This window comes from Natator depressus, chromosome 5 (assembly GCF_965152275.1).
Source record: "Natator depressus isolate rNatDep1 chromosome 5, rNatDep2.hap1, whole genome shotgun sequence".
NCBI lineage: Eukaryota > Metazoa > Chordata > Testudines > Cheloniidae > Natator > Natator depressus.
The window spans coordinates 2,983,610-3,122,712 of record NC_134238.1 but is presented as its reverse complement, the minus strand read 5'-3'; the positions used below and the strand labels follow the sequence as shown (position 1 = coordinate 3,122,712).

Below are 139,103 nucleotides of genomic sequence, written 5' to 3'. Positions count from 1 at the left end.
CCACTGAATGCATCCGATGAAGTGAGCTGTAGCTCACGAAGGCTCATGCTCAAATAAATTGGTTAGTCTCTGAGGTGCCACGAGTCCTCCTGTCCTTTTTACGGATACAGACTAACACGGCTGCTGCTCTGAAGCTCTTCTGACCGCCAGCCCGGTGCCCTGACCTCGTGCCGCAGGGCTGTGTCCCGCCGGCCCTGCACGGGGCAGAGCGGTGAGCGCGGTGGGCCTAGCGAGGCAGAAGAGCCGGGCTCGGCTGCGGCTCCAGGATCTGTCAGTGGTTCTCGCCGGCTCCCTGGAGCTGCCTGGTGTCACCCCCACCCCCCACTTGGCTCTGCCTCTGTCCTGGCTGCTGACAGGGCACCGCTGAAGGGCACCCGGCTCCTGTCCTGGGGGGCAGGTTAGCCCCTGTCGAAGGGAGGCTGAGCCCTCCTGTCTCAGTGTGTCCCTGATCCCCGGAGAGCCCTGGGCTGTCGAGGGGCCGGGACTAATGGGAGTGGTTGATCTCGTCCAGTGGCTGCTCTTGGACTCCACTGTCCTGGGCCAGTGACACTGGCCGGGGGAGGGGGGACGGGCATATGCTGCACGTCCCCCGGGGCAGTGACACTGGCGGACGGGGACACGCTGCACGTCCCCCGGGGCAGTGACACTGGCGGGGGGGGGACCCGCTGCACGTCCCCCGGGTCAGTGACACTGGCGGGGGGGGAATGCTGCACATCCCCCGGGGCAGTGACACTGGCGGGGGGGGACCCGCTGCACGTCCCCTGGGGCAGTGACACTGGCGGGGGGGGACGCTGCACATCCCCTGGGGCAGTGACACTGGCGGGGGGGGACGCTGCACGTCCCCTGGGGCAGTGACACTGGCAGGGGGGGAACACGCTGCACATCCCCTGGGGCAGTGACACTGGCGGGGGGGGACAGGCTGAACGTCCCCCGGGGCAGTGACACTGGCGGGGGGGGAACGCTGCACGTCCCCCGGGGCAGTGACACTGGTGGGGGGGGACCCGCTGCATGTCCCCCGGGTCAGTGACACTGGTGGGGAGGGACACGCTGCACGTCCCCCGGGGCAGTGACACTGGCGGGAGGGGGACACGCTGCACGTCCCCTGGGGCAGTGACACTGGCGGGGGGGGGACACGCTGCACATCCCCTGGGGCAGTGACACTGGCCGGGGGGGACACACTGCACATCCCCCGGGGCAGTGACACTGGCGGGGGGGGACACGCTGCACGTCCCCCGGGGCAGTGACACTGGCGGGGGGTGGACACGCTGCACGTCCCCTGGGGCAGTGACACTGGCGGGGGGGGAACACACTGCACGTCCCCTGGGGGATGCACTGACGCAACTGCCAGAGGCCACAGGCCAGATCTAGACACTGATGCATAAAACCAGGGTCTGGCTGCCCAGGGGAGGCACAGGGGGTGCAGGGCTGCCGGACACCCTGGTGCGGAAGGCGGAGGGGGTGTCTTTCAGGGGCAGGGAGGCAGAGCCAATGGCGAGGGGCTTCCCAGGGGACAGCTTAAGGGGAGGGCATGTGATGGGGCACAGCCCCCATGCTGGCAGCAGAGTGGTGTGTGGGGTAATCCAGGGCTGGGCTAGCAGGGGGCTGCGGGTCGGGAGTGAGGGGCACCGGCAGAGCTGGGGGGGGGGGAGCGCAGGGCTGGGCTAGCAGGGGGCTGTGGGTTGGGAGTGAGGGGCACCGGCAGGGCTGGGTGGGGGAGCGCAGGGCTGGGCTAGCAGGGGGCTGCGGGTTGGGAGTGAGGGGCACCGGCAGAGCTGCCCACTGGGGTTCAGCAATCGCATCACGGGGTCCCCGGCTCATCACTGCGCTGCAGGGCGGGCTGTGGTGACTGGGACGTCTGCTCACCAGACTCCCCTACAGACCATCGTCACCCTGACAAATCCCCGGGGACGTGGCCTCCTGGCGGGTCGAGCTGTGGGACGGTGGGTGAGAAGGTCTGGCTGGATAGTCACTTTATGGCCATCGGTGCAGCACCCGTCTCCCCTCCAGGGCACCCCCTCCTGCCCGGACACGCCATTGCCGGGGGCTTTGCCTCCCACCTCTCTGGGGGCTTCTCTGGGTCCGCGGTGGCCGCAACAGTTCAGTCCCGTCCGGGGTTCGGCTCTAAACCAAACGGTCCTTCGCCCTCCTGGGCTCCCCTTCGGTTCCTCCACCTTGGCAGGGGACTGACACCCCCCAGCCTCTCCCAGCTGGGAGTCCAAGTACCACGTCCACTGGCCTTCCGCCTTTCCTGGCCCCCGGGGCTCCTCTCTCCTCTGGGGCCCCGCCACAGGGATTGGCCCTGCTCCCCCAGCTCGGCTGCCTCCTGGTCTGCCTGTAGGCACCCCACCACGCTGGTGCGGCTGGGAAGCCCGTGCAGAGTACCGCCGTGGGACCACGGCACCCGGCGCACGCTGTTTCTCTGCTTTGGCTAATTTCACAGGTGGCCGCACTTCACTCCCCCGAAGCTGACCCTGACCCTTGCCCCAAGCCCCGTGGCACGGCTGCCCCCAGGTGACCTCTGGCCTCCCCCCGAGGCTGCTGTCCCGGTGACCTGATTGATTCGGGGGCCAGCGGACCATGGGCAGGTTTCATCGGAGCTGTGGGTGGGGCGGAGGAGGAAGCCCAGCTGGGTGACAGGAGCGCTAAGCCCTGGCGAGTGTCGCCCCTGGGCAGCATGCACCATGCAGGGACCAGCTTTGTCTTACCCACTGGGGAGCTGGAGCCGGTGGGCAGCGGTTCGCTGGAGCCGGTGGTTACGTTTAGAAGCCCGTGTAGAGCCGGTGGTCCCGCGAGGGAGAACCGGCTCTAACAGGGCTTCTAAATGGAACCGGCCCAAAGCGGCACCTTAGGGGCCGACTCCACGGGTGCTCCAGCCCTGGAGCCCCCACGGGGAAAATCCGGTGGGTGCAGAGCCCCCACCGGCAGCTCTCCGCCCCGCCCCCGGCCCCAGCTCACCTCCCCTCCAGCTCCTCCCCTGAACACGCTGCCCCGCTCGGCTTCTCCACCCCCCCCCCCAGCTCCCCGTGAATCAGCTGTTCGGCGGGAAGCGGGGGGCTGAGAAGCAGGCGGTGGCTTCCCGCTCAGGCCCAGGGAGGCGGAGGTGAGCTCGGCGGGGAGGGGGGGGTGCGAGGAGGGCCGCCCGCACCGCAGCAGGTAACCCGGGGAGGGGGTGCTGCAGGGGAACCGCTCCCCGCCCCAGCTCACCTCCGCCACCCTCGGCCTGAGCGGGGAGCCGCGGCCTGCTTCTCTGCCCTCCCCGGCTTCCCGCCAAACAGCCAATTCGTGGGAAGCCGGCCCGGGGTGTGGGGGGGGAACAGAGCCGGGCGGCGCGTTCAGGGGAGGAGGTGGAGCGGAGGGGAGCTGGGGCCGGGGGCGGGGCGGGGAGCTGCCAGTGGGGGCTCTGCACCCTCCAATTTTCCCCGTGGGGGCTCCAGCCCCGGAGCACCCAGGGAGTCGGTGCCTAAGGCGCCACGTTTGATGTGATCCGTGGGGGGAGCGGCCGCTCCCCCTGCTCCCCCCAGCTACGCTTCCCCACCCCTAGGAGCCAGAGGGACCTGCCGGATGCTTCCTGGGAGCTGCCGCAGGTAAGCACCACCGGGACTCCCCACCTCGCCCCCCGGCTGGTCCTTCTGGCTCTTGGGGGGTGGGGTGGGCACCCACTATGGTGGCCCACGAGACCCTCCTGCCCAGTTCTGGGGGCAGTCAGGGGACAGGGGTGGATGGAGCAGGGGTCCTGGGGAGGGGGCGTCAAGGAACGCGGGGGGATTGGATGGGGCAGGAGTCCCGGGGGGGGGGGTGGGCAATGACCCCCTCGTGGGGTGAGGAGGGAACCCGTTGTTAAGATTTTGGCAGATCATCACTGGTTTTAACTCGAGCTTCGATTGCTCCAGCAGCAACCACAGACGAGGAGGGGACAGTAAGTGTGCAGAGGTGGGAGTGGGTCTGCCCGAGCCGGGAAGAAATCCACCCGAGCATTGCAGATCTCAGAGGGACAGTTCCCCCTTTGCACTCAAGCAGTTACGCAGTATTGGGGGCCTTACGAGCTGTTTGTGCTAGGAGGAGAAATTGATGCGGGAGGCAGGTGTTTGATGCAACCCTGTTTATTTACCGAGAATGTACAGAGTCCTGTGCTCCTGAATGCAGCAGGAATCAAACAGCAGGAAACAGTGTCTTTGCTCACAGTGTCTTTGCCCCTTTATAGAACAGCGCTGTGCCCAAAAACTCTCTTTTTCATGGCCATGCTCTCAGTGCTTGTTCAGCCTGCCACTGGCTTTCTGCTCCGTCTCTGTCTGTCTCTGTGGTGTTTCTCCTGTTCCCCCCTCTCTTTCACCCACAAAAGCTCACGGCTCTGCTGAAACAATACCCACCCAAGCCTCTCTCCCACCTAGTGCAGGTGCCTAAGTGGTCTCACATGTGTCTTTGTTTCGGGCAGCCATCCTACGTGAAGGATGGTGCTTCCACCCACCAGCGTCAGTGACCCACAACAGGGCAGTGGCCAGACTGGAAGTAAGGTGTCATTTGAACACGGCATACATTTTTAACGGTGAGCGCAGGGCCAGCTCCAGGCCCCAGCTTTCCAAGCAGGTGCTTGGGGCGGCATTGGGAATGGGGTGGCCGTCCGTGTCCCACGCGGCAATTCGGCGGCGACTGCTTGGGGGGGCAGCAAAATTGGTAGAGCCGCCCCTGGGTGAGCGTCATTAACCGGTGGAACAAGACAGCCAGGGTTGTGGTGGATTCTCCAGCACGGGCCATTTTTAAATCAAGATGGGAAGATTTTCCAAAAAATCTCCTCTAGGAATTACTGTGGGGCAGATCTCTGGCCTGGGCTATGCAGGAGGCCAGACTGTGAGTGCAATGGTCCCTCCTGGCCGTAGGATCTATGAAGTTAGAAGAGCCAGGTACGGCCCAGTAGGGGGTGTTGCTGCCCAGGTGTTCAGTTTATGGTGCATCCTTCTATTGCAACAGGCCCAGCCTGCTTGGCCTGGGTCTGAGCTGCCCGAGGCTGCACTCTGCTGCTGTGAAGATGAACCCCGCCTTTTACCCGGACTTTCCCTTTCTGCGGGGGGTGCACAATTTGCACTGAACACAGGAAGCGGGTGGTATTTCATGGACTGGCACCCATTGTGACGAATTGGGAATTTTCTGTAGTAGTTTTCTGTAGCTTATGTGTGCTTCAGTTTCCCCCTCTACTTTGCATGGCTACCCGGGGCACGGGGGTCGGGGGAGGATTAAGTTTGCTCTCAGAGGAAGAAAGGAGACATAGGTGTGTGAGTGTCACCTCAGTGTCTGGGTGGATTGAATAGAGGGATTAAAGAATTGGCTGAAATCGACCCAGATCAACCAAGGATCCAGAGAGATAACGCCAGCTCCAGGGACTCCTGGATCGACACTCTCAGCAGGGAAGCAGAGCAGAGACCGCAGCTCGAGAACAAAGGACTGGGAAGGTGGGAGGTGAGGGATAAGTCTCGACTCTCTCACCTGGGAACTGACTAAGGAAGGAGGTCGTAGAGAGAGATCGAGAGCTGGAACATGGAGTCACTGCAGCGTGGCTGGGCGCTGGGCTGATCACAATGGAGGATGCTTTAACCTTCATCTCTCTGTGCTAACCTAAGGCCTTCTCAGGCTGTGGCCAGATGACTAATAAACCCGACTGTTTGCAAAATGCTGCCTGACTGTCCCACTCCCCGCAAATACTGGCTGGGGGCAAGTCTCTGCCAGGGCTGGGCAGAGCTTACGGGGGGCAGTAGGAGCCCCGAGGTTCAGTGGCTTACCCTGGAGGCAGAGTGAGACCCCCGGGGGTCTGGCACACTACCTCCCAGAGACTGTTGCAAACCTGGGGGCGTAGCACCGGTCCTGTGGCTGCGTGACACCCACACTGCACGGCTCCCCAGCTTAGCACCCGGGGGAGACCCAGGCTGGGATAGCGGGGGCTGCAGGCCAGGATTGAGCGGCATCGGCAGAGCTGCGGGCAGGAACAGGACCCCACCTCTGCTATCGCCGCGCTGGCTGCATGCAGCTGAATGCTCCCCCTTCCTTTCCGTTACCTGGCTCCAGGCTGAATTTGTGCCGCAGTCACGCCCCTGCTGGGATTTCCGCTCAGGCCTGCCTGCTGCATGGGCTAATGGGGGCAGGAGGAGCCGGTCACTCCAGGCCGGATCCCGCATCCCCGGGCATCGCCGTCCAGCACAGCGCCGGGCTCTGGCCACCTGCCGCCAGCAGGCGGGTGTTGAACCTGAGCAGAGCCAAGGAGCACGTGGCTAAGCCTCTTTAAAGGGAGCAGGGCCCTGATCTCCGTGGGCAGGGCCCTGCGGGGGACAGTGCTGCCGTGCAGACTTGGGAGTTCACATGCCACTCGCCCCGGGGTCCGGAACAGGCAGAGGGATCTAGCCCCGTGTGCCCAGTCACTGCGGGGGAGATGCAGGACAGCCACAGAGGCTGTGCCTCACACAGGGCCGGCTGGGGGCTGTGCCCCCTGGCAGGGCTCAAGGGGCCCCAGCTCCCCAGCTCAGCCCTGCCCTGGCAGCTCCCCGTGTCTCAGCCCGCGCCCCCAGCCACGCCCTCGCTGCCCCAGGCACCTTGCCCAACTAGCCCCAATTCCATTTCAGTCTCACCCTTCAGAAACCCAGCCCAGCAGGGAATGTGCCCCACTCTGTGCCGCCAGCGAGAGCCTAGGGGAGGGGGTGTCCATGGGGGGGGGCAAGATCTGGCCCGTGCAGCTTATGGGGGGCCAGAGAATAACAACCCCCCCATCCTTCTGTCCCTCCCAGCAGCAGCCCCCACCGCTGCAGGCTGAGCAGCGCGTGCTGATGAGACACAGATTAAGGGCCATTGATTTCCTTTGCTCATTAACTCTTCCACTTGAGGCTGCGGCGGTCCCAAGCCCCATCCCCTCGCTAATCCCAGGGGCCAGGCTGCCAGCAACTCCTTTCTTCTGTGCCGTCGATACCGTGAGGGGAGAAATCGATGCTGGGACACTGCACTGCGGCTCCTTGGGCCAGGGCCCACCGTCCGGGGAGTAGCCTCTGAGCGCCGCGGGGCTGTGGGATCGGGGGTGCCAGGACTTGGGAATGCCAGCTGGTGGGATCGGGGGTGCCAGGAGGGTGGGCAGAGCTGGGAATGGCAGCAGGGTGGGTGTGGCACTCTGTGCCTCAAAGCAGCACCCTGGAACCCCCATATTCACCAATGCCATATGGTTAGGATCGGTTGCGTACAAAGCGTGCCAGGTAAGTCTGCTGAATCTGCTGAAACCCCTTGTTCTGCCCAAGCGGGCATATCGCTCGTGTGTATGAAGTCATGAGATTGTTACGGAAATGTTCGCAAGTGGCATACAAAGGATCCCTGCTCAGGTGGGTGCTGACCGCCCATTAATCAACTGAGTGACTCAATGATCCCTGCAAGCACCTCACAATGGGAAGAGATCGCTCATTGTGACTTGGGGGCTGTTTGTTCACTGGGACGCAGCAAAGCCCACAGGACATGCCTGGGCTAGTGTCTGCCAGGCACACGGCTCAGGGTACAAAATAAGGAACAGTTGCAGCACAAGGGGCCTTTCTCCTCCCTCCACCTGCACTGGAAACAACTGCAATGCCAAGAAGATCATCGGAGGAGGCTGGACCAGGCTTCGGGGGGGAAGCCTGTGCATTAAGGACTGTAACATCCAGTGGGGTGAGAACACTGCTTGATCTAAATACTGCCTAGTGTAATTTCTTTGGTACCATATCTGTCCTTTTAGGCCTCCCACTTATAATCATTTACAATCAATCTTTCTGTAGTTAATAAATCTGTTTTATATTTTACCTAAAACAGGGTATTTTGCTTGAAGTGTTTGGAAAACCTCTGCTCAGTTTACAAAGGCTAACGTGTGTCCTCTCCACATTGAGGGAGGGGCGGACTGGGTAATAAAATTACACTGGTCAGGCTTCTGAGCAGGACAAGATGCTACAGCTCTGGGGTCGTAGGCTCGGAAGCTGGGGGGAATCGGCTGGTGCCTTTCTCTGTGATTCAGGAGAGGCTTTGGGTGCCTTCATGTGATCTAGCTGGGTGGGGGGCTCCACCTGCTGTTGTGCTGAGTGACAACAGCTCCCTGAGGGGTTTGCTGCTTGCCACTAGCAAAGCATTGTGAGAGACAGCCCAGGCTGGAGCGTTAGGGGCACCGCGGTACCCCAGTTCCAGGCTGTACAGCGGGGATCCTGTCACAGTATACACTGGTGCAGAGATTTGAAGTGTGGTGGCTGATAGCAGTCAAAGCGGTTACCAGTTTGTTCTTTTCTGTTTGCTTATTTGGGGCAAGGGAAGTAGGAACAGAAAGGCACAAAGACGAGTGAAAGCAATGAAGCCATTTTCATTCCTGTTGAAGAATCCTGGCTGTCACTTTATCAGTCTTCAGTGCAATTGCGACGCCTTCAGCGGCCCTCCATTCTCCTTCTGTCCGGTGAAGCTCATGGCTTGAGATGGTCACGTCCTGGCATCTGAAGAAGTGGGTTTTTTACCCATGAAAGCTTATGCCCAAATAAATCTGTTAGTCTTTAAGGTGCCACCGGACTCCTGGTTGTTTTTGTGGATACAGACTGACACAGCTCCCCCCGACACTTCACATCCTGGCAGAAATCCCTGAGCCCCAAGAGTCGCTCAGGCAGGCTGTGCTGGCTGCTCACCGCGGCGGCAGGGCTGGGCCAGCGGCACCCCCAGGCATACACTCTTCTGCAGGCAGAACTTGTCTCTGACTCCGCCATAGCCAGCCAGGACGGGTGAAGAGAAAGACAAACTGGGAGGGGTGGGGGGGCTTGCAGGTGGCTATCAGACTGTGCCCTCGGGGGCGACAGGTAGGTGGGAGTGGGCCCTGCAGATGGCTTCAGTGGGAAAGGGAGTTTGTAGCATAAGCCCTACCTCAATTGGGGCAACTGGAGGGAGGAGCTGCCCTTGGGGTTGGGGAGGGTGGGCGAATGCCTGTCTAAGGGGAGAAGATTGGGGAGCCATCAGCTTTGCCTTTGGGCTTGAAGAGTTATTGTGAACTTCAGGACCCAGGGAGCATCCCACCTCTTCTGTCCCCATGGGGGTGAGGGGTATCTCAGAGATGGTCCATCTACCTCTGGGCCACCCTTCTGCCTCCCATGGTCTGCAGGCAGCTTCCAAGCTTCCCCTCTCCCTGCCTGCTCGTGGGCTGGCCCCCTTCTATTCTTTCTCTTCTCATTAAGCCAGAGAGAGAGAGAGAACGACGATAGCCTGGTGGTTAGGGCATCCACCAGGAAGGTGAGAGACCCAGGGGCCTGTGACCAGAGACCTCTTAATGCCAACTGGAAGAAGAAACAGGGGTAGCACAGGCTTGTACAGGGATCCCCTGGGTCAGATATGTGTGTGTTCGTTCTCCAAAGGGTAGCTACCAAGAGCCTGTATCCCACTGGTCATGCTGATCACTGCAAAATGTATGTCAGGACAGTATTTAGGATGTTGTAATTTACCTGTGGCTACAACATGTCCCTGCGCGTACAAAGTCACAGAAACTGTATGAGCATTCTTGAGAATCAGGCTGCTCATGTTACGCGTACGATATTTAAATCGACAATGGAGCTGTAATATTCTGTACATTAGCACAGTCACTCATGAGAAAATCAAAGGGACAGCTGTAACTTGATTTTTTTTTAAACTGAGTGCATTTTAAAAATGCCATTTCTGACAGAAACAACCAGGAGTCCTTGAAGACTAACAGATTTATTTGGGCATAAGCTTTCGTGGGTAAAAAACCCACTTCATCAGGTGCAATTTTTAAGGTGCCCCCGGACTCCTCGTTGTTTTTGTGGATACAGACTAACATGGCTACCCCCTGATACTTGGTACCATTTCTGATAGAGCACCTTGTGACAAGGTAAAGGCATGGCAGTCTGAGAAGGGTTCCAGGACCTGGGTGCTCAAAGAGGAGGATATAAAAAGGAAGGAGAAGCTGGGTCAAAAGAGAACTCTCTAGGGGAAGGGTGCGTGCTCTGAGGATTATTCCCCAGGGTTTTTCAGTTGATTTACTTTTTGTTTTGTGGATAATAGAACAAGCCCAGAGGAACGCTCTTTAAAAGCTTTATTTCCCTTCCCTAGCTGGTGAAGTAGAGGGCAGTAGATTCATTTATTCATCTAGTTCTTGCTTCACTTTCACAGTAAAGAATGGAAAAAAGAATTTGTGGAGAAGTCCAAGACTGTTGCCAACAGCCTCTCAAGAGAAGGAAACTGATACTGACATGGGTGATAATTCAAGGGGGGGTGGACAAAGTCAGGATTCCAGACAAATAGGTATAGAGGGGATTGGGTTTTTTTCCGGAGTGCTATTAGTTAAATAACACCATTCATATGAATACAATTCAGTTGGGGAAGTCGTAGTGAAAACTAGAAGTGAATACAACGATCACCAACTTTTGGAACCCACAAAACCCACATTTTGTGGGATAATCCCAGTATAGAGCCTCATTCTGCAACCTTTAATCAAAGGGACTGGGACGTTGCTGCTAAAGTTGGGTGACTGCCCCTTGTCAAATGCCGAGACGTGGCGGGACAGACCAGCAGGTCGCCTCTAGGACACGGGGGAGTGGGTGGTTGCACCTTTTCTGCATCTTTTGTTGTTGTTGCAGATGTTTCCTCTATAACCTAAAATTCTGGCTGCTCTTCCTTGCCCAGTTAAATAATGGAAATGGTGGGTAATTTACCCCCTTCTTTCTCTCAATAGGCACTTACAGTCAGAGACAATGTGTGACGGGGTGGACTAGGCCCCGAGGACCGCTGCTGGAGGCTTTGTGGCCCTGCCACACCCCGCCCCAGAAAAGAGCAGTAGAGAAGTCCTCCAAGCTCCCTGGAGCAGCTGTATGAGAAGCAGCCAATCAGGACCCAGCAAGCTGATATAAAGAGAGCTGCTGGGCCAGAGGCAGTTCAGTTCCTTGCTGGAGCTGTAGGAGTGTGGATGGTGGCAGGTGGACAGGCTAGGCAGATTAGCTTACATTAGATCAGATCCCTGACAGAGCGTCGTGATGGTGCTGCCTGTGGGAGCCAGCTGAGGTCACTCAATCAGGGTGATCTGCAAACAGACCGGGGCAGACAAACCCCAAACGCTGGGGGATATTCCAATACTTAGATTTACCCAGCCAGCCCAAAACAGCTTCTCTAGCACCTCCCTGGGTACTCAGACGTCCACACAATGCAGTTCCCTTAAAGTGATCCAGCCTCAGGCCTCCATCCAGACACACATGTCAAACAGAGGATGATAAACTCTGAAAATCTTATTTCATCATATAAAAGAAAAGGTTCCCCTGACCCCAAAGGACCAAGCCCCAGACCCAGGTCAAATGATAACTCAGATCTTACCCAAAATACACGCTTACAGTCAATTCTTATTAACTAAAATGTATTAAAAAAGGAAAGAGTGTTGGTTGAAAGATCAATATACAGACAGACTTGCATTCAATTCTTGAGATTCAGATACAGAGCAGAGATGAGTTTGTAGTGGCCAAAAGTCCTTTTAGAAATAGTCCATAGGTTATAGTCCAATGTCCATGTTCAGGGTGACTCCAGTCAGTGACTGGGGATCTCAGTCCTTGTGGTTTAAAGTTCCCACTCTTGAAACCCAAAGCAGATCTGAGATGAAGAAGGATCGTATCCTGAGGTTTTTATATGTTTCCTGCAGCCATTTGGCATGAGAAAACAATAGGCTTAATTTTTCTTCTTCCAAACATCCTGGCAATTAGACAGGATCATTTATCCATTAAACAGTTCAGACACAGGTTATCACAACCTTCAATGAGACATAGACAATACTATTGCACTCAAGTGTCTTCCTAAATGTTAATATTCCTTTTTTGATCTTTGAATCAAAGCTATAGCCATAGCCAAGACCTGTTTGCTTACATCACAAGACCTGAGCAAACCTCTATCCTTCTACCTCTAACAATGCAGACCTGCATTTCAAAGCTCTGTTCATTTCCATCTCTTCCTAACCAGTCTTTAAAGTTCAGCCATGGGTCAGGTCCAGAGAGAATGAGAAGGAGCCCTGAGCTGGTTGCTGGGACAAAGCCCTGAGGTAAGGGCGAAGAGGGTGCAGGGCCATGGGGAAGTGGCCCAGGGAATTAGAGCAGCATTAAATGAATGGACACAGCTTTTCTCTACAGGGTCCCTGGGCCAGGACCCAGAGTAGTGGGCAGGCTCCCAACCCTATTAGCCACTGGGGGGAAGTGGCCTGGACATTGAGGCACCCCAGAGCGGGAGCTGAAGCATAGTGGCCCAGCTAGAGAGCTGTAGCCATTCCCAGGTTTAGAGTGGCTCCATGGAGGGGGCCCATGCTCAGAAGGGGCCCCGGCCTGCTCAGCTTGCCCTGTGCCCCAAGACCCTTCAGCCCAGCAGACACAGTTGCCTCCCAGCAGGGTCAGTGAGTGCGGCCGGGAGGCAGGGTGTGGGGGAGAGGGTTTCTTGGCGGTGGGGGGGGGGTTCTGGGCTGTGAGGGGGCAGGGAAGATGTGTATGTTGGGCACTAGGGAGTGGGGTTCTCTGGGGGGTGCTGGGCAGTTGTGGTGTGGCTGTGGGCAGGGGGGTGCTGGGCAGGGGAGGGGTGGTGTTAGGCAGAGTGCTATGCATTTGTGGGGAGGGGGTTGTGGGGGTGCTGGACATAGTGGGGCTGGAGAGCTCTGGCCATAGGGAGTCGGGAGGATGTTGGGTGGAGCGGGCTGTGTGGCGTGGCCTGCGCCTGCCCCCTGAGGGGAAGGGCATGCTGGCAGCACAGGGCTGGGCAGGCCACTGTGTGTCTGGCAACTGCCGGTTTGTAAATAGTGCCCTCGCACTGGGCTGGGCGGAGCAGGGCCACCCCGCCATGCCATGCCCCATTACTCCTGGCTGGCCCCTCGCTCTGGGGACTGACCTCCCTGCGCCACGCTCCACTGCTCCCATGGAGACCTACAGATAAGTTTGGCACCGGGCCCACGAAAGATTAATCCGGCTCTGGCTGTAGCAAGGAAGCCCCAGGAGGGAGGGAGCCCTGTGACCCTGCTCTATCCTGGAGAAGGAAGAAACCGAGGGAGTGCAGGAGTGTGCAATCGGCCAAAGGGGGTACTCATGAGAGGAGAGTGAACCCCATCACAAAGTGCCGAAGAGTGACTCGACTTCTAGAGAAGGGTCTTCAAATCCAAGGGAGAAGAGCCAGTGAGATGAGAGTAAGTCCAACTAAAAAACAGATCTCTGTTTCCTTTTGTAAAGCGCTCTGGGCTACTTTGGGAATGAAATTGTAAAATATGATAATTTGTGCTAAAGGTTGGCAAGCCAGCTGTTTTTTAAAAACCTGTCAAAGGCAGAAAGGCAAGAGTTCTGCAGATGGACATTTCCACACCTACGGCCCAATGCTTAGAAGTGCTGAGTAGTTGTGAGTCCAGTTGACTTCTCGGCACCTGGTACCTAGGTGCTGGGGATTCCCAGGTAATGGCCTGGGGGTGACTACACTGACATTGTTTAACATAAACAAAATTACTCACCTGCTTAAGTTCTTTGCAGGACGGAGACCTCCCTGGGCAAGTTTGTGGCTCTGGTTGCTCTGATGGTTTTGATTCCACTGGCTAATACTTTTTCACTGAATTATGGGTTCCTTTCATTCCTCCTCCTATGGCTGCAGCAGCTACTGGAGAAGCCTGCTATACTATAACCTTCCCCCTTTACAGCTTCTTCTTCAGTTGCCCAGGCTCTTCAGTGAAGGAGGAGCCAACACTAAGTGACCAGCAAATGCTCTCGAGACAGCAAGCTCTGCTCTATAGGCTGTGAGCCGTCTGGGCAGCCTGGTGTGAGAACAGACAGTCTAGTCTCAAGGCATTTTTTTTGGTCACCTCTACTCATCACTAACTGCAGAAAGAGAATGAGAGGAGAGCAAATGGAAGGGGAGACACAGAGAAAACAAATTTTAGATCCCAGCAGCACTTAGACTCCACCTGAATGGTTGGAGTTAAATAGAAATGGTGCATAGATGCTGGGACGGGTTGCCTACCTAATGACATGATGCCTCTTTAACAGGTGAGGTATCAATGTCCAACTTGGCAACTGAGACCAACACCTGCAGTAGGAAGAGGGCCTGAAACATAAGCCCTTGTATCAGAGGCCTGGGCTAAAGTAGTGGTCAAAGCTTTGCTAAAATAAAGCAAAATCAAGAGGCCGGGCCTGCTCGCAGAACATGGCAAGAACAGGGCTGATATTGCAGAAACACACATTCCTAAGCAGTTCTAGGCACAAGAACACACAAACACATTCCAGAAGGATGGTACCAGAACGTCTCGATATCAAGACATTCCCCAAAGAGAACAGAAACATGCTAACCCATCTTAAAGATAAGGTCAGGATGACAGCATGATGGAGAGAGAGGTTTTGATGGAACCAACATGTAAAAGGCGGCACCTAGATATGTCAGAGGGTGGCACCTAGATACATCAGAGGGGCAATACATATTGGCCAGCCTAGGGGATAGTGGAAAGTCCTGCCACTAATTGAGCTGTCCTTTGTCATGGGCATACATGCACTGAGTGTACTTGTAGCAAGTCAAGGTACCAATATCATGCTTTGTTGACAATAAACCTGACCAAGTGCCTTCGTACCTTAACGGATCTTGTAGTCATTGGGCGTTTCTATCGAGATCTGCTCTGCCAGCAGTCTGCGCAGAGCTGGGACAGCGTGCAGAGAGAACACACACACACAGCCAAACAACTGACAGCACTGAGCAAAAGCAGCAACATAGAATACACTTGGGCTTATCGACTCCCAGTGTATGGGAAGAGGACAAAACAGAGATGTTTCGATTGAACCAACATGTAGAAGGTAAAGGGTGGTAACTAACCACGTCAGAGGAGCAGTAACTAGCTACCTCGGAGGGGCACTACACAACTTGTGTATAAAGAGGGGTCTCGGAGGGAGTGTCCTGTGTAAGAAAAGCAGAAGCACCAAGGAAAGCACTCAGCCACACAGCTGGAAGCAGATAGAGGGAGAAAAACATCAGTTAAATTTCACCTACCCCTATCAGCATAACGAAAGTGGTGACAGTCAGGTAGACGGAAGATTCTCAAACAGGTCCAGCATGCTAAAGGGTAGAACTGATTGGCTGAACAGTTCAGGCCATCAGATCCAAATACAGGGGTCGCGACACCCCGGTAAACAGTTGCAGTCAAGATCAAGACCAAGATCACAACAGGATCAGATTGCAGAACAGAAGGGTGGAAACTGAGGTTGGAAGGTTTTAATCAAAAAGTTGTAAATGACAGCCCTTCGGACTTCATTAAAACAATGTAATATCAGGCTCTTAAGGAAACCCTGTCCTAATGGCACCCACTATCACCAGATCAAGAAACAGATCTTAAGATTGTTAAAGAAAACTTAGTTTGATAGCATCCTGTCTGGCAAGAAATCACTTATCAATAGTTGTGGTTGTGAAACCCTCATTTCTTTATTGTTTTGTCATTATGGTCCCCACTTCCCTATTGTTTATCTGTCTGGTCTCTGTCTGGTTCTTTGATTGTTTCTGTCTGTTACATAATTAATTTTGCTAGGTGTAAATTAATTAAGGTGTTGAGTGTTGGGTTATGTCCATTTTGTATGTTTTGTATAATTTCAGGAACCCATATTGGTTCCCAAAATGGAGGTTGTGCCCATGTGACCCAGCTTTCCTGCCTTTTATTTCTCCTCAGATGTGGTAAACAACTTCTGGATAGAACTGTTTTTCTACCGCCTTTTCCACTGGGTTTCCCAGAGGGGTTTTCTGCTCCTTCTACAGAGTTTCCCAGGCAAGGTTAGATAACTCTTTCTGGAGCACTGCTCAGGAGCTGTCCATCTGAGTGACAGCAAGGGACTGTCACGGGTCTGACTTGCACTTACCTACTCATCCTAGCGGTAGAGGGGGCTAGGGTTTTCTTTTCACAGCTCCGCCTCCATTGGATGTGCATTTGCCATCACCTGCAAGAAGAAGAGAAGGACAGACAGCCACGTCCCACTTACCATCATCCATCTTCAGCTGCTGTCCCCTGACATACCATCTACTCTTCTTCAGACCCAGAGGAACATCAAGGGACTCCCTGGAGCTCCTCTCCGATGGCTTTCAGCTAGCCGTAGGATTGAGGTCCCAGGCAACAATCAAAGCTTAATCTATAGAAGAAGGTTTCTATGGAGGGGTTTACTTACCTGTTTATAGGGTTTATTTTGGGGAATCACTGTATTGCATAATTTTAGTGTTTACTCCCTCCTTTTCTTTTCCCTATTCATTGTACACCAATTCTTCAATACACTTTATTTGTTTTTCACCTTATCCCAACTGACTCCTCATCATTCAAGGTGGGAGGGACCGTTTATGGGCAAATCAAACCTACCAGTTGATAGATGCTGGCCAGGGAGGGTCGAATCTAAGGAAACAGGAAGCACAGGCCCACATATATTTCTTTGTCTTTCTGTCTTTTTCTCTAACATGGTGTATGATTAGAGGATTTTGTTACAATATGTTAGGATTGATTAGTAAAATTTTAGTACAATGTTTGGTTACAGTATAGCCAAGCAGGACTCCAGTTTCACTATATAAACTGGGGTCCAAAAAGGAGACCAGCAGAGAAGGAGCAGAAGAATAAGAAGGAAAGACCTGGAAAAAGAAGAAGAACTCACCTCCAAGACACAGCCTGAGATCAGAGCTGCTAAGAATCCTCTGCACGACTGTGACATTCAGCAACCAGAATCCAGATGAGACTGACCTTGCCTGGCCAACAGGGAAAGTGCGCCTGCCTGATCAGGATTGGTGATCATAGCATTGTATGTTTAACATGTGTATTCTCCTTGGTAATTGTTAATAAATAGAGGATAAGGATATTACTGGGAAAGGCTCTTTCACTGGTAAAAGGTCCTGCAGATCCGCAAAGAGTATGCTCTGAGCCCTAAGACCTGGGTAAAAGTGGGTGTCCCCTAGAGTGTGTCTAATTGACTGTTGGGGTTACTCTGTCCCAGCATCAAGTACCCAGAGCTAAGTGACTGCTGAGATTGCTCTGGCCCCTGCCGAAGGGACCCCAAGCCATAGCCTACGGTGGTTGCCCAGTCCCTGCTTAAAGAGCCCAAGGACCATAGACTGTTGGCTGTTCAGCCCCGGCCTCAGGGCAAGAGCAAACAGACTCCTGGGAGAACCTGTTTCTGCCTACCGGCTGAAGCTAATTGCCTCTCTGGGAGTTCAACCCCATTAGGCCAGTTGGGGTACTAACTGCTAATTCCCCCAATACTAGGCCGAGATCTCGATGGCATAGTGAGGCGGTGTGGCCTTCCTCCGACCTGGAGGGGGAGAGATGACTGCCACCTGACTACACAGTACTAAATACGACATACATCCCAGCAGATATCCTCCCATATCTTTCTTTAGAAACAATAGAAATATGGCGGCGGTACAAGGAATAAAAAGTGAAATCCCACTAAACATTCCACTAATGGTCAGCCTGGGAAATGAAAAAGTAACACACGCATGCTTTGGAATTATGGAGCTTGGAGTAAATGGACTCAGAATAATAGGAGTAGACCTTCTCAAAGTGTTGTGACGTTCAATAGATCTCATCAAGAATGTTCTGTAGGCAATAGATTAAGTTAGTAAAAAGAATAAAATAAGTGTGTGTATATAGTAATATTTTTCCTCATTAAATTTGATAGAAAAAAGAAATAGGCGGGGGGGGGGGGGGCGGAGCATGGCAGGAGAATGGTTTGAGGACCTTCCTGAAATGAATGAGCAGGAGATGGTAGAACTGATAACTATGCCAGGAGAAGAACTACTAGACTTAATGGCAGTTACAGAGGCAGAGAGCGACAGTGGAATAGATGAGGAGCCAGAGGAAACACCCCCAATGCTTTCAGGAAACTCCCCTGCCACATTCCCAGGTCAACACTCCCCCCTCCCTGCTGCGTCACATCTCTCCCCGCTTCGAGACTGAACTGAGCGGGGTCACTCTGACCAGTGACCTGGGGAAGTTCAGGGCCCCCTCTCCGGGACAGCGCATCCACTATCATGTTGGCACTTCCCTTCACGTGGACCACGTCCATGTCGTAATCCTGCAGGAGCAGGCTCCACCTCAGGAGTTTGGCGTTGGCTCCTTTCATCTGGTGCAGCCAGGTCAGGGGAGAGCGGTCGGTGTACACGGTGAAGTGTTGCCCAAAGAGATAGGGCTCTAGTTTCTTGAGGGCCCACACCATGGCCAGGCACTCCTTCTCGATGGCCGCGTAGTGTTGCTCCCGGGGTAGCAACTTCTTGCTCAGGTACACGATGGGGTGTCTCTCCCCCTTTCCATCCTCCTGCATTAAAACCCAGTCCCGTGTCTGAGGCATCGGTGAACACCATAAAGGGCTTGTCAAAGTCTGGGTTTGCCAGAACCGGGCCACTGACCAGAGCCTCCTTCAGCGCCTGGAAAGCCTCCTGGCACTGCTCGGTCCGGACCACCTTGTCTGGCTTCCCCTTCTTGCATAGCTCAGTGATGGGGGAGGCTGTGGTGCTAAAGCGGGGCACAAACCTTCGATAATATCCTGCCAACCCAATAAAGGCTTGGACCTGCTTTTTGGTGTGGGGAGCAGGCCAGTCTCTGATCACCTCCACCTTAGCTGGTTCCGGCTTTAGGCGGCCACTCCCCACCCGATGGCCCAGGTAAGATACTTCCGCCATCCCCACCTTGCACTTCTCCGCTTTTACAGTCAGCCCAGGCCCCTGGAGTCGGTCCAGCACTTGTCTAACCTGGGACATGTGGTCCTCCCAGGTCTGGCTAAAGACACAGATGTCATCAATATACGCCTTGGCAAAACTCTCCATCCCCCTCAGTAACTGGTCCACCAGGTGCTGGAAGGTGGCCGGCGCTCCCTTGAGGCCGAAAGGCAGGGTCAGGAACTCATAGAGCCCCAGAGGGGTGATGAAGGCCGATTTCAGCCAGGCATCTGCATCCAGCGGCACTTGCCAGTAGCCCTTTGTAAGGTCCATGGTGGTAAGGTATCGAGCTCCTCCCAGCTTGTCTAGGAGCTCATCAGGCCTGGGCATGGGGTAGGCATCCGATACAGTGATGGCATTGAGCTTCCTATAGTCCACACAGAACCGGACCGACCAGTCCTTTTTGGGGACCAGCACCATCGGCGAGGCCCAAGGGCTGGCAGATGGCTGGATCACCCCCAAAGCCAGCATGTCCCTGACCTCTCTTTCCAGGTCCTGAGCAGTTTTCCCTGTGACTCGGAATGGGGAGCATCTTATCGGTGGGTGCGACCCTGTCTGCACCCGGTGGACAGTCAGATTAGTGCGTCCAGGCTGGTTGGAAAACAGCTGTTGGTACGGATGCAGCACCCCCCTGACCTCAGCTTGCTGGGCAGGAGTTAGCCGATCCGAGAGGGGAATTGTTTCCGGGGGGAACCAGCTCTGGGAATAGATCTACTAAAGGGTCATCTCCCTGCTCCTCCCAATGTCCACACACGGCCAACACCACATTCCCCCTGGCATAATATGGCTTCATCATATTCACATGGTACACCCGGCGGTGGTGCGCCCGGTTCGACAGCTCCACCACATAGTTTACCTCATTGAGCTGCTTGACAACCTTGAAAGGGCCCTCCCAGGCGGCCTGTAGTTTGTTCTTTCTCACGGGGATGAGAACCATCACCTGATCCCCGGTGGCGTAGGCATGGGCCCGCGCCGTGCGGTCATACCAGACCTTCTGCTTCTTCTGGGCTCTGGCCAGATTCTCCCTGGCCAGGCCCATGAGTTCAGCCAGCCTCTCTCGGAAGATCAGGACATACTCCACCACTGACTCTCCATTGGAAGTGGCCTTCCCTTCCCACTCGTCTCTCATCAGGTCCAGGGGGCCCCTTACCCTCCTTCCATATAACAGTTCGAAAGGCGAAAATCCGGTAGACTCCTGGGGCACCTCCCTGTATGCGAAAAGCAGGTGAGGTCAGTACTTGTCCCAATCCTGCGGGTGCTGGTTCATAAAGGTTTTCAGCATCATCTTTAGTGTCCCGTTAAACCTCTCCACCAGCCCATTGGACTGGGGGTGATACGCTGAGGCCCAGTCGTGCCGGACCCCACATTTCTCCCACAAGCACCGGAGCAGGGCCGACATGAAGTTGGAGCCTTCGTCTGTCAAGACTTCCCTGGGGAACCCCACTCAGCTGAAAATGGTCAGGAGCGCATCTGCCACGGTGTCTGCTTCAATGGAAGCTAAGGGCACTGCCTCGGGGTAGCAGGTGGCGAAATCTACCACCACCAGAATGTATTTCTTCCCCGACCGGGTCGTCTTGCTGAGAGGCCCCACGATGTCCATGGCCACCTTCTGGAAAGGCTCCTCTATGATGGGCAAAGGTCTCAAAGCCGCTTTCCCCTTGTCCCGGGCCTTCCCCACCCTCTGACAGGGGTCACAGGATCGGCAATACTGCCGGACCGTGGTAAAGACCCCGGGCCAGTAAAAGTTCTGTAGCAACCTCTGCCGGGTGCGCCGGATTCCCTGGTGCCCTGCGAGGGGGATGTCATGGGCCAGGGACAGGAGCTTGCGGCGATACTTCTGGGGGACCCCCAGCTGCCTCCTGATCCCACAGGACTCCCCTTCCCCTGGGGGAGCCCATTCTCGGTACAGGAACCCCTTCTCCCACAGGAACCTCTCCTGGCAACCTCTCCTCATGGCCGTACCACACTGAGGTCGGCCAGGTCCCTGAGCTTCCACAAGGAAGGATCTTTCCTCAACTCGGCCTGGAACTCAGCGGCTGGGAAAGGGATGGGGCCCGGTTCCCTCTTGCTGGCCGGGTCTGAGGCCACAGCCTCTCTGAGCCGTACCCCTCGGCGCTCCCTCCCCACCAGGGTAGGGTCCTGTGCCTTCCCCAAGGTCAGGGCGCAGTGCCCCTCGCCGGCTCTGGTTACAGGTCACAACCAGGGCGGTCTGGGGGTTGCTTGGCCAGTCCTCTAGGTCTCCCCCCATCAAAACCTCAGTGGGCAAATGGTGGTGCATGCCCACATCCTTGGGGCCCTCCTTGGTCCCGCATTTCAGGTGTACCCTTGCCACGGGCACCTTGAATGGGGTCCTGCCCACCTCCGTCAGGGTCAGGTAGGTGTTGGGCACCACCCGATCTGGGGCCACCGCCTCGGACCGGGCCAGCGTCACCTCCGCGTCCGTATCCCAGTGTCCATTGACCTTCCTCCCATCCACCTCCAGGGGAACAAGGCACTCGCTCCGGAGGGACAGCCCCCGCCCACCCTGTAAACCGAGATCCCTGAGTCCAGAGCCTCCAGCCTTCCGGCGGAGCTGGCCTGGGGTACTCTTCCCTCCTGAGCAGGTGGTAAGCTGGCAGCCCCCCTTGCCTGGGTCATCTGCCCCTCGTCCACCTGGGTCCCTACCCAGTTAACCCTGGGTAGGTTGGGTCTGTTCAGTCTGTCCCTGAGCCCGGGGCACTGGGTCCGTACGTGGGCTCTCTGGCCACAGTGATAGCAGCTCAGGTCACGTTGGTCCCCTCGAGCAGGTCGGAGGGTCCCGACGCCAGGCGTTCCCCTTGGGAGGGGGTTCTCCCCATTTCCCCGCTGGGAGGTCCCAGGGTGACTCTCTCTCTCTGCATCGGGGGGGGGGCTGTTCTTTTGGGACTCCTCCCTGCTACCCCCTGACCGACTGTTCACAAACTCGTCGGCCAGCTGCCCTGCGTGCTGGGGGTTCTCGAGCTTTTTGTCCACCAGCCACAGCCTCAGGTCGGCAGGGCACTGTTCATACAGTTGCTCCAGTACGATTAGGTCAGGCAGGTCCTCTTTAGCTTGGGCCCCAGCTGTCCACTTGCGGGCATATCCCTGCATTCGGTTGACCAGTTGTAGGTAGGTGACCTCAGGCGTTTTACGCCGACTCCGGAACCTTTTCCGGTAAGGGGGTGAGAAACTGGAGCCTGTCTGCAAGGTCAACCCTGTGCATCTCGCAGGCATGCTCAAAGGCCGTCAGGAAACTATCTATGTCCTCCCCCTCCTTACACTGGGCCAGGAAGCACTTATCAAAGTTCCTTGCAGTCTTGGGTCCCCCCTCACTCTCCGCAGCCGGGGCCCCACTGCTCCTCAGCCTGGCCAGCTCCAGTTCATGCTGTCTTTGTTTCTCCTTCTTCTGACGTTCCCTCTTGTTCTCCTCCTGCTCATGCTGACGTTGTTTTTCATGATCCTCCAGTTCCCTCATTTTCATCTCCCTCTCCCATTCCAGCCGCATCCACTCCAGGGATGGGGAGCTCCGCCGGGAGGATCCCCTGCTGGCTGCCGGGGTCAGGGTGCCCTCGGTATTCACTGGGCTTCCCCCAACCCCTCCCCCAGACCTAGGTAGGAAGGGTCTCAGGATGTCCTCGGCAGCAGTCTGACCCCTCCCAGCCCGGTCAGGCCCCAGGACCCACGCTGCATCCACCGGGCGGCTTCCCTCCGGGACAGGGATCGGGTCATCCAAGCGATCCCCCTCCTCCAACTGGGCAATCAGCTGTTCCTTGGTGGGTTCCTTTCCACAAGGAAACTAGCTGGGAACTGGATTGGCTGGCTATATGAATACTTAGGGCAGCTTGCTATTAAATAAGTATGCTAAAAAAAAAAATGTATAAAAGCCTGTGTAACTTCCTGCTCTGGGTGCAGGATCTGAGATTCTATTCTCCCTGTACCTTTTTGCAGCTGCAAATAAACTTTTCTGCTTCTCCACCCCGTTGTGATTATTGGGTGACGCATACCGGGTAGCGAACCAACCCCAGCTGTTGTTTAGCCTCTCGGCACTGGGTGCCGGCAACAGGGACATGGTCAATTACCGCTTTTGCTTTGGTGTTAAATAATTGGGCATCTCTTTTCAAGCTTGTTTTATTTAAGAGAACAGACAATTTCTCTTGTAAGTGGCATTTTCTCCAAAAAAGTCAATCTCTACCCTGATGGAGATTTGCTCACAATAACTTCTGAGTGGGCACCAGGGGAAAGTGGAGAATTTCTGAGAACCAAAACGGAAATGTCTCAGGTGTCTCGGGTGCCCTACTGGCTTTTGAATCATAGAATATCAGGGTTGAAAGGGACCTCAGGAGGGCATCTAGTCCAACCCCCTGCTCAAAGCAGGACCAATCCCCAACTCAATCATCCCAGCCAGGGCTTTGTCAAGCCGGGCCTTAAGAACCTCTAAGGATGGAGATTCCCAGGGAGAATTCCATCCTGCTTACTTATTAAAAGGCAGGCTTATGAGCTCAGACCAGACTGTAACAATGGGATGGAATGAAAGGGATGTAAGGGACACCCCCTTTAAGAGTGACTTCAGTATGACTTGGTTTACTTAATACAGCACTAGATATTTGCCCTTAAAATTATCCTTGAAGTCTAATCTAAGGGCCTCCCTTCAATAAAAGTTCTATGTGTTCAAACACTAGTTAATTAAGACAAAAGGCCACAAGCATGTTATTCAAAAAAGAAAATCTCCTTCCCTTCCACCAACCCTGCTGCCCCTGCACCATTCTCTCAGACCTCAGAGATAGTGATGAAAAAGGGGCTCTGGTGAAGCTTGCAACTGCCTGTGGATATCAAAGATGTATGTTTCCACTAGTGCAAGCTTTCACTTTCACAAGCATTCTACAGACACTTCCTCTTCCTCTGCGGACATTACTGTTAGCCAGCCAGCTAACTGATGAACCAGCCACTCCGTTAAGTACACACAGATTTTAAAACCCTGCTGCAAGATGCTCCAGAGTTTGGGCAAACGGCCTGCTGTCCGCTCCTGGGCTCAGCTTCTCCCCCTCACACATGGCACATGGCCCCCTGCAAAGCAGCTGCCCTGAATGCTCGCCCGCATGGAGTCTGACCCCAGCAACAGGGAATCTAATGGAGCAGACTCCAAAAGACCACACCCAATTCCAGAAGCTTCTGGATGTGGAGTGCTCAATCTGCCTAGCAACAGTGACCCAGACACAACTCACTCCTTCTCCCCTTCCCGTGGGTCTCTTAAAGAGATATCTCCCTATTCTAGACATGGGTTAAGACCACCTTCTATGCCAACTAATTCAGTGTTTCTGCACAAATTAGCCCCTATATTGAATTTTGTACCATTCACTTTCTTCCCCCTTCTGCATCCCATCACTTGCTCTCTCTTGTCTTCAAGAAGATTTACCCCCACGTTCCGTATATTGTTCCACAATATGACAATCAAGAGCTGATCTCAGAGTGAGAGGCTGATTGACATCCTCTGCATTCACGGCTCAGCTTTTGCTCGAAAAATGACATCAGTCAAACCTCTTGACTAGGACCTTTATGGCTCGTCAGGGAGAACCTGGTCCTGGCCTTAATCAGTAATACTGTGCATGCTAGAAAACGGCTTTTCAGTCTTTTTCTGACTGCATACATTCAACAATAAGTTTCATACCAAATGCAAAGAGACTTGTGCAGCCGCCATATGTGACCCAAATAGTTTTACAGGTTCTGCAAAGATACAGCGTTGTTTGAAAACAGACCCAATGGACCATTCCTCCTTTACTGCTGGAGATCTTTGAATCAGGGGTGGGCAAACTTTTTGGCCCGAGGGCCATATCTGGGTATAGAAATTCTTTGGCGGGCCACGAATGCTCACGAAATTGGGGTTGAGGTGCAGGAGGGGGTGAGGGCTCTGGCTGGGGGTGCGGGCTCCAGGATGGGACCAGAAATTAGGAGTTCAGGATGCGGGAAGGGGCTCCAGGCTGAGGCAGGTGGGGTGGGATGTGGGGGAGGGCTCCGGCTGGGGGTGCGGGCTGTGGGGTGGGTCTGGGGATAAGGGGTTTGGGGTGCAGGAGGGTGCTCCAGGCTGGGACTGAGGGGTTCGGAGGGTGGGAGGGCGATCAGGGCTGGGGCAGGGGGTTGGGGCGTGGGAGGGTGGCTCAGGGGTGCAGGCTCCACGCAGCGCTTACCTCTAGCAGCTCCCAGAAGCAGCGGCATATTCCCCTTCCAGCTTCTACACGGAGGCGCGGCCAAACAGCTCTGCTGTGTGCTGCCCCACCCGCAGGCGCCGCCCCTGAAGTTCCCATTGGCTGCAGTTCCTGGCCAATGGGAGCTGCGGGGGTGGCGCTTGGGGCGGGGGCAGCGTGCGGAGCAGAGCCCCCTGGCCAGCCCTACGCGTAGGAGCCGGAGAGGGGACATGCTGCTGCTTCCGGGAGCCGCGCGGAGCGGCCCCCGGCCCCGCTCCCTGGCTGGAGTGCTGGAGTAGGGCAAACCCCAGAACCCGCTCCCCAGTGGGAGCTCAAGGGCAGGATTAAAATGGCTGGCAGGCCGGATCCAGCCCGCTGCCAGTAGTATGCCCACCCCGTTTTAAACAGTCATCTGCCATTTACCTGCTAACCTTTGACTGCTTCTGCATATCAAGAGGCTTTTAAACAGCTATGCATGACGATACCTAGGCCTTTTTCCTGAATGGTTCATTTAAAACCAGCATTGGTTATGAATACAGGCAGTCCTCAACTTTACGACGTTCAAGGTATGACAAACGGCACTTACGCCGTTTATAAATGGACACCCTGTTTCGATTTTCCAATGCCGATTTCGACTTTACGACACTTGACCTGACACAACGCCATGCCAGCGAGCAAGTTCATATGCGCATCGATGTTCTGCGCCGCCCATCTCCCTGACTCAAGATGCTCAGTAGCTGTTCCAACACCATTTTTACATGTTGAATCTTTGTGCTTCCAAACTTTTTCTTAAAAGTTAGTGTTTCTTTGCACATAATAAAGGCAGAAAAGGGAAAATCTGGTGCAAGTGATGTTTCTTCTTCTAAGAAACGTAGAACAATTACTATGGAAAGAAAAATGGAAATAATTAAGAGGTCCAAGAAAGGTGAGAGGCCAACTGAAATTGGTAAAGCTTTGGATTTCCCCCAAAAGACTATCATGACCATCCTGAAAGACAAGGTAGGAATTCAGGAACGTGTTAAGGGCTCAGCTCCTATGCAAGCCACTGTGATAACTAAGCAGTGTGTTGGACTTATCACCCAGGTTGAGAAACTGTTAATTGTTTGGCTGGAGGATCAAAATCGATGCCGTGCTCCTTTGAGTTTAGGCAGAATTCAGGACAAAGCCAGGAGTCTTTATGATGATCTAAAGAAACAACAGGGGGAGAGTTCTAACGCTGAGCCTTTTAATGCCAGTAGGGGCTGGTTTATGCCTTTTAAAGCCAGGGCCAATTTGCATAACATCAAGGGCTCCGGTGAAGCGGCCAGTGCTGATGAGGAGGCAGCTCGTGTTTTTCCAGAGATATTGGCTGAGATCATTGGGGGGTGGGAGGGAATTGTGCTCAGCAAATTTTGAATGTTGATGAAACTGGGCTCTTTTGGAAAGAAATGCGGTCAATAACCAACATTGCCAAAGAGGAGAAATCCATGCCAGGGTACAAAGCTGCTAAAGATAAGCTCACTCTTTTCCTCGGTGCAAATGCTGCAGGTGACTTTAAACTTAAACCTTTGCTTGTGTACCATTCCGAAAACCCCAGGGCTTTCAAGGGATATTCCAAGGCATTTCTCCCAGTGATATGGAAATCCAGTCGTAAGACGTAGGTCAATAAGAACATTTTTGAGGATTGGTTTAATCATCATTTTGTGCCAAGCATCAAGGATTATTGCAGCAAAAACAGTCTTGCATTTAAAGCATTGTTAATCCTCGACAATGCTCCTGGTCATCCAACCATCCTTCATGACATGCATCCTGACATCAAAGTGGTGTTTCTGCCCTCCAACACCACCTCATTGTTGCAACCCATGGACCAGAGGGTAATTGCATCCTTCAAGGCCCACTATCTTAGGAACACATTTGCACAGCTCATCAGGGCAACTGAGAGGAAGGTGGACCAACTCTGAAGGAATTCTGGAAGGGCTTCAACATTTACCCTGTAGTTAAGAACAATGGTGAGGCATGGAATGAAGTCAAACAATCAAATCTGAATGGTGTCTGGAGAAAATTGTGTCCTGATTTTGTGTCTGACTTCCAAGGCTTTACAGACACTATTGAGGAGGTGACCAACACTATTGCTGAAATGGGCAAAGAACTCAACTTACATGTTGCACCCAAGGATGTTGATGAGTTGCTGACATCACATTCTGAAAAATTAATTAATGAGGACCTCACTGATCTGGAACAGCAAAAAGTGGCAGAGGAAGAAGAAGATGCACCCACTGTTGAAGAGACTCCTCCTCGTAAAGTCTTGACAACAAAAGTGATGGCTGAGGCATTTCAACATTTGGAAGCTGCCATGTCCCTGTTTGAGGAACATGACCCCAACATTGAGCTCAGTGCATCTGTAAATAGGAGCATATCCAACATGTACAGCTGCTACAGAGAAATTTACAAGGAAAGGAGGAAAACATCTGTCCAAACTTCCTTGGGCACTTTCTTTAAGTCCTTCCAAATCACCTCAAAACCCCCTGAAAACCTCACCCAATTAGATCCACCCATGAGCTCAGAAGAAGGTGTCCCATTTCCTTCTTCATTCCTTCAGTAGGTTGCTTAACCTACAAATCAAATGACAAGATCAGCAATGCCCAGGAACCATTTGTGTTGTAAGTCCGAGGACTGCCTGTACTATATTTCTTTATGTATTTTAGCTTATTATGTGTTTGTTTCAGCTTATTATGTGTCAACCATAGTCTGGAAAGGTTGAGAGACATTGCCTCAGAGGGTGCAGAATCAAGGCTTGGCTCACCCCTTGCTCCTATCCAAATCCTCCCTGCCATACCTGCGAGCATGCGGAGGACAGCTCTTTGGAACCTGCTCTTCCTCCCCACCCCTGGACTAGACATGCAGGGAAGCTACAACATGGGAGTGGGATGGGAGTCTTACTTCCTCTTCACAGACCTATTTGAGGTAGGCACAGTTTAGCCCCTACACACAACCACCGCCCACCCCAGAGCCCAGGTGCCAGTCCTGTGATCTTTGCTCTATGCGTAATTTAGGTGCATGTATGGTACTGAGGTGACAGGCTGTCACTGGTCACAGATTAATGTCAGACCCAGCTCCCAGTCCCTGACAGAATGAATTTGCAGCTTAGGTTGTACTGAGCATGCTCATTAACATCTGCTGAAGGGGAAGGAGCCTCCTGATCTGCCCTGACCCCTGCCCTGCTGAGACCCTGCTGTCAGGGTCTGGCCCCCCCGCCCCCGCTCCGCCTGCCTTGGGTGACGTTTGCAGCATGCATGGCGGTTGTGCTGCCCCTGCGCCCCCCACCCTGGAGCCGCGCTGGCTGCAGCTGCTCGGGGCCTGGAGACTCCTAATCTAGGCAGAACCAGGCCGGTGCTGAGGATGGGGTGTCGTCCCCCACTCGTGTGCCTGGGCAGCACATGCCGCTCATCCCAGGCGCTGCCCCACTGAGAGCGCCCGGGGGGCAGGTCGGGACAAGGCTTCGAGGCTGCTGCCCCCAGCACATTCAGGGCAGGGATAATTATCCAGCTTTGGAGGCTTCAGGCTGCAAGAGCAGCGCTGCAGAAGGGCCCCCTGGGAATCTTTCCCTGCTGGGAAGAAACAAGCATCTGCCGTGGCACCGCAAGTATTGTCTACATCCCACTTCAAGCTTGCACAATTGTTTCCCAGCTCTCTAGTTTGCAGTGACCGGCAGTGCCCCGGTGTGCCCATTTACTCTGCCAGTTAGTCCCCCTTGTCTCTGAGAGTCTTTCCTGTGCCTACGGTGGGCGTTGGGCCGGGTGACCAGGCAGGTCCATACAGGCTCTGACACAGAAACACGGATTGCTCTGGGAATGCCTCGATCTTACCAAATCTCCCCAGGGTTGCACTTTTTTTTATTACTCTTATTACTCTTAGCACTTCATCATTTTGCTTTGCTAGCACGGTGCAGATGCAGGGCATTGTGCTATTTAATTTACATTTTAATAGCAAATACTCGAAAATATTTATCAGTAAGTACAGGTTTCAGAGTAGCAGCCGTGTTAGTCTGTATTCGCAAAAAGAAAAGGAGGACTTGTGGCATCTTAGAGACTAACCAATTTATTTGAGCATGAGCTTTTGTGAGCTACAGCTCACTTCATCGGATGCATAGCATATCGTGGAAACTGCAGAAGACATTATATACACACAGAGACCATGAAACAAAACTTCCTCCCCTTTCATGGTCTCTGTGTGTATATAATGTCTTCTGCAGTTTCCACGATATGCTATGCATCCGATGAAGTGAGCTGTAGCTCATGAAAGCTCATGCTCAAATAAATTGGTTAGTCTCTAAGGTGCCACAAGTCCTCCTTTTCTTTTATCAGTAAGTAGTTGCTAGTCGTTTTAGCAATGACGTCTGGGTTTCTAGTGTAAGCAGAGTCAGGATGGGCTCCACCCTGACATCTGGTGGTGAGGTGTGGCAAGTAGTGGAAAAGAACTTCAGGGGCTGATCTCAATTTGCATAGGCACACCCACCCCGCCTAGACTGAGGCCATAACTGCCCAAATGGTCACTTTGGCTGTTGTGGGATCCCCAGTGTCTTTGTTATTGGGGCGGGAAGAGTAAATTGTTATTACCCTGATTATGGGAACTGTGCTTGGAACTGTACTTGGCCTTTTGTTATGATGGAGGGACTCACCATCAACTGAGTAGCACTCGCTAGGCAAGGGACATGGGTTCCAAAACTCTGTGAAGGGAGAGAGACTTGAGACAGGTATTAGTACCTGGTGGTGTGGGCCCCTTTGTGAGGGCCTGAAGCACCAATTGCACCTCTGTCTCTCTCCACTGTGGAATGTCAGAGCTAATTTTGGGTCTATTAAGAGTCTTGCTACAGGTACTGTGCTGCATTCACTTTGGCCTTATGGTGCACCAGCACTAAGGTCCCCACTACTATGAGCTGAAATCACTGAGAGCTGAAATCACTGAGCACTGTGTCAAGTAGTGGGGAGCCGGAAGATCTAGAGTGCAGTGGTGCTGTTCGTGAGACGGCGAGCTGTGCAGAGCGGAGCCGTTTGCGAGACGGCTAGCTGAGCAGAGCTGTTCGTGGGACAGCGGTGTGTTCGCGAGATGGCGAGCTGAGCAGAGCTGTTCGTGGGACAGCGAGCTGTGCAGAGTGGAGCTGTTCGTGAGACAGCGGTGTGATCGTGAGACGGCGAGCTGAGCCGAGCGGAGCCGGTCGTGGTGGAGCGGAGCCGGTCGTGAGACGGCGAGCTGAGCAGAGCTGTTCGTGAGACGGCGGGCTGTGCAGAGGGAGCCGGTCGTGGTGGAGCGGAGCCGTTCGTGAGACAGCGGTGTGTTCGTGAGACGGCGAGCTGAGCCGAGCTGTTCGTGAGACTGCGAGCTGTGCCGAGCGGAGCCGGTCGTGGTGGAGCGGAGCCGTTCGTGAGACGGCAAGCTGAGCAGAGCTGTTCGTGAGACGGCGAGCTGTGCAGAGTGGAGCCGGTCGTGGTGGAGCGGAGCTGTTCGTGAGACAGCGTAGCAGAGCAGAGCCCTGTGGGGCAGTCAGCTTCAGGACACGTAAGGTACCCCTTACCTCTTTCCCCCACACACAGGCGCATTTTAGCCAGACTGGGGAGTAACACTCTGCAGATGAACTTTTGAACTCTGGGGCTGGACTTTTTGGATTTTGGGTGATTTGAGGATTGCTGGACTCAAGAGACATTTGGGTTCTGGGACTCAAGAACCCGAGGGAAAGGATGTGGCCCAATTTTCTGGGGTGGGTCTTTGCTCATGGTTTGGTTAATGAACACTAGTTGTGGTGTTTTCCCAATTTAATGCTGATGTCGTTTACCTCATGTTATTAAAGATTCTCTACTACACCGAGACTCCGTGCTTGCGAGAGGGGAAGTATTGCCTCTTCGAGGCGCCCAGGGGGTGTGTAAGATTTTCCCAGGTCACTGGGTGGGGGCTCGAGCCAGTTTTGTATTTGCTTTGATGAGAGGGAACCCCTGTGTACTGAACCCGGCCCTTGCTGCTATCAACTTGGCCTGGCAGAAGGGTTACACTAGTAGAGCACTTGCTGCGTTTTTCCCTGTGATTTTTAATTTGGAATTTTTAATTTGACATTTGAGTGACTCTTTCCTGAGACGCTGGGATGGATGAAGTGGGTATCGATCGACCAGGCGGTGTGAAAGCTTTGCACGGGAAGGCGCCTCTTTCTACAGTGCAAATCAGCATTGATTTGCTTTAACTTTTTGTGTTTGGCTTTGAGATTGGCTTCACATCCCCCGCTCGGTTCCAGAAAGCCGATTTCCATGACCTGCCCTCATGTATTTTGCCACCACCATGCCGTAGTCCGGACCTCACTAAGCCTCTTCTGAGGGGGGAGCCGCGTGAGCTGGAGTTTAGCTTAGCACCTGGCTGTCATAGAGGACGAATGTGCCCTTCAAAATGAAGGTCTAAGAACTTTCAGGCTGCAAAAGCAGAGCCCTCCTGTGAGGGTCGGACCCTCGGCAGCTGTGACGCGACTGACCTCCATTGACTTGGCTCGAGCTGGGCCCATGCTCTCATGAGGCTTAACTGTGGTTGTAGCATAGCTTAGTGGTCAGTGCAAGAGCCCAGCAGACAGGACTCACAGGTCCTGTTCCCACTTCTGCCACTCACTTGCTGTGTGATCTTCAGCAACCTGCCTGGGCCCCAGCTTATCCACCTGTGAAACAGGTAGAATAATAACAGGTGATTGACGTCACCCTGGCCGGTCGCCTGGGGCCCAGCTCCTCTTCCCTTGCACCACACTTCTAGCCCCTCTCCAGATCTTGCGGCTTCGTCCTCTGTAACATCTGTAAGAGCCATCCCTGTCCCTCTGTCCAGCATAGTCCAGGTTGCAGGATCAGGGTCTAGGCTGGAAGCAACACATCTGTGATGCGGAGTAATTATCATTTACAGAGTGCACAGGCCACTTTGCAGACAGAGAAGGAGTCAAGCCCCTGACCTGAGGAGTTGTAATTCAGTCAGCTCTGGAAGCCACATTGGCAGTTCAAACACAGGCAGACACGGAGGCACCATCGATGCGGAAGTGTCAAGTCCTGGGGTTTGAAAACAGAGGCTGTTCTGTTGTGCAGTGTTGCTGTGCACTGTTCTACTGCTGTGCTTCACCCCAGAGATGTCTGCACATCTGCAGTGGGCAAAGTAGCTGATGTGTGTAGCCTGGTTTGTTAAGTACTGGATGACATGCATTATATAAATACATGGACATCTAGGAACTTCCTTTTCTGCTGCATGGAAAGACCTTCCTACTCCTAAAGGCCTCTATCCCTAAAGCTACAGGAGAATCTTCATTAGCTGGTAGCAGTATAGGGTCTATAGCACACAGTTGAGCATCTCTGATTCCACCCCACAGAGGGCAATCGTGAACATACACATTGCATACTGCTCCCTCTCTTTATGCCTCTACATTTTTCTCCCTTTCTGCTCTTGGGCTTGAGAGCCACACTTTAATTTGTTCTCTACCATTTATATGGTGCAATGTCTTACATACAATTGAAGTCCATAGAGCGTTTTGGGATACTATTTATATAAAAATCACCCCAGTAAATACAATTGTATTGGACTATTACTGGGGAGGAGCTGCGGGGAAGATTCCATGTTACAGAGGAAGATTTTAAAAGCCTCCATTTTAATACTTCTTAGATAGGGTGCTGAGCTTCTCTCGGTTGGTATGAGATGGGATCTCTTGGTATTGGAGAGACAATATAGACTAGTAAGCATGGGGCTAGGAGCCAGGAAATCCGAAGTGCCAATTGCAGCTTTGCCACTGACTCAACTCTGTGGCCTTGAATGTGTTATTCAACCTCTCCCTGTCCTCAGCCATAACATGGTAATAATAATAATAATAAGAAGAATTAATAAGAATGTCATGATCAGACTAGTGTGTATTCAGAGTGTAAATCTCTTATGTGGACCAGCCACTGCGGGGGATAAAGAACAACTTTCTTGGTTTGCAAGTCGAGCACCGGCCTGCAGTAGATGAAGTCAGACTGTTCAACTTGTGCTTCTGAAAATCTTCTCCCGAGATACAGAACATTCTGCTCCAGCTCAGTTGATAGGGGCCTGAGTATTTGGAGCATTTTCTGCTTGCAGTTTCTGCGAAGCTCTGAGTGGCCACATTGACAATCAGACATTTCCTAGATGACCATAATATGTCCTGGGTCTGGTACTGTGCGACATTTTCAGTAATGACTTGGATAATGGCATGGAGAGTATGCTCATAAAATTTGTGGCTGACACCAAACTAGGACTGCAAGAATTTTGGAGAACAGGATTAGGATTCAAAATGACCTTGACAAATTGGAGAATTGGTCTGAAATCAACTAGATTAAATTCAGTAATGACAAGTGTAAAGTACTACACTTAGCCCTGGTCTACACTAGGACTTTAGGTCGAATTTAGCAGCATTAAATCGATGTAAACCTGCACCCGTCCACACGATGAAGCCCTTTATTTCGACTTAAAGGGCTCTTAAAATCGATTTCCTTACTCCACCCCTGACAAGTGGATTAGCGCTTAAATCGGCCTTGCCGGGTCGAATTTGGGGTACTGTGGACACAATTCGACGGTATTGGCCTCCGGGAGCTATCCCAGAGTGCTCCATTTTGACCGCTCTGGACAGCACTCTCAACTCAGATGCACTGGCCAGGTAGACAGGAAAAGAACCGCGAACTTTTGAATCTCATTTCCTGTTTGGCCAGCGTGGCAAGCTGCAGGTGACCATGCAGAGCTCATCAGCAGAGGTGACCATGATGGAGTCTCAGAATCGCAAAAGAGCTCCAGCATGGACCGAACGGGAGGTACGGGATCTGATCGCTGTATGGGGAGAGGAATCCGTGCTATCAGAACTCCGTTCCAGTTTTCGAAATGCCAAAACCTTTGTCAAAATCTCCCAGGGCATGAAGGACAGAGGCCATAACGGGGACCCGAAGCAGTGCCGCGTGAAACTGAAGGAGCTGAGGCAAGCCTACCAGAAAACCAGAGAGGCGAACGGCCGCTCCGGGTCAGAGCCCCAAACATGCCGCTTCTATGATGAGCTGCATGCCATTTTAGGGGGTTCAGCCACCACTACCCCAGCCGTGTTGTTTGACCCCTTCAATGGAGATGGAGGCAACACGGAAGCAGGTTTTGGGGACGAAGAAGAAGATGATGATGATGATGAGGTTGTAGATAGCTCACAGCAAGCAAGCGGAGAAACTGGTTTTCCCGACAGCCAGGAACTGTTTCTCACCCTGGACCTGGAGCCAGTACCCCCTGAACCCACCCAAGGGTGCCTCCTGGACCCAGCAGGCGGAGAAGGGACCTCCGGTGAGTGTATCTTTTAAAATACTATACATGGTTTAAAAGCAAGCATGTGAAAGGATTACTTTGCCCTGGCATTCGCGGCTCTCCTGGTATACTCCCAAAGCCTTTGCAAAAGGTTTCTGGGGAGGGCAGCCTTATTGCGTCCTTCATGGTAGGACACTTTACCACTCCAGGCCAGAAACACGTACTCAGGAATCATTGTACAACAAAGCATTGCAGTGTATGTTTGCTGGCGTTCAAACAACATCCGTTCTTTATCTCTCTGTGTTATCCTCAGGAGAGTGAGATATAATCCATGGTCACCTGGTTGAAATAGGGTGCTTTTCTTCAGGGGACACTCAGAGGAGCCCGTTCCTGCTGGGCTGTTTGCCTGCGGCTGAACAGAAATGAACAGGGAAGGGGGAGGGTTGAGGGGGTAGCCATGCGGTGGGGGGAGGCAAAATGCGACCTTGTAACGAAAGCACATGTGCTATGTATGTAATGTTAACAGCAAGGTTTACCCTGAAAGAGTGTAGCCAGTGTTTTATAAAATGTGTCTTTTTAAATACCGCTGTCCCTTTTTTTTTCTCCACCAGCTGCATGTGTTTCAATGATCACAGGATCTTCTCCTTCCCAGAGGCTAGTGAAGATTAGAAAGAAAAAAAAACGCACTCGAGATGAAATGTTCTCCGAGCTCATGCTGTCCTCCCACACTGACAGAGCACAGATGAATGCGTGGAGGCAAATAATGTCAGAGTGCAGGAAAGCACAGAATGACTGGGAGGAGAGGTGGCGGGCTGAAGAGAGTAAGTGGCGGGCTGAAGAGAGGGCTGAAGCTGAAAGGTGGCGGCAGCATGATGAGAAGAGGCAGGACTCAATGCTGAGGCTGCTGGAGGACCAAACCAGTATGCTCCAGTGTATGGTTGAGCTGCAGCAAAGGCAGCTGGAGCACAGACTGCCACTACAGCCCCTGTGTAACCAACTGCCCTCCTCCCCAAGTTCCATAGCCTCCTCACCCAGACGCCCAAGAACGCAGTGGGGGGGCCACCGGCCAACCAGCCACTCCACCACAGAGGATTGCCCAAAAAAAAGAAGGCTGGCATTCAATAAATTTTAAAGTTGTAAACTTTTAAAGTGCTGTGTGGCATTTTCCTTCCCTCCTCCACCACCCCTCCTGCGCTACCTTGGTAGTCATCCCCCTATTTGTGTGATGAATGAATAAAGAATGCATGAATGTGAAGCAACAATGACTTTATTGCCTCTGCAAGCGGTGATCGAAGGGAGGAGGAGAGGGTGGTTAGCTTACAGGGAAGTAGAGTGAACCAAGGGGTGGGGGGTTTCATCAAGGAGAAACAAACAGAACTGTCACACCGTAGCCTGGCCAGTCATGAAACTGGTTTTCAAAGCCTCTCTGATGCGTACCGCGCCCTCCTGTGCTCTTCTAACCGCCCTGGTGTCTGGCTGCGCGTAACCAGCAGCCAGGCGATTTGCCTCAACCTCCCACCCCACCATAAACGTCTCCCCCTTACTCTCACAGATATTGTGGAGCGCACAGCAAGCAGTAATAACAGTGGGAATATTGGTTTCGCTGAGGTCTAAGCGAGTCAGTAAACTGCGCCAGCGCGCCTTTAAACGTCCAAATGCACATTCTACCACCATTCTGCACTTGCTCAGCCTGTAGTTGAACAGCTCCTGACTACTGTCCAGGCTGCCTGTGTACGGCTTCATGAGCCATGGCATTAAGGGGTAGGCTGGGTCCCCAGGATAACTATAGGCATTTCAACATCACCAACAGTTATTTTCTGGTCTGGGAATAAAGTCCCTTCTTGCAGCTTTTGAAACAGACCAGAGTTCCTGAAGATGCGAGTGTCATGTACCTTTCCCGGCCATCCCACGTTGATGTTGGTGAAACGTCCCTTGTGATCCACCATTGCTTGCAGCACTATTGAAAAGTACCCCTTGCGGTTTATATAATCGCCGGCTTCGTGCTCTAGTGCCAAGATAGGGATATGGGTTCCGTCTATGGCCCCACCACAGTTAGGGAATCCCATTGCAGCAAAGCCATCCACTATGACCTGCACATTTCCCAGGGTCACTACCCTTGATATCAGCAGATCTTTGATTGCGTGGGCTACTTGCATCACAGCAGCCCCCACAGTAGATTTGCCCACTCCAAATTGATTCCCAACTGACCGGTAGCTGTCTGGCATTGCAAGCTTCCACAGGGCTATCGCCACTCGCTTCTCAACTGTGAGGGCTGCTCTCATCTTGGTATTCATGCGCTTCAGGGCAGGGGAAAGCAAGTCACAAAGTTCCATGAAAGTGCCCTTATGCATGCGAAAGTTTCGCAGCCACTGGGAATCGTCCCAGACCTGCAACACTATGCGGTCCCACCAGTCTGTGCTTGTTTCCCGAGCCCAGAATCGGCGTTCCACAGCATGAACCTGCCCCATTAGCACCATGATGCATGCATTGGCAGGGCCCATGCTTTCAGAGAAATCTGTGTCCATGTCCTGATCACTCACGTGACCGTGCTGACGTCGCCTCCTCGCCCGGTATCGCTTTGCCAGGTTCTGGTGCTGCATATACTGCTGGATAATGCATGTGGTGTTTAATGTGCTCCTAATTGCCAAAGTGAGCTGAGCGGCCTCCATGCTTGCCTTGGTATGGCGTCCGCACAGAAAAAAGGCGCTGAATGATTGTCTGCCGTTGCTCTGACGGAGGGAGGGGCGACTGACGACACGGCTTACAGGGTTGGCTTCAGGGAGCTAAAATCAACAAAGGGGGTGGCTTTACATCAAGGAGTATTTCATGCAGGACTTCACGGAGGGTTCCAATAAGAAATGGTGCACCTAAGTTATTGTTCTTCTTGGAACAAGGAGGTTAGCCTGGCCTCTGATTGATACATGGCTAGATTTACCTCGCTGCACCTTCTCTGTGAGTGACTGCAGTGTGACCTAGAGGAATGAGTCCCCTAGACAGGGGAGGAGGCAAATGAGTACAAAACAAATCTGGTCTATTTCTTGTTTTGATCCACTCCATCTATCTTTTACATCTTTGGCTGGCAGCAGACGGTGCAGAAGGACTGCATGCCATCCACATCTCATGGCTGCTCGGCAGAAGATGGTACAGTACGACTGCTAGCCATCGTCATCTCTTGCCTGCCCGGCAGAAGATGGCACGGTACGATTGCTAGCCATCGTCATCTCTTGCCTGCCCGGCAGAAGGTGGTACAGTACGACTGCTAGCAATCCGTATTGCCTGCCTGCTCACCATTAGACGGTTCAATAGGACTGACTGCAGGACTAAAGAGAATGACCTGGTCAAGTCACCAAAAATTTAGTCCCTGCGCCCATGTCTGCCCAGGCGCTCCCAGCCGACGTGGCCAGGAGCACCTCGGACATGACGAGGACGGCTATCAGTCATACTGCACCGTCTGCTGCCAGAAGGCAATGGGTTGCTGCTACTGTGTAGCAATGCCGTGCCGCGTCTGCCAGCACCCAGGAGACATACGGTGACGGTTACCTGAGCGGGCTCCATGCTTGCCATGGTATGGCGTCCGCACAGGTAACTCAGGAAAAAAGGCGCGAAACGATTGTCTGCCCTTGCTTTCACGGAGGGAGGGAGGGAGGGAGGGAAGGGGGGACTGACGATATGTACCCAGAACCACCCGCGACAATGTTTCAGCCCCATCAGGCACTGGGATCTCAACCCAGAATTCCAATGGGCAGCGGAGACTGCGGGAACTGTGGGATAGCTACCCACAGTGCAACGCTCCGGAAGTCGACTCTAGCCTCGGTACTGTGGAAGCACTCCGCCGAGTTAATGCACTTAGAGCATTTTCTGTGGGGACACACACACTCGAATATATAAAACCGATTTCTAAAAAACTGACTTCTATAAATTCGACCTTATTCCGTAGTGTAGACATACCCTTAGGAAGGAAAAAATCAAATGCACAGCTACAGGATGGGGAATAACTGGCTTGGTGGAGGTACTGCTGGAGAGGATCTGGGGGTTATAGTGGATCACAAATTGAATATAAATCAAAAGGCCTATATTATTCTGGCGTGTGTTAACAGGAGTGTGATAAATGAGAGGGGTAGCTCCCTTTTGTAGACACCCAGCCAGCCAGTTAGCTATAGAATCCCTCTTGGTAGTTGTTCTCTACATGCTTTACCTGAAAAGGGTTAACAAGTTCACAGGTAAAAGGAAGGGAGTGGGCACCTGACCAAAAGAGCCAATGGGAGGGCTAGAACTTTTTAAAATTGGGAAAAAACTTTCCCTTTGTCTGTCTGTGGTTGTTCTCTGGAGAGAGGAGACACAGAGCAGCAATGCTATAAGAAGCTTTAAGCCAGGTATGGAAAATCATCAGATCATACCTAGAACTACTTATTTGAAACCCCAGATATGTAAGTAGATCAGGAAGTGTCTAGAAAGATGCAATTAGGTTTATCTCTGTTTATTTCTTATTGGCTTGTGGACTCCTCTGTGCTAACCCCAGGTGCTTTTGTTTTGCTTGTAACCTTTAAAGTGGACCTCAGGAAAGTTATTTTGATGCTTAATCCTTATAAGTGATTCTTTTTAAATGTAGCAAAAAGCCTAAGTTCCAGATGTATTTTCTTTCTTTTTCTTTTAAATAAAATTTACCTTTTTTAAGAACAGGATTGGGTTTTTTGTGTCCTAAGAGGTTTGTGCATATGTTATTTAATTAGCTGTTCGCAGCAGCTGATTTCCTTTGTTTCTTTTCTCAGCTATTCCCCGGAGGGGGTGTGAAAGGGCATGTGGGTACCCCACAGGAAGGAATTCCCAAGTGCACCTTCCTGGATCCCATACGGTTTTTTGCACTTGGGTGGTGGCAGCATCTACCCATCCAAGGTCAGAGAAAAGCTGTAACCTTGGGAGTTTAATACAAGCCTGGAGTGGCCACTATTAATTGCTAGAATCCTTGCGGGCCCCCACCTTCTGCACTCGAAGTGCCAGAGTGGGGAATCAGCCTTGACAAAGAGCGTCGTATGTAAGACTCGGGAGGTAATTGTTCTGCTCTGCTCGGCACTGGCGAGGCCCCAGCTGGAGTACTGTGTCCAATTCTGGGTGCCGCACTTTAAGAAAGTTGTGGACAAATTTAGATTTAGAGCAGGTTGCACAGCAGAGCCAAGAGGCCAGTGAAGAAGCTTGGCAACATATGACCTCCAGAAGAAGAAGGGGGAATGTCCGGGTACCAGCAACCCAGACACAGGTAAGTAACCGTTTTCATGTTCTCTCCACAGGTACCATTGCGGAGAGTGGACCAGATGATACGTCTGGGGGGAGAAAGCAGAAGGAGACTCCGCTGGTTGGAAGGCATGAGATGCGCTGTCCTGAGGTTGGGGGTTCCACGACCACCACTCCCAAGAGAAGGAGGCGGGTGGTGGTGGTCGGGGACTCTCTCCTCAGGGGGACTGAGTCATCTATCTGCCGCCCTGACCGGGAAAACCAGAAGTCTGCTGCTTGCCAGGGGCTAAGATTCGCGATGTGACGGAGAGACTGCCGAGACTCATCAAGCCCTCGGATCGCTACCCCTTCCTGCTTCTCCACGTGGGCACCAATGATACTGCCAAGAATGACCTTGAGTGAATCACTGCGGACTACGTGGCTCTGGGAAGAAGGATAAAGGAGTTTGAGGCGCAAGTGGTCTTCTCGTCCATCCTCCCCGTGGAAGGAAAAGGTCGGGGTAGGGACCGTCGAATCGTGGAAGTCAACGAATGGCTACGCAGGTGGTGTCGGAGAGAAGGCTTTGGATTCTTTGACCATGGGATGGTGTTCCATGAAGGAGGAGTGCTGGGCAGAGACGGGCTCCACCTAACGAAGAGAGGGAAGAGCATCTTTGCGAGCAGGCTGGCTAACCTAGTGAGGGGGGCTTTAAACTAGGTTCACCGGGGGAAGGAGACCAAAGCCCTGAGGTAAGTGGGCAAGCAGGATACCGGGAGGAAGCACAGGCAGGAACATCTGTGAGGGGAGGGCTCCTACCTCATACTGAGAATAAGGGGCGATCAGCAGGTTATCTCAAGTGCCTATATACAAATGCACAAAGCCTTGGAAACAAGCAAGGAGAACTGGAGGTCCTGGTGAAGGCAAGGAATTATGACGTGATTGGAATAACAGAGACTTGGTGGGATAACTCACATGACTGGAGTACTGTCATGGATGGATATAAGCTGTTCAGGAAGGACAGGCAGGGCAGAAAAGGTGGGGGAGTAGCACTGTATGTAAGGGAGCAGTATGACTGCTCAGAGCTCCGGTATGAAACTGCAGAAAAACCTGAGTGTCTCTGGATTAAGTTTAGAAGTGTGAGCAACAAGAGTGATGTAGTGATGGGAGTCTGCTGTAGACCACCGGACCAGGGGGATGAGGTGGATGAGGCCTTCTTCCGGCAACTCGCAGAAGCTACTAGATCGCACGCCCTGGTTCTCATGGGCGACTTTAATCATCCTGATATCTGCTGGGAGAGCACTACAGCAGTGCACAGACAATCCAGGAAGTTTTTGGAAAATGTAGGGGACAATTTCCTAGTGCAAGTGCTGGAGGAGCCAACTAGGGGGAGAGCTTTTCTTGACCTGCTGCTCACAAACCGGGAAGAATTAGTAGGGGAAGCAAAAGTGGATGGGAATCTGGGAGGCAGTGACCATGAGTTGGTCGAGTTCAGGATCCTGACACAGGGAAGAAAGGTAAGCAGCAGAATACGGACCCTGGACTTCAGGAAAGCAGACTTCGACTCCCTCAGGGAACTGATGGGTAGGATCCCCTGGGGGAATAAGATGAGGGGGAAAGGAGTCCAGGAGAGCTGGCTGTATTTCAAAGAATCCCTATTGAGGTTACAGGGACAAACCATCCCGATGTGTCGAAAGAATAGTAAATATGGCAGGCGACCAGCTTGGCTTAACAGCGACATCCTTGCGGATCTTAAACATAAAAAAGAAGCTTACAAGAAGTGGAAGATTGGACAAATGACCAGGGAAGAGTATAAAAATGTTGCTCGGGCATGTAGGAATGAAATCAGGAGGGCCAAATCACACCTGGAGCTGCAGCTTGCAAGAGACGTTAAGAGTAACAAGAAGGGTTTCTTCAGGTATGTTGGCAACAAGAAGAAAGTCAAGGAAAGTGTGGGCCCCTTACTGAATGAGGGAGGCAACCTAGTGACAGAGGATGTGGAAAAAGCTAATGTACTCAATGCTTTTTTTGCTTCTGTCTTCACGAACAAGGTCAGCTCCCAGACTGCTGCGCTGGGCAACACAGCATGGGGAGCAGGTGGCCAGCCCTCTGTGGAGAAAGAAGTGGTTAGGGACTATTTAGAAAAGCTGGACATGCACAAGTCCATGGGGCCGGATGCGCTGCATCCGAGAGTGCTAAAGGAGCTGGCGGCTGTGATTGCAGAGCCATTGGCCATTATCTTTGAAAACTCATGGCAATCGGGGGAAGTCCCGGACGACTCAAAGAAAGCTAATGTAGTGCCCATCTTTAAAAAAGGGAAGAAGGAGGATCCTGGGAACTACAGGCCAGTCAGCCTCACCTCAGTCCCCGGAAAAATCATGGAGTGGGTCCTCAAGGAATCAATCCTGAAGCACTTACACGAGAGGAAAGTGATCAGGAACAGTCAGCATGGATTCACCAAGGGAAGGTCATGCCTGACTAATCTAATCACCTTCTATGATGAGATTACTGGTTCTGTGGATGAAGGGAAAGCAGTGGATGTATTGTTTCTTGACTTTAGCAAACCTTTTGACACGGTCTCCCACATTATTCTTGTCAGCAAGTTTAAAGAAGTATGGGCTGGATGAATGCACTATAAGGTGGGTAGAAAGTCGGCTAGATTGTCTGGCTCAACAGGTAGTGATCAATGGCTCCATGTCTAGTTGGCAGCTGGTATCAAGTGGAGTGCCCCAAGGGTTGGTCCTGGGGCCGGTTTTGTTCAATATCTTCATAAATGATCTGGAGGATGGTGTGGATTGCACTCTCAGCAAATTTGCGGATGATACTAAACTAGGAGGAGTGGTAGATACGGTGGCAGGTAGGGATAGGATACAGAGGGACCTAGACAAATTGGAGGATTGGGCCAAAAGAAATCTGATGAGGTTCAACAAGGGTAAGTGCAGGGTCCTGCACTTAGGACGGAAGAATCCAATGCACCGCTACAGACTAGGGACCGAATGGCTAGGCAGCAGTTCTGCAGAAAAGGACCTAGGGGTGACAGTGGACGAGAAGCTGGATATGAGTCAAGAGTGTGCCCTTGTTGCAAGAAGGCCAATGGCATTTTGGGATGTATAAGTAGGGGCATTGCCAGCAGATCGAGGGACGTGATCGTTCCCCTCTATTTGACATTGGTGAGGCCTCATCTGGAGTACTGTGTCCAGTTTTGGGCCCCACACTACAAGAAGGATGTGGAAAAATTGGAGAGAGTCCAGCAAAGGGCAACAAAAATGATTAGGGGTCTGGAACACATGACTTATGAGGAGAGGCTGAGGGAACTGGGATTGTTTAGTCTGCAGAAGAGAAGAATGAGGGGGGATTTGATAGCTGCTTTCAACTACCTGAGAGGGGGTTCCAAAGAGGATTGTTCTAGACTGTTCTCAGTGGTAGAAGATGACAGGACAAGGAGTTATGGTCTCAAGTTGCAGTGGGGGAGGTTTAGGTTGGATATTAGGAAAAACTTTTTCACTAGGAGGGTGATGAAACATTGGAATGCGTTACCTAGGGAGGTGGTAGAATCTCCTTCCTTAGAAGTTTTTAAGGTCAGGCTTGACAAAGCCTTGGCTGGGATGATTTAATTGGGGATTGGTCCTGCTTTGAGCAGGGGGTTGGACTAGATGACCTCCTGAGGTCCCTTCCAACCCTGATATTCTATGATTCTATGACAAATTGGAGAGAGGCCAGAGGAGAGCAACATAAATGATTTAGAAAACATAAAAGATTTAGAAAACCTGACCGCTGAGGAAAGATTAAAAAATCTAGATATTTAGTCTTGAGAAAAGAAGACTGAGCGGGGACCAGATAAGAGTCTGCAGGTATGTGAAAGGCTGCTGTACAGAGGATGGTGATCAGTTGTTCTCCATGTCCTCTGAAGGTAAGACAAGAAGCAATGGGCTTAATCTGCAGCAAGGGTGATTTAGGTTAGATATTACAAAAAGCTTCTAATTAAGGATAGTTAAAACTCTGGAACAGGTGTCCAAGGGAGGTGGTGGAATCTCTGTCATTGAAGGTTTTTAAGACCAGGCTGGACGAGCTCCTGTCAGGGCTGGTCTAGGTTTACTTGGCCCTGCCTAAGGGCAGGGGGTGGGACTAGATAAGCTCTCGAGGTCCCTTCCAGCCCGACATTTGTGTGATTATGGGGAATATTGTAACACAGAAAGAAAAGGAGTACTTGTGGCACCTTAGAGACTAACATATTTATTTGAGCATAAGCTTTCGTGAGCTACAGCTCATGAAGTGAGCTGTAGCTCACGAAAGCTTATGCTCAAATAAATTTGTTAGTCTATATGGTGCCACAAGTACTCCTTTTCTTTTTGCGAATACAGACTAACATCGCTGCTACACTGAAACCTAATATTCCCCATGTCATTGTGACTGATGGTTGTTATAGAATCATTATTTATTCCTTTACAATTTATTTGGAAGTTATTTACAGCAGAGCCTGTGGGAGACAATTTCCAGCCATTCAAAAAGCGACCATGACCCTTGCCCAGGGAGCTCACAATCACAGGACAGACTGACAAGGGGACAGAGGTTGGGGAAGGAGAACAATAAATAGGGATTTTTTTATACAATCAGCTTGAGTCAGTATAAGGAGCGTGGCAGGAATGGGTCTTTAAGAGGGACTAATCAAGGACTGGGCAGGGGCCTTACGGGAATCTCAGGGAGGTTGTACGGTGGCTAGGGGGTTAATTAATTAATTGTACAACACTTTGATGCTGTAACATGCTCAGTGTTATTATTAATTGTATTATAACAGATGGGGTTCCAAATACGCCATCTCCTGGATAGCCCTTCTAAAACTAGTTTGCACAGGCCACTGTGGGAAGCTCCACTCTGCAGGGCACCTGTATTTACTTTCCTTTTGAATTCTGCACTGTGAGTTCAGGTGGGGTTACCACCTTTAAGGCTGGTTTTCAGGACAAAATCATTGTGTCCCATAGCATTGTGTTACATGACACCATGATAACATTGCATTGTGTCATGACACAGTTTTCAGCTCAATACACTACCCTGACATACTGTTGTGCTTACAATCCCCTATGAGGACAGGACCTCATCTCCAAAGCAATTCTGGACGTGAATCAAGGCAGCCCTATCAAAGTCAGGACTCTCCAGTGATATTCGGGGTGGGTGGTTCCCTAAATGCTGGACTTATTGCTGCGGTTCTCAACCTTTCAGACTCCTGTACCCCTCTGAGGAGGCTGAAGCCTGAGCCCTGCCACTTGGGGTTGGGCCCGAGCCACCCTGTCTGGGGCTGAAGCATGTAACTAGCTGTGCGGGCCCCCCTGTGATGTGGAGCCTTGGGCAATTGCCCTACTTGCCACCCCTGAACACTGGCCCTGCACTTGCAACCCCCTAAACCCATCCCGCAACCCCCGCGGGTCACGACCCCCAGGTTGAGAAACACTAATGTAGATGAGTTAACTTGCCAACTGGAAGACCTCTGCACCCCCGAGGGGTACATGTACCCCTGGTTGAGAACCTCTGACATGTTCTATGCATATTACAAGCCTCGTCTGAGAATGCTGTGTGGCCATTGCTGAGCTTTCCCAGTGCTTAGCTCTGACAGTGGGACTGTTAATTCCATCTATTCACTGTGCTTTTATTTGCATCTTTAGCCAGGGATGAGACGACATCAGCATCCTGATCCAAAGACTTTGTTGTTCCAGAGGACAAGTCCTAAAGGTCGACAGTGCACCGGCGACCACGTGTAGTTCAAGCAGAACCTGTTGCTCCTTTGGTTGGAGGCATCACAATGCCATGATTCCTCATGATGGAAGCCCTTAAATGACAGTTCAAAGGGCAGAAGTCATGGAGCCTGGGGGCAGTTTATTCATTGACAGGTTAGATAGCATGCTTTGCTCCATGATATCGGGGAGACCACAACTCCCAACATACGATGCTCTGTGTCTTGCACCATGGGGGTGAAGGATTCTAGCGTGCCATCCTGCACCCTAAGCCAAGTGGCCTCCAAAGACAGCAGCTCCCTGCACCTTGTAGCCCATGGGGCTAGCCTGGTAGCTTGCTATATTATATCATCTCTTTTTCTTTATTGGTTTGATTGATTATATTGTTTTGACTGATGTTTTTGTGCTGAATAATTTCAGTAAATATTACTTCATTTTATTTGGCTGTAATGCAAGGAAATTACAGGCCTATATCCTGTATAATTAGCAAGAGCAAATTACCATGAGTGTTTGTAATCTTTGGCACCGATAAATGGCCTACCAGTTACCCCTTTTTAACTTTGGGGAACTGAATGTGTTTAACAGAATTCTGGAACATACTGGTAACCACAGGGTACAGCGCAAGAACATGGAAGTAACAGCTCAGATCAAAGTTCGCGGTTATGAGAATGAGATAATCAGGATCAATACGTAAGAATATATCCTATAGAGTAAGTAAATTCTATCCTAAGATTTATCTGGGTGAGGAAATTAGATTGGGCATGGAAGGTTGGGCACGGATATCAATATTCAGGATCGTGCCAGGACCCTATACGAGGGCGAACCACCCTGTGGAGAGGATTCTTTTTAGAACATAAGAACAAAAGAACAGCCATACTGGGTCAGACCAAAGGTCTGTCTAGCCCAGTATCCTGTCTTCTGACAGTGGCCAATGCCAGGTGCCCCAGAGGGAATGAACAGAACGGTAATCATCAAGTGATCCATCCCCTGTTGCCCATTCCCAGCTTCTGGCAAACAGAGGCTAAGGACACCATCCCTGCCCATCCTGGCTAATAGCCACTGATGGACCTATCCTCCTTGAACGTATCTAGTTCTTTTTTGAACCCTGTTATGGTCTTGGCCTTCACAACATCCTCTGGCAAGGAGTTCCACAGGTTGACTGTGCGTTGTGTGAAAACATACTTCCTGTTGTTTTAAACCAGCTGCCTATTAATTTCATTTAGTGACCCCTAATTCTTGTGATATGAGAAGGAGTAAATAACACTTCCTTATTTACTTTCTCCACACCAGTCATGATTTTATAGCCCTCTATCATATCCCCCCTTTGTCATCTCTTTTCCATGCTGAAAAGTCCCAGTCTTATTAATCTCTCCTCATATGGCAGCCGTTCCATACCCCTAATCATTTTTGTTGCCCTTTTCTGAACCTTTTCCAATTCCAATATACCTTTTTTGAGATGGGGCAACCACATCTGCACGCACTATTCAAGATGTGGACGTACCACGGATTTATATAGAGGCAATATGATATTTTCTGTCTTATTATCTAACCCTTTCTTCATGATTCCCAACATTCTGTTCACTGTTTTTTACTGCCGCTGCACATTGAGTCAATGTTTTCAGAGAACTATCCACAATGACTCCAAGATCTTTCTTGAGTGGTAACAGCTAATTTAGACCCCATCATTTTATATGTATAGTTGGGATTATGTTTTCCAGTGTGCATTACTTTGCATTTATCAACACTGAATTTCATCTGCCATTTTGTTGACCAGTCACCCAGTTTTGTGAGATCCTTTTGTAGTTCTTCGCAGTCTGCTTGGGACTTAACTATCTTGAGTAGTTTTGTATCATCTGCAAATTTTGCCACCTCACTGTTTACCCCTTTTCCAGATCATTTATGAATATGTTGAATAGGACTGGTCCCAGTACAGACCCCTGGGGGACACCACTACTTACCTCCCTCCATTCTGAAAATTGACCATTTATTCCTATCCTTTGTTTCCTATTTTTTAACCAGTTACTGATCCATGAGAGGACCTTTCCTCTTATACCATGACAGCTTACTTTGCTTAAGGGCCTTTGGTGAGGGACCTTGTCACAGGCTTTCTGAAAATCTAAGTACACTACATCCACTGGATCCCCCTTGTCCATATGCTTGTTGACCCCCTCAAAGAATTCTAATAGATTGGTGAAGCATGATTTCCCCTTTATAAAAAACATGATGACACTTCCCCAACAAATTATGTTCATCTATATGTCTGACAATTTTATTCTTTACTATAGTTTCTACCAGTTTGCCCAGTTCTGATGTCAGGTTTACCCAGTCTGTAATTTCCGGGATCACCTCTGGAGCCCTTTTTAAAAATTGGCATCACATTAGCTGTCCTCCATCCATTTGGTACAGAAGCTGATTTAAATGATAGGTTATAAACTATAGTTAGTAATTCTGCAATTTCACATTTGAGTTCCTTCAGAACTCTTGGCTGATACCATCTGGTCCTGGTGACTTATTACTGTTTAATCAATTTGTTCCAAAACCACCTCTAATGACACCTCAATCTGGGATAGTTCCTCAGATCTGTCACCTAAGAAGAATGGCTCAGGTTTGGGAATCTCCATCACATCCTCAGCTGTGAAGACCAATGCAGAGAATTTATTTAGTTTCTCCACAATGGCCTTATCATCCTTGATTGCTCCTTTAGCATCTTGATCGTCCACTGGTTGTTTAGGAGGCTTCCTGCTTCGGATGTACTTAAAAAAAAAATTGCTATAACTTTCTGAGTCTTTGGCTAGCTGTTCTTCAAATTCTTTTTTGGCCTTCCTAGCTGTATTTTTACATTTCACTTGCCAGAGTTTATGCTCCTTTCTATTTTCCTCACTAGGATTTAACTTCCACTTTCTAAAGGATGCCTTTTTGCCTCTCACTGCATCTTTTACTTTGTTTAGCCACGGTGACACTCTTTTGGTTCTCTTATTATGTTGTTTTTTCATTTGGGCTACCCATTTAAGTTGAGCCTCTATTACGGTGTCTTTAAAAAGTTTCCACGCAGCTTGCAGGGATTTCACTTTTTGCCCTGTACCTTTTTAATTTCTTTTTAAGTCACTACCTCATTTTTGAGTCGTCCCCCTTTCTCAAATTAAATGCTACCGTGGCGGGCCGCTGCGGTGTTTTCCCCGCCACGGGGATGTTACGTTCAGTTATGTTATGGTCACTATTACCAAGCGGTCCAGCTGTAGCCGCCTCTTGGACCTGACCCTGTGCTCCGCTTAGGAGGCAGTCAAGCACTGCCTCTCCTCTGGTGGGCCCCGGGGCTAGCTGCGCCAAGGAGCAACTTCTGCTGCTGCAGCCCGCCCTGAGGTGACCTGCACCCAGGCAAGGTGGGGAGAGCGGAAATCCCCCCGCCGCCAGCCAGGGTTTTATCGCAACGGCGCCTGCCAGCTCCCGGAGCCTTTCGCAGCCCCTGGCCCCCGCCGGGCCCGCATGCGGCCGGTGACGGATCCCGACGCCTGTACGCGGCCGGAATTACTGGCCCCGCCGCGTCTGCGCTTCGCTTTGGCTCCGCGAAGGCTCCGACTTCGTTCGACTCCACGCCTCCTTCCCCGGCTCCGGGGCCTGCGGCGGGGCCACGAGCCGCCGCGCCGCCGGGCCGCTCGCGGGGAGCCCTGAGGAGCTCAGCCCCGGGACGGGGGGAGCCCTCGGCCCCACAGGCGCTGGGCTGACAGGAGCGCGCCCCGCCCGGGCCCAGCACAGCCCCGGGGCGCGGAGCTCAGCGCCGCAGGGGAACCCGGTCTGACAGCGCAGGGCAGGCCCGGGACGCTGTCGCCATGGCAACACTGGGAGCAGGGCATGCTGGGACTGATCATCTCCATGGCAACACTCGGAGCTGGGGGAGCAGGGCATGCTGGGACAGATCGTCGGATTTAACCGCCCCCGCCTTGGCCTGTCAATTCTGGAGAGGCCGCTTTCGATTGGCTCCTGTCACGGAGGAGTCCCGCCCCCGCTGCCGGCCGGCCGGGTGTGGGCAAGATGGCGGCGGTCGGGGCGCTGCAGGACCGGGTGGAGGCGCTGGAGCGGCGGGTGTTCGGGGCCGGGGCCGGGGCCGGGGCGGGCCCCTCGGCACCCGCCCCCCGGCCTGTGTGTGACCCCCGCAGCGGGGCCCAGGCGGGGGCGGCTCCCCCCACCGGGGGACCATCCAGGGCCCCAGGGCTGGGCCCGCGCGGACCCTGCGGCTCGGGGCTTCGCGCCGCTCCAGGGGCGGGTGGCTCCAGCCTCCGCATTGCCCGGCAGCAGCGCCGGGGGCTCGTGGGGGAGGCGGGGATTGGGCCCGGGGGAGGGGGCGGGAATCGGCCCTGGGGGGGGGCTGGGCGGGGATTGGGCCCGGGGGGGCGCCAAGCTTTGGCTGTTGGTTCCTTCAGCAGCGAGGCCATGCCCCCCCCCCCCCCCGGCTGCGGGTTCTTCTCCAGCGGCCTTGCTCGCTCCACTCCTGCCCCGAGCGATGCTCCCCGGCCGGCAGAGCGCTCCCGGGCCGGGGGGGCCGGGCCGGGCCGGGGGGGCAGGCCCTGCACGGCGGGCAGGACTAGTGCGGGACCTTTTGTCCCAGTGCCCCGACGGGCTGCCTGGCTCGGGGCTGCTTCATTTACTTCTGAATTGCCGCCCCCTCTGGGGTACAACACGGGCTCTGTTTAGCAGCCCCTCATAACGTCACGTGACCATTCGGGCAGCTCCTTGAAATATGCTGCCTGTGAATGTTAGTAACTGAAACCGTTTTAAATAGGTTTCAGAGCAGCAGCCGTGTTAGTCTGTGTTCGCAAAAAGAACAGGAGGACTTGTGGCACCTTAGAGACTAACCAATTTATATGAGCATAAGCTTTCGTGAGCTACAGCTCACTTCATCGGATGCATTCATCCGTTTTAAATAGATATTTTCTCTCCTGTCACTGCTGGTCTGTTCCTGACAGTTTAGTTGTGGGATCATAGAAGTGTCACTTAATCCCTGTTTGGTTTATACCATCTCTTACCTTCTAGGCAGCAGATGGTTTGGTGAAAGTTCAGGTGGCTTTGGGGAACATTGCAAGCAAAAGAGAGGAGATTAAAATGTTGTATAAGAAAAGTAAGTATTCATCCAGCATTTGTGTGTTGTGGCTTTTTACCTCCAGGATTTAGATCCAAATTGTATTTTATGTGGTGGTCTTGTTGGGTGGCCTGTCTGAGATCATTTGAGGTGTGTTTTGCAGTGGGTTTAAAAACAACCTTCCTTTGCCTCCCAAGGAGCTAATTATGACTGAGTAGACAAGCTTGTGTCTCTCTTGAGTGGGGTGTACCTTGTGAGAGTAAGGCATCTACTTTGGTTTCTGTTCCATTATCAGAGATCTAAAACCTAAGGTTTCAGCTTTATTCCTTCCCTAGGACTGTGCATTCTACCCACTGTGATCAGATCCCCCTAGAAATTTGCAGCCCATCAGGCCTGGTGTCATCAGCAAGGGGTAGTACATGTTCAGTGTATGTCTACCTGTAGAAAATCATGGGCTTTGACTTCTCACTGGTATTGGAGCTTATTACTCCCCGCTGTGTCTATCAAGGACAACTCTGATTGCAAGCAACCTTGGGATTTTTGTATCAGAGGAGAGATGTCGCAGAAACGGCATGCTGTGCCTGGAGAGGACGTAGTGGTGCCACTTCAGCACACCCTCGGCCAGCTTCAGAAAGCAAGACTTGCGTGTGTAAAGGAAAGACATTTCAGAGGGCAGGAGAAGTAGCAGGCCACATGATGGAAAGGGAGCACTCTGTGCCTTCCCTTTAAAGAATGAACTGTGACCTCTGCAGTTGAATTTAAAATTGTCTAATGTAATACTTAGCAGGTTAGTGGACCTTGTGTAAATAATGGGTGCCTATTGGTGTTGGGCCATGTGTGTACACACTTCTTTAAAATAAAATCAAACAAGGAAACTTACAGGCTTGGTGCAGCAGCGACTTTGTACTGTTGAGTCAACAGCCATTCCTCTCCGATCCCCCACTGAGGATGCCTCTGCATCTTTGTACATCCGGATTGTTGTCTAAACTAGTTAGTCAGCTCAGATTTGTAAGCTCTTTGAGGCAGAGTATGTCATTCAGGTGGTCTGTAAAATGCTGTGAAAGTTCATGGTACCGTAGAAATAATATAGCTGCTGATTTTTCTTAGCAAAATCTTGTTGTAAGTAGGAAGTTGCGACTGGCAGTACTTCCAGAACTAATCACTTCTCTCTCCCTCCCTGTAACCTACTTCTGATCTTAGTTGAAGATTTAATAAAATACCTGGATCCTCAGTACATTGATCGAATTGTTCCCGATGCCATGAAACTGCAGTTCATCTTAACAGGCACGTCATGAAATGAAAGGAGTATGCTCATTCCCCAAAAGCTCTCAAGACAAGCAGGGTGAGGGAGATCATAATTGAATGCACCTTTCCATCTCTCTTTTAATCATGGGCTTAGGGCAGAAATGCCTCATTTGGCTTCTCATCTTTCCCTGTAAACTGGCCAATGCTTCAGTAAAAGATCAGAACTGGAGAAACTACAGTATGAATTGTACAGGGAAGAACAAGCCTGGTTCAGTCCCCAGTCTCTGGCACCCTGGCAAGCACTTGGAATGCAACTGGCACCGCGGAGCTAGTTCCTGCATGAGGAGTGCTTTTCTTGCTTTTCTTGCTACCAAAGGCCTTCCCTGAATGAGTAATGGACCTTGACTCTCTCTGAGTCTGTCTAGCCTTTGGTCAGAAGCTTTGGGGGACGGAGGGGGGGGGGAGTGGAGAAGGGGTGTGTGGAATTGTTGCCCTAGTCTAGCAACTGTTATGGTAACAAAACTGCTCTTATGAACACTGAAGTGTATATACTGTGATGTTTAAGTATTGAACTTCTAACCCTGCTCTGCTCTCTGACAGGGGACCTGAGTCGCCTCTCTCCTGTGGTAGGCATGTGTAAGTCTATTGTCTCCAGTGGCGTTGTCCCCGATTCTTATTGGTGTAAGTGAGGGAGGGTCGGAACGAGGTTGACTTTTAATGGGGCTCAACAACTGAGCCAATGAAAGAGTAAAAAACGTGCTTTTTCCATTGCTAGCTCAGTGAGGCACATCCTGGCTTCTGCTCATGGTTCTTCCCTTTATGTACTGTGTGCTGCCTTTGAGCTTCTGTTTCCCTATCTGATAATACCTACCCCAGAAAAGGGTGGGGGATGTTTGCGAAAGGCACAGAGGTCCTTGGTTGGTTGGAAGGTGCGATAGTAACCCACAGTATCATTGTGGTTAAGTTTTTCTGCTGCATGTAGGTTTGATTGCCTTATGAGAAGGGAAAGCTGAACCAGCCCAATTAATCAACTTATTTTTTCTCAAAAAGAAAAGGAGTACTTGTGGCACCTTAGAGACTAACCAATTTATTTGAGCATAAGCTTTCGTGAGCTACAGCTCACTTCATCGGATGGATCGGATCCGATGAAGTGAGCTGTAGCTCACGAAAGCTTATGCTCAAATAAATTGGTTAGTCTCTAAGGTGCCACAAGTACTCCTTTTCTTTTTGCGAATACAGACTAACACGGCTGTTACTCTGAAACCTGTTATTTTTTCTCATCTGTGGAAAGCTGAAATAGTGTTTGACTTAAACTTCTCCTTCTCTGTCTTTTAAACCAGAGGAGCAGTTTATTCTTTCCCAAGCCGCCCTTCTGGAACAGGTGAACAACCTCCAGCCGTTCTTGGATGGTGCACACATAGAATCATCATAGAATATCAGGGTTGGAAGGGACCTCAGGAGATCATCTAGTCCAACCCCCTGCTCAAAGCAGGACCAATCCCCAACTAAATCATCCTAGCCAGGACTTTGTCAAGCCTGACCTTAAAAACTTCTAAGGAAGGAGATTCCACCATCTCCCTAGGTAACGCATTCCAATGTTTCATCACCCTCCTAGTGAAAAAGTTTTTCCTAATATCCAACCTAAACCTCCCCCACTGCAACTTGAGACCGTTGCTCCTCGTTCTGTCATCTGGTACCACTGAGAACAGTCTAGATCCATCCTCTTTGGAACCCCCTTTCATGTAGTTGAAAGCAGCTATCAAATCCCCCCTCATTCTTCTCTTCTGCAGACTAAACAATCCCAGTTCCCTCAGCCTCTCCTCATAAGTCATGTGTTCCAGACCCCTAATCATTTTTGTTGCCCTCTGCTGGACTCTTTCCAATTTTTCCACATCCTTTTTGTAGTGTGGGGCCCAAAACTGGACACAGTACTCCAGATGAGGCCTCACCGATGTCAAATAGAGGGGAACAATCACATCCCTCGATCTGCTGGCAATGCCCCTACTTATACAGCCCAAAATGCCATTGGCCTTCTTGGCAACAATGGCACACTGTTGACTCATATCCAGCTTCTCATCCACTGTAACCCCTAAGTCCTTTTCTGCTGAACTGCTGCCTAGCCATTCGATCCCTAGTCTGTAGAGGTGCATGAGATTCTTCCGTCCTAAGTGCAGGACTCTGCACTTGTCCTTGTTGAACCTCATCAGATTTCTTTTGGCCCAATCCCCCAATTTGTCTAGGGCCCTCTGTATCCTATCCCTACCCTCCAGCGTATCTACCTCTCCTCCCAGTTTAGTGTCATCTGCAAACTTGCTGAGGGTGCAATCCACACCATCCTCCAGATCATTTATGAAGATATTGAACAAAACCGGCCCCAGGACCGACCCTTGGGGCACTCCGCTTGATATCAGCTGCTAACTAGACATGGCGCCATTGATCACTACCCGTTGAGCCCGACAATCTAGCCAACTTTCTATCCACCTTATAGTCCATCCAGCCCATACTATTTTAACTTACTGGCAAGAATACTGTGGGAGACCGTGTCAAAAGCTTTGCTAAAGTCAAGGAACAACAGGTCCACTGCTTTCCCCTCATCCACAGAGCCAGTTATCTCATCATAGAAGGCAATTAGATTAGTCAGGCATGACTTGCTCTGTGAATCCATGCTGACTGTTCCTGATCACTTTCCTCTCGTGTAAGTGCTTCAGGATTGATTCCTTGAGGACCCGCTCCATGATTTTTCCAGGGACTGAGGTGAGGCTGACTGGCCTGTATTTCCCAGGATCCTCCTCCTTCCCTTTTTTAAAGATGGGCACTACATTAGCCTTTTTCCAGTTGTCCAGGACCTCCCCCGATCGCCATTAGTTTTCAAAGATAATGGCCAATGGCTCTGCAATCATATCCGCCAATTCCTTTAACACTCTCGGATGCAGCACATCCAGCCCCATGGCCTTGTGCTCGTCCAACTTTTCTAAGTAGTCCCTAACCACTTCTTTCTCCACAGAGGACTGGTCACCTCCTCCCCATACTGTGCTGCCCAGTGCAGCAGTCTGAGAGCTGACCTTGTTCGCGAAGACAGAGGCAAAAAAAGCATTGAGTACATTAGTTTTTTCCACATCCTCTGTCACTAGGTTGCCTCCCCCATTCAGTAAGGGGCCCACACTTTCCTTGACTTTCTTCTTGTTGCTAACATACTTGAAGAAACCCTTCTTGTTACTTTTAACATCTCTTGCTAGCTGCACCTCCAGGTGTGATTTGGCCTTCTGGATTTCACTCCTGCATGCCCGAGCAATATTTTTATACTCTTCCCTGGTCATTTGTCCAATCTTCCACTTCTTGTAAGCTCCTTTTTTGTGTTTAAGATCAGCAAGGATTTCACTGTTAAGCCAAGCTGGTCGCCTGCCACATCAAAGGTAACACATGCTCATCTGCAAGCTGCCTTTTCATAGCTGGTGTCTTGATGTTAGCAAAGACCAGTGGCCTCTCTTTCGTTACCTTTCGTGCTGAGAAGAGTGTGGAAATGCTGTTTTTAAAAGTTCTCTAGCTGTCTGCCTCAACTAACTGGAAACCATTGTAAGAGTTTCCAGCTCTGAAGAGTTTGCAGTCTAAGAAGGCTAAAGCAGTGCAGCAGCATGCAGAACAAATGCAGAATGTGGCATGGCTGTCCTCTTCAGCAACATGGGCTTGAATGTATTCTCCTGGCTATGATACTCCCACTGTACAGGAAGGATGAATTTCAGTGACCCCAGAGCCATGTTATACTTGCTGGACTGTTAAATATTCCTGAGATGCTGGTCCAGTGAGCCAGTGTAATTATGAGGGAAAATGGAGGCCAACAGATACACACTTTAGAGAATCCTTAGAATCTTATAGGGAAAAACCTCAGTAGAAAGTCTCCATTCTAAGGGGTAGCTTCCTGTTCACTGAGTATCCCTGCCCCTTGCACGGTGAGGTCTCTCTAGTCTCCATGCAGTTGCTTATCAGTAATATTCACATATAGTAATCCAGTTGCATGCTTCATACAAGTCTCTTGGACATCTAATCCTCAGCTTGGGACCCATATCTCACAGCCCCAGAAGCAGCAGAGGGGTGACTTTGGAAAGTTGTTTTCAGTTGGTTCTGATCAGCGTGTACACAAACAACTAAAATGTTGGCATTTCACTTACTTTGCAGTAAAGTGGCAGTAACCAGTGGTGATATGGTTGCGAGCAGTATTTCTCTTCAGGGCATTCTGAGCTGTAATGTGCTTCCTCTGACAAAGAAGTGTATTAAATTAATCCCAATAGAAACACTTTAAATATGCTCTTACACAGTCGTCTCTACTTTGGTAACTGCAAATTTCCTGGATGTAAAAACTAAGTAATTTTTGTTTTGTTCTGTGTGCTTTGCAGCTGCTCCTGACCATGCTGCCAAACTGCAGGGACTTGCTCAAATCCACATACAGCAGCAGGTAGCATGAATACTTATCATGGTTAATCTTCAATGGGCAGGGATGGGGCCTTTTGTTAACCGTAGGTAATTCGTGGGCAAGGATGGGGTAATTAGTAGCACAGACTAGAGCCATTCTAGTTAAGATTATCAGTATTTTTTCTTTCCATTACATTGTTTTCAGTTTGTCCAAATCATGGAATTTGCCAGGAGTCACACGAGATCTCTGCTCAGGAACATCTCAGTGTACAAATAGCTTTGGGTGGCCTTTTTTAAAAACTGCAGTGGGGATACTAATGTCTAACTGCTAATTACCCCCAATACTAGGCCGAGATCCCGATGGCATAGTGAGGCAGTGTGGCCTCCTTCCGACGCAGAGAGGGAGAGATGACCACCACCCAACTACAGTCCCCTTCCCAGTTCAGGTGGGTGGGAATATGAACATCAGTTAAAATAAAATAAGCAGCTCAGTTTACAGTACTAGGTAAAGTGTCTGCCTCAAGGCCTAATCCATTGAGCATATTGTATCTGATTCCAAGGAGAGGAAGGAGCGTTTGCCCTGCCTTCCTTGAGAAGTCTTCACTGAGGCTGTGTTAGTGGTTAGTATATTTGGTTGCTTTTCTCTGACAGAGCTGTTCCAAAGTCACTGAGGTAAGAAGGATTTCTTGATGATGAATTGATTTCCTACTTCAGTGGAATTGTCACTGCAACTCTCTGGCTAAATGTGCATGATTGTCTCCTTCTGGTAGCTAGTCCACTTGGAGGATTCGAGCTGGCTTACTCAGCTAATAGAGTTAACCCCTTTTACTGAAGCAGTACAGGGGCTCTTGCAGCTGAAGGTCCTGGGTTCCATCCCTAGTGATGACAGAGGTGTCCACACACATACAGCCTCAGGTTAACCGCCGCACTCCCAGTGCATTATTGCAGCAGAGGTCCCAGACACACCAGAGGCAGCCTGACAACTGGTACCAAGGAAAACTCAAACGGGGATGATGGGGCAAGATTGTCTATCCAAACAAAGAAGAGAGAGGCACAGGCGTATTTGCAGTCTCCTGTTCTCTTTGGATGCTGAATGGTGTCTAATATCTGTTTTTTTCCACGTTTTCAAGGCAGTCAGAGTTTATTACAAGCAACAAGTCCAAGATAATGGAACACCGGATGTATCCACATCTACACACAGACATCAGGACCATGTTTGACGGCATGCTCCACGCAGCTAAAGAAATCATGGAGAAGAGCTACACCCCAGGAGAGATGTAAGAGGCTGAAATTGTGTATTAGACCTTTCTGTAGCTCTCCCCATTCCCTTACGCTGCTTCCCGCTATACCCTTGCGAGCCAATGAGATCTTGTTCATGCTTGCTAGGGCCTTTAGGGATGGGATTTTCAAAAGCTGTCAGCGCTGACCTGACACTGCTGCCATTGAAGTCCAGTGGGAGATTGCTCCCAGTGAAGTCTGTGGTCAGAGTTATGCCAGTGTGGAGCACTTCTGAAAATCTCACCCTAGGAGCTTGCTCACTGCTGTGCCCTGACAGTATCTGAACACTCTTAACATTACCAGGTGGAGGGCACTATACCAAGGAAATTGTTTAGGTTTTTACTTGTTCCTGGAAATGTATAATCTGGAGTTCCAAAGTCCTGCAACAGTTGGTCCCAGATGGCATCTAGAGGCCTGAGATGTCCCTTACAGGATAGCAAACATAATTACAGAGGCAGTGTGGTGTAGTGAATAAGGCATTGGATTGAGAGTCAGGAAAGCTGGGTTATATCCCCGACCCTGCCACTGACTTGCTTTGTGACCGTGGGTATGTCACTTAACCTCTTTATGCATTTATTGTTCCATTTGTACAACTGAGATGACAATATTTTGCTTTCTTTATCAAGTGCTTGGAAATCCTTGGATGGAAACACTGTATAAGTACATCTTAAAATACTACAAGTTAGTGGGATTTTGTTTTTAAACTTAACCTTCTCATCTCATCATGGAAACTTGATATTTAGATTCCTTAGCCTTGAAAGACCAATGTTCCCTCTAATTTTTTCCATCCATGTGCAGAATTAATTTTATGTGAACCAGTATGGAGGTGATGTGTGGTGGGGGTGAGGCCGAGGAGTTCAGAATGTGGGAGGAGGCTCAGGGCTGCGGCAGAGGGTTGGCGTGTAGGCCCTACCACTTGAATTCAAGTGGTTTACATAGCTAAGGTGTGCGACTCAGCACCTCACATGCAGAGTGGGATATTTTTCAAAAGCAGTCAGCATTGGCTTAACTCTGCTCCTGCTGAAGTTCTCCCATTGACTTCAGTGAAGGGGAGATAAGCAAACACCAAGTGCTTCTGGAAATCTTACCCAGAAACTTTAATCCTTCCTCAAATGCAGGTTTACTAACACAAATGGGAGTAATGGAATCAACTGTAATTTGAAAAGAACTTTGTGATGCCTCCTCCACTGAACCTGATTATTTAAAATAAATAAATAAGCCACACAACAACGCTGGTGTTTGCTTTTTATGTCTTTAACGATATCTGTATAGAAGTTTATAATATTTGCTGTTCTTTTAAACTAGAAAAGGAATTCTTGTGGCACCTTAGAGACTAACAAATTTATGCTCAAATAAATTTGTTTGTCTCTAAGGTGCCACAAGTCCTCCTTTTTCTTTTTGCCGATACAGACTAACACGGCTGCTACTCTGAAACTAGTTTAAACTAGCTTATCCTACCAAATCTTTTTCTTTTTGAAAACTCAGCTGTGTGCTATCACCTGCTCTTCCTAATGAAGCTGCATTTTGTCAAAGTTGCTCTGTTAACAGCTTGCTTGGTTGGGCATTCATACTTTTGATGTCAGGATGTGCTCAGGGACAGAGCATTGCTGGTGTAAAACCAGCAGAGGGAGCTAAATTACCGGCAATAGGTTCTTACTACAGATGGTCAATTTTCACATTTGGAAATTTGGAAAGCCTTTTTTCCTTGAAATGTTGACAAATAGGAATAAAATTGTAGAGAGTCTCAATTCCTTTCTCTCTCTTCTTCCTCCTCCTCCCCCCGCACCCCCAATGTTTTTTACTGGCTTGCATGCATTTGGTCTGTGGTGATATACGGAATTTTGCTTGATTATTTGATCGACATCTTTAAGACGGAGTGCATTCCCAACCAAATTGAAGGTAGCACACACTTTTGTGCTCGCACTGTTTGATATTGTTATATTTGAAAACTTTTGGTATCCGACGCAGTCATTTAAATGACACATACTCTTTGTGCTGGTAAAAAGTGGCAATAGTAGTTACAATTAAACTGCAGCTAGAGGTACAAAACCCTATAAACCTTGCTGTGTACACGTCTTTTTGCAGCTTTGAAAATAGGCTACAAGCTAAGCTTCCCCTAAGCTGCATGGCCATGCAGCAGGCTATCAAAGGCTGCGCAGGGGCACAGCCACAAGGGCCTGGAGAGGACAGAGGTAGGGGGTGGGTGGGGAGCAAGTTGGGGCAGGCGGGGCTGCGGTGAGGACAGGCGCTTCACTCCCCACCACAGCTCTGGGGCAGCCTGCACCCCAGCCCCTCATCTCTGGCTTCATGCCAGAGCCCACAGCCCCAGCTGGAGCCCTCACACCCTACACCCCAACCCTCTGCCCCAGCCCTGAGCCCTCTCCTGCATTCCAAACCCCTCGGCCCCATCCCCGCCCCACATCCCCTCCATATTGGTGCACATAACAAAATTCATTCTGCACATGGATGTAAAACATTAGAGGGCACATTGGTAAGGATACTAATAGCATTCTGCTCTTACATAGTACCTTTACAAATATCAGTATAGTTACTCCTCCTTACTGACTCTGTTCAAACAGGATGTCAGTGGCAGAGTCAGGGATATAACCTGAGTCAGCAGAATCCCTGTCCTCTACCCGACTGCTACACCATGTTGTCTTCGGTAATGTTGTTATGAACTTTTTAAGAAATATCAGAGAAGCATCTTTTCCTCTGCACTGTTTGATGCCCTTGACCAAAGGTGAATGATGAGATATTGATTTTTTCCTAACAAGAGTGTGATATCAACCCATTCAGTATTTTTATCCATCGTTTATACCACGCTAATCTCCGCATGAGCTCTTCATGGGAATATGAATTCATCTATATCATATTGTGAGATGAATTCAGCCATAAGGTATTGTATCCACTGTTTTTCTTTGACACCTAGGCACTCATACCACCATGAGGAACATAGGATGGATAGACTGATGGTCTATCTGTAACATTAGAAATGCCTTGTAAGACACTGCTTGTTGTCGGGTCTGGCCTCTGTTAATCTGCTCATATGTTAATTGCAGGTGCCACCAGTGATTCTGGCGAAATGTCACAGACATATGAACTTGGCAGAACAGAGGGGAGACCATCGCTGGAGACCATCGTTCTTTTCTTTTGCAGACTTTCCAGCTACTATTTCACAGGTAGAGCGCATCTGTCCACTCTGTGGATTCTCTTGCACTGCTTTCAAATGCCCTCATTCAAAAACCTTCTCAAGAACCAGTTCTCCAGTGATGGACCTACAGTGTTAGCCCACGAATTAAGGGTGGGTCGAGGGGCAGCCAGGTATGGAGAATATGCATTTTGATAAACTGCTCTGGCTAAATGAGTCATTGGAGTGGGGGACTGGACCCAGTGTCCCTGTGCCTCAGTGGGTCACAGCTGACAGTGCCAAATTCCGGACAAACCCCTGTGAAATAGGGCAGGCTCGCCCCAAACTGGTGGTGGCTCTCTTATTGGAGCATACCAAACCAGTAACAAAAGTAAACTTCTTCTGTCTCGCCACACTGGTCAACAAGAAGTCAAAAATGCAGTGTCCTCAGACACTCCAGCCCTTCACCACCCAGATACTGGATTCTATGATGAGTGGTTACTGAAGACCAATTTAATCAAACATAGGGTCCTTCTAATCTCAATAGATCAGCCACTTAGCCTGGTCAATATATACCTCAGATCTTACCCATAATCATGTTGATTCCAGTCCTTGAGTAACTAAAAACTAAAGTTTAATCATAAAAGAAGAAGAAAGTTGGCAATTATTTGTATGTATATGATTTATTAACCATTAACAAGTCCTTATATCAGGTTTGCAGCAGTGATGGAATAGACTGCTGGCTTGGAAAGTCTCTCTGGTAACTTCCAAAAAATTGGAAGGTCTTCAGTCCATAGTTCAAAATGCTCCTTTTAGTTGTAAATCCAGTCCAGAGAATCAGGGCAGGAAAGAGGCAAAATGGAGATAGCTCCAGGGTCTTTTATACCCTTTGCCACATGCCTGGAAATGTACTGTCTCTACTTGGGGAAAGGTACTGGCCTAAGATGGAGTCCAGGGTTACATGAGCATATCACATGTCCTTACATAGCTTGATGACTCTCGGGGTAGCCATTGCCCATATTCTTGCTGAGGTGTCCACAGGAAGAGCTATCTGGGTGGAGTGAGTTTCTTCTGTGTCCCATTGTGAGAGCTAAGTGTCCTTGATGTGCCATCAATAGATAGCTGTCTGGCCTTAATGTCTATTTTACCTGGTGGGTGTTACCTAGGAATACGATGCAGCCGATGAAATGAGCTTTAGCTCATGAAAGCTTATGCTCAAATAAATTTGTTAGTCACTAAGGTGCCACAAGTCCTCCTTTTTCTTTTTGCGAATACAGACTAACATGGCTGCTACTCTGAAATACGTATGTATGTTGCCAGTGCATAGCCAATATTCATAACTTCTGATACAAAAATGATACATGCGTATAAACAGGATCATCAGACTTAGCAAATCAGAATTTTTCCACTGACACCTTACATGCCCTACTTTGTAGAAGATTTGAGGCAAAATTGAGCAGGGGGTTGAACTAGATGACCTCCTGAGGTCCCTTCCAACCCTGATAGTCTATGATTCTATGAATATCAATGATATAAATGGTCATCTTATTACACAGCGTCACACCCAGGTCTCTCGCCTCCGAGGTAGACTCCCTAACCACTAGACTACAGACTCATTCTCACTCAGGCTTAGGTTACAGTTCAGCACATCTCCAAGGCAATCTCTCCCTCTGGGCAATGTAACTTGTGCCTCAAAGGGTTTTGCTGTGGGCATGGCTACACTCGAAAGGTCAAAGCTCTGCCATGGGAGTGCTCCCGCGGCAGTGCTTTGAAGTGCGAGTGTGGTCACACGCCAGTGCTGAGAGAGGGCTCCTGGTACTCCACCTCCCCGGGGGACATTGTTTTCACTGGCATGTTACAGCACTGTAACTTGCTGCGCTCAGGGGGGTGTTTTTTCACACCCCTGGGCGAGAATGTTGCAGCGCTGTAAAGTGCCAGTGTAGCCAGAGCCTGTATCTATGAGTATCTGCCTTTAACTTTTTCAGCTGGAATTCTACAGTGGGAAAATTCAAGAAGAGAGACTTGCTTTGTATGTTCTGTTTACAAGCTATCAGGCCTCTTCTCTAACAACCCTGCACCAGCTTAAGAAAGTTTTTCAGCCGCGGTGGTAATTTTATCACTACACATTTCTATAGTACTTTGTGCTGAGTACCTCAAAGTGCTTTACAAATAACAGCTAATTGGGGAGGTAACTTCCTTCTCTTCATGTGTCAGTATAATAGTGCCTGCATCTCTAATTTTCACCCTATGCAGCAGAAGAACTGGGTTTTTTACCCACGAAAGCTTATGCCCCAATAAATCTGTTAGTCTTTAAGGTGCCCTCGGACTCTGTGTTGTTTTAAGCTAATTAAGCCTCAACTTCCTTTTTAGAAGACAACATAAGCTACCTCTTACGTGGAAGCAGAAGCTGTTTTGCATCATCACACAACACCACTATCCAAGAGGGTTTGGGTAGCTCAGTTGAAACTGCAGCAGCAAGGGAGGAGGAAGGATATAATTACCTGCACTGAAATTTCACTAGGCCACTGGAGGATGGATAACTACCCACACAAGAAATACTTTAGGATCTTCAGAGACCACAAATGGTTTAACGTCTTGTCCCAAAGACAGCACCTCCCAGCAGTATAGCATCAGCGAGGGAGAGTGGATCAGTGCTGAATCAGAGAGGTACATCTGCACTGAAAAACAAAACAAAGACTACAGTGAATCTCAGAGCCTGGGTGTGACAAGTTCCCCAAGATGCAACCTAGAACTGAAGTACCACTGAGCCCTCTGTCCCATCGATCTGGACTTCCTTTCACACTGAGCTGCTCCCCGGTCCAGCGGTCCAGCATCCTCCATTGCCTACGTGCTCCCTCTAAGAAGCCTGCATAGTCCCTGGGCGTGTGGGTTCCCTTTAATGGGGTCATTATCAGTGTCTAGCTTCTCCATTATTGTACCTGAAAGATTGGTATGGGGTGTTTCTAACTTCACAACATAGTTTGGTGACGCACACATACACTGACAACACATACGCTCTAATAGGCTATTCGTGTTCAACAGATGCAGACTTTTAGACTGATATCCCATGAGGCCTACTTTGTACAAAACCTCTCATAAGCATATCATCAAGGTAAATGTGGGAGTGCCAGGGTGTTGCTCTGGGGTACGGGGTCGCACTGGGTCAGCTGACTTAGCACATGCTACAGGGCTAAAACCAGCAGTGTAGACGTTCCCGCTGGGGCTGGATCTCAGGCTCTGAGCCACCCTTCCCATTGGGTTTCAGCGCCTGAGCCATAAGGGCTATCCTACTCTTTTCAGCCCAGGAGCAAGAGACCCAGTCAGTTGAGACTTTCTGCTGGGGGTTTGGGGTGGCGGCTTGGTTTGTTTTTTGCAGTGTAGCTGTACCCTTACTGATTAACCAATGTGACACTTAACTGTGTCAAGTGGCACTAACTGATTAATCCCACTGGACAAAGAGGTCTTCCTGGAAGTCTCAGATGCAAATATTGTCCCATCTCAGCCCTGCGTAGCTTGAAACTTTAATAAAAAATAAAATAAAAAAGCAATCATTTAATTTTCACACACCTACACCCCCCCAGCGTAGTCCTTAACCTGACCCCTCTCATGCTGCTAGCTGGTGTTCTATCCCACAGAAGCAAAGGCTTCTGGGCTGAGTCGGGGCCCCTAAGGCAGCAGCTGGATGAGACTGAGCAGAGCCAGGGAGCTGCTGGCGGGTGGGCCAGGACTGGCCGCGCAGGGACCCTGCAGCCAGTGGAAACAGGGTCAGGAGCAGCCTCTGCCTGAGTAGGTGCAGCCACCCCAGGCTGTTCTCATACCCACCCACCCTCCCTCATCTCCCCTGCCCATCCCCCCGACTTCTCCAGCCCCGCAAGCAGCTGCGTCCCGTGCCCAGGGAGCCCCTGGCCCCAGCATTTGTGCTGAATCCACTCTGGGCCCTGGGCACCCCTCCCCCACCCATCCCATCTGACCCTCTTCCCTCCCCGTGCGCTGTCCTTGCTGCTTTCAGAGTAACAGCCGTGTTAGTCTGTATTTGCAAAAAGAGAAGGAGTACTTGTGGCATCTTAGAGACTAACCAATTTATTTGAGCATAGGCTTTCGTGAGCTACAGCTCACTTACGCAGTTGATAGATTTCCACTCCATACGGCTAAATGCAGTGCCTTGCATAATGACAGGTTTCAGAGCTGTGGGGGTGGGGGGCCCAGTGCTGGGGTTGCAGGGGGCTGTGGGTCGGGAGTGAGGGGCACTAGCAGATCTGTGGGGGTGGGGGGCCCAGTGCTGGGGTCGCCGGGGGCTGTGGGTTGGGATTGAGGGGCACTAGCAGAGCTGGGGGGGTGGGGGGCCCAGTGCTGGGGTCGCTGGGGGCTGGGGGTCGGGATTGAGGGGCACTAACAGAGCTGTGGGGGTGGGGGGCCCAGTGCTGGGGTCGCAGGGGGCTGTGGGTTGGGAGTGAGGGGCACTAGCAGAGCTGGGGGAGGGAAGCTTGCCCGTGCCTGTCATGCCTAGCTCTAGCTAATAGCCCCCCTCAGTTTCATGTGCCCTAACCCTGCTGTCCTCTCTCCTTTTCCATTTGGGGGGTAAAGCCCGCAGGGTTAGAACCGCTGCAGTTCTGGATTCCCGTTCCGCCTGCCCGGCTCGTTCAGCACATAAGAAGCCTGGCCGTGCCCAGCGCACTGTGGTGTGACCCCAGCTGTGTCTAATCCCCACCTGCTTGTCACTGGCAGCCTGGGATGCTGGGGGGCCCACAGAGCAGGGGGAGCCTGCAGCCCCTTCTCCAGCCTCCTTCGCTCGGCAGCCGCTTCCCAGGAAGGCTCCTGGCCTCCGGGTTTCTGTGTCTTGGGAGGGCGTGAAAGGGGGAATTGAAGCCTGTTGTGTTTGGTGATTTGAGGTGCGCCTGCCCCAACCCCCAGATCCCCCCAGCACAGTAATTACCAGTGACGCTAACGACTCAGACCAGCACAGCTCACTCCCACCCCATCGCCTCACTACCCCCTGTCCGGTCCCTCCCCTGCCCCAATGGCCCTGGAGCATGTCTGGGAACTCCTCCGTGAGGCTGGCAAGTGCCGGGGCGAGGGCCCCTCACGGAGGACCTGCTGCCAGTGCCATCGGGGCACCGGTTCGGATCCCCCCTCGGGCATGGCACCGGGAGGGAGTGGGCTCTGCTGGTGTCCGGCCTTGCTGGGTTTAACACCGTCTCCTCCAGCCGGGGCTGCGGCGGGTGAATAGGCCCCTCCTGGGGGTGGCAGGTACATTGAACCATTTGCACCCAGTGGATCCCTGCTCCAGCGAGGCGTCTGGCAGACATCAACTCGCCTGCTGCCAGGGCCCTTGGCAGACCTGCAGCCTCTCGTCCCCGCCCCCGCACTTCAGCACTCCTCCATGACCTCCGCAGCCGAACGCAGCTCCCCTCCCCCAGGCGGGAGGCTGATCCCAGGCAGGCTGGCAAGGACTGTTACACCGTAACACGCAGATCTGACCAGCGCTGGTGCTGTGGGGCTGGGCACGGGGCCAGTGGCGGGTGTTTTATCACAGCGCACACGTACCCAGAGACACCCACGCCGCTTGGGATTGTACGGCTGCAGGGATGGCTGGTTATTGCACAATTCCTCGTTAGTGCTGCTCTCTGCACGCTGGTTTGTTATTATGGGGCCGCCCCGGTGGGCTGGCACAGGGGCACCCCCGGGGTTGTTACTGTAGGGCCGCCCTGGTGGGTTGGCACAGGGGCACCCCCGGGGTTGTTACTGTAGGGCCGCCCTGGTGGGTTGGCACAGGGGCACCCCCGGGGTTGTTACTGTAGGGTTGCCCTGGTGGGCCGGCACAGGGGCACCCCCGGGGTTGTTACTGTAGGGCCGCCCTGGTGGGTTGGCACAGGGGCACCCCCGGGGTTGTTACTGTAGGGCCGCCCTGGTGGGCTGGCACAGGGGCACACCTGGGGTTGTTACTGTAGGGCTGCCCTGGTGGGCTGGCACAGGGGCACCCCCGGGATTGTTATTGTAGGGCCGCCCTGGTGGGCTGGCACGGGGCACCCCCGGGGTTGTTACTGTAGGGCCGCCCTGGTGGGTTGGCACAGGGGCACCCCCGGGATTGTTATTGTAGGGCCGCCCTGGTGGGCTGGCACAGGGGCACCCCCGGGGTTGTTACTGTAGGGCTGCCCTGGTGGGTTGGCACAGGGGCACCCCCGGGGTTGTTACTGTAGGGCCGCCCTGGTGGGTTGGCACAGGGGCACCCCCGGGGTTGTTATTGTAGGGCCGCCCTGGTGGGCCGGCACAGGGGCACCCCCGGGGTTGTTACTGTAGGGCCACCCTGGTGGGTTGGCACAGGGGCACCCCCGGGGTTGTTACTGTAGGGCCGCCCTGGTGGGCTGGCACAGGGGCACCCCCGGGGTTGTTTCTGTAGGGCTGTCCTGGTGGGCCGGCACAGGGGCACCCCTGGGGCTGTTATTTTAGGGCCGTCCCAGTGGGCCGGCACAGGGGCAGCCCTGGGACTGTTACTGTAGGGCCGCCCTGGTGGGCCGGCACAGGGGCACACCCACTCCTGGGCCCTGTGATCAACATGGGACATGGCTCGGGGCGTCGCTGGGAGGTGGCTCAGGATGTCACTGGGACGTGGCTCAGGGCGTCGCTGGGATGTGGCTCGGGGCGTCACTGGGACGTGGCTCAGGGCGTCACTGCTCAAAACTTTTTTGTTGAATATTTTTTTAATTGGAAAATGGGGATTTGACAACTGGATTTTTTTTCACGTCAAACAAATCATTTCCCTTGTAATTTCCAACCAAACCAAAACCAGCCAACACCCCCGCGCCCGGTTTTAAAATGTGGTGGAACACTCATCTTGCGTGTGTTCCCCGCACCTTTTCCTGTGGAAAGTTTTTAAAGTTTGACAAAGGGAGAGGAAAAGTGGGATTTTGCCCAACAAAAGGCAAATGGGGGCAGGGGGAAGTTGTGAAAGTTTTGGCGAAACTTTTCAAAGAAAAAACTTTATTCTGATAAACCATATTGATTTTGCTTCTGTCCCAGCAGCTCCCGTGAGGAACACTCTGCCCATGGGGCACGGGTGGGGAAACTGAGGCACGGAGCAGGGGACTCGCCTCAGGTCCCCGGGCGGGCTCAGTACAGAGCCAGTCCCCCAGTCCCTTCCGCATCGCTCCTCCGGGCAGAGGCGGCCCCGGGCCTGCCCTCCTGCCCTGCCCGCTGCGCAGACCCTAGGGGGGCGGTGACCCCGCAGTCGGGGTGAGGCCGGGCGTTTGGGGGCCGGCGCTGGCCGTCCCCGCGGTTGTGGGGCAGCGTGAGGGGGCAGGTCCGGGGGCCCGCGCCAGGCGGGTCCCGGGGGCAGGCAGGGGGAGCCCGGCGCCCTGCCCGCGCCGTGCGCTCCCGAGAGCGCAAAGCCTCCTCCCGGCCGGCCCCCCGCAGGGCCCGGCCCCGCCGCCCAGACAGGAAGCGCCCGGGAGCCCTGGCCCCGGATTGGCAGGGGGATTCTCCAATTGGGCCGCGGGAGCCCCCGCCGCCGGCCAGCGCCTGCTCCGACGTGCCGGGCGGGAGGCTCGGGCAGCCCGGCTGGGGCCGCGCCATGGCGAGGGGCGCAGCGCGCCGGGGCTCGGCGGAGGGTCGCTGCGCCCAGTGAGAGCCGCGGAGCGGAGCGGGGAGCAGGGCGCGCCCGAGGGCCGGCCGGCCACCATGCAGCTCGCAGCCCGGTAACAGCGGGGAAGGTAAGAGAGAGCGGGGAGCCCAGACGCCGCCGGGATGGGCGCAGAGCGGGGCCCCGGCGGGGAGCAGCCACCAGGGACCGTGCGCTGCCGGATCCCACCCCCCCTCCCCCGGCCCGTTTGCGGTGGGGGCTGGAGCGGGGTGCGGGGCTCCCCCACTCGTCCTCCCCGGGACAACCGGCCCCAGCGTGTCCGCCAACCCCCAGCGCGGTCCGTGCGCGTCTGGCCGGGGGTCCCCTGGCGGCTCTGGACAGACGGACGGGCCCATCGGGGACACGAGCGATGCACCAGCTGAGAAGCCCCCGGCCCGGCCCCAGCTCGCTCTGTGCCCCTGCGGTCCCTCCGTGCAGCGCCTGCCCCTCCTGGCCGGGGCATTCCGGCCTCCCCGCGGCCATTGCCCTAGCGGTGCCGGCTGCCCGGACAGCGCCGGGGGGGCCGGGCAGCCGGTCCCTGGGGCGGTCTGGAAGCCAGACTCCCCGCGGCTCCGGGCTGGTCAGACCCGTCCCAGGGACAAGCCTGCAAGGTGCCGCTTGTGGGTCTGGAGCTGACCCGGCCCTGCCCGGCCCCAGTGTTTGGGGTCAGGGCCGCCTGGGGCTCGCGGTGGGGGCTGGGGTCGAGTTTCGCTCGCGAAGGGTTCGTAGACACCAGACTCCTTCACTCGGTGCCTGGGGGTTTGTCCCGGTCGCTGCTGGGTGCAGTGGGAAGCCCAGGGGCCAGTGGATCCAGTGCTCGGGGCCGCCTCCTTGCTGGCCAGCTGGCTACTGCACCGCGGGCTGGCGGGGACCGGGCTGGGCTCTGGACGGGGCTGGCCCCGCTCCGTGTCTGCACCCAGCGTGGGTCGATGCGAGCGCAGGTCACTGCAGGGCTGTCCGGCGCCGATCCGCCCTGGAGTGGGGGCCGCTGGGTGCAGAGGGGCACTCCAGCCAGCCCTTTGCTTTGGCCCACCTGCCGTTGCGAGGTGGCTACCTTGAGGGGGGTCAGGCCGGGACCAGGGCGAGGGGGGCAGGGTCTCTGCAGTGCACCCTGAACCCCGCAGGGCTGGGGGTCATCTCAGACGGGAGGCGGCGGAGTGGGGGGCACTCGTGGAGCTCTGGGGGGGGGGAGCCTGGCCCTGGAAGAGCAGGGGAAGGGGGCCGGGTCGGGATTTGGGGGGCACTGGAGAAGCTCTGTGGGGGGGGGGGAGCCTGGCCCTGGAAGAGCAGGGGAAGGGGGCCGGGTCGGGATTTGGGGGGCACTGGAGAAGCTCTGTGTGGTGGAGGGGAGCCCTGCACTGGAATAGCAGGGGAAGGGGGCCGGGTCTGGATCTGGGGGGCACTGGAGAAGCTCTGTGGGGGGGGGGGGAGCCTGGCACTGGGATAACAAGGGAAGGGGGCTGGGTTTGGGATTTGGGGGGCACTGGAGAAGCTCTGTGTGTTTGTGGGAGCCTGGCACTGGAATGGCAGGGAAGGGGGCCGGGTCGGGATTTGGGGGGCACTGGAGGAGCTCTGTGTGGTGGAGGGGAGCCCTGCACTGGAATAGCAGGGGAAGGGGGCCGGGTTGGGATTTGGGGGGCACTGGTGGAGCTCTGTGGTGGTGGGGAGCCTGGCACTGGAATAGTAGGGGGTCGTGGCTCAGCATTGAGGGACATTGGCACAGCCAGGGGTGGGAAGCAGACCCAGCCCTTCCTCCACCTTTGCCCGCTCTGCCCAGCTGGCCCCAGCTCTTCACTCTTGCAGACACCAAAGGGGGAAAACCTGACGTGCAGATGAGCTCTGATAAGCCGCTTTTTCCCTGGCGGGTGAAGTCCCTGGGCTCGGTGCGGGCACGGGGGAAGGGCGTTTGGCCTGCATGGCACTGGCTGGGTGAGATGAGCGAGTGACTCATGCCGATGGAGACTCCGAGAAACTTGGACCAGCCCCGGTTCCCCGTTGCTGCTGCCGGGCTTATCGGAAGCCCCTGGGCTCAGTTTACAGCCTCCGTGGCCCTTCTGCTGCAGGACATCCCGGGGCCCAGCTGGGGCCCAGCCGTGCCTGGCAGCTCCGCTGTCTGTGCCCGGCCCAGGCAGAGAGCCTGGCTGCGTGGGGAACGGGTCCCCCAGAGCGTCGCAGGGCTGCGGAGCAAAGGGCCCAGCCAGGCCGGCTGCCTAGCCTAGGCGTCCATTGTAACTGAGCCCAGCTCCTGGGCTCCCACTGGGAGACGTCAGATACGTTGGAGCCTGGGGGCTCCCCCTCCCTAGGCCCTGCCCAAACCTGAGTGTCCCTGGGCATTAGTCACGGGCACTAGAATGGGAGTCTTCGGCCAAGTGCCTGGTGAGTGTGTGGGGTGGGGCTGCCCCCTACAGGAGGAATGGATCAGCGGCACTGTGATACAGGGTGCTCATAGTCACCTCTGTGTGTGTGCCCGCCGGGTAGGGGCACGCTCCCATCTCCCTGAGTGCAGCTGTGCGGGCTCCCATCTCTCTCAGTGGGGCAGGACGCCCCGGATCCCTTCCCCATGGGTGCCCGTATGCAGCTGGCTGACAGCTGCCGCTTCTCTCTGTGAACGTGGATGGTTACGCTGCTCGTGTGATGGATGCGCCTCTCTCCATGTATCCATGCAGCCCTAGTCGCCAGAGCATCTGACCGCCTCCCCGTTGCTGGCGTATTGACCCACAGGCAGGGCAGTGCCCCCGTTGTACGGACGGGAGCCGAGGCACACAGCAGATTAAGTGACTTGCCCAGGGTCAGGCAGGAAGTCTGCGGCGAAGCAGGGAACTGAATCCAGGTTTGTTAGGGTGCCAGTTTAGTGCCCCACCCCCTAGCCTTCCATCCCCGCGGGGAAGCGCTGCAGTGGGGAATGGCTCCCACGTCATGGCAGGAGACGCAGACCCACGGAGGGAGCTGCCGGTGGCTCTGACACATAAGTGCTCCGTCCCTGTCCCCAGCTGGTGGCTGGGTGTCCCGAGCAGAGGATGGGGTGCGGTGAGCGTTCAGGGGTGTGGGGGAGAGGACATGTATTGTGCTCTGGCTGGGGTCTGCGGCGGCTTCGGATGAGCCCAGGTGTTGGCTATTGCGGATCAATCATTTCGTGACGCGGTTCTCAAGGCAGCCGCCTCAGCGACCCGACAGAACCACGTTATGTACAGCGCTGGCAAGACGGGGGGCCCACGCTGGCGTGATGGGGCCCGGGGGGCATTGGGCCTCAGTTGGGATGAAGGCTGCTTGGATTGAGAGCAGCTGTTTATAAATGTCACATCAGAAACTTGTCTAAAGTCTAATTGTGTGTGTGCACATGTGTGAATGCACGGACCCAGGTCGGGGGGGGAGGTGTACGCCCGTGAGCACGCAGGGACCCGGACCCACGTGGGGGTGCACATGCATTAGCCCTCCCCCCTGCAGTGATTTCCCCCGTGCTCTGTTCCACTAAAGGAAAATCCCTCTCAGGGGAACTGGCTGGCTAGAGACTGCGCTCACGGGACAGGAACTTCCCTTGTTTCCATCTGCCCCAGCTTGGTGCTTCCCTTTTTCTTTTCTTTTTTTTCCAGAGAGGAGTCTGAGCTGGGTGTGGATTCAGGGCATGTCTGGATCTCAGGGTTTGGGCTCTGCCCATTCCAGAGACATGGGCCAGGAATTGGGGTGTAGACAGGGACTGCCCCAAACACCTAGTACAACGGGCCATGAGCCGGCTGGCGTCTCTGCCCAAACCCAGCAATACATAGTGGCTCCAGGCTCTCCAGGGGATTGCTGGGCTGGTTTTAGAGAGTTTTCAAAGTTGTGATGTTTTCGTAACGAGAGTGACAATAGTTTGAACATTTTCCATCTGTTTTTGTGTTGTTTGTAAAACCAACACCCAAAAAAACCCTTTTGGTGAAAATTTTCATTTCATTTGTAACTTTCATTTTTTTGATGCAAAACCAAAGCTCGTTCCATTGTTAAAAGCCCGGCGGTGTTTGGTTTTCAAAGAAAACGGTTGGTTTCTTCAGAATATTGCTGTGGGGAACACTCCCTGTTTTCCAAGCAGCCCGCTCCGAGGCGAACAGGGGACACGGGAAGAGGGATGCGAAAATTGGCCCCCTTCCCCTCCAGACAGTGTGACCACTCTGAGACGGGCCCTGAAACCTCTTTTCTCCGCAGCGCGACACACAAGCTCTTTGGGGCAGGGGCCGTCTCTTTCTTCTGCCTTTGTACAGCGCCTCGTGTGACTGCGATGCTCCAAATAATAAAAGGAATCGAGTTTTACCAGCGCTCCTGTGGGAAGAGCTGCAACACTCCCGCCTTTGCCCTTGTCGTTGACGTGGTGAGCCCAGGTTCTCACTAACCGAAGCTCTGACTCCCCCAGCCACATTTCCGTCTCTCCCCCCCGGCACTGACGAAAGTGGGAAAATGTGCCCATATCGGACCGTTGTTTTGTTGGCGGCCTGGCCTAGCCGTCGCTGCCAGCCGCCGAAAGGCGCCCATTGACCGCAGCGGGAACTGCAGTGGGGTTGGCTCTAGACAAGGCTGCGTGGGGAGCTTGAGAGGTGCCTGGGCAGTGTGACGGCTGGTTAAGCTAAGCGTGGGCAAGTGCTAGGAGATCGGTTGGAAGGGCGCTTTCAAGCGATCGCACACAGTCCTGGGTTCCATCGACTGTACCTGCTCGGGAGAAACATCCAGGCATCGTTGTGGGCCGCTCGGTGATGTGTGCAGCAGTGGGCAAAAACGCTGGCAAGTTGTGAGGCCCCACTAAGAGAGGGCTGGAGAATGAAGCTGAAACTATGGTGGCCCTACCCTATAAAGCAGTGGGATGCCCTTACATGGGAGAGCGTGTTCAGTTCTGGTCCCCTCCTCTCAGACAGGATAGAGCAGAAATAGAAACAGGCTAGTAAAAATGATTGCAGGCCTGGAGAGACTGCTGTAAGAGGACAGCTGGCAAAGATCAGGGCTATCACACTGAGCAAGGAGTGCTGTGGATGGGTACAGAGTGTGAAGGGAGGAGCGAGTCACTGAGCATTTCTTTCTACCCTGTCTTGTAACACAGGCACAAGGCAACTTTCAGCAAAACTGAAAAGCAACAAATTCAAAACCGACCCAGGACAATGTGTTTTTAAGTAACATGTGATGAACCCATGGAACTCACTGCCACAAGATATCGCTCCTGCCAAGAGATTAGAGGGACTCAAACCCTGAATAGTGAGGATAGTGACGTGTGTCAGGGGTTCCAAATCTATAGCTTAGGGTACAAACCTACCACCGTCTGACTGGGTTAGACAGAAATGTCCCCTGTATGCATGTATCGCATGTGGTCAGTTCTAGGAGTATGCCATATTCCTCCTAAATGGGGCACTGGTGGGAGAGGGGACTGGGTACAGGCCTGGCCGGCTCCCTCTAAAGTCCATGGAATGGTATTCCTGTGTTCAGGTAACCCCTGCTTTGACTCACCCAGAGCTTTCTGCAGCTCTGGGGCTCAAACTCCCGGGTTGTCTCAGTTCAGATGTTATTTACAAAGTTATTTAAGTCCCTGTCCTGTGAGGGGAGGGAAGAGAATAGAAACAAGAAGGGCCAGACTGGGTCAGACCAAAGGTCCATCCAGCCCGGTGTCCTGTCTGCCGACAGTGACCAGTGCCAGGTGCCCCAGAGGGAATGAACAGAACCGGTAATCATCAAGTGATCCATCCCCTGTTGTCCACTCCCAGCTTCTGGCAAGGTCTGGCAGTCAGAGGTGTAGGGACACCCAGGGCACGGGGTTGTGTCCCTGACCATCTTGGCTCGTAGGACCTGTCCTCCAGGAACTTGTCTAGTTCTCTTTCAAACCCAGTTATACTTTTTTCTGCTTTTAAAAAAGAGCAATTGAGACGAGTTGTGTTTTCTGCACAATTAGCAAGAGCAAAAGGACTTGGACGCCAAGCTGGGGACGTGGCGAGCCCGCCACTGAGGGGTGGCAGATGGGGAGAACAGCGCTGTTCTGAGTGACCAGCAGGGCCGGGGGGCCCGGGTGGGCACGTTCCTAGGCAGAGGATGCAGCGCAGAACGTTCCCGTCACGCTCCTCCCAGGCTGGTCCAGTTGGGGCATCTCGGCATTTACCCATAAAAGCCCTGGGTCTGCCCTGAGCTGTGTGTGGGGCTCTCGGGCCCACTGAGTCAGTGGGAGTCTTTCCAACGATGCCCATGGGTTTTGGATCCAGCCCCTGATCTGAGACGCTGTGGATGGGCTTGACCTGCTCTCACTCAGGCCGTCTCCTGGGGCTGGAGCGTGGCCTTTGTGTGTTCTCCAGGGCCTCGCCCTGTCTTGTGTCAGACCTCCTAGGTGATGGGGCTCCCACCGTGCCCCAGTCCGCAGCCTCGCTGGGCCATCCAGTGCCATCGGCTTTGATTTCCGGGGGCAGTTCAGCTGAATAACTGATGGCCCGAGGCAGCCCCTAGCCAGAGGCTTGCCACACCTAGTTAGCCTCAGGTTCCCTGTCTCAGTTCCCTCCCTCTGTGGCGAGCTTTACCTGTTACCGTGTCCTCTGAGTGTTTACCGAGCGTTACCCTGACCCCTGAGCCTTGCTGAGCCGCGTCTCCTCTCAGCTCCGTTTGCCTCTGCTCTGAACTCCCTCTGGTTTGTCCATATCCCCAGGGTCCCCACCCAACGCTGTATCTCAGGCCTGGTCTCGGCTGCCCTGTGATTTTGATTCCTGGGTTTGCTGTGCACACGTGGCTGGCCGGGTGTGAAGTCCAATCTAGCCTCAGGAGAAGATTGTAGCAGTGTCTCATGGACGCAGCTGTAAAATCTCCGCCTGAGATAAGTGACCTCAGAGCATGGGCCTTCGACCTCACGTTAGTTGGCTCTGAACATGCTTTGAAGAGCCCAGCTCCAGTCACTGAATTCCCCAGATTCCTCCCCAGACTCTGCTCAGGAACTTCAGCCAGGGCCTCGCTGCAGCTCAGACGAATGGTTTAAACTGGCAGATAGTTGTAAAGCCTCCATAGAACAGAAACTGCCCGGCGCTTGGCAGGGGAAGCAACATCCAGGCTTCTGGGCCGACCCGGGCTGGCCCTTCTCGCATGGCAGGTGTGGTGGGAGGTACACACAGGCGCTGGACCTTTAAAGGAGCACAATTGTTTCCCCTGGCCAATAACATTTGTAGCTCTAAAAGAAAAGGAGGACTTGTGGCACCTTAGAGACTAACAAATTTGTTAGTCTCTAAGGTGCCACAAGTCCTCCTTTTCTTTTTGCGGATACAGGCTAACAGGGCTGCTACTCTGAAATTTTTAGCTGTGCGTGCGAAAAGTCACAGCCCCGAGGGACCCAGCAGGCTGCCTGGGTGACCGTGTGTCTAGCCCCTTCCAGCGCCTGGAGGTGCCCAGTCGTTCATGACCGTGCTGGGCACCCTGGAAAAGCCCCAAATCCTCCTCAGTCACCAGAGAGTCCCTCGTCCCGAGCCTGGAAGAATCCATTGGTCACTTTTTCTCTGTGAGGTGAGCAGACTTCGGGGCCAGACCCTCCTGCATAGCCCGGGCCAGGGACCCGAGATCAAGTCATCAAAGCTGCAGGCACGGGGGTCCATGGTTATCAGCTGGAAGATTCCTGGCATCTCGAACGTCTCCCGTCTTCACAAACAGCCGCAGGCGGCAGCTAATGAACCCTGGGTGACCCGCCAGATGCTTTTCAGTTGACAGGCGGCCGTTAGCAGGCAAAGGGCAGCAGCGTGCGGAGCAGCCGCCCGTGTGCTGGCATGTGCAGGCTCCGGCCTCGGTGGGGGCCAGGGCGGTGCGGGGAGGACAATGTAACTGAGTTCCTGGTGGAAAAAAAATACCGGAGTGGTGACCTCATCCCAGAGAAATCTAAACAGAAGGTTCAAAGCAGCAGCGTTTGGGTGGGATCCTGCCTTCGCACGCGTGTGAATCTGCTGACCGCAGTGGAGTCACTCCGGATTTACACCAGTGCCAGAGAGCAGAATCGGGCCCTTAGCCGGCTTCCTGCTCTGTCCCAAGTTCCCCCCACGTTTGCCCCCTTCCGAGCGTCGCCCTCAGAAGAGAGAAGGCTTGGTGGGAACAGGGTCAGCTGCCTCTGCTCCCTCATTGCCAGCAACTCACTGGCCAGCGGGAAGCTCTCCCACCTGCCGGGAGGGATGGGCTGGGAGCAGGGACCCGGATCTGCCCAGCTTTCACAGGGAGAGGCCTGTTCTCTCCTGTCCAATACCGCCTGAGAGGGCACCTCCCTCTGTCCTGAGCCTGGGGCATCTATCGCATCTTCTCTCTGCGCCCGGGGACCAGTGCAACATGTGGGTCTAGCTGCCTCACCAAGCAGCTGACCGAAGGGCCAAGGGACCCCCTCCCGGCTGGACTCCCCAGCGACAGGCCTGGGCTGATCCCACGGTTTCCGTGTGCCTTTTCCAGTCATCCGGGATCTCTCCTGTCTGCCCCGAGTTCTCAAAGTTAATCGCTACTGGCTCAGAGATCTCCAGCCAGTTCTTCATTTATTCCAGGGTGTGTTAGAAATGTCTCCAACCCCGCAGGGTCCTAGAGCCCGGGCTCCAGCGCGAACCCGGAAATCTACACAGCAGTGAGTCGGCTAGCACAGGCCAGCCGCGGGAGGCTAGTGACTGCGTAGGCAGACCCGAAGACGTATAACTTGTCCAAGTAGTTCTGAGCTTGTTCTTTTCCTGTCCTAGCCTCAGATCCTACCCCACGTGCACCGATGGTCACTATGGTAGCTGGCCGGTCGCTGCTGTCCTTTTCTGGTGAAAGCGGAAAAAACCCGGCGTCCAACCCTTCGGCCACCGCTGAGTTTCCCTGTCATTGGCTTCCCCCCTCGCTGCGTGCTGTGTGCGTGGGCAGCCTCTGGCTTCTCATGTACCTGAAAAATGGTCGCGCGTCACCCTCCATGCCCCTAACCAGTTTAATCTCACTTTGGGCCTCGGCCTTTCTCATTTTGTCCCTCCATGCTCGTGTTGGGGTTTTTAGTTTTTTTTTTTTTTTTTTTTTTACATTCATAACTGTGTAGCCCCTCCCCCCCCCCCCCCCCCCCCCCCGCTCTCTGGGTCGCTCTTCCCCAAAGCACCTGGCCCCGTCCTGCTCCAGCTCTGGGTCTCTCATTCAACCAGCTGAGCTTGACGATGCCGGACGCAATTACCAGCCTTGTGTTCCCAGGGGCCGCGTCCTCTGGAGAGCGGCGTGCGTGTGACCAGGGCAGGGCGCTGGGATTTGGCTCCGAGGAGCGGCTGCTGCTTCTGGAGCTCCAGCACAGCCGTCCTTTGGGGTAGGTTAGTGTCGGCGCTGGGGGGGGGGGGGGGGGCAGGGGCAGGGGCAGGCAAGAGTGTTTGGAGTTGCTAGTGTGAATGGGGGTGAAGGGGAGGTGAGGGAAGCTGGGGGCTGAGTGCATTGGTGGTTGTGGCATCTGTCAGGGAGCAGGTGTGTGCGCCCAGGGGGGTGTACGCGTGAGTGTACATATATGGGGGGGTGTACACGTACATGGGATGGGGAGGGTGGGGTTGGAAGCTGGTGCCAGGCTCTTTCCCTGCGGGCAGGTCCATGGGGACGGGTGAACTTCGGCAATTGTCTTTTACTCTTGTTCTGGTTCCAAATAAATTGTCCTCAGAACCCAGGTCAGGTGACGTTAACAAAACCCCTCCCCTCAAAGCCGGCGATTTCTTCCCAAACAAGGCAGGTTTGGGAAGACCAAGGGGAGCCCTTTTGTGTCTCTGCTTCCTCGGCGCTAGCCCCACTCTGGCTCGCTTCCTGCTCCAGGTTTAAAGAGACAGGGCCCCTCTCCTCACCCCCAGATTGTGACTGGTGCAGGGTTGCCGTGATGGTGCTTAATGGAGCTAGGCGGACGCACCCCAGAAAACCGGCAGCATGCCCACCAGTGCCCAGCGTGCCCTTGGCGCGTGGGATGCTGGACGTGAGTTCCTGCAGTTGCTCTGATGCCAAGCGTCACCGCTCCAAAGCCCATTGCAAACAGACAGGGGCAGGGCTGGGAGCTTGGCTGCAGGGATGTTGCCCATCCGCTAGCCATGCATCTGTGCACGCTTAACCCCTGCACCAGACGAGCTGGTGTGGACGCCTGGAAAGGGCTGGCTGCTGCTGGGAGAGCCACAGGGGCCTGGCAGGCAGCACTGCACTGTCATGCAGCCTCTCTCTGCTCACGCTGGCGGGTAGCACGGGAGAATGGTAGCCACGCTCGAGATGGGCACTTGCAGCCGTGGCATGGCATAGCAGTGCCTCCTGCCAGTTTGCTGCAGCACACGGCAGGGCTGCCCTCAGAGAGTCGCCACGTTCCTGACTTGGCTCTGATGTGAGCTTGGGGGTGCAGGCGCATGCCATCGAGCTGGGACTGCGGGGTAGAGCCAGGCTTAGTGTGGGCAGCCGCTGTGCCAGCATCCCTCAGGCAGTGCCCCCAAAGGCGGCCAGCAGCAAACACGGCTAATCCAGACCTGCCCCTTCCCTCCGGCTTTGCCACGGGATATCAGCTCCCAGTCATTCCAGCCCGGGACTGCTTACCGCAGCTTTCCTGGGGCCCCTCAGCCCCACACCCCGCTATTCCAGTCCTGAGCTCTGTATATCCAGCTCTGCCAATGCCCCTCAGTCCCGACCCACAGCCACCCTGTTATTCCAATCCTGGGCCATTCTCGAGCAAGCAGCACTGATCCTGCTGGCTCTGACCTGGCTGTGAACAACCTGAGGAAGGGATGGGAGCAGGCAGTCCTCTTTGTTTGGGAGTGGCAGAGGCAGGATTCGAACACAGGTCTCCAGGAGGGTCAGGCTCTTGCGTTAATTGCTGACTCACCCCGTGCCCGCCTTCCATGGGGCTGCTAACTGCAGTATTTGCCTTTTTAAGATCTGAGCTGTAACTCTGTGAAATTCCCAGGCAGGTCCCTCGTATGGGTCTGCTCAGCCGAGAGCCCTGGGTTGGGACACTCCCCGTGGTTCCTGTGGCCTCGTGGGCAGAGGAGAGCCGCGGCCGCAGAGACCAGAGAAAGGAAGCTAATTAAACCTTCACGAACACACGCTCCGGTGCCTGGAGGGGCACTGAGAGAGCAGAGTGAATCACACGGCTAACGCCAGCTTTCCTCTGCTTGTCTGCTGTCCGGCCAACGCGTGGCCACCATCCCCGCGGGCGGAGGGCTGGTTAGAGGGCAGGGCTGCTGGGCTGCTCAGGTGCCGGGCTGGCTGGTGCGTTGCTGGTGAATGCACGGCAAGGAGTTGGGACGGGTTGTTTCCACCTCGGGCTGTTCGCTATTTGTGGTGCGTGGGGCCAGGTTTCTGCTCCCTGGTTGCGCACATGCCCCGTCTCATATCGATTAGCATGCTTTCCCATGGAGGTCTGTAGCAGAACAATCTGTTGATGTGAAAACGTGGGGGCTGGTGAATATTTCCACCCGCACCCGGGGCCCGTGCAAATCCTTGTGAACGTCACGTGCAGAATCCAGCCGTGAGCAGCTGCAGGCACCTGCATGGGGTTTGGATTCTGTCTGGACTAGTTCTAAAACGCGCCGGGAGACGCAGCGTCTATGGAGCCCAGGGCCAAATTCCCCCTGGGGTAGGCCCTGTGCATGCAGTTCCCATGGCTGTGCCTGCCTGGACTATGGCTGCATGTGCAAACAAAGGCTTTGCCATCCAACGTGCCCTTGAGCAGATGCAGTGGTGGTAGCTGTGCACGTGGGTGTGAGCGCACGTGGGTGTGCACGCGCGCGCATGTGCTGTTCCCCACGGACCATCAGCCCTTTGTGTTGTGTGTCCCGTCCTCCTCCCCCGTGTGCAGTGGGTCGGCTCTGAGGGCTTGGCGTTTAGTGACACACAAATCCAGGGCAGAGAAGGGAGGGCCAGGGCAACCCTCAGGGTGGAGACGTGGAGGCCGCGGTGCAGCCTCCCTGGTCCAAACAGCTGGGAGGCCCCCCCCGAAGAGCTGATGAGAAAATCCATGGTCGCCCCTGTGACGTTCTTGACTTGAACTGGGACCATATAGAACATTGTTGCAACCAAGGTCCTGTAGTGGCACCAAATCTTGTATAAAGGGGGTCAAATGAGGTATGTAAGGCACGGTTATGGTTTGCTGGTTATGATTATGCTGTCTGTTTGCATGTATCATTTTTGTATTTAAAGATACAAGTATTGGTTCTAGACTGTCTGTATTTCAAGCTTATGCTGTGCTTCTGGGTGACACCCTAGACAAGTTAACCAATTCTAGCTCTCATCTCTATCTTTTTCCTTTTATGAATAAACCTTTAGATTTTAGATTCTAAAGGGTGGGCAACAGTGTGATTTGTGGGTAAGATCTGATTTGTATATTGACCTGGGTCTGGGGCTTGGTCCTTTGGGATCGAGGGAACCTTTGTTCTTTTACTGGGGTATTGGTTTTCATAACCATTTGTCCCCATAACGAGTGGCGCTGGTGGGGACACTGGGAAACTGGGGTGTCTAAGGGAATTGCTTGTGTGACTTGTGGTTAGCCAGTGGGGTGAGACCAAAGTCCTCTCTGTCTGGCTGGTTGGGTTTGCCTTGGGGTGCACAGAAACCCCAGCCTGGGGCTGTAACTGCCCGGCTTGAAGCAATTGGTCCTGAATTGGCACTCTCCGTTGGGTCCCGCCAGAGCCAGCCTCGTTACCATGGCATAGTCGGCAGGATCCACAGAACCAGGTCAATTAAACTTCGGGTCAGAACCCCACGCCATCCAAATCATAATTTTGGTATTGAGAGTTTGGTTGGTTAAAAAGCCGTTGCAATGGGTGAGCAAAAAGCCTATGAGGGCCTTTACAAAAAAGCCCTGAAAGGTTTGTGGTCAGAAAAGGGGATAAGCTTCAGAAAGAAAGCTACAAATCAAGAACTGAGAGATCTGTTAATGGCCAGCACAGCCCTTACTTGATACTGCAGAAACAAAGAAACTGCAAGCCCTGAGAGTCGGTCTGCAGTTGGAACATGAACAAAAACTGGCAGAAATTCGAATGAGAGAGAAGCAAGCCTTGGCCCAGCTGGAAAAGGAGGCTGAGGAAAGGAAGGAAAGGGCTCGTAAGGGGCGGCTGGCTGCTTAGGAGGGGGTTCGCCAGATGCAACGAGAAACTGCCAGACTTTAGCTCCAAGTCAAAAAAGCAATGGAAGAACAGCTGAAATTGTATCCTCTTGAAAGTCCAGTTTATAACAATGTTGGCATGTTGTCTGGGTGTAACCAAATGTACCCCAACACTGCCACCTTTTATGTAAATGCTGTTTCTGTAAGTTCAGTGGAAGGTGACTCCATAAATTGTGCCAATGCTCTGTATGGGACTGGTAATGAAAAATTCAGAGAGTGTAAAAGTCAATGGTAAAAGGTGTTGAGGGCAAATTATGGCTTCTAACATCACTCTTGTTAAAGCAGATCTGGTCAAAGAGGAAGATTACTTACTAAATCAGAGTGTGAACATTGTAGTCCTCTATGAGTTTACTGTAAGTGTGCCTTTAGCCAGAATCCACCTTGAATGGGCTGGTACTAAGCATGAAGTTATAGCTGGTGTAAGGAGGTTATTGCCTAAGGATCTTTAGATTGGGGGAAATGTCAAAGCTTTATTCAGTCCAGGCAGCCAGTCACAGGAAATAAATGATCTTAAACCTGTGTCTATTATGGGCAGTGATTTGCCTGGGGAGGGTTTCTCCAAGTGTTTGTCTGAGCAAAAAAGAAGTTTGTCTGTGAATGAAGTTTCTGACTGTCTGTCTAATGTCTCAAAAGTGAAGCTGGAATTAGATCAAGCACAGAAAGAACTCATTGGTCAGGACAAAGTTTCTCAGGAGCAGATTAAAGTGGATGGTCAGGTGGAAGCCCTAACTGAGAAAGGAAAGGGTAGATTTTTGATGGGTGATGGATTGTTGGCTAGTACAGCTTGTAAAAGTGAACCTGGAAAAGGGTAACAGTGATTTGTTGGAAGTAACTCAGTGTAGTGAAAAGAACAGCAGTTTATCTGTGGGGAGTGGCAATGTGCCTGGGAAGGAGATTTTGGATGAGCCTAGGCAGCCTTGTGAGCTGTGGCTTTGTCTAGTCAGCAGTGTGGGAAGGCGAGGAGAGTGGAAGATGAGTGTCCCTGGACCTTACCTATTACCTGTGTGGAGAAGTGTGACAGTGAAGGGAATGTGCCTGTGTCTGTCAGGGGTATTGACTTGCCTATGGAGGGAGCTACCCCGGTCTCCAAGCAGTTGTCTGTGAACAGCCCTGTGTGCTGGGACCAGGGGAACGAGATCCCAAGCTGTGTGTCTGGGAAAGGAGAAAGTGTGTCCGGCTCTTCTTTGTCTGTGGAGCAGACAGAAGGGGCCTTTCAGCCTGTGATGGTTGAGGGGAGTGCAGTTGTCTCAGAGTTTGTTCTGGATTCAGCTAAAGCCCAGGAAGGGAATGGTCCTAAGTTTGCAAAAAGAAAAGGAGTACTTGTGGCACCTTAGAGACTAACCAATTTATTTGAGCATGAGCTTTCGTGAGCTACAGCTCACTTCATTGGATGCATACTGATGAATATGCATCCGATGAAGTGAGCTGTAGCTCACGAAAGCTCATGCTTAAATAAATTGGTTAGTCTCTAAGGTGCCACAAGTACTCCTTTTCTTTTTGCAAATACAGACTAACACGGCTGTTACTCTGAAACCGGTCCTAAGTTTGTGTCTGCTCGGGAGAATGGCCCTGTAACTAGGTCGCATCCAGTTAGTGTCCTAGCAAAATCTCAGAGCCCAGACAATTCTGATGCTTGTATTTTGCCTGTTGCTAGTGTGTGGCTGGGAAGGGGTGTAGCAACTCTGTCTGATCAGGGTGATACCCTAGCCAGGGCACAAGGAGAGTAGAAAGGTGATTTCCACTGAGGGTGTGGAAACCTGTAGCAAGAAGGAAAAGATTCCTGAGCTTGTGTGTGGCAAAGGGAAGAAGAATGCTTCTAATCTTTTATCTAGGAAGTCTAGAAGTTTACCTGAAGGGGGATTGTGTAGGAATCCACCTGATGGGCCAGAGGTGACTCTGGATGTAAGTGAGACCCAGAAAGAGTCTGTTGTTGCTCAGGAAAGTGTTTCTCTAGAGCAAGCCCTAGGTGAAGAGGGTAAGGGCAGAATTTCTGTGAAGGGTGAATTGTTGCATAGAAAAGCCCCTAAGGAAAGGAATCCTCATGGAGTCTGTGCAAGCAGTTTGCAACTGAAGGGTGTGAAGGTGATTTAATCAAGAAAGGTTTCACAATATGCTATGCATCCGATGAAGTGAGCTGTAGCTCACGAAAGCTCATGCTCAAATAAACTGGTTAGTCTCTAAGGTGCCACAAGTACTCCTTTTCTTTTTTCTTTTTAATCAAGAAAGTTTCAGTTCCTAACAGCCAGAAATTTTCTGTTGTGAATGGATCCACTGACTTTCCTGTTGAAAGATCCAGTGTGGAAAGCTTTGAGAAGGTCTCAGATGGAGTGACAGCTGGTAAGAAAGTTGAACAGTCCTATAACCAAGTGGCTGGGTTTGGCCAGCTTGTTGGGGAGACAAGGTTGTTGAGAGAGGGAATGTCTCCATGCTGATTCTTTTTTCAGAGTAGTGAACCGTCTGTGTCTCAGGTTCCGAGGGAAGACTGGGGAGCTGAGTCTGCAGAGCAGAACATCTGTGTAGTTAGTCTCTGGAGAATGCAGGGGGTGGCAGGTAAACTCTCATCTCTAGACACTTTGGATATGACTTGTAGTCTCTCAGTGAACTTAATATCTGATTCCATGTGGAAGCAGAGGTTGGTAAGGGAAGGACAACAGAACTTGGAGTCTAGCTTGTTAGTGAAAATGAACGGTTTCTCTTTAAGACAGAGTCCAGCCTTGGGATTGGTAGCAGTGAAGGATCTGAACACTGGTGAACTGGCTCCTGTCTGTCTGAATGCAAATTACTTGGCTGGCAGGAAGAAGAAGGACTTGCTAATAGCTGTTAGCACAGAGAGCACACCCAATCAGCCAGTGAATTCTGTTAAGCAAGAGAAATCAGGGTTTGATCTTTCAGGACAAGGAGGAAAATGAAACCTTAATTTTGCAAAGGGAAGCCACAGGCTGACCCTAAAAGGCCCAAACCCCAATGGTATTGAGCCAAAGCTGTGGCATGACAGAAATGATTGTAAATGGACACTTCCAATGAATTTGTTGTTGTTGCTCATGGTAATTTTTGTGACTAATATGTTGCTATTACCAAAAACTGTAAAAATGTACAATGTGCCTAATCTTTTGGAAAATCCCTTGAATATGTTAAAAGTGATACATAAGATCACCCTTTATGTTAAAAGGCCTTGTTATGCTGATGTTGCACAGTTAATGCCTGTAAACAGTCTTGGAACTTTTCACGGGGGAAAAGACATTCCAGACCTGATGTGCTGTATGAAAGGGGAAACTGAGGCACACTACCGTATTGCTTTCATGGCTAAATGTCACGATTCCTGTACTATGAAGAACATTAATATTTACATTGACTTGATGTTAATTGGGTTTCAAACATTTGCCAGAGCTTGTATGGATAAGGTAGCTATGTTCTTTAGCTCTTGGCAAGATCACATGAGACATACCGGAACCATGCTGCAAGAGCAGATCCAATCCACTCTTGTTCTAATCCAGTTTTGCCTTGAGTTTGTAAAGAGATTCAATCAGGTTATTGAACATGACTTTGATGAACCGTTTCTGTTCTACACTGGTACGGCCTCTAACCCAGTACTAGCTCTAGTAAGGCAGAACCCAGGATGGGGAGCTCTTGGGATGCAGCCGGTGATGTTTGGGTCATCCCTTCCTGCCTCAGTTTTGTGTTGAGGGTGTGACGTTATTGACATGAACTGGGACCGTATAGAACATTATTGCAACCAAGGTCCTGTAGTGGCACCAAATCTTGTATAAAGGGGGTCAAATCATAGAATATCAGGGTTGGAAGGGGCCTCAGGAGGTCATCTAGTCCAACCCCCTGCTCAAAGCAGGACCAATCCCCAATTTTTGCCCCAGATCCCTAAATGGCCTCCTCGACAATTGAACTCACAACCCTGGGTTTAGCAGGCCAGTGCTTAAGCCACTGAGCTATCCCTCCCTTAGTGTCTAAGACGAGGTTATGGTTTGCTGGTTATGATTTTGCTATCTGTTTGCATGTACCATTTTTGTATTTAAAGATATAAGTATTGGCTCTAGACTGTCTGTATTTCAAACTTGTGCTGTGCTTCTGGGGGACACCCCAGACAAGTTGGTGTCAGCTCTGCCCAGCCTGCTGGATGGCCCATTAAGGACCATCAGCTACACAACTGACCCATTGAGAGAAGGCAGACACGCCTTGCGACTCAGCAAGGTGTGCAGGGACCTGCCTATGGACCCAACTCTGAGGTTTTTCCAGGCCATGGGATGGGCAGCTTGTCTTTGGGACAAAGAAAGCAGAGACCACGTGGCAAGAGACTGTAAAAGCTGCTGCAGCTCCTCCATCTTGTCTTCAGTCCTGCTTCTTACCTCTGGAGGGACTTTGCTACCCTGAAGCTTTGAACCAAGGACTGAAAGACCCATCCCAGCTGGGGATGTTCTCCAGAGACTGAATTTGAACCCGCCATTTATTCCATCACTGCTGCAAGCCTGAACCAAGAACTTTGCCATTACTGTATGTAATTCAGCTCTCCTCTCTATCTTTTCCTTTTATGAATAAACCTTTAGATTTTAGATTCTAAAGGATCGGCAACAGTGTGATTTGTGGGTAAGATCTGATTTGTATATTGACCTGGGTCTGGGGCTTGGGCCTTTGGGATCGAGGTAACCTTTGTTCTTTTACTAGGATATTGGTTTTCATAACCATTTGTCCCCATAACGAGTGGCACTGGTGGGGATACTGGGAAACTGGGGTGTTTGAGGGAATTGCTTGTGTGACTTGTGGTTAGCCAGTGGGGTAAAACCGAAGTCCTCTCTGTCTGGCTGGTTGGGTTTGCCTTGGGGTGCACAGAAACCCCAGCCTGGGGGTGTAACTGCCCTGCTTGAAGCAATTTGTCCTGAATTGGCACTCTCGGCTGGGTCCTGCCAGAACCATCATCGTTAAACCCCACCTCCCTTTGCTGCGTTTCCAAGGCTCATTTCGGAGGCTGCACAGAGGGCAGAGGGAGCCATTACCGTCTCAGCCGTGGTTATGATACTTTACCATCTCGCCAGCCCTAGGTCGCAAAGTGCTTCGCCGAGCGGGTTATGTACCCATTTCACACAGGGGAAACTGAGGCACCGATCTGACGGGGGGGCAGGGGGGCAGTGACTGCTCAGGGTGATGCAGTGAGTTGCTGGCAGACCCAAGAATAGAGCCCAGGCATCCGGACTTCCCATCAGTTGTCTCACCCCTTAGCCTGCGCTGCTGAGCCCGAGTTGCTCCCCCTTGCAGGGAATGGTGGAGCAGGGCATTAGCAGCGCCCCACGGTCCCCTGGGGCTGCGCTGCTCCAGAGAGGTCACCAGGCGGCCAGAGGTCTCCGCTCCCTGGCGCAGAGCAGTTTACGAGCGTGCGCTGGGGTGCGGCCTCCCTGTCAGTTTCCGCTCCCACAGGAACCCTCTATCAGCCCTGCACAGTTCCCATCAGGCCAGGAAGCCCCCCCTCGTCTGCCCTTCGAGTGCTCCCTGCCTCGCACCCTGCACGGCCCTGGGAAGCGAGGCCCTCTGGGGGGGCCCCTCACAGCGTCCCCAGCGGCTGGGTGGCAAGCGCGGGCTTGGCAGGCTCCAGGGAGCGAGCAGAGCGGGGGTGCATGGGGGATACGGAGAAAGGCAGGGCAGAGGGGGAGAGAGGATGAGAGGGAGAAAGGGGGAGAGTTTGGGGGACCCCCAGCTGCAGCCTGCGAGATTCCCCTGCAGCCCCCAGCTCTGCTAGGGAAGCTGGCAGGGGGTGCTCCTGAGAGCCCAGCACGTGGGCACAAAGCACCCTCCCCCCTTGGCTTGTGAGCTGAGGACTCCCCCGTGCCAGCATGGCCCAGGGCTCGGAGGGAGTCAGGCTACCGCACCCCCTTGGGTGAAGGTGTTGGGTGGTGCTCATGCAGCAGCTGGCTGGCCTCCTGCTGACCACCACCCAGCCTGGGCCCTGGCACCCTCCCCTCAGGAGCCGGGCGGGCAGGGAGGGAGTCTCCGTGCTAGGAGCAGGGGGGCTCAGAGCCTTCCCCAGACGTGACTTTGCCCACCCAGGGAGTGCAGCCAGTGGCAGGACCCCGCTCGCCCCAGGGGCCACCTGCTCGCTGGCAGAGAGTTAATCCTCCTGCCTAAGCTCCTAACGCGGACACCGTCTGGGCCAGCGGGCGGTCACGGTGCAGAGGGGAGCAGGGTCCCGGGACTGAGCTGGGGGCCCCCAGTCCGTGGCATCCTTGACCCGGGGTGGGGAGAGAGGGCCTGGCCACCCTGCCACCCCAGCCAGTGCTAGAGTGCGTGGGCAAGGAGCCCCCCTCTGAAGCAGTCACCAGAGCCAGCCTAAGAGCGGAGGGGGAGGTGCCCACCTGTGTGTGTGGTGGGGGTAACCGAGCCTCTGGAATGGGTGTGAGGGGGACGCCCCGGGCACCAGAGAGCCAAGGGGGAATGGAGGGGGGCAGCACCGTGCCACGGGCGCTGTCCCAGTTCCGCAGGCTCGGGGCTCCGTTCTCCCACCCGGGACCCACTGGCTCCCATCCAGCCATGTCCTCCCCCCAGCTCCATCCCAGGCCTAGCTAGGGGCCAGCAGCCCAGGCTCCCCCATTCGGATGGGAAGGGGACGTGCCAGCCTGGGGGGGCTCCGGGGTCCGGAGCCCGGGGCCCCTGGATCCGGAGCCCGGGGCCCCTGCCTTGTGCCTCAAGCACCGCTTGCCAAGCAGGAAAGGGCAAGGACCGTGCTGAGAGGCCGGCAGCTGCTGCCAGCTGGACTCCTCGCTGAGCAGTGGGGGCCAGGCAGGGGGCACCTTGCCAGAGCTCCCTGCCCCCCCCCCCCCCCCCCCCGCCTGGCTTTCCAAGGCCGGTTGCGTGCGACACTCCTGGCTGCAGGGTGGTGGGGGGGCGGCTGGCTGCAGAAAAGTGAGGCCTGGGGGAAGTTCAGGGCTCCGAGGGAGGGAGGGGTGCTGGCCGGTCCGGAACAAAATCAGGGAAGTGCCAGCCAGGCCACAGCTCCACGCTGTTGGTGCCCATTTTGCTCAGCCCCACGGGACGGACGTGCTGCCCTGGGCAGTCGCCTGCAGAGGCCCAGTGCTGGGGTCTGGCCAGCAGCCGGCCCCCCGTGCTAGCAAGAGGCTAAAAATCCAGGGCCCCTCGTATGGGGCCAACTTGATAATATTTCAAAACCGGACAATCCAGCAGGAGTGCAGGGACCTCCCCTGCCCTGTCCCTACCCCCCTCCCCCCCCCCCGCCCCGAGGCTCTGCCTCATCCAGTCCCGTGTCCCTGCCCCCCCCTCCCCCCGTCGCTCACTGCTTCCCCCCCTTGGGTCAGGAGGGACTCCCCTGTGGAGCCGGGGCTGGGAGTGGCAGCCACCCAATACAGGTCGGAGGCAGCCCTGGCTACGTAGGGGCTGGTGCAGGTGGTGACCCGACGCCTCCCCGCCCGAAGCAAGCAGACATTGGGTGTCCAGTCAGTAGATCTGACTGGACACGGCCGGCTCCCCTTTTCAACTGGACTTTCCTAGTCCCTTGTCCCCCCGGCTAGCTCGTGCTCCACGGCTCCTGGCCGCCCTCTGCTAGCTCTCTGGACCCCACGGGCAGGGACGCCCCATGAACCCATCCCCAGGAGGCTGGACCCTCTCCCAGAATCAGGCCCTGTCTACCTGAGGCAAACTGGGAGATTTGGGGCGCTAACCGTCTGGCATCGCAGCAGGACTAGGGCGGCTGCCTGCCTGCCCTGGCCCTGGGCCGCTCCCATAAGCGGCCGGCACCATCCCTGTGGGCAGAGGGTCTCCATGTGCTGTCCCTGCCCTGAGCACCGGCTCTGCAGCTCCCATTGGCCAGGAACTGCGGCCAATGGGAGCTGCGGGGGTGGTTCCTGTGGGAACGGGAGTGCGCAGAGACGCCCTGGTGCGCTCCCCCCCCCCCCCCAAGGGTGTGCCAGTTGCTTTTGGGAGCCGCTGGAGGTAAGCACCGCTCCTCTCACCCCCTCCCGCACCACAACCCCCTGCCCCAGCCCAGAGCCCGCACCCCCCACCCAAACTCTCTCCCGGAGCCCAACCCCTCACCCCATTGTGCACCCCAAACTCCCTCCCAGAGCCTGCACCCCCTCTGGCACCCCAGCCCCCTGCCTCAGGCTCAGCCCAGAGCCACTTCCTACACTCCGAACCCCTCGGCCCCAGGCTAGAACTCGCACCCCCTCCCGCACCCCATCCCCCTGCCCCAGCCCGGTGAAAGTGAGTGAGGTGGGGGGGAGCGAACGATGGAGGGAGGGGGGCTGGAGTGAGCGGGGGTGGGGCCAGGATGTTTTGGGGTTGTACCCTTAGACAGCTGGCGCCACCCAGTGCAGGTCTCCTGGAGCCCAGCCCTCTGCTCTAAGCACTTCCCCGGCTCCCCTGACCCCCGCTACGCTGCACTTCCTCCTTGAGAACGGGACGGGTCAGCCCCCATCTCTGGCCTCACCCCTCCGCCTGGGGGGCAGGACCCCTTTACACCACAGGAGGGAAACTGAGTGACCTTAAAGCCCAACCCCCTCTGCCTGCTACCGTGCTAACTTCTCCCTCTCTGATCCCTGTGCCCCCAGCCCAGCCATAGCCCCCCGAGCCCCACAGCAGCCCTGCGCCTCTTGGTGCACCAGCTTCCGGCGACAGCCCCGTGCGGGACCGCAGTGCCCGGTACTGGGCCGTAGCAGCCCCTGGCCTCCAGGAGGTGCTGCGGAGAGGGGCAGGCTGGTGGCGGCAGGCCCAGAGGGGCTGAGACAGCAGCTGCCAGGGGGTCAGGATGGGGGCAGAGCCGTGGGGCCAGCCCCTCGGGTCGGCCCTCTGGTGTCAGGTTCCCAGCACTAATTTTAAGCGCCCGTTGAACACTGGCAGGCTTGTTCTGCCTGGCGCTGAGGCTGCAAGCGTGGAAGAAATAGCCATGGTGCAAATCCCAGCTGTGTCCAAACACCTGGGCTGGAGGGGGTGGGCAGAGCCAGAGCCGTTAACATGCTTACTGCGGGGGAATGGGGGGGGGCGGACAGGAGGGGGAGCGGAGAGGGGAGAGGGAAAAGAGGACACACCGGTGCGGGGGGGGTGGGTGGGTGATGGGAACTGGCTTTACTTAAGACGAGACTTCAAAGTGATGAAGTTCAACTCTTACAGATGCCCTGGTGGATGCTATGAATCCAGTTGAACCCGGGCTAGGGGCAGGGTTCGGCCGTCGTGTCACGGGTCCCTCATCCCAAAACCTGAGCGGCCCCAGGAGTCTGCCCTGGACTCCCTACGCTGGTCGGTGTTTGCCTGGAGCCCAGGCCCCCCGCCCCTTCTCTGTGCCCCCTGGGCCTGCGTGGGGCCTCCCTGCCCGTGGGGTCCCGAGAGCAAGAGCAAACACAAGGGAGCACGTGTGGAACTCCTCGCTGGCTGTTTGCAGAGCACACAGAAAGTCCATTGCACAGAGAGCCCCTGTCGGCCCGGGGCCGGGGCGGGGGGTCCCGACTGAAGGGGGGAGTGTGGCTCCCCTGCCCCTTAGCCCAACGTGCCCCTCCTCAGCATCGGGCAACGGTAGGGCAGGGAGGGGCTCACCGGAGTTTTCCTTAAAACATTGCAGCTGAGAGCCCAGGCCAGCCCTGGGTAAGGGCATTGGCAGCCAGGGACCTGCGCCGGGGGCTCCAGCTACAGGGTGGGTCCTGGGTCCATTGGGTCCCCGGGGGCTCAGAGTAACCTCCCCTCCCTGCCTGCAGGCTAGCTCTGCCATCACATGGACCCTGGCCCATAGCCCCCAGCCCCAACCGCCATGCCCCACGGCCTAGCTGGCGCTGAGCTGAGCAGAGCGACACCCACCGCCCCAGCCCTATCTTCCAACCGCTCTGCCTTAAAAATGCCCCTCTCCTCTGGGAAAGCCACGGGACTTTGTGCCAACTGCAGAGCGAAGGCAGGTCCGGGGTGCAGCCTCTCTCTGGTCACTGCCACGGCCCGGCAAGCAGGGGGAACGCTGAACCCCCTTACTGGGGGCCACACGCAAATGTTGTGTTGTGTTTCTCAGCTTGGCCGGTTAGATTTGGAAAGAGTAACGCCCCCGCCTGGCTCCGACAGGCTTCTGGGTCAGCTCTGAGCCCCCTGGCACGCTGGGCTGGGTCAGCTCTGAGCCCCCTGGCACGCCGGGCTGGGTCAGCTCTGAGCGGGGCCAGATGTTCGAGCCGGGGCCCCTGGCTCGTCAGGCCGGGACTGCGACGTGTCTGGCCTGCGTCTAGCAACGCTCCCGTGCTCAGAACAATGACTTTTCCTTAACGCTCCTTACTGCAGACGTACCCAGCCGGGCATCCCGCCACGGGGCCTTGCAGCCGGCAGCTAGAGCTCCCGGGGGCCGCAGCCGGAGAAACGGACCTGCCAAGGCCACCGAGCTTCAAAGAGAACCCAGGGGTCCTGGCTCCATCAGGGCTCTTGGAGGGTGACGGTGCCAGCACGGGCTGGTCTGAGCTCCTGTCCTGTGGCAGTCTCTTAGGTTTCAAACGCCACCAGTGAAGGGCCCCTGCCCCCTGAATCCTCCCTCCCGGCCTGGTTTAAAGGGACAGGGCACTGTGGGGCAAACGCAGCCCTGGTGTAATGTCATGGACAGCCCTGGAGTTACACCCGTCTGTGTCTCACTGTTTTGCATTACCGCCCGTGCTGGCTGTCATTGGGGTCCACGCGCCTCCCCCCAGACCCCTGCACTTGGCCTCCTGGCTGGCAGCGCCCAGCTGGCAGGCTGTGTTGCTCCCTGAGAGACCCGAACGCGGGCGAGACCTGAACCCGGGGCCAAGCACAACACAGAGTTGGCAAAGGGGGTGCTGAAAGCGGCTCCCTTTCCATCCTCCGCCTTTGTCAGCGGGACACTGAGCTGGGGAAGCTGGGTTCTGGCCACCACCAGCACCCTGCTCCACCCCCGCCACGTCCCGGGCACGGCCGCTGCCACGGCAGGGATCGGCGGGGCTGGGGGAAGGAGAGAGCCACTTACTTTGTGTCTGGGCCTAGAGGTCAGAGCAGAGGGACTGGGAGCCAGGACTCCTGGGTTCTGTTTGTACCTGTGCCACTGACTCTCTCTATGACTTTGGGCAAGTCATCTCCGTTCTCTCTGCTGTCAGAGGGGGGAGATGTCGCCCGACTCCCCGGGGGCTGGGTGGGTTATCTGCTCTCTGTACGGCGCCCTGAGAGCCTGGGCTGTTCTGCACCGGTGGATATTAGTGCCTGAGCTGGATGCCCAGATCACGCTGCCAGCAGTACCCCCCCTTCTCTTCAGGTGTCCCTGGGGTGAGGAGGTTTTATGAGCCCCGCCAGCAGGAGTGTGGGGGGGGAATGCAAGCCCCCCCCCCCCCCCCCGGCATGCAAGCAGGGCGGGGGCACACGGGCAGCCTCGGGCATAAGGCCCATCTCTGCTTGGAGAGCCCTGCTCTGGGCAGGCGCCTTGGGGGAATGCTGCTGGCCCGGGGAGAGGGGAGAATGCATTGCTGCCCTGCCCTGTGGGGCAGCGAGATTGCCCTCTGGTGGCTGGGCTCAGGGACAAGACACGGCACCTGCTCCTCCTACCCCCTCGAGGGGATCCCCCTGGGCTCAGCTGGCCGCAGTCCCAGCTGGACGGCTTTACTAGCCATGGTGTGTTGCCTGCAGCCCTGGGGCTTGTTACTCCTGCGCGTCAGCCCGGGGCAGCCTGTGGACCCCCAGCTTTCGGAGGGGGCCTAGAGATCCCGCTCCGGCTGGCCACACTGGTCGCCCCTGAGCAGGGGCTATTCTGGCTGCCTCTCCTGGTGACCCGGCCTGCACCACCGCAGCTGGGCCTGGACCCATCTGGCTCTGGCTAAGCCCCGTCCCCCGGGAGGTGGGAGGCTGTTTTACTTTCTGCTCTTGGCCAGGGCCGGGTGTGGAGGGGGCAGTTCAGCCTGTGCCCAGCCAGTGAGACTCCCCTGCCGCCGTCTCCTCCCGCGTGCGGCGCGAGGGAGAGCGTCTGTCTGTGCCCGCGCCAGGCTCCTGCAGTCGTCGAGTCCACGGCCAGAAGGGACCAGTGTGTCCATCGAGTCCCAACGCGGGCCAGAGGCCTGCCCCCAGGACTCCCCAGAGCAGATCTCAGCAAAACAGCCACTGTTGAATTAGCAGTGGTCAGGGATGGAGAATCCCTCCCTACCCTCCTTGTTCCAATGGTTAATGACCCCAATGGTTAATGACCCTCATTAACAATGTAGGCCTTATCTCCAGCCCGGGTTTGTCTCGCTTCCACTTCCGGCCATTGGATCCTGTCAGACCTTCCTCTGCTGGATGGAAGAGCCCTTTGTTGTTCCCCTTGTAGGGTCTTATCGATCGTCACCCCTTAGCCTTCTCTCTGTTCAGCTAAAGAGACTGAGCCCCTGGAGTCTCTCACTCTAAGGCGGCTTTTCGAATCCTTTCCTCATTCTCGCGGCTCCTCCCTGAACCCGCTACAATGAACTGTGGGCCCCAAAACTGGACACAGGAATCCAGCCGCAGTCGCACCAGTACTAAACACAGGGAAACAACCTCCTTGCTCCTACTGGAGAGTCCTCGGAGGATGCATCCCAGGATCGCACGCGCCCTTTGGGCCACTGGGAGCTCCTGTTCTGCTGATTCCCCATCCTGCCCCCCAGATCTTTATCCTGCTTCCCAGGAGAGGGCCCCCAGACTGTAAGTCTGGCCTGCAGTCTTGGTTCCCGGGTGTATATACGTTTACATTTAGCCGTATTAAAATGCGTATTATGTTGCTTACCAAGTGACCAGATCGCTCGGTATCAGTGACCTGCCCTCTTCCGTATTCACCCCTCCCCTAACCTGCGTGGCATCTGTAAACTTTGTCAGTGAGGATCTGATGTTGTCTGCCGGGTCGCTGATATGAATAGCGCAGGGCCGAGAACCGGCCCCAGCGGGCCCCCATTGGAAACAGACCCACTGGATGAGGTTTCCCCCTTTACAGCTACATTTGGGGAAGGAGCCGTTAACCGGCTTTTAATCCATTTCCTGCGTGCCATGGTTGTGTTCTAGTTTTTAACCTGCCCAAGGAGTGCCGGAGGGTGGGACGGGAGCAATCCCCCTTCGGCAGGGGCGAGCTCACTCTTTCTGTCCTGTTTGCAGGTATGAACTGGATCGCCTTCCTTCCCCGCCCCTGCTCCCATATCCCCTCCCCAGCAGCATGCCCTTGGGGCCAGTTTTCCCCCAGAGCCGAGTGCCTTTGGCTCCCAGCGGTTTCGGGGGAGTGGGGGAGTTGGGGGACAGGGAGGGGGTCTCCATTGTTCTCAAGAGGAGCTGCTGAAAATGTCGGGGCCCAGCCCATCCTCCCAGCCCGTGCCCCCCTAGCCCAGGTGCTGGGCATGCTGGGAGATGGAAGTGCCGCAGAGACTCACTCCGAAACAAGGCTGCCCTTTTACGGACCCCTCCCGCCCCGCTGCCAGCTGGGCCTGATAGCGCCAGGGCTCAGCCTGACAAGGAACCTCGGCCCAGCCCCGGGGCCCAGCGGGGGAGAACGTTATTTTTCTCCTTGATTTTTAATAGCTGTTTTCTGTAGCCCTAATTGGCTTGGCTTGAGCCGGAGCCAAGGCAAATGCACCTGAGGGAGGCTTGCTTTACAATCTCCATCCGCAGGCTCCCGCTCCCCTCCCAAACACCAGCTCAGCATCTGGCCTCTTCTCGAGGGGCCGGGGCCGGGGGCCGGCCGTGCCGATCGGGGGGGTGCTCCCAGCGCCACAGCAGCTGTGCGCGTCCCATGAAGGGCCGTCTGTGTGAGGGAGGCGAGAGGCGGGGGCAGATGGGCATGGCTGGGCTGCGTCTGGGCACATGCCAGGAGGGTGCAGAGCCACCGCCAATGGGCGAGTGTGGCTTGTTCTGGAGACGGGACAGAGCTGAGAACAGAGCCACGGCCTGGCTCTGGTTTTCACATCGGCCTGATCCGTCCCCCCAGGCTGTCGCAGGGCTCGGTGCGAGAGCGGCTGGAATGTCCGTGGGCTCACCTGCTCTCACCCGGGTGCAAGGGGCAATTCTTCTGCTGTCTGCACACAGGTGCTAGGTACCTCCGTGCTGGGCAGCGTCGGCTCCTGCTATCTGGGGTTTTATAGGCTCGCCCAGCTGGGCGCACATATAGGGTGGGGAACTGCTATTGAAAACGTGGCCCCTTGCAGCCCAGACAGGAATCTGGGCCCCGCAAACCCTCCACCCCACCTAGGCAGGAAAGGGGGCTGTGTAATGAGCCAGGGGCCTGGGAGCCAGAGGTCTGGTTTCCATCACCAAATGCTCACTTAGGCTGAGCTTGCTGGGGCAGGGTCCCTGCCTAATCTCCTGCCATGTCTGTTACGGCGCAGAGCACATTTGGGGCTTAGCGAGTCATTTCTTCTTATTGTTATTAATGAGTAATTGGCAGCTCTGTCTGTGGCTCACTGTGGGCAAGTCACTTAGTTGCCCTGTGCCTCCGTTTCCCCACCTGTGCCTTGAGCATAGTTCCCCTGACCCTGCTTGCAGAGTGACTGGCTGACTAGATGCATTCAGGTTTGTGAACCCCTTGGAGGCCCGAGGAAGGGGGAGGCATCTCTCCTAGCACCATGCAAGCTGCGGCAGCCTCTGGGGGAGTGGCCACATCTCAGCTCCTCGCGGACAGCTGTGCACGGTCTGTGGCAATGAGGGAGCATTGTCTGCTGCTGGATACTCTCCCCACACGTTGGGGACGGAAGGTAGTGCTGAGTGAACCTGCAGAGAGCGTAGCGTGGCCTGGCCTGGCTTGACTCAGCCTCCGAGGTGTTGGCTGCTGATCAGGACGCTCTGCAGATCAACTCCCTGACCCCCCTGGGTGTGTGGGATTTGGCAGGAACCCCGGGGAACACTGCCTGCCAAGCAGCACATCCTGCCCCTGCCGGGAGCGAGGAGACGTGTGCACAGGGAACCTAGCCCAGGGGTAACCGAGCAGCTCTGCTCACGCAGGTCTGATTACAGGATTGGGGCCATAGTTTGCCCATGCAGCGCTGCCCCCTACTGGGCGCGAGTGTCTCCTGCCCCATCATATGCATGTCCGCTCCTGCGCTGGCTGTGTGCCCGCTGTGGAAAGTGGCGCATGCCCCCTCCCATGGGGCCAGGTTCACTCTTCTAGCTGGCCGAATGTTAACTCGGTACAACTTTCAAAACAGAAAGTCGTTCACCTCTGTCCTGCTCTTGCTCAGCCTGTCTGACGGCCTGGGGACATTCTCGGACTGGAGCCTGCAGCTCCCACGGGGAAGCCAGAGACGCTTGGGGTCAAGGGGGGGCTGGAGCTACAAAATGCCTGCGTCCTTCCTGCAGCGTTTGTGCCGTTACACAACACTACAGTCGGCTGCAGTTGATGGGGCCAGAGTGTGTGTGAAAGACACGAGTGGAAGATAAAGGAGCTACTACTGCTGCTAGCTATAGGTATGCTCCCTTAGCTCAAGTGCTAGAGGCCTTTGTTTCCGGCAACGCTGAGAGCAGGTTTCCGCCCCACCGCCCTCGTGTGCGAGGAGGTTTCTGTAGCCCTCGTGGCCGTTGTTCACAGCATCCGGGCCCGGATTTTTGATGTCCAAAGCTAGAGCGGGGCAGAGACCAGAAATTCCGTCTCATGGAGGATTTGGAGATTTTGAAACTTTGGCTTCATTTTGAATTGGAGCAAAACAAAGGGAAATTTAAAAAAAAAAAAAAAAAGTTTTGGTCGATTGAAATGTTTCCTTTTTGTGGCTCCGCTCCGTGTTCTGAGACGCGCCGTCGTGTAAAATCAGCCATTTCAGAATGAGCAGTGGGAATGTTTCATTCTGCAAAGGTGGAAACGGGACGGTAGAGACAAGGTGGGGGAGGGAAAACCTTTTGATTGGACCAACCTGTGTTCGGGAGAGAGCCAAGCTTTCCGGCCTACGCAGAGCTCGTCCTCGGGGCTGGGCATTGAGCTGTTCGCTGGCCACTGCACCTGGAGTGTCTCTTGCGATCGGGGTTAGCTAGGTGCGCTGAGCAGTCCGGTCCCCCTTGCACTGAGCGGCAATGCAAGGCGCTGCCCCCTTGCATTGAGCGGCCATTCCGCGGGTCCCAGGGCCGAAGAAGAGCTCTGTGGAGTGCGACAGCTTGTCTGGCGGTAAAAGATCTCACCTCAGCCCCCTTGTCTCTCCGATATCCTGGGGCCACTCACCCTGCAGACAGAAATGGGACACCGGCCTTCTTTTCTGTTTTGCGGAACCGTTTAGGTTTGGACGCGGCTGCGTTGGCGACAGGAAGGGGACCCGTCGGAGCTTTTCTGACCAAGAGGCCCCCAGGCGCAGGGTGATTCTTGAGCCCCAGGGCCGGGGCACCTGCTTCCCGTCACACTGTCCTGTGCCTCTCTCCGTGACTGCCGGCTTGGGCAGGGACTCTGCTGAGCGGGAGGTGTCCTATGAGGAAGTGGTGCGGGTGGATTAGCTCCGGCAGCAATTGCCCCCCTTCTTTGTCATGCCAGTAAAGTCACCCAGGATAAATGAAGTCGAGGGACCCCTGAGGGGCTGCACAGTGCTGCCCGGCTGATGGAGACCGGGGCGGGGCAGGGCTGGAGGCAGAGCCTGCTGCTGTCCGTGCCCCTCCCACCTCTTCTTCCGGCTGACGTTGAGATCACGGCAGGCAGCCGTGGGCAGCATCTGCCCACTCTTGGCTCCTGGCGTGGGCACTGCCAGCTCAGCAAGGCGGCTGCTGGGCGACGTGGAGGGCGAGAGCTGAGTGGCTGGGGCAGCTGCGGTTCTCTGGGACCAGGCCAGTGCTGAAGGCCATGGAGGAGACAGTGTCTCGGGTGCGTGGTCTCAGCAGTGCAGACCTGTTCCCGCCCCACCCTGCCCTGGGGGGGGGTGTCGCTTCCAAGAGGGCACTGGCTCTGCATCCCAGGTGGGGGTGGGCTGAGCAACAAGGACCCCTTTGTCTCCCGCCCCTACAGCCTGGGGAGCCCTGGCTGAGCCCGGGCAGCCCTGAGCCCGTGGACTTTAGCAGGCGACAAGGGTGCTCGGCACCTGTCTACCCACTGCGCTGGGTCCGTCCCCAGGAGGGGTTTGGGGACGGGGATGCAGCAGCCCTGTGTCGTTCCATCTGTGCTGTGAGCGGCTGCGGCCTGACGCCCGGCCCAGGTTGCTGCAGGTGCCAAGGAGCTAATGGGTCCTGGCTGGCAGGGTTGGTCCCCAGGAGCCCCCAGTGACCCTGTGTGCATGTGGGGGAGGGCGTGTATTTCACCTGGCACCGCTGGGTGCCCAAAGGGGCTTTGTTTTGAAAGGGAGGGACAGCACATGGCCAGCTGCAGGCTCCCCTGTGCCCCAGCGCCGGAGGCCAGCAGGAACGGTGGCTGTTTGGGTTGGAGCTGCCGAGCTCCAGTGTTTGGCTGACCCGGGAGCCTTCGTGCTTGGAAGGGAGCGGAGGCCAGAAAGCTTCCCAGCCCGGAGCACAGCTCCCTCTCCCCTGCCCACTGGTGGGGGAAGTGCCGTGGGGCTGGCCGGGGACAAGGCGAGGGACAGAGGGCATTCCCCAGCAACTGGGTCCCGGGCGTGCCACCGGGGCAAAGTGGAAGGTAGTTTTGTAGTGGGATTCATTTAGAGCTCATTGCGCCTAAGGAGGCAGCTCAGTGAGGGCCAAGGAATTGGCACTGGTGTGAACCAGTGGCTGGCACACGCTGGGCACAGGGACATGCTGCGGTTTGGGATTCCTCCTGCCCGGGCACCCTGCTCGGGCTGCGAACGTGGCCTGGCTGGGTCGTGAGCCCCGTCACAGCCTCAGGGCTGCTCCGGGCACTCACCAGCCTTCTGGCGACTGAGCTGGTGCTGCCCCCGTTTGTCGTGAGACGGGCCAGTTTGCCATGCCCGGGCAGCGCCCGCTCTCAGCCTCCAGGAGCGCCGGAACCCTCCTCCCCAGGCCCGTCTGCACCCGGGCTGGCAAACTCTTCATGTACTGAGGGCTGACAATGGCCAGGCCGGGTACTGACACCCCCTCCTGGCAGGGTTTGGGGCCTGGTTCAGATCCATTTTGGAACCGTCTCTTGTTGGGGTTCCCAGGCCTGCATCTCTCCCTTCCCCTGTTGGTGGGACAGTCCCCTCCCCCTCCCAGGAGGTGGGCTGGAGGAGCATCTGTCCCGGGGTCCCAGAGGTTAGTGAGGGGAGAGGCCCAGAGGGACCCGACCCACCCCCAGAGTCCCGGCAGGCTATACCACACTTGTTTAACCTGCGGGGAGCAAGAGGGGGCTCACTGCTGGACCAGCGCCTTGCCCTGCTCTTTGCAGCTCTGGGCCCCCCGTCTGGCTGCAGAGCCCCCCCGGCCTGAACCCGGCCTGCCCCATCCGCCTGGCGACCTGCGGCTGCCTGGGGGCTGAAATCGCCCCGCTCCCCCAGCTGCTGAGCTGTTACTTTGCTGGGAGGTTATTTTTAGGAATTTCTGGAGCGTGCGGTCGGCATGGCTGGGGGCCGAGGGGCGGCCCAGGCGGGGGCGGGGGCGGGGGCGGGAAGAAGGTTTTTTTGTTTTTTTTTGCAATAAAAACTATTCCCAGCTGGCAGCGACTCCGGGCTTGGCTGCCGGCTGCTCTCAGTGCCCTGGTTTTCGGCTCTGCCAGCGCCTCGGGTTACCGCTGGGAAGCGAGAGGCTCTGGTTCCCTGCAGTGGGGCCGGGGGGGGGCGCGCCGCAGGGGGCGGGCCAGCGCGAGTGGGTTTTCTGGTGTGCGCTGTCGAGCCTCCCGCTGCAGGCCGGGGGGGGAGAATCCCCCCTTTTCTCTGCAGCCGAGCGCGGGTCGGGGCAGCCGGGCCAGCATGGGGACCTGCGGCCGTGGCAGCCGGCTCTGAAGGTAGGATGGAGGGATGGGGAGCCGCCCCAGCACACGGGTTCGGGGCCGGGCTGGTTTGTGCTGGGCCAGGGGCGCCCTTCCCGGAGGAGGCTGCTGGGAGGGGAGGGGGGAGAATAGTTGTGTATATAAGACAAAGCCCCTAATATCAGGATAGTCCGGATAGTATCGGGACATCAGGCCACTCGGCTGGTGCTTGTGGGCTGGGGCTGCCCAGATGGCGCTGCCCAGCCAGGCAGCCCGTGGGCGTGCTGGGTCTGATTGGACATGGGGGTAAAGCTGATTTATCCCAGGGTGACCGGAACCAGGCTTGGGGGGTTGCTCTGGGTTTGCCCCCGGGGTGACTGGAACAGGGTCGGGCTGGAGGGGTGTTTCAGGTTTGCCCCAGGGTGACCGGACAAGGGTTGGCTGGGGAGGGAGGGGGGTGCTCCAGGTTTGCCCTGGCTGAGTCCATGGCGTGACTCCGGCCGTCCCCTGATGAGTGTCACTGTCAGTGGCCTGCCCCAGTGAGAGGGATGGGGGTCTGTCTCTGCTGCTAAGGGTCACGCGCCGTCCCTGGCTGGCCGCCCCACGCTGTGTGAGGGGGGCAGGGCACCCCCAGGTGAGAAGCAGCCACTCTCTGCAGCTCAGTGTGATGGGGAAGGGGGCAGCAGGGGCCGGGCGGCTCCTGTGAGCGAATTGGGGGAGGGAAGCGGGACCCAGCAGCACAGTGTAAATGCCAGTCTGGCTGCGCACACGGCTTCGCTGTGGTCTTGCCCGCGCCAGCCTCCCGCCAGGCTCTCCTGCTCTGCCTTCCCTCAGAATCCACACCAGCGCCCTCTCCCGGTGCCACCGCAGCGCCCCCCACGGCGCTGCGCCTGCTCTACGCCAGCCGCGGGTCTGGCCAGCCTCGGGCTCATTCAGATTTCCCCAGCTGCCTTGGGAGCTCGTTAATCTGTCTGCGTTAACATTTGTTGGCTGCTTATGACTATTGTCTTCTATTTTTGTCTGTGCTCGGAGCTGGCCGGATGGAGGCCTTTACTAGTGTTCACAACAAACACAGCCCTTTCATCCCGTCCGAGGGAGTGTCACGCTTCTGGGGGAGCCCTGAGGCAGAGAGGGGATTGCCGAGGGACGTCCTGCTCGCGCCCGGTGCCAATCCGGAGTCACTCTGGTTTAGTGCCGGTGTACTTCAGCTGACTTCGGTGGAGTAGCTGAGATGGGAACCTGGCCCCCGGTCCTGTCCTGATGGTGACTGTATGAACCTTGTCCCCATCATGGGTTTTCCACTCGACCCAGTAATGTGTGGGGCCAGGTCCTTAGCTGGTGTGAATCGGCCCCGCTCCAGCAGGTCCAGTGGAGCTGGGCTGCTTGACGTGAGGTGAGGCTCCGGCCCTGTGCGATTGCTGCACGGGGGTAGTGGATGGCTTGAGGGAGCTTGGGGTGTGCTCTGCCGACCGTTTCAGACTGAGCTCTGCTGGATGCGCCTGGCTGGGGAGAGGAGGGACTGGCACCCCTCTGCCACCTCCCCGCTCTCTCCCTGGGGAGACCAGAACAGCTGGTGCAGTCACAGCGCTCTGCTGGTTCGTGTCACCAGGGCACCGCACCGGGAATGGCACAACCTGCCATCCCAGCGGCGTCCTTCTCCGGCCGGTTCCGCGCGCGGGCACACGCTGCGGGCAGCTGGGCGGCGCCACTCGGCAAGTCGGTTTACAATCAGCGTTACGCCCAAGCTGGTGTCGGAGCCAGGCACTCGGTCGCTGGATGTCACGATTTCAGGGGGATGGCTGCTGGCTCCTGCCTATAGGACAGGACATGCCCGCGCTGCCCAGCCTAGGTGCTCCGGAGTGGCAGCAAGAAAGCAAGTGTTGGGGGGTGCTCTCACGAGTGAGACACGAGTCCGTACGAAGGGTGGGGGCGCAGGTGAGATTTGCGGCTGTCTCTCGTTCTGGCAGTGTTGGTCTCCTCGCCGGCCGGGCCCAGCCCATTCAGGGCCCTACGGTTTGAGGGGAGCTGGGGCACCAGAGACGCTGTCTCCGTTTGATCCTAGTCAGAGGCAAGGCTGGGGGTGCAGCTCTGATCCCAAAAGCCAGGCAGGGGCGACTGTCCGCCTTGATTCCTCGTGTGCGCAGCAGGCCCTGCGCTTGTTGCAATGGAGGGGGATTGAATTTCTCGGTTGGTTCAGAACCGTCTCTGGGGACACAAACGAGTTCCTCAAACAAACGGAAGCCATTCTAGTGCTTTCCTGTCGTTCCGAACCCCCGCGGGCTCCCCGGTCCCTAGACACAGCCCACGGCTGGGTTTGCTCTGAGCATGGCTGCACGCATGCACGCATGGGTAATTCGGTGTCATTCCATGGACTTTAAATCAGTTCTCTGCTGATTTACACCAGCTCGGGATCAGGGTTTCTGCCCCCAGTGACTCCAGTGTAAACAGACCGAAGCCAGCAGCATTGCTCTGGGTTCGCGGCAGCAGGCTCCTGGCTGGGGCCAAGTCCACCTCTTGCACCCCAGCACTGCTGCGTCTGTTCTGAGCCTCTGTGTGCCGGGCCCACTGGGCCAGGAGGGTTCAGGAGCTGCATGGCTGGTGGGGGCTGCCCAAATGTCCCAGTCTGTGTTACATGGGTCAGCCCAGCGGTCGCCTTGGTCCCTTCTGGCCCCAGCACCCAGGAGAACCCCACTGCGGAAGCAGGCAAGGAAGGGGCTGTTCCTCGCCGTCCGATACCTTGGGGGGAGCCCCCCAGACAGAACGCTGGTGCAGGGCTGGCGGATCCGCATGGAGGCTAGCAGGGAGGGGCAGGGCGAGGGTGGGGATATTCCTGAGAGAAGCGCTAAGCTATGGTGGGAGAGGGACTGGGGCTAGGTCTGCAGTGGGCACGTGGGCACTGCTCTGTCAGCTCCAGCACATTCACACCCGCTGCAGAACTGGCCCTGGCTTAGCGGGCAGGTGCCAGGGACACGCTCAGTGCCAGGCTCCTCTGGGGTCACTTAGCTGCAGCCCATGTACCTGGGCTCCGAGCTCGCGTGGGGCTCCAGGGCTCTGCCGTGGCGCTCGGAGCAAGGGCAGCGTTTGCAGAGAGTTTTTCTTGGTTTAATTGGCATCTTCATGGGGGGAAACCTTTTCCCTTCTAGGGCCAGTAACTGGGAGAGCGTTAAAGACGGGCCATGCAAAGGGAGTGCCGAGGCGGGGAGGAGTCCGCCCCCCCCCCCCCCCGACGTTTGGGGTTGGTGTCCAGGGAGAAAGCAACAGGAGCGAGGTTTGCCGGGCCATAGGGGTATTGCTGGGGGGCTGACGGGCGCAGTCCGACACATGTTTCATCCTGGCCGTGACTGAGCCGGTGGAAGGAACGTCCCTCCTCTGGAGAGGCGTTAAGGCTCCCTGGGCCCTGCTGGGTCTGGGCGTGGGTCCTTCTCAGGAGCGCTGAGGAGAACGTGGGGTTTGGGGGGGATCAGGCTTAGCCCCAACCACCTGCCGCTGGAGCTCTGCAGCTGGGAGGGCGAATTGGAGTTGCCCCTTCAAAGTCCTGGGCCAGCCCCTCCCCTGGTGCAAGTCCTCGTGGCGTCAGGCCTGGTTCAGGCCCGACTGCAGCCCCAGGCTGGTGGACCCGCAGGCAGCGAGCCCTTTGGGAAGCTCAGTGGGGTGACGTGCGCTCACTGCCCCCACAAGCCCGGGCTCTGTGCACAGGCAGTCGGGGTTGTGTAGGTAGGACAGTGCGCGCCCCCTGCCGCAATGCGGGGCAAGGCGTCCCGCTGGCAGAAGGCGTGTTCGTATCCCCGCTCTCGGACAGGGCCGTTTCCAGGATTGTGTCCATGAGCCCCAGGGCCCGAGAGTCTCTTTAAAGGACACCCCGTGCCCAGCCCCTGCTTGGTTTGTCTTTGGGATCCACAGCCAGGGAAGTGCCTGGTCAGGCTGTTTGATTTGCACTGTTCACTTGCAGGGATGGCTCGTCCCTTAGGAGCCAGGGCTGGAGGGGCAGATCCCCGGCTCCGGTTTAGAGCCTGGGGGGAGTCACTGGAGGGGGCGGCCCCCCGGGTTGGGAAGCACTTTGCCGCTGTCGGGATAGGCAAGCCCAGAATATGGTTCTAGCTTATTCTCAAGGCGCTTTGGGGCTGTCTGACCTCCTTCGTCCCGGGCCAGGTGCCCTCTTCTCGCGGTGCTGGGGGGAGAGACGGAGGGGCCCTTGGGGCCAGGGCTCTTTCCCCAGACAGCTCAGAGACAGAAGCGGCTGTGCGAATGTTCCCGGCGTTGCCCAGACTGAGGCACAGTGTTGGATCAGTCTCCTGAGCAGCGAGTCGCTTGGGGCCTCGTGTCCTGGGCTGGCACAGAAGGGCTCTCACAAGCCGGTCGGGCTGGAGGCCCGTTGGTTTCTCGCCTGCAGCTGCAGCCACACGGTGCCCGGGTCCGTTTCACCAGGATGCCCCCCAGGGCTGGAGGCCCCATCCAGGCACGTTAGAGCGTGGGTTCTAGTCGCCCGGCACATGGCACCCAGCCCAGCCTGGATCCCTCTGCCATGGCGAGGGTGCCGTGGGCGAGATGTCGCCCAGCACCCAGGGTGGCTGACGCTGTTTGCAGGCGGGTGACCCTGGAGGCAGCAAGCTGGCACCAAGCATGCAGGGGGAGATGCTGCCAAGCCCACTTGGCTCCTTGTGCCACCACTTCACTGGGACTGCCCTAGACCACCCTCGGGGAGGATTGGCAGTGGGGAGCTTCAGAGGCCCCCATGGCGCCTCAGCCTGGTTGGCAGGGGCCTCTGTCCCCACCCCAGTCCCTGAGCGTCTCTTCCCCCCCCCCCCCACCCCCATCTCTGCCCGCGTCTCCCTTTCGCTTTGAAGAGTGACATCAAATGAAGCAAAAAAAACCCAAGCACAGAGCACTCAGTGCAGTGGAAAGTTGGCCCAACCCTGGTGCCTCCCCCAGGAATCCCGGCCATCTCCTTGCCAGGCCACTGCGGGACATGGCATAGAACGAGTGTGTGTATGTCTCTGTGCGCGCACGCGTGTGTCTCTGTGCGCGCACACGTGTGTGTTTCGTCGTCCTCAGCAGGAAACAAAACAAGCAGCAAACCCAGCAGAGATTTTTGTCAGTGGATGGGGGCAGAGCAGGACAGCGGGTGCTGACGGGCCATGCCAAGGGCCACATGCAGGGAGCAGGTCCTGCCCATAACTGCTGGGCGTTTTGGGGTGCTGGCTGGTTCAAGGCCCCTAGAGGCGCATGGGGATCAGGTCTGCATTTAGATAGGTCAACGGAGGCTGGGAAATCACAGGCGCGCCATCTGGAAGGGTTAATTTACAAACCGAGAGCTGCTGGGTTCCATTCCCTGGTTCTCGGGCTCGTTCAGCCAGCGGGAGCTTCCCGATGGGGTGACGCAGCTAACTTGTGTCCGAGTGCACGGCCATTCGATGGCCTGCAGGGGGTGCCGTCGGGAATAAGCTGGGACATTTGGGCTCACGTAGTTTGAAAGGGGATGGTTCTTGTGGAGGGCTGTGTTAGCAGGTCCCCTCCCGCCCCTCGGATCAGCTGGGATCAGCACTGTGTTTCCAGTGTCAAACCTTCCAAAATCATGAGTTGGCCCCCCACAGAAATCATGAGATTGGTTTGAAAGATCATGAGGTTTTTGGTTTTTTAAGTAACCCGCCTGGGGTCTGGTCAGTCATCCTCTGGGCTTCGAGGCTGTAGGGGTCACGTTTCCTAGCTTCTCCCTGCAGCCAGGAGGGCTGGAAACGTACTGCTTTGCTTAACGCCAGCCAAGATTCCCCTCGAATCCCAGGACTCCGGGAGGTGGGGCTGTACGAGAACCGCCCCACGCTACGAGGCTTGTGAGAAAACCGCGAGCGAGCCGCGCTGATCTGGACCGCGCTCAGCATCGGCCCGGCCCAGCTCTCGCTGAAGTGAGCAGTAAAACTCGGAGGAGCTTGGCCAACGCTGGGCGCTTTGGGCAACTCCCACCCCCCTTTTCTCCAGCAAGCCTGGGCTCTTCTGCCTTCTCCAGCTCCCTGCTGGCTGGCCTTTCGCACCGCATCTGCTGCCCAGCCGGCACCCGGCAGATGTCTGCACGCAGGAGTGTTCTCGCCACCAGCAGCGCAGATCCGAGCAGGCAGCCGGCGGCCAGGGCTGCTGCTTGCGTCTTGATCAGCCCAGATTTCGCCTGCATCATCCGGCAGGGCTAGAGGTAATGGCCACCCTGCTCACCAGAGCTCTGTGCTAACGCTGGGCTCTGCCAGGGCGGGCCCTCGCCAAGGGCCAGGCGGCCCTGTCTGCACCCAGTCCTTCCTTCAGAGTAAAGCAAGGGGCCGCGGAGCAGTGGGGGGCAGAAGGACCGGATAGGCTGGTGCCTCGAGGCTCGAGTCGCCCCTGGCCAGCAGCAGCCTGGCGGCTTGCCCCGGCTGGGGTCCCAAGGCCGCCCCTTGGCTGGCTGGATTGCGGGGGGAGGGGGGAGGAAGCTCCTTGGACGGGCGCCAGACTCCCGCTGCATGGAGCGTGTTGGGATGGGAGGGGCAGCTGGCTCAGGCCGCCACCCCGGCGCCGTGTGATGGAAGATGGGGACCCCCCTCCGCTGACCCTCCCAAGGCACCACGTTGATTCCGGGTGCGCAGCTGAGCTCGGCTTCCCACAGCCTGGGAGAGCTGGAAGCGGCTGCTGCATTTCAGCTCCGAGCCAGCCCCGCCTGCCGGGCTGGGCTGGGGTGAGGCCGGTCATGGCCTGGAGAGGTCCCCGGCTGCACCAGGCCGTGGGCAGCAGACACTCTTGCTCTGTAATTAGCAGCAGAGGAATCCACCGAGCGGAGGAAGAAAGTGTCCCATTGTTTCCCCTGCTGAGGCCTGGCTCTGCGGCTGCTGGGCTGGGGACTCCCTGTGCTGGGGCTTAGGTCATCGCTGGAGCAAATATAGAAGGGGGGCGTCTGTCTCCTGCCGGCTTCCTCTCTCCAGACCCCGCTCTGCTGCCCCAGCTCTGCTCTGTGGAGCTCTATCTGTCTATCTAGTCTGTTTTATCCTGCCACCCATCACCACAGTATCTAGGCACCATCCACATTAAACTCCACAGTGGATCCCTTGTGAGCTCCGGGCGGGGTCTGTCTTTCTCCTCTTTTGGGGCGTGATTCTGCCTGGGGAAGGCTTGTGGGTTTTGCTTTGCTCGCCGACGTTCCTTTGGCTGGTGGACGGGGTGCTGGAATTGTGGGGGGCATTCGGGGAGAGGTGATGAAGTCGTTTGTATGTAGATTCGTGGCTGCCAAGTTTTGTGCAGCCTCGCGGGTGGCATTTTATGCCAGTTATTTGTAATGAATGGCGTTAACTGTGTCTTCATTCTAATGATTTGCCTGGTCCCCCAGACGCGGGATAGACCAGAAGGCACCTGCCCGCTCCTCCCAGTCCCTGCTCTGCAGGAAGGCTCTGCGTGGGCAGGCCCTGGGTGCTCGTCCGTAGGGTTCAGAGTATTGGGTAGGGCTCATCCGTACCAGAGATAGGTAGGGTGTCTCGCCCAGGCTGGGAGCCCCCTGGGATGCAGGCTTACGGCGCTGACCTCCCTGGCAAAGCTCTGTGAGAAGCCAGAGGACAAGTGTGATGAAGTGGGACTGCTCTTAATGTTTCCTCTGAATAGTGTGGGGGTGCCTCAGTTTCCCCTAGGCAGTTCTTAAGTATCTAGGAGGTGGGATAAGGGTGTATGCTCATTGCAGAGCCCTAGAGGGCAGGTGTATGCAGGGGTCTGGACACAGAGAATGGCCGACACCCTGTTTCCTGGCAACTGATGGCCTGGGCCCTTCCCCCCTGCAAGGTGAGAGCTAAAGGGTTGGAGAACAAAGGAATCCGGTGACCTCCTGGCCTGGGAAAGGGACAAAGCCCAGAGGAGGGGGGGCTGGAGAGAGTTTCAGTTTGGGGCTGGCTGGGACATGGAGTGAAGTGCAGACGTGGTTGTCTGGCTCACTGCCCCCCAAAATGGATCCAGCTGAGGGGTCCTGTTCTCTGCACCTACAAGCTCTGTGTTAGACCATGTTCCTGTCGTCTAATAAACCTCTGTTTTACTGGCTGGCTGAGAGTCCCGTCTGACTGCGGAGTTGGGGGGCAGGACCCTCTGGCTTCCCCAGGACCCCGCCTGGGCGGACTCGCTGTGGGAAGCGCACAGAGGGGCAGAGGAGGCTGAATGCTCCGAGGTCAGACCCAGGAAGGTGGAGCCGGGTGAGCTGTGTGTCCTGCAGACAGGCTGCTCACAGGAAGGCGACTGCCCCAGAGTCCTGCCTGGCTTCGTGGGGAGCAGTTCCAGAGCATCGCCCGGGCACTCCGTGACAACGAGCCCTCTGTCAGAGAAGCTGGGTGTTCTTGCCTGGGTCATGCGGCCGTTCAGCCGGGTTTAGAGCTGCCTGCCGCATCTGCGCGGAGCCCTTGGTCAGCCCTGGCCCTGCAGGCTCTCGGGGTGAAGGTGCAGGGCAGCCAGTGCCAGTGTGTTGCCTCGTCCAGCTCCTGGTGAGCTCTGGGCTCCTGTCCTTGCAGCGGGGCAAGATCTTTTCGATCCAGCAGCTCTCAGCCTCGTGACCTGTGAGCAGGGCCTCAGGGCCGGGCGCTGCCTCGAAGGGTGGCAGCCTGGTTCTGAGCTGGCAGCAGCTGCCCGGGGCTGTCTGATGGGGGCGCTGCACAGAGCTACGTCGGGTTGTAGCATTCGCTTCCGTCTCTGTCCCGCTCCCTTCCCTGCGGGTGCCTGGAATCGTGCGGTGTCCCGAAGCCTGGCAAACGCTGGTGATGTCGGGCGCTTCAGGCCGGTACCAGGACAGGTGCCTTTTGGCTTCGTTTCCATGGTCTGGGCGCCTAGGGCACGGCACTGAGACCCCACCAACTCATTTCACGCAGGCCCCTCTGCGGCCGCCCTGCCCTTCGGCCCCTCCCCAGGGCTCTCCAGGGGGATCGGAGCACAAAGCCCTCTCCCCCCTCGCTGCTGGGGCCTTGCCGAGGAGCCGGGCGGGGCACAGAGCACAGAGCGCTGGCTGTTCTGAGCCGCTCTGGCTCCGCATGTGGGCCCGCACTCCAGGCTTTCATAGCCGTGCCCTGCTAAGTATGCGCTGGCACCGGGGCTGCCTGCCCCATGGCGTTTGCCAGCCCTTAGCCGCTCCACTCCGCTGCCCGCTGGGGCGGGGGGGGGGACTGAAAGAGGAGAAAGAAGCCCTCCCCCCTTTCCGCAGCGACGGGGGCAGAGCGGCTGGCATGCAGACAGCAGGGCAGGGCGCCGCGCTCAGATGCCGGCCCAGGGCTTCCCACGCTCCGTCTCTCTGCCCCCCTCTCTGGGCTCCTCCTGGCAAGGGCGCTCTGCTGGCTGGCTGTGCTCGGGCATTAGCCACAGGCTCCATCCTAGGCCCTTTATCCCTCTCTCAGGCAGCCTCTTTCGATCCCTCGCTCTCTGGGCTGGCTCCTAGCAGGGGTCAGGGTCACCTCCGCAGATCCTTGCCCTGTGGGATTTCCCTGCTAGACTCTGCGGGCTCAGCATTTGTCTGGGGCTTGGAATGGGGATGTTCCCTTCGCAAAGGCCCCACCTCTGATCAGGTCCTACCAGGCACTGCCCAGACCCAGCCGGTCCCTGCCTCCGAGAGCTCCTGGTCTCCACAGCCAGCCCAGCCCGAGGATGGGAGACAGACGGGAACGGAGACGTGGAGAGTGAAAGCGAGCACTCTGCAATATCACCAGCGCCCACGGCAGCCTGTTCAGGGCTGGCTACGAGAGCTCTCGAAAGGGGAATCCTCATCGAATGGGGTCCTAGCGGGAGGCCGCCAGGCTCCGTCCTCGGCCTGACGCTTTTCAACATCTCCCCCGCCCCGATTCGGGCAGTAAATATGAAATCCCTGCTGGTAAAACGTGCGGCGGGCACACAGATTGGCGGAGCTATAAACAGTGATGAGGCCACACCGAGCGATCGGGGTCGCTGCGTAAGCTGGGCCTGCGAAAAGCAAAGTGGGGTTTAATACAGCCATGCGGAGTTAAACCTCGTCTAGTTTATCAACGAGTAGATTGAGATGGGACTCGATCAGTGCATGACTGCCTTCACCAGAGGAAAATCCCAGGGACCGAAGGGCACTCGGATCTAGCAGAGAATGGCTGGACAAGAAGCAACGGCTGGAAGCAGAAGCCAGACAAATTAGAAATAAGGCACAAATGTGTAACTGGGCGGGTGACTAACTATTGGAACAGACTGCCAAGGGGCGTGGCAGATTCTCCAGCTCTTGATGGCTTCGGACCCAGCTGGAGGCTTTTCTGGAGGGTGCTTTAGCCAAACCCAAGTGGTTGGGCTCGGTACAGGGGTAACTGGGTGAAATGTGAGGACCTGGGCTAGGCAGGAGGTCAGACGAGATGATCTAATGGTCCCAGCTGCGCGTCGAATCTCTGGCTTGCTGATGTGGTTCTGTGTGTAGCTGTCACCTTGTATCTGAGTTCTGAGTGGGGTTTTTTTTTGCACCCACACATTGTGTTGTGCTGAAAATGGCACGTCTCCAGCCGGGGGTGGGCCCACAGGGGCGGGGTTCTGGGGAAGTTTCAGTGTCTTTTGTGGTGAAGCCAAGGGCCCCTTGGCACCCAGTGACATGCAAAAACACATGAAAAATATTTCCTGCCACACAACCCCAGCACCATCAAAGCAGTGCCAGCCTGGGCCTGCCTCGGGGACCTGAACTAGCTGTCTCAGCGAGGCATGACAGGCCAGTAATGGGGCAAACCCCACCTTGGGTGCTGCCCCCTGCACCCGCTGCTGTCCGGTGAATGGGCCCGTGATCTCTTCTGCTGTGTCTGTCCCCTGGGAGCTGCGAGTGCCTTCGGCCACCAAGGAGTTAACGTGAGGGTTTTTCTTTATCTTAACCTTTAGTGGAGCTCTTGCTAAGGCGGGTAACCACAGCAATACCATCCAGCAATTGTGGTTTCACTCAGTTAGGTAATCTCCGAGCTCAGCCAGGCTACACTGCTTCTGAGCTCTCTGCATAAATCCCCTGCTGAACTGGCCTGCAAGGTGATTAGGGAGCAGTGGAAGGGGATTAAGAAGAGGGTGAAAACTCCATCAGTAGGCTGTGTGCATGCACAGACTATCCCCAAAGCAAAGCGGCTTGGCTCGCTGCGCGAGAGCCGGGTGTGTTCCCATCACATCATTTACAAAAGCCAGGCACTCGGCAGCAGAACGAATAGCTCCAGACATCCTATGTTTTACACTGCCCAAGGAAACACCCTGTGCTTAACCACTCTACAAATGCCCATTTTGTCACAACACAATAACCTTAGCTCTGGCCTCGGGGCTGGTCCTGTTGGGTTTAAATCCCCATTTCAGTATCTGTTTCATTGAGCGAACTGGCGCCCGTTGCCATGTCAGCTGTCGCTGGAGCGCTTCTGGCCGAGGTCTGGTAACTGCTGTGCCTAGAGAAGCGTGTTTGGACGTGTGGTTTAACAGGGAAAGCTCGGGCCAGTCTCCAGCGTTACAGGCGAATTCTTTACGCGCGGAGCCTGCGCTGGAGGCTGCAGAGGGATTTGTGTTGCACGTTTACTGTGAGGCGAGTGAGGGAAGCATAGCATCTCGGCTGACGCGCTGGGCGGTGTGGGGACATGGGCACTGCGGTGCGGCGGTAGGAATAACGGGTTTATGATTATCATCTGCACAGGAGAAGGTCTATGCCCGCAGCCACCCAGCCAGGCCTTTGCCTTTAAGTGCTGGAGGTTTTGTCTGAGCTGATAAAGAGGATCTAATTTCTTTATCTGGCGTTTTTGGCTTTTCCGGGGTTTTCGTTTCTGGTCTGTGTGGGGAAACGTCCAGCGGCCAGGGCCGTCTGGGAACCTCGCTGGAGAAAGTCAGACTTTTTTGAACTTGCAAACACTTCTCACTCTGTCACTACACGAACAACGTGAGCTGGGCCAGCCAGCCTCTAATGGCCACTCTGCCGTCTTTAACACATGGCCGCGCAAGCCTGCAGTATGTTTTTCCAGGCTTGCCATTCACCCAAATCCAAAGCTGTTTTCACTAGAGTTTTCCGGGCGGTTCTCAGTCAGCCAGGGCCCTTCTCCTGCCAGATCTCCGTGTCCTGCCCCTTGCGTGGGCGGCGGAGCTGTGCAAAATGAAGATCCCACGTGTGCAGGGTTGCCAACTTTCTAATCACACAAAACCAAACCTCCTAGCCCCGTCCCCTGCCCCAGCCCTTCCCCACGGCCCTGCTCCTGCCCCGCTCCTTCTCCGAGGCCCCACCCCTTGCTCACTCCAGCCCCCTCCCTCTGTCGCTCGCTCTCCCCCACCCTCACTCACTTGCTCATTTTCACCAGGCTTGGGCAGAGGATTGGGGTGCAGGAGGGGTGAGGGTTTGAGGTGGGGCCAGAAATGAGGGGTTCAGGGTGCGGGAGGGAGCTCCCGGCTGAGGCAGGGAGTTGGGGTGCAGGAGGGGTGAAGGCTCCAGCTGGGGGTGCAGGCTCTGGGGTGGAGGAGGGGGCTCTGGGCTGAGATAGGGGGTTGGGGCACGGGAGGGGGTGCAGGATGTGAGCTCCGGGAGGGAATTTGGTGCAGGGTCTGGGAGGGGGCTGGGACAGGGAGTTGGGGTGTGGGAGTGGATGTGGGGTGAGGGCTCTGGGAGGGAGTTGGGTGCGGGAGGGGGCTCAGGGCTGGGGCAGGGGCTTGGGGTGCAGTGTGTGGGCTGTGGGAGGGAGTCAGGGTGCGAGAGTGAGCTCAGGGCCGGGGCAGAGGGTTGGGGTGCAGGAGGGGTTTGGGGAATGGGCTCCAGGTGGTGCTTACCTCAGGGGGCTCCCCGGAAGCAGTGACATGTTCCTTGGCTCCTAGGTGGAGGGGCGGCCGGGGGGCTCTGCGCACTGCCCGCGCCTACAGGCACTGCTCCCACAGCTCCCATTGGCCACAGTTCCCAGCCAATGGGAGCTGCGGAGCCGGCGCTCAGGGTGGGGACAGTGCACAGAGCCCCCTTGGCCGAGCCTCCGCTAGGAGCCGGAGGGACATGTCATTGCTTCCGGGGAACTTCGCAGCGCCGGGTAGGGATGGCTTTCTTAGGCAGTTCAGAGCAAGTGAAAACCCAGGGGCTAGAGTGGAAGGTCTTGGGGCTGGGATGCCGCTCGACACTAATGTTGGAGCCGGGTGCACATGGGCTTGGTGGCGCCTCCTACACCTAAAGCAGTCCCCAGTTTCCAGGCCCTCTGAATTTGCCCAGCGTCCGGCCTTTGGACAGTGGAAACATGGCATCAAAGGCAGGTTTAATCTGTAACTGTCAAGGACGCTGGGTGCTGCCCTAGGAGAAAGAAATCCAAACATCGCTGGTTACTGCTTGTCCAAATAAATCCCACAGCAGGATGTGGAAAAATAAAACCCTGGCCTTGGCGGACAATAAACAAACAAGCCTCTAATAAACAGTGTCGAGTAAACCTCGGCCCTGAGCTGAGCCCCCGGGGCCCCTTGCTGCGCTCCAGGGTGGGAGCAGCCCAGCACTGCCATGCCAAGGGGCCAACGGGCACAGGGAGAGCCAGCCGCGTGATTTTCTGCAGGAGACTCTGGCCTGATCAAGCCTCCAGCACGGAGCCGGGGACTGGTGTGCCTGGAGGGATCCTGGCTGCCAGAGCCATTAGCGCGGTGCTGGACCTGGGTTCAGAGGCCGTTCTCACTGCGTCCCTGCGAGCTCCCCAGGGTGTAACTCGAAACCAGGCGTGTCTGGGGCGGACATCCTGCTCCGGTGGCGGAGGAGTAAATCCAGGGGCACTCAGGCCAGGCCTGGGGGGGAGGGATAGCTCAGTGGTTTGAGCATTGGCCTGCTAAACCCAGGGTTGTGAGTTCAATCCCTGAGGGGGCCATTTGGGATCTGGGGCAAAAATTGGGGATTGGTCCTGCTTTGAGCAGGGGGTTGGACTAGATACCTCCTGAGGTCCCTTCCAACCCTGAGATTCTGTGATTCTGCATGGCTCCAGGTTGTGGCAGATGTCAGGCCGAGGGCTGTACGTATGCTGACCTGTATGGGGTGGTCACTCGCACATTCCCGGCCATTTGGGTACTTCTGGGAATCACCTGGGCCTGCCCTTGCTGGCGTGACCGACCCCCACCAGCATGATCTCGGACGCACGGTGCAGGCGAGGTCCACCAGTGGGGGTGGAGAGGGGCGCTCTTTAAAAGGCATGTGGTGTTGCTCTGGATTTACGCCAGCGTTAAGTAAATCTGAATCTCCCACCACCACCACCCTCCCTGGCCTCTTTGAGACGGCAAGTGTCAGACCCACCAGCCAACGGCGTCGTGGATTTCATGTGGGTCCTGAGTCATGTTTTGGTGCCTGGATCCTGGCTTGCCTGCTGCCATCCCCCCCCATCCCCCCCCCCCCCCCCCCCCCCCCCCCGTGCACTGAGCCCAGGAATCTGTGTGTAAACAAACACTCCTGGCCTTGGTATGGGAGCTGCCTGTTGCTTTTTCCATGTCAAACTCTTTCAGACATCTCGGTGCTCTGCCCTGCGCCCAGCTGGAGCCAGCCAAAGGGAGCACGACCTCGCTGCTTGCTCCCTGCTCCGGGCAGGGACCAGAACCAGTCGGAAGTTTTCCCACACCACGGGTTTCCCGCGGCGAGCGCTGATCTGACAGCATTGAAATGTTCCCCAAGAGTGTATCGATTTTGGAGCATTTCGAAGGGAAATGATCAACACACTTTGTGTTTCTCTGCAGTCTACGACTCTCGCAGAAGGCAGTGGGGACATGAACGTACAGTGGCCGTTCGGTCACGTGGATGTGCTTGGACAAGGCTGGTGTTTCTGAATTGAATTGTGTTTGGAAATGTCCCCGTTTCGTTCCGAGTTGGGCCGAAAGGTGGGGATTTCCTGTGGGCCGGAACCCTTGCGTTGCGCCCAGCTGTAGTGTGAGGCTCTCTGTGTTGCGGGGGGATCCCGCCGAATGCTGGGAGTCACTTCCCCACTCGTGCCTCAGTTTCTCTTCCCACCCTTTGACTGTTCGGACTGTTACGTGTGTGTACAGCAGCTAGCACATGGGGAGGCTGATTTTGCTCAGAGCTGCTCCTGACAAATGCTGTCATTGCACGCAGGAGGTGTGTGAGTGTCGTGAAATGACCCTGACTGTCTAATTATAACGCTCATTCCTTGTACTGCACTCGCAGTCATCGGCCCCCATGGGGCGTGAAGCCAGGTGCTGTACGAACACACAATACACACAAGCCAGGCGCCCTACGAACACACAGCCATGCTCCCCCCTTCCCCCACAGCTCAAAACTGAAACAGACGAGCCAGGCAAGAACAGATGCCAGAGAAACAAAACCGCACTAGTGCAAAACACGCCAGTCACATCTTTTTTTAATTCCTCCTCCCCTCCCCCCCCGGCTGCCCCCGCCAACCTGCTGTGCCAGGACTGCAGAGCAAGGTCCTAGCGGGATTGCGTCCTCCAGTCCTGTTTGCACGTTGCCGCCTTTCGGTGGCCCCAGTCCGGATCCTGCACCGAGGGAGGAGTTTGGGCTGATCGGCGCCTCTGGCCGCTATTGCAGGGGACGTATTAACACTAAGAACTCCAGGCCTGTCTGCCTGGCACAGGATGGATGCCCGGATCAAGAGGCACAACTTGTAAGAACAAACCGTTCTAGATACTGGTCTGTGCACAGCGCCTGGCACCCTGGGGTCCCGGTCCGTGGCTGGCGGTCCAGGGCAGGACCGTGCCACCGATAATAAACTACAGACCCCATAACTGAAGTGTCATCTGCACTCCCCTCTTGCCCGAAAAGATCCCCCCGTCCTGTACGCGCTTCAGGGAACGCCCTCTCCCTCCCCGGATCGCAGACGCTTCTGTGTAACGGCCTGGCCAAAGGGTTAATGGCAGCCGGGGCTCCTGGCGCACGGGTCCTGTTTCCCCGTAAGCGCTGTGGCGTGGCCTATGCACAGTCAGCTGTGTCTCCTGCACTCAGCCGGCACACCAATTCCCTGGGCTCCCGGCCTGAGTCACGGGCCCTGCGCCGCTTGCATTGTTCACGGCCCGGGAGTTACAGCCAGCCAGGGCAGCCGGCCAAGTTCCAGAGAGAGACTTTAATTCAGTGCAGCTTTTGCCAACCCTGGGCAGCCTCCGGCTCCTCCCTCCCGGTGACCGACCTTTGCCCCTTGCACACCCCGGAGCGGCCTGGCAGGGAACTCGCAGCCCGCCGGATTGCCCCTGGCGCCAGCTCTGACAATAAACAGACTTTCTCACCGTACCGGAGCACAGTGTGTCCCAGGAGCCCTCTCCTCCCTCCCCTGAGCTGATCGGCGCGGGGGCAATATTTGTATATTATGGAGCTGAAAGCCGGGCCTGGGTGCTGCACAGAAACAGAGCGAGAAAGTCCCTGCTCAGCTCCCGGTCTAAACAGACGTGACAGAGACAGGGCGGGAGGGCAATCAGAGGCCCGGGGGCGGGGACAGGTCTGAGGTATGGAGCCCAAGTCTCCTGACGCCCAGGACAGTGCTCTGCCCACTAGGCATCCTTCCGAGCCAGCTCCCGTGTGGGGAGCTCATTGCTGTGTCTGCCTGGAGCCTCTCCATGAGCCCCACCCGCCCCGCGAGGGGAGAGGCAGCCAGAAGCCCCCATACATCCTGGCTCGCGGTGGGAAGCGGGGACATCTCGCCTGGCTTGGATTAACTCACGTGACAACATATTCCCAACACACATGTTCCGTGTGTGGTGAACAGGGATGCATTTGGGCTGCTCTCCTCGCGTGGCAGATGGGGGCTGGGACAGGAAAGACACTTGAGCTGCCAATTGCTGCATGGCTCCTTGCTCCCCTTCTGCTCATGCCCGGGGTGGCAAGGAGAGCCAGAAACCCACACAGAGCCATACAGGGCCAGAGCCGAGCCAGGGTCTCTTCCGAGCCCTCCGCCACCTGGGGCTCCAACCACTTCCCCTCGGCAGCCCCGCGTGGGTCAGGCAGGGCCCAGCCGGCTGTGGATGGCTAGCCTCTGGATTGCGGTGTCCTCGGAGACACTGGCCCATTAGTGCGGTAGGGGGTCGGTGGGCCCAGAGAGTCAAAAAGGGTAACGTGACCCTGAAACTGTCTGGGATCAAACCGTGTCAGACATGGCCCAGGGCTTGGAAAACCCAGCTCGGCCTGCTGAGCACCCTGGCAAACGCCCCGAAACAGCCGCTTACCCCGGCGAGGCTCCAGCCGCAGCCCACGAGCTGCCAGTGGCTCTTCAGTGTGTCTCCTGCGGCTCTTTGCAGCTCGTGATGTTAAAACACTGGGCGATTTCATTATTAACCGAGCTAAGCTATTAGCCGATCAGGAAGCTGGTACTATGTTATTAACCAGTTAAGTTATTAGCTTCCTTATGTGCAGTGAGAATAATCTCTCTTTTCCCCACCTTGCGGTGGGCTCTGAATCTATAGCACTGGAGTAAATGAAACAGTGAATTCACGCTAGGCTGGCTTTGGGGAATGCTGATCACTAATTTGGCTCCTGAACCCCTGAGGTCTGAGAGGCGCTGTTTGAACCTTTTCCCAGAGAGAGGGAAAAGAAGGAAAAGCAGGGACAGCATCTGAATTGTAAAGGATTGAGTCTGGCTTTCGTTCTAACAGCCGAAATTTCCCTAATTTCCCTCTAATTTCCCTCTAGCTGGAGGGCATGTAGCAGGAAAGCCCCTGGTCTGGCCGGCTCTTGGCTGGTGTCTGATGGTGCTAGCTGCCCTTCAGGGCAATGGAGAAGTTAGTTGAGACGGGCTGGATCCCGTTTTTTGGACCCAGACAAACACACCCAAAAGGGGAGAGAAAAGAACAGCCCAGAGAGAGCCTGCAGCGTCCGTCTCTGGCCTTGTGACCCCACTGCTGGACACGGGCCCAGCACACGGTCTGACCAGCCACACCGAGACCCGGCAACTCGTACCGGCACAGCCTGCCTAGGGCCTGGCCTTCGGCGGCCTCTCTGCTCACCGGCTCACCGACACAGCCGTGGCCAGCTAAGCCAGACACTCGTTAGCCCAAGGCAGACCAGGGATCGGAGCAAGAAGTGAGGGGGGGGAGAATGGACACACAAAGAGAGGGCGCACGTGGGATTTAGTTGGAGGTGGGGATGGTGCTGGGTCCCTTGCTCTGGCCCGCTCCGGTCACAACTAGGGCGAAGAAGGGGCCTGGTCCCTGAGACTGCTGGGGTGGGAGCCGGGATGGTGAACCTCGCTCCTACCCCTTCTCTCGTCTTTCAGCCGGCTCCGCCCATCTCTTTTCGAGGACCCCGAGGGGCGTGGGGGGTGCCCATTAGGCCTGGTTCCCAATGCACCAGGCTTGGGTCTTCGGTTTCTGGGCTCGGGATCCTAGCACAGGCCTGGCGTTGTGGCCGTGGCCTTTGTGGTCGGAGTCACATCTCCTTGCCCGGCCGTGTGAACTAGACCCTCTTCCCCGGGCCAGGTGCAGCACCCCTGCCGGGTGCCAGCTCCCTCCAGCCCCCGGCCTGTGGCGAGACGGGCACCTCTGCTGGTTATTTCACAGGGTTACCGAGCAACGTCCTTACGGGCCCCGGCCCAGGGGCTGCTTTGGTCTCATGGGGTCTCTGCTGCCGGCCTGACCACGTGCCCCCTGCGTCTGCCCCGATGTACCTGTCCCGGGGTTTGACCCTGGCGCGCAGGTGGCACCGGGGGAATTCTTCCCCGGGGCAAGGGGCAGCGGTACAGGATGTGTGCTGCGGGGGGGGGCTTGTCCCGGCCCTCTGTGGGGGGGTTCACCCAGGAGACTGGGGGGAGAGGCAACCGGCTGCGGAGGAGGCAGCTGGGTGCTCTGTCCCTTGGGGCGGGGAGCCATGAGCTCTGCCTTGGGGAGCTGGGCCAGACTAACCCCAGGCTGGGGGCGTTTCCGTGGCTGGGCCCCTATTGTCTATATTGCCCACAGCAGCTGGACACTCAGGCCTGGATCCTCAGAGGGGTTTAGGCTCCGAACTGTCTCTGAAGCCCAAGGGAGTTAGGAGCTGGGCGGCACCTCCTTGTGCTCAGACACGGTGCCAAGAAGGCCCATGCTGGGTGTCTTGTCCCTGGAGCTGAGCTGACCCAGATAGCTCAGTCCCCTCCCCACGGGGACGGGGGGCCTCCCCGAGCCCTGTTCTCCCCCCCGCCCCCCCCCAGTGCTCCACAGAGATACTGTGTCCTGAAAGAGGGGCTGGTGGGGGGCCGGGCCGCGAGCCGAGTGGCTCCATGGCGCATGGGTGGCATTGGCCAGAGCCACGGTGGGGGTCTGTGGCATGCCGCGCTCCTGGCTGGGGGTGCGGCACAGGGGCACGGGAGGAAGCCAGGCAGCAGGGACGGCCGTGGCGTCTGTGCCCGGGCTGCGCTGGTCCCAGATACGGCACGTCTCTGCAGGGCTCTCCCACCGTGGCGCTCGGCTGGCTGCGTTCCCCGTGCTTGGCTGGGCAGGGAGGGGCAGGTGGCCAGGGCTCTGCGTGGCTCAGTCCGTCCCCCACCTGCGGGAGCTGGAGGCCCCGCTCACTCTGTCCCTCCATCGCGGCTCTGTAGGGAACCGGGGCCCCTCGCACCGGCCCCTTCTCTGGAGCGAGCCGCGGGCTGGTGACGGGACCCTCACCTCAGGAGCGGCTCCCGCAAGGTCCCACAGCCGGGCAGTAAGTCTCCCCACCTCAGGCCCCTGTCCGGGGCAGAGGCTGAGCTCAGGGCCGGCTGCTTCTTGGTGGCCCAAGTGTGTCGGACTCAGCCCCGGTGGCGGGGTGACTCCAGAGTGCAGGAAGGCAGGGCATGAGCACGGCCCCCGTGCCGGGCCCACCCCCCCACTCTCCCCTCCCCGGCATCCTGCAGGACCGTGTCCCCATCCCCACCGGCTCAGGCACCCCCTGGTGCCGTGTCACCCTCCCTGCCTCTGCCTGCGGGACCCCTGATGGAGAGATGTGGGGGACCCGTTATCCATGTGCCTGCTTCAGCCACAGCCCTCTCCAGCGTCTCCTCCTCCCCTGCATGCCTGCCTTGTGACTTGCTGGCCACACTGCCGGTCGGCCCCCCTTGTCGCCCCGGCTCCTGCTCTGCCCCCTGCCCCTGGAGCCCCGGCCAGCATGGGGCAGGCACAAGGGGCGACCCTGCCACTCGGAGCCAGCCGGGCCTGGCCAGCCACTGGTGATGGAGCCGTCCTGGCTGGCTCGGGGGGGTGTGTGTGTGTTGTGTTGTGTTGTGTTGTGTGTGTCTGTGCGCGCCCATCTCTGCCTGCTGCCCTCTGTTTGATTTCCCCAGGACTGATCTGATACACAGGGAAGCCCCAGGGCCCCTGGCTCAGCGTGGGGCTCTGTTTCCTGCAGGGAGGGGGCTCTGGGCAAGGCAGCCCTGGCCAGCCCAGCCCCGTTCTTGGCCAGTGATTGCTGGAGCCCAGCGTGGGAGTGGCTGGGCACAGGGGACTCTGCGCGGGGGGGTAACGGGGTGTTTTCTTTCCCCCCAGATGTGCCCTCCCACCCCAGGCCTCAGAAGGGTGATGGTGCTTCTGGCTGCAGCCCTGGCGTCCGCCTCTGTCGCTGCGGGGGAAGGCTGGCGCGAGGAAGGTGAGGGGAGGAAGGCTCAGCCCCTGGGCCCCGCGTGCCCGGCCCCGCGCCACCCTGTGGCTCGTACCAGCCGTGCAAGCCAAGCACAGCACGGCACTGGCCCTCCCAGCCCCCTGGGTGGGGGCTCAGTAGGACCATCCCCAGTTTACACATGGGGAAACTGAGGCACGGTGCATTTCCCCCCGGCTCTGGAACGAGTCAGGATCAGAGCCAGGATGAGAAACCTGCTCAGGACATCCACCCTTGTGAACCTCCCAGTGCCGGGGGGCGCAGCCTGATCCTGCTTTCAGGTTAAATAACCCGACTCTTCTGTCCCAGCTCTGGCGGTGCCCCTCAATCCCGACCCGCAGCCCCTGCTGTTCCAAGCACAGTCCCTCTCCCCACCCAGCTCCGCTGATCCCCAGCCCCCCTGCTTGGCTCTCCTGGGCCAGGCCCCTCCCGCGGAGGCTGCCAGCTCTGGCCAGTGTCATTTGCTTTTGGGGCCCCTTCAGTTCCACGTTCAGTTCCCTTCAGTAGCCGTGTTGGGGTGGGGGTGGGCTGTGGGAGAGGAGACCTGTCCCAGGGCAGGGGATGCCCAGGCAGGGGGCTGTGCTCTGCGGGGGCTGTGAAGGGTTCCTGGGGCAGGGGATCCCCAGATGGGGAGCTGTGCTCTGAGCGGGGGGGGTTGGGAAGGGATCCCGGGGGCAGCTCCAAAGGTTTGGAGCAAACCCCCACCCCCGGCTCCTCCCGTGCCCCGTGCCGGGGGCAAAGAGAACCCTGGCTGCCCTGGGGCTCCCCGTGCCCAGCACAGGCCCTGGGGGCCCCGCCGCCCTGGTCTCCAGGGTGTCGTCCCTGCTGGGCCCCCTGCTCGCCCCGGCCGGTCACACACCCAGGGGGCTGCTCCCGGGTACCCCAGAGATGCCGGATGCTGGGCCTGGACCCCGTGTCCGCGGGCCCTTTGCGGTGCTCAGCCCCAGGAACCGAAGCCCCTGCCCCCCACGGTACCTGCTCACGCGCCTGCTCTGTGCCCGTTCCAGGTGTGCAGTACGGCCAGGTGGGAGCGGACGTCGTCCTGTCGTGCGCCGGCGCCCCCGGACGGTAGGTCCCCACTGGGCGGGGGAGGGTGCCCGGTTTCGGTTCTGGTTCTGCTCACACGAGGGCTGGAACGGACCCAGCTCCGAGCAGGAGGGGTGGAGGGGGAGACCCCGACCCCACAGCTCTGCCAGTGCCCCTCACTCCCGACCCGCAGCCCCCTGCTATCCCAGCCCTGGGTCCCCGCCCCACAGCTCTGCTGGTGCCCCTCACTCCCGACCTGCAGCCCCCTGCTGTCCCAGCCCTGGGTCCCCACCCCACAGCTCTGCGCTGCCCCTCACTCCCGACCCACAGCCCCCTGCTGTCCCAGCCCTGGGTCCCCGCCCCACAGCCCTGCGCTGCCCCTCACTCCCGACCCGCAGCCCCCTGCTGTCCCAGCCCTGGGTCCCCGCCCCACAGCCCTGCGCTGCCCCTCACTCCTGACCCGCAGCCCCCTGCTGTCCCAGCCCTGGGTCCCCGCCCCACAGCTCTGCGCTGCCCCTCACTCCCGACCCGTAGCCCCCTGCTATCCCAGCCCTGGGTCCCCGCCCCACAGCTCTGCGCTGCCCCTCACTCCCGACCCGTAGCCCCCTGCTATCCCAGCCCTGGGTCCCCGCCCCACAGCTCTGCGCTGCCCCTCACTCCTGACCCGCAGCCCCCTGCTGTCCCAGCCCTGGGTCCCCACCCCACAGCTCTGCGCTGCCCCTCACTCCCGACCCGTAGCCCCCTGCTATCCCAGCCCTGGGTCCCCGCCCCACAGCTCTGCGCTGCCCCTCACTCCCGACCCGCAGCCCCCTGCTGTCCCAGCCCTGGGTCCCCGCCCCGCAGCTCTGCGCTGCCCCTCACTCCCGACCCGCAGCCCCCTGCTGTCCCAGCCCTGGGTCCCCGCCCCACAGCTCTGCGCTGCCCCTCACTCCTGACCTGCAGCCCCCTGCTATCCCAGCCCTGGGTCTCCGCCCCACAGCTCTGCGCTGCCCCTCACTCCCGACCCGTAGCCCCCTGCTGTCCCAGCCCTGGGTCCCCACCCCACAGCTCTGCGCTGCCCCTCACTCCCGACCCGCAGCCCCCTGCTGTCCCAGCCCTGGGTCCCCGCCCCACAGCCCTGCGCTGCCCCTCACTCCTGACCCGCAGCCCCCTGCTGTCCCAGCCCTGGGTCCCCGCCCCACAGCTCTGCGCTGCCCCTCACTCCCGACCCGTAGCCCCCTGCTATCCCAGCCCTGGGTCCCCGCCCCACAGCTCTGCGCTGCCCCTCACTCCCGACCCGTAGCCCCCTGCTGTCCCAGCCCTGGGTCCCCGCCCCACAGCCCTGCGCTGCCCCTCACTCCCGACCCGCAGCCCCCTGCTGTCCCAGCCCTGGGTCCCCGCCCCACAGCCCTGCGCTGCCCCTCACTCCCGACCCGCAGCCCCCTGCTATCCCAGCCCTGGGTCCCCGCCCCACAGCTCTGCGCTGCCCCTCACTCCTGACCCGCAGCCCCCTGCTGTCCCAGCCCTGGGTCCCCACCCCACAGCTCTGCGCTGCCCCTCACTCCTGACCCGCAGCCCCCTGCTGTCCCAGCCCTGGGTCTCCGCCCCACAGCTCTGCGCTGCCCCTCACTCCTGACCCGCAGCCCCCTGCTGTCCCAGCCCTGGGTCCCCACCCCACAGCCCTGCGCTGCCCCTCACTCCCGACCCGCAGCCCCCTGCTGTCGCAGCCCTGGGTCCCCACCCCACAGCTCTGCGCTGCCCCTCACTCCTGACCCGCAGCCCCTGCTGTCCCAGCCCTGGATCCCCACCCCACAGCCCTGCGCTGCCCCTCACTCCCGACCCGCAGCCCCCTGCTGTCCCAGCCCTGGGTCCCCGCCCCACAGCCCTGCGCTGCCCCTCACTCCCGACCCGTAGCCCCCTGCTATCCCAGCCCTGGGTCCCCGCCCCACAGCCCTGCGCTGCCCCTCACTCCTGACCCGCAGCCCCCTGCTGTCCCAGCCCTGGGTCCCCGCCCCACAGCTCTGCGCTGCCCCTCACTCCCGACCCGTAGCCCCCTGCTGTCCCAGCCCTGGGTCCCCGCCCCACAGCTCTGCGCTGCCCCTCACTCCCGACCCGTAGCCCCCTGCTATCCCAGCCCTGGGTCCCCGCCCCACAGCCCTGCGCTGCCCCTCACTCCTGCCCCGCAGCCCCTGCTATTCCTGTGCTCACACACCAGCCGTGCTGGGTCTGGACGTGGCAGTGCCAGGAGCCAGGCCCTCTCTCTCTGCTCACCGAGTGCCCGGCCTCTTGTCCCCAGCTCGGGGGTGGAGTGGCGGCGGGACGGGGCGGCCGCGCTCCCGGAGGGCTGCATCCTGCGGGACGGCGACCTGCTGCTGCCAGAGGCCGAGCTTGCTGCGGGAGGAGACTACAGCTGCCATGAGGGGACCGGGCAGCTCCTCCGCTCCGTCTCCCTCCGGCTGGGCTGTAAGTCAGCTGCCACGCGGGGCGCCGGGGGGCCGGGCTGGGCACGGGGATGCCCCTTCTGGGACCTGACTGGACCCGCTTGTCACTGGGGTGAACGTGCTGCTTTCCATGCTGCCGGGAGGCCAGCTGTGCCGGGCGTGGGCTGGCCAGGGGATAGGCCTCAGCGGGCAGCCCCCCCCCATCCCTTCACACAGCCCCCCCATGGGTGCCCTTGGTTCCGTCGGGGACTTTGGTACCCAGCCCAGCGCCCCCTAGCAGCCGAAAGCCCAGGGTGTCGGGGCGGGAGGCTCTGGTTTGCTGGGGGCCCCTGGAGAGTCCCCTAAACGTCTCCTCCCTTCCGGCACCAGACCTGCCCGGGATCCCGTCCGTCACCTGCCGAGCTTCTGACTACGAGAATTTCTCCTGTTCCTGGACACCCAGCGTGGAGACGTTCCTCCCCACCAGATACATCACCACCTACCGGTAGGGCTGGGCCATGTGTGCGGGGGGGGGATGCCACTCACTTTGGGGTGTTAGCCACGGTGGCCTCAGCTCGGGGAACACCTTCGGTTCTCCCTGCAGACGGGATTCCCTGTCACGTCCTGGCCTCAAGCACTGCGTAGCATTCCTACGCACTGCGTTCCACCCCAGACTTGGCTGCATTTCAGGGGAGATGGAGAGTCCAACCTTGTTTATGAAAATGAGATGGGGCCATAAAAGTATTGTTGATGAATGACTCTGGGTTTGGCTGGAGGCTTCTCATCCCCGGGAGGGTGGGCTGGGTTCGCAGGTGGGCGGGGATCAGAGTGACTGAAGTTTGCTGCCTGTCGCAGCCTCAGGAAGCGCTTTGGGGTCTGCTCGGATGAAAGGCGTTGGGGAAATAAGAGAACCGTGTTTTTCATTATCACAGAGCTCTCAGTTATCCAACAGTGGGTCTTTGAACCCAGCCCTGCTTATTAAAACAGGCCGAGCGGCGTTTTCTGGGGGCTGCCGCTGGCTTGCTGCGGGGCGCATGCTTGAGGAACCCGTTTTCCTTCAGTTAAAACAACCCCAGAGCTGGGGGTTCGTGGCCAGGTGCCCTGGAGCCGCTTCAGTCCCGTGCCCGAAGCCTGGCTTTAACGAGGCAGAAATCCGGCCTGGGGTGGCTGCTGGCGGCGGTGGAAGTCGGAGCTGGGAAGGCCCCGTCCACGGCCCAGCGCCATCACCCCACCCCATGGAATGCTGGCTGGGCGAGCGGCGTGCTCCCCGGGCAAACCGCCGGGGGCGGGGGTGAAATCTGCACAGGGATCGGTTTGGAAGCGAGGATGGAAAGCACCAGGAGTGTTGGAAAAGGCAAAGCCAGCTGCCAGGGAGTGACCGAGTGCCTCTGTCTGCTCGTGTGAGAATGAAGTCATTCGATAGAAACGGATCAGATAGAATCATAGAATATCAGGGTTGGAAGGGACCTCAGAAGGTCATCTAGTCCAACCCCCTGCTCAAAGCAGGACCAATCCCCAACTAAATCATCCCAGCCAAGGCTTTGTCAAGCCTGACCTTAAAAACTTCAAAGGAAGGAGATTCCACCACCTCCCTAGGGAACCCATTCCAGCACTTCACCACCCTCCTAGTGAAATAGTGTTTCCTAATATCCAACCTAAACCTCCCCCACTGCAACTTGAGACCATTACTCCTCGTTCTGTCATCTTCTACCACTGAGAATAGTCTAGAACCATCCTCTTTGGAACCACCTCTCAGGTACTTGAAAGCAGCTATCAAATCCCCCCTCATTCTTCTCTTCTGCAGACTAAACAATCCCAGTTCCCTCACCCTCTCCTTGTAAGTCATGTGTCCCAGCCCCAGTAGTGTGGGGCCCAAAACTGGACACAGTACTCCAGGTGAAGCCTCACCAATGTCGAATAGAGGGGAACGATCACGTCCCTCGACTTATACATCCCAAAATGCCATTAGCCTTCTTGGCAACAAGGGCACCCTGCCGACTCATATCCAGCTTCTCGTCCACTGTAGATAGATGGGTGTGGCTGGGGACGGGTGGGTGAGTGTGTGGGTGGAGAGAGATGGGGGGGTGGATGGATGGATGGATAGCTAGGTAGATGGGCGTGTGTCGGGATGGGTGGGTGGAGAGATGGATGGAGAGAGTTGGGGGGTGGATGGAGGGCTGGAGAGATGGGTCTGTATGGGACATAAGCCCTGAGGAGTCCCTAGCAGAGCTGTGCAGAAATGGGGGAGGCCGTTTTCCCGGGTGATTACCTGTTGCTGTCTGGGGCACCTTCCTGCCCCCCTGTAAGACGTGGGGACCCGGCGTCTGTTTCTGGAGCAGAGAACGTGCCCAGCCGTTGATTGGTTTCCATGTTCGGCTGCCAGGCCCCCCGTGTTCGGAGCCCGTCTCTCTGCACCCACCAGTGAGCTTAGGCCTGCCTCTGGCCTGGAGTCACTGACTTGTGGGGTCGGTTCCCGGCCTCCTCCGGCCCCGCCTGCCCAGGGACGCTCCGTCGTGCTGTGAGCGGGGTGGGAGGTCCCTGGCTCGAGGAGCCGTACCCGCGCTAGCCGGGAGCGGGCCAGGGCACTAAGCACATTGCTTGCCCCACCGCCGGGCGTGTGCCTAGAGCCTCCGAGGAGCACGTATTGGGGGCACCTCGCCCCCGCCCAGCACCCTGGCTGTGCAGCCATGCCATGTGATTAGCGCCCTGGCCCAGTCAGATTTACAGGGATACATCTGCTCGCCTGGGAACTGCCCCCAGCTCACCGCGTAGCCACCCGCAGGGTGGGAGCTCCCCGGGGCCGGGCTGAGCCTTGGGTACGGGCAGCCCCCAGCACAGCCAGGGCCCGATCCTGCCTGGGGCCTTCGGGGGCCTGCGCAGTGCAGTCGTGCTGATCGCTTTCCTCACGGGCCTGGCTCTGCGCTCAGGGGCCAAGGCGAGCAGGGCCCCGCTCCGGGCAGCACGACAAGGGGAGTGAATGGTCGCAGTGCTTCGCTCCCGCAGCGTGCATCCCTCCCTCATTTTCAGTGCACTGGCCACAGGAAGGTCGAGCGCATTAGCCCCATTCTGCGGAGGGGGAAACTGAGGCACACTGGGTGGCACAGGGTGTTGGATGCAGAGCGGGACTAGAACTCCCGGAGCGGCCCCCTGTCCGCTGAACCGCCCGGGGTGTGTAATGCGAGGCAGGGCGCAGGAGAGCAGGATGCTGTGTGTGTATCCGGGGGCTGGGGACTGGCTCGGAGCCGTTTGCTCCCACACCTGGCGGGGGTGGGAAATGCCGCCCCGGAGCAGATTGAGGGAGGAACAGGGCGCCGGGCAGGTTCCCGAAGAGCAGCCGCCCTGGGAGGCCGGGAGCAGGGTCTCAGCGGGGTGGGTGTGTGAGGGACACAGCTGAGCCCCCGGGGGAATAGAGCGGCTGCCTTAGCCAGGGGCCTGTCGCCTCTGTGGGGAGGTGTTGGGGCCCAGTGGGGACAGAGAATTCGGGGGCTCGACAGGGGCCCGGCACTGGGGTCAGGGGAGCGGCTCTCAAGTTACCCCAGAGCAAAATCAGGGCCCTTGTCCCCAGGCTGCTGCAGGGGCCCGATTCCGCCCCGGGGGAGCCGATCCCCACCACAGAGAGGAGAGCTGGACCCGGTGTCCGAGCCGCCTGGCTGGGGAAGCTGCCGTCCCGTCCTTCCCTGTGGGCAGCCTGTGATGGGAAGAGTCTCCCAGCCGGATCTTCCAGCTGCTCCTGCCCCAGGGCCGTGTCCAGTGCTCTGGGAGGGAGGATTTGCCCTCGGAAGCGAGGCGGGGCTCGGCTCCCCATGCTGCCGCGGGAGGAAGGAAGCTGCGGGTCCCTTTGAAGCTGGGGAGAGTTGGTGCAGGGCTCCAGCCCCTCCCTCTCCCCTCCAGGCCCCCCTTTGGGCACAGGGTCAGTGCCTAGCTCCGGGCGGAGAGGGGGTTCCACGGGCGCCCAGAGGAAGGTGAAATCACCCAACCCCATCCCCAGGCAGGGGCAGAATCCCCCTCGGGGGGCGGATCCTGCAGGCTGACCTCCGTAGGCTGCAGACGGACACGGAGCATGGCCGGGGCTCACCCTGGGAAGCACAAGCCCCTGTTAGACCCTTCGTGGGACGTCACCAGCCGCCATCACTAGCAGCCAGACAGCCCGGGCCAGTGCACTGCATGGGGGCCATGCACGGCAGGGTCTACCCCTGTGGGGACGCTCCCAGGATTCCCAGACTTGCACCGGGGCGTGTGGATGTGTTACGTGACTCAGGGTTGGGGCCGGGGCAGGGCTGTCGGCTGATGAGGCGGCGAGGAGGCGCCAGCTGGCTGCGTTTGGGACAGTCGTTCCTCTTCACGCCCGGGCACTTTGCAAAGTGTCACCTGTGTGCTTCCCTCAGCACAGACATGCAGCCACCTCTAGGGTGGAGCACAGCCGCTGTTGTCAGCACGGGGCAGCTCCACGCCGCCGGTTAGGCTAGGAAGTGACAAACTGCGGCCTGTTCCCAGGAACGGACGAGAGACCGAGCGGGATCCTCTCCCCCCGCTGGGTCCCGCCTGGGATCCTGGGGCTGACAGCTCTGCCCCCCGTGCTCGAATGGCTGCTGCGGCCCTGCCCGAGGAACCTGCAGCCTAACCCTGGCACAGACCCGACGGCCTGGCGCTTCGTAAATCGCGTGATGCGCTGCGCTCGCCCCCCGGGCGTGCGAGGGATGCGGCCAGCGGCACAGCGCCCCCTAGTGCCGCACTGCAGCCCGGGCACCTGCGTTGGCTCCGAGCGGGGAGCGCCCCCTGCTGAATCCATTCGGCCTCCCTGCAGTGCCCGGGGCTTCTCTCCAGCCCCTGCCTGCGACCCCCAACGTGTCTCTCAAGCTGGGTTTGGAAGAGTGCCGGGGAGCCAGGGCCAGTGACGGCCGTGCCGCCAGCGTGCCCTCCCCCTCCCCGCCTCTGCCCCCGGGCCCGGCCCCCCAGCCGGGTTTGCTGGCACGTTTCGAAAGCCCCGTCCTGGGCCCCGAGACTCACTGGCTGCCTTCCCGTTTCTCTCCACGACCAGGAAGAAATTGCTGATGGACGGTGAGAAATGGAGGTAGGACCCGGCTCCTCCCCTACCCGCTACAGCCCAGTCCCGGACCCTGCCTGCCCAAGGGTGCCGGGGCCCCCAGAATTCACCTCACAGCACCCACCGTACCCGTGATGCCCAGTGCCCAGCCTGGCATGGCACAAGCAGAATTAGCCGGCTGGCCCGCAGTGAGGCTGGGCCCAAACCCCCGTCCCGCAGGGCAGGCAAGGCACGTGGCTGGGCGGGGGAGCTTGCCTGGCACTGCCCACTCTGGGGGGAGAAGGGGCTGGAGTCTCCGGAGCTGTCCGAGCAGCACCTACTGGGGCCAGTTTCCCCCTCCCCCCGGCCCCAGCCCCTGGCCAGGGACTCCGAGACCTGCCCCCAGTCCTGGACCCACAGCAGCCTGGCCAGCCCCTAGCCAGGGGCCCCGGCTCTGCCCACAGCCGACAGCCTCTCCCAGGCACTGAGCCAGCCCCGCCCCAGCCGCTCACCCCCGGCCCGCTGTGTCCGGCCTGCGGAGCCGGGTCCCTGCCTTACAGCCGGAGCCCGTACGCACGCTGCCCAAGGCCCAGTGCCCCCGATCCAGCCCCCACGCGTCATCCTGCAGCCCCCGCAGGAGTTTCCAGCCCGATAAACATCCTGGCCCGTTTCCTGTCATGCCAGTGCGCGAGAACAGCGCCGTGGGGAATCCCCACCCGGCCCTGGCGCCCCACCTTCCTGCCACAGGAAGAAAAGGGGCCTGGCGCCAGCCCAGAGGCTCCCCGCTGCCCCAGGGCTCTCCGCACCATGGCCCCTGCCCCATCCCATGGCCTCGGCACCCTGCCTTCCCTTTGCTGCTCCTCACTGGCTGCAGCTCCCGGGCCCTAGACCATGCCCAGGCTGCGGCTGCCAGTGCACGGGCCGTATGCATGCGGGGCCTGACGCAGGATTTGCACAGACCTGCCTGTGAGTGTGCAATGCACGGGCCTGCATGCACGGGCCAGCCCCTCACAGGGGTGCGCCCGCACCCGGGTGCCTGCGTGGCTCCCAGCACGGCTTTGCACGAGGGGCTTGGGGATCACATGGTGAGCAAAAGTCTGTGTGTGTAGCAGGGCATGGCAGGGCAGGGCAGGGGGTTACCTGGTGCATGCCCATCTAGACTGGCTGGCACAGTGCTTTAGTACAAAGGGGCCCCCTGTGCCCGCTGTTTGGGGGCAGTTGGGACACAGACACCCCCAACTCTCCTGGTTTACCATTCAGACCCTGTCCCAGCCTGCGCTGAAGGACCGGCCTGGCCAAGGTCGCAGCTGCGTGGCACTTGGGGGCCATGGGTCAGGTGCCTTGGCGCCCCGCCCCGGCTGTGTTTGCTGTGTGGGCGAGAGCTTTTCACCCCGCAAAACAGCTGTGGCTCGGCAGCCTGGCACCGACTGCCCTGTGCTCTTGTCAGCAGGACCCAGCCCAGCCAGGTGGGGCCGTGCGTGCAGGACCCCGGGCACCCGCACACCTGCAGCGTGCACAGGTGTGAGTTCTGGAGCTCCTACCGGCTGAACGTCACTGAGGTGAACCCGCTGGGCTCCAGCTTCCGGCTGCTCGACGTCACCATGCAGGCCATCAGTGAGTGCCAGCCCCCACCCCATGGGCACCGAGCAGGGCCCTGCCTGGCAGGCGGCCCCCACGGGCAGGCCGCTCCTTCCCCAGGGCCCAGCCAGCCCTGGGTTGCAGCTGCCAGCAAGGGGCCAATTCGGACCAAGCCTGGGGGCTGTGGCGAACCGGGCTGAGAGCTCTGGGGTCCTCCCCTGCCCGGCTGAGCCGCTCCCCACCCTGGGTAGAGCCCCCAGGGGAGCCCTTGGGAGGCAGCAGCCCAGCCAGGTGGGCTCACGGTGCTGCCCATGTCTGTCCCCATCCAGTTAAGCCGGATCCTCCGGAAGGCCTGGTGGTGGAGCCGGTCCCGTCGGCCCCGCGGCGGCTGCGGGTTCGCTGGCAGTACCCGGCCTCCTGGCCCAAGCAGCCGCATTTCCAGCTGAAGTTCCGGCTCCAGTACCGGCCCGTCGCGCACGGCTCCTGGTCCATGGTGGAGACCGTGAACCTCTCTGAAGTCATCACCGACGCCTTCTCCGGCCTGGAGCACGTGGTGCAGGTTGGCGCCAAGGACTTTCTGGACGCCGGCAACTGGAGCGAGTGGAGTGCCGAGGCGCGGGCCACACCCGGGCCAGGTGAGGAGGGGCAGCCGGGGCGCCCAGGGCCAGGGCTCTGGGGACGGGGCAGGAAGGCATCTCTGGGGACTCTGCCGGGGGTCAGTCTCCTGAGCGTCTCCTGGGCCAGCGCTTCTCACTGTTTTGCAGTGGGTTTTGCAACCCCTACCCTGCTCTCCCCCCAGCCTGGTGCGGGATGATTTACCCTGGGATGATTGAGTTGGGGTTGGTCCTGCTTTGAGCAGGGAGTTGGACGAGGTGACCTCCTGAGGTCTCTTCCAACCCTGATAGCCTATGATTCTATGACTCCTGCCCGGCTCTCCCCTGGGCCTGGCACAGGCCCCGCCCGGCTCTCCCGTGGCCTGGCACAGCCCCCGCCCTGTGGCACTGGATGTGGCCCCTCCCCAAGTAACCAGCCTCTCTCCTGCTGTCGATTGCAGGCCTGACCGTGATGCCAGGCGACGAAGCCACCACCGACGCCGGCCTGGAGAGCCCGGCCGAGATGCCCTCGCTGGCCCCCAACCCTGAGCCCATCGGTGAGCGGCCCCTTCGTAGCACTGGCAGGGAAGCCAGGGAGGGCGACTGGGGCCCGTGGTGGAGGCGGGGGGCTGCGAGGGCGAGGTCCTGGCCTAGCCAGTGCAGCGGGCAGCGCCTGGCGGGTGGGAGCAAGGCCCCCCTGTGCCTGGCCGGGCACCGTGCCCACACCTAACCCGCACGGATTGAGGTGCCCGGGGCCAGCGAGTCAGCGTACAGACTGGCCCCCTTCTCTGGGTGAGGAGCTGCCCAGAGCAGGGGGAGCTGCGAGGAGGCGAGGTTTGCAATGGGGCAGCCGGGCTTGGAGGAATGAATGCCAGTCAGCATGGCACGGAAAGAGCTGCCCGGACGCTGTCCCCGTGAATGGAGCACCTGCCTCTTTACCAAAGGCCAGGCAACTGGGTGCTCCTGGGTCTCTGATGAACATGTCAGGGGCAGGAGGGGGTGGCATTAACCTACCTGCCTAGTCCTCACTGCGTGGTGTGGTGGAGCCGGTGGGGTGTCCTGAGAGCTGTGGGCATCCCCTGGCAGTGACGTCCGTCTGTCTGTCCCCGCAGATCGCAGCGACCCCATGGAGAAGGTCGCCATCCTGATCTCACTCGGGATCTTCTCTTTCTTCATCCTGGCTGTGGTTCTGGGCATCACCATCGCAGTCTGGTAGGTGCCCCACGCCCGCGGCTGGGACAGGCCCTTTGTCAGCACAGGGCGGGCAGGGGCCGGGGTGCTGGGCTCACCCTCTGAGCTCAGTCAGTCACCTCATGTGGGAACCGGGCGCAGGATGCTGGCTGCGGACAGAGGGCTCCGGCTGGAGCTCTCGGCTTTGCACTGACTCATGCCAGGCCCTGGGCATGTGGCAAGGGAGGGCGGCACCGCTAAGGAACTCCTCAAGCCAGAGCCTGCCAGGCATCATGGGGACGCAGCCTGAGCTGGCACTGCCCAGCCGCGCTCCTGGCACCCATTTCCCAGTCATCCCGTGGGCATGTCTGTCGCCACCCCACTGCCAGCCGGCTGCATCCTGGCGCCCCCAGCCTGGGTCCTGCCGTTCCCCCGGCCTGCTGCGCTCGGCAGGGCCAAGCCTGGAGTGAGTAGAGCAGGGCCTGGCCGGGAGAATTGTCTCCGGGCCGCAATGAGAGCTGGCAATGGGTCTGGATCCCGTCCAGGCTGTGGGACCCCTCTGCCCCAGGGCCCCATGGCTCTGCCTGTGCAGCCCCCGGCCAGGGGTCTGGCTGTTCTCCTCCTTCCAGCCACCCCTGCTTGCTAGTCACCCCTCAGCCTAGGGTCGCCCCACACCGCAGGGAACCCCCCACATGCCCCAGAGTCACCCCACACCCCAGGAAAACCCTCCCATGCCCCAAGTTCGCCCCACACACCAGGGAACCCCCCCCATGTGCCCCAGAGTCATCCCACACCCAGAGTCACCCCACATGCAAGGGAACCCCCCCCATTTGCCCCAGGGTCATCCCATGCCCCAGAGTCACCTAGACCCAACTCCCAGGGGTTGGGGGGGCTAGATTCATTAGTGATCCCAGGGCCTGGGGGGAGCTGGGACGTTCCTGGGCACCAAGTACCAATCTTTGCTAAGAGGTTACGGTGTAAGGGGCTGCACCAGCTGGCCGGGTCCCCTCTGGGGATCTGTCCTGCCGGGCTGCAGGGGAACTGGCTGAAGCTATGGCCAACACGTGGAGACTGCAGAGCACCACCAAACCCTCTGCTCTGCCCCCAGGCTCCGTCTGAGAAAACCCAGCAAAGATGAGACCAAGAAGCATGACTTCCTGGCAGCTGCCGTGCACATGAGGGCCCTGCCCAGTGAGTGACCTGGGGTCCGGGGAGGAGGGGGGCAGCGTGAGGCAGTGTTGGGTGGAGGGCGTGGGGCAGCGTACTGGCTGGTGTGGCGTGGGGCTGCACGGGGTGCTATGGGACCCCACGGCTCAGGGCGTGGGTACGGATTGGCGCTGCGTGCCATGGCATGGACTGGCACAGGCTAGCAGAGGGTGGCAGTGGGCTACCAGGCCATGGGGACAGGGCAGTATGTGGGCCCTGTACGGCCGGGTGCGGGACGTCAGGACGGTGCGGGTGAGGAGGGCATGCGGTGGCACGGGGGCATGGAACGGGAGGGCAGGGAGACAGGGCCGAGAGGGAGGCTGTGGGCCCACCCCCCGCTGACGGCTCAGACAGCCGGGGGGCAGCGGGTTGGTGGATAAGAGCTGGGGCGAGGCCGGGGGGCAGCGTCTGCACTGAGATGGGGGACGAGCGGCCGGGCACTGCCCCGTGGGCAGGGCGATTCTGGCTGACGATGGGCGTGGGGCAGTGCTGACCAGTGGGGGGGGTCCCTGAGCCCCTCCCCCTGCAACCTGCTCTCTCTCCCTCTCCGCAGAGGCCCAGATCTTGTAGCAGGACCTGCAGACACCGCCCGCCCGCCGAGGACTGTGCGGCCTGCCCCTGCCAGCGCCTCGCCCGGACCCCAGGACAGACTCTCGCGGGCGCCCGAGGGAGACGGGCCCGGCTCTCGGCGGGCACTGCCAGCTCCCCGGCAGCAGCAGGGGCAGGCGACGGGGTCGGTGCCATGGTCCGGCACTGTGCCCGGGTCCTGCCGTTGGCGCCAGCGTGTGGACCTGAGCCGGATCCGCGCCCAATGGGGGGCGAGGCGGGGGCATCCCTGGGGCGTCCGCAGAGCTGAGGAGCCCGGGCTCATGGACAGGGGACCCGGGGACCCCAACCCAGGCCAGGCGCGTGGCCGGGGTCCTGGCAGATCCGTGGACATTGGGAGGCCGGGCTGGGGGTGCCGGCGGGCGTGTGAGGGTGACACTGACCCCTCCCCACCCTGAACCCCCCCTCCAGTGGCTGGGAGGACTCCCCCTTCCCCCCCTCCCCTGGGGTTTGTCCGGCCCCTCGGGGCAGCGCCCTGGGATCCCAATAAAGGGGGTTGTGACAGCAGGGTCCAGGCCGGCTCTCTCTGCACAGCGCCAGGGGGCAGCTCCGCTGGGGGTCAGAGCCAGTGGGGGATGGGCTGGTTATTGCTCAACCCCCCGGAAGAGAGGCCTGAGGGGGGGCCGCCAGCCTTCAGGCCCCCCCGCCAGCCCTGCCTCTGCTTGTTCTAGGTGCCATGGGGCTGAGGGGGGCTTTGAGTCCCTGGCACCATGGGGGGTTGCTTTGCCCTGACAGCTGGGCCCCAGCACAGTGGGAGCAGCCCAGGGGCCCCCCCAGGGGAGGTTTGATGGGGCTGCCCTTGCCAGCCAGAGGGGCTCAGGGCAGGGGGGCAGCAGGGGTGAGGGTCGCTGGCCCTGGGCTGGGGGGGAGGGAGGAGGAGGCGGTGGCCCTGGGCTGGGGGGAGCTGGGGGAGGGGGCGCTGGCCCTGGGCTGGGGGGTGCAGAGGGAGGGTCGCTGGCCCTGGGCTGGCGGGGAGGGAGGAGGAGGCGGTGGCCCTGGGCTGGGGGGAGCTGGGGGAGGGGGCGCTGGCCCTGGGCTGGGGGGTGAAGCGGGAGGGTCGCTGGCCCTGGGCTGGGGGGAGGGAGGAGGAGGCGGTAGCCCTGGGCTGGGGGGAGCTGAGGGCGAGGTGGGGCAGAGGCAGCTGGCAGCCATAAACAGATCCAGCCAGGCAGCGGGACCAGGGGTGGGGCAGGGTCACCCCAGCGAGGCCTGAGGCAGACAGGAGGAAGGGGTGGGAGGGAGCTGTGGATTGTGGGGCTGCAGTGGGGTTATCCTGGGGGGCAGGAAGGGGGACATGGGGGCTCCTGAATCCCCCCGGCCCAAGCCCCCCGCTCCTCTGCCTCAGCGTAGGCCCAATGTGGGTCCGGCAGCGCCTCGCGCCCTGTGCGTGGTGGCAGCCGCTCCAGGTGCCAAGCCACGTTCGGGGGCCCCTCTGCTCAGGGGTATTGGGGGGCCCTGGTGCGGGCTCTGGGCACAGTGTCTGGCTGGCCCAGCACCTGCTGAGGTTGGAAGGGGTCCGGGCTGCCCGGCCCTGCTGAGAGCGGAGGACTGGGCTGGGTGCAGTGCCTGGCAGGGCGGGTGGGCGCCCCAGGAAGGCCGGGGTGTATGCTCAGGGAGGCGTCCTGAGGCACACCCTGGGAGTGGGCATGCAGCACTGCTGGAGGGTATCCGCACGGTGCTTAAAGGGACTCTGTGCCTAGGTGCCACCTTGGGTTGGGCACCCTCAGGCTCTACAACTCGTTAACACACCCCAGCTAATTGGGGCAAAGCGAGGACCAGAGCCAGCATGCTGGCTCCCCCGATGGCTCTGCGGTGGCATTTCACAGGCTAACACGGTCCTGGCCGCGTGCCCGCTGCCCCAGCCGGGCGAGTGATGCAGGCCATGGCTATCCCAAAAGCTGGCCTCCCTGCTCTCCCCATCCCACCGCGGGCACAGGCTCTGGCCAGGCTCCGGAGCTGCACCCAGATTGCCACCCCTCCGGGAGGAGAGGCTGGGGCAGGGGTCTCTGCTGCAGGCCCTGGCTCCAGGAGGCTGCTTTGCTGTCATGTTACAGGCAGGGCCTACCACGGGCACCTGGCAGGGGGCACTGGGGACAGGGAACTGCAGAAGCCCTGGCTCACAAGTGGGCAGCCCTGGCTTCTCAGACAAGGTCAGCTCCCAGACTGCTGCACTGGGCAGCACAGCATGGGGAGGAGGTGACCAGCCCTCTGTGGAGAAAGAAGTGGTTCGGGACTATTTAGAAAAGCTGGACGAGCACAAGTCCATGGGGCCGGATGCGTTGCATCCGAGAGTGCTAAAGGAGTTGGCGGATGTGATTGCAGAGCCATTGGCCATTATCTTTGAAAACTCATGGCGATCGGGGGAGGTCCCGGAGGACTGGAAAAAGGCTAATGTAGTGCCCATCTTTAAAAAAGGGAAGAAGGAGGATCCTGGGAACTACAGGCCAGTCAGCCTCACCTCAGTCCCTGGAAAAATCATGGAGCAGGTCCTCAAGGAATCAATTCTGAAGCACTTAGAGGAGAGGGAAGTGATCAGGAACAGTCAGCATGGATTCACCAAGGGCAAGTCATGCCTGACTAATCTAATTGCCTTCTGTGATGAGATAACTGGCTCTGTGGATGAGGGGAAAGCAGTGGACCTGTTGTTCCTTGACTTTAGCAAAGCTTTTGACACGGTCTCCCACAGTATTCTTGCCAGTAAGTTAAAGAAGTCTGGGCTGGATGAATGATCGTCGGGCTCAACGGGTAGTGATCAAGGGCTCCACGTCTAGTTGGCAGCTGGTATCAAGCAGAGTGCCCCAAGGGTCGGTCCTGACAAAGCCCTGGCAGGGATGATATAGTTGGAGTTGGTCCTGCTTTGAGCAGGGGGTGGGACTAGATAGCTCCTGAGGTCCCTTCCTCCCCTGATCTTCTATGAGTGCAGGGCATCCAGGTGCGGTTGGTGGGGAAGGGTAGGACTCTGCTCCATGCTGCTGGGTCAACCTTAGAGCCCCTTGAATGCTCACGGGCAGGGGTCCCAGTGCTGACTGTTCCCCAGGCCGCCTCTGCCCTGCCTCACTGGAGGGCTCGTCTAGGCCCCTCGCCTCGCTGCAGCCAAGGAAGCGCTGAGCAGAGAAGCAATGGGCATGGGCATCGGCTGGGGCACGTATGGAGGCGCTCTCAGGTGCCAATGGCTCCTTGGAGAGCTCCCCGGGGCCCCTCTCAGCCAGCAGCTGGGCGCCAGCACTGAGCATGACACCCCAAGTCACCCCTTGTGCCTGGCCAGCCCAGCCCCCCGGGGGCCTGGCTCTGCAGTGCCACGTGCTCCCTGCTCCCCACAACGCCCCATCCAAGGCTGCGCTGCCCTCTCTGCTGGATGCTGCATCGCCCTCGTGCAGCCTGGCCCGGTGCCCCAGCCCCACGGGGTGCTGGGAGTGGGAATCTCGGGCTGTTCCCTCGAAGCTTGGGGGTCTCTGGTCCTGGTTGGAGATGCCCCGGCTCCGGTAGCCACTGGGCGTCAGCCTGGTGCCCGGGGGGGCAGTGAGCCGACGTCTGAGCTAGCGCAGGCTGCAGCTCTGCACACCCCATGTGTGAATACAGGGACCAGCTCTGGGTGCCTGCGGCTGCTGGCGTGGGGTGGGGAAGGGGCCAGTGGGACAGAGCGGCTGGGGTCAGACGGGTGGTGATGGGGCACTTAGACCTTGCCTGAGCCATTGCCTCAGCTCTGAGCTCTCCGGCCTTTCCTTGGCAGGCGCCTGGATACCAGGGGAGTGCCCCCTTGGCCGCTTGCAGGGCCGGCCTGCCTGTGACCAGGCGGAGCCACGTCCTGTTACAGCCCTGGCAGGGCAGGGGGCACCCAGGCTGCTGGGAATGGAAAACAACCTCGTCCTGTTCCCAGCGCCAGCTCAACCCCGTGAGTGTCTGGCAGGTGACAGCACCTAACTCCCTTTGAGGATCCGGGACATAGTCGCTCTGTGCCTCAGTTTCCCCATCTGTACCATGGGGCTTACAGCCCTGCCCCGCCTCCCAGGGGTGTAGCTGCATTAGAGAAGAGTTCCTTAGACCTCCAGAGCACTAGCGAGCTCCGTGTGTGAGGCCGTCGACGCTGAGGAATAATTGTGCTAAGAGAAAATCCTTCAGTGTGAACCAACAGCCGCTCCCTTACCTCGGTGCCTTCTCCCCAAGGCATGCAAAGCCCTGCGCAAACGCCTTCCCCAGCCGGCACCAGCATTTGCACGGGCTAGCCCCAGCTCTGGGGGCAGGGCAGGGGCAGAGACACCCCCTGCACGAGGGCTCACGCACTCCGTCCCTGGGCCCCCATGGCGATGTTCATAAAGGTCTCTTGCTAGTGGGTGGCACCGAGCGACTGCACCCACTGGGCAGAAAGTGTCCAGAGTGACCCAGCAATGGTGCTGGGGTGGGAGGGGCTCCCAGGGGCCCTGACTGCCAGCCCACAGCTCCAAGCCAGCAGCTTGCTGCCTCTTGCCTGAACAGACGGGGCTCTGAGTCCCGTGGTGGGGCCGCTGAGCGGGCCAGGGCAGCCCGTAGCACCAGGTGTGCCATCCCTCAGTGCCACGCTGATGGGTGTGGATCCAGGACCACGTCCCCAGCAGACTGGCTCCTGGGCTCTCGCTTGTCACTCGAATATAAGCCCCTGGCTGGGTCCCTCTGCACACAGGGCGGCTGGGGCATCTGCTCACCGGAGCGCCAGGAGTGCCACCCACAGTGTCGTCCTCCCAGGGCAAAGCCCGGGCAATGCCCTCTAGCACCCAGCTGGCCCTGGGCCGCCGGCTCAGCGCTCACAGTCGGGGTGCCCTAAGTGCCCTCTAAGCTGCGTGGCCATGCCGCCACGCGGAAGCCTATTCAGTGCCTGCAGGCGCTCAGGGCTGCGGCCCGGAGAGACTCCTCTCCCCTAGCCCTGGACCCACCACGGCTGGGGGAGAGGTGCTGCAGCGGGGAGATGCTCCTCTCCCTCCTCAGTCCAGGGCTGCTGCAGCGAGAGAGGGCTGAGGGGGAGCCTTTCTCCCTGCCGGAGCCCTGGGGCAGCCTGCACCCCAAACCCCGCATCCCTGGCCCCACCCCAGAGCCAGCACCCCTCACTCCCTGCACCCCAACCTTCTGGCCCCGCCCGGAGCCCCTCATCCCCACCCCGAAGCCCTCAGAGCCCTGCACCCCAAACCTCTGCCCCAGCCCTGAGCCCCCTCCCCACCTCCAAATCCCTCGGCCCCACGCCCACCCCATGCATAGGGAGGGGGTGGGTCACGCAGGGTCGGGTCACACCTCCCCTCCGTGTTACTGCACGTAACATTCATTCCGCCCAGGGGTGGGAAAAGTTAGAGGGAGCCCTGGGGGCAGCCCCCGGCAATGGGGCGTCACCTGGGGCTGGGTGCCAGAGGGCCCTCGCCAAGCTGGGGGCGCTCAGAGGGGAGCAGTGACTGGCA

General features: G+C 57.1%; 2 protein-coding genes across 9 annotated transcripts; both read left to right on the top strand.

Moving 5' to 3' along the window:
* Positions 1-49,622: 49,622 nt before the first annotated feature.
* DCTN3 (dynactin subunit 3) lies at positions 49,623-60,253 on the top strand. Of its 4 annotated transcripts, none has more exons than XM_074952251.1 (7): positions 49,623-50,183; positions 51,345-51,428; positions 51,990-52,070; positions 55,781-55,839; positions 56,145-56,242; positions 56,931-57,073; positions 60,134-60,253. In XM_074952251.1, exons 1-5 carry the CDS (start codon positions 50,168-50,170, stop codon positions 56,163-56,165), a joined length of 261 nt encoding a protein of 86 aa, XP_074808352.1. In that variant the 5' UTR covers positions 49,623-50,167; the 3' UTR covers positions 56,166-56,242; positions 56,931-57,073; positions 60,134-60,253. The 4 variants fall into 4 exon arrangements, with proteins under 4 accessions (XP_074808352.1, XP_074808348.1, XP_074808350.1 ...); XM_074952250.1 differs by having other exon boundaries at positions 49,630-50,183; positions 56,927-57,073; XM_074952247.1 differs by lacking the exon at positions 56,145-56,242 and having other exon boundaries at positions 49,624-50,183; positions 56,927-57,073.
* A 7,520-nt stretch (positions 60,254-67,773) lies between these two features.
* Positions 67,774-134,066, top strand: IL11RA (interleukin 11 receptor subunit alpha). Of its 5 annotated transcripts, none has more exons than XM_074952244.1 (12): positions 67,774-67,907; positions 119,974-120,073; positions 121,090-121,150; positions 123,384-123,550; positions 123,898-124,012; positions 128,546-128,578; positions 129,981-130,144; positions 130,438-130,743; positions 131,163-131,258; positions 131,814-131,913; positions 132,980-133,062; positions 133,631-134,065. In XM_074952244.1, exons 2-12 carry the CDS (start codon positions 119,974-119,976, stop codon positions 133,645-133,647), a joined length of 1,242 nt encoding a protein of 413 aa, XP_074808345.1. In that variant the 5' UTR covers positions 67,774-67,907; the 3' UTR covers positions 133,648-134,065. The 5 variants fall into 5 exon arrangements, with proteins under 5 accessions (XP_074808345.1, XP_074808343.1, XP_074808347.1 ...); XM_074952242.1 differs by having other exon boundaries at positions 129,978-130,144; XM_074952243.1 differs by lacking the exon at positions 67,774-67,907 and adding an exon at positions 99,488-99,642 and having other exon boundaries at positions 129,978-130,144; positions 133,631-134,066.
* Positions 134,067-139,103: the final 5,037 nt, after the last annotated feature.

Bases quoted from the DNA above. Each gene is read 5' to 3' on its own strand.
- IL11RA (XM_074952243.1), top strand. From the start codon at position 119,974: ATGTGCCCTCCCACCCCAGGCCTCAGAAGGGTGATGGTGCTTCTGGCT. The intron at 120,074-121,089 runs GTGAGGGGAGGA...TGCCCGTTCCAG, and splicing joins GGAAGGCTGGCGCGAGGAAG to GTGTGCAGTACGGCCAGGTG. The intron at 123,551-123,897 runs GTAAGTCAGCTG...TTCCGGCACCAG, and splicing joins CGTCTCCCTCCGGCTGGGCT to ACCTGCCCGGGATCCCGTCC.
- DCTN3 (XM_074952247.1), top strand. The intron at 52,071-55,780 runs GTAAGTGAGGGA...TGTGCTTTGCAG, and splicing joins TGTCCCCGATTCTTATTGGT to CTGCTCCTGACCATGCTGCC. The intron at 55,840-56,926 runs GTAGCATGAATA...CACGTTTTCAAG, and splicing joins AAATCCACATACAGCAGCAG to GCAGTCAGAGTTTATTACAA.